This window comes from Lagenorhynchus albirostris, chromosome 9 (assembly GCF_949774975.1).
Source record: "Lagenorhynchus albirostris chromosome 9, mLagAlb1.1, whole genome shotgun sequence".
NCBI lineage: Eukaryota > Metazoa > Chordata > Mammalia > Artiodactyla > Delphinidae > Lagenorhynchus > Lagenorhynchus albirostris.
Genome location: NC_083103.1, coordinates 62,408,444 through 62,545,216, shown reverse-complemented (window position 1 = coordinate 62,545,216; position 136,773 = coordinate 62,408,444). Strand labels below are relative to the sequence as shown.

The 136,773-nt window shown below is 41.9% G+C and overlaps 1 protein-coding gene across 1 annotated transcript; it reads left to right on the top strand.

The window, feature by feature from the left end:
• The first annotated feature begins 25,570 nt into the window (after nt 1-25,570).
• Nucleotides 25,571-133,477, top strand: SYTL2 (synaptotagmin like 2). Its single transcript, XM_060160157.1, is given in 22 exon segments — nt 25,571-25,675; nt 69,933-70,430; nt 80,784-80,935; nt 90,337-90,472; nt 97,602-97,683; nt 98,917-99,031; nt 100,147-100,950; nt 104,165-106,792; nt 106,795-107,668; nt 107,670-108,067; nt 110,858-110,959; nt 112,917-112,970; nt 114,216-114,263; nt 117,622-117,716; nt 120,597-120,716; nt 122,032-122,201; nt 123,308-123,410; nt 125,410-125,580; nt 127,573-127,651; nt 129,390-129,489; nt 131,191-131,396; nt 132,235-133,477. Coding segments are annotated over 21 exon segments (6,684 nt in total). The 5' UTR covers nt 25,571-25,675; nt 69,933-70,329; the 3' UTR covers nt 132,381-133,477.
• The last annotated feature ends 3,296 nt before the right edge of the window (nt 133,478-136,773 follow it).

Here is a 136,773-nt window from a genome sequence, read left to right as displayed (position 1 = left end):
AGATGTTAGACAGATTCTGTCTCTGCCTAAAGGAGCTTTCAGTCTAGGAAGAGGGAGGGGCAGACAAATTAATAGGCAACTGCAACAGAGCTAGATAACCCCTGGAACAGGGGTAGAAGCAGAGTGCTAAGGGAAAACCGAGCCCAGCCTTGAGGGTCAAGGAAAAATTCCTAGAGGAAGTGAGGTCTAAACTGAGTCTTGACAGTGGGCAGGAATGAGTCAGTTTGGAGGGTGTGAGAGGGGCTGGGACAGAGGCCTGGGCAGGTACAAAGGCCTAGAGGTGAAAATGAACATGACGAGTTTCTCATGGAGCTGAAAGAAATTTACTAATGGTTAGATCATAGGGTCCCAGAGAGAAGAAAGGAGCGAGAGGGGAGGCTGGAGAAGCAAGCAGGGGCAGATCCTGATGGGTCCTCTGAACCACGCTCTTTTATGATAACTAATGTTCACTCTGGCCCCAGTGTGGAGGAGGATGGGAGAAGTCAGGATGGGGACAGTTTCCGGGATGAACTCCACTGACCACAGTTCCAATCTTTTTCTGCCTAAGAGCCTCTCCCTTAGGTCTAGTTTCTGGTCCAAGAAACATGTCTCAGGATCTGCCTTTTGCCAGATTGCAGCGACTGGCAAAAAGAATGACCTCATCTTCCTGGCTCAAGTTATCAGCTTGCCTAATCTCTGGAGCCTTCTATGACTCAGGTGAGATGCCTACCTCCACACCAGGAAGTAGTCTATGAAGCTCCACCTCCAGCAAACATATGAAAGGAATTATTATTTTTTTAACATCTTTATTGGAGTATAATTGCTTTACAATGTTGTGTTAGTTTCTGCTGTATAACAAAGTGAACAGCTATACGTATACGTATATCCCCATATCTCCTCCCTCGTGCGTCTGCCTCCCACCCTCCCTATCCCACCCCTCCCTCTTGCATCTCCCTCCCACCCTCCCTATCCTACCCCTCTAGGGGGAGCTGATCTCCCTGTGCTATGCGGCTACTTCCCACTCGCGATCTATTTTACACTTGGTAGTGTATAGATGTCCGTGCCACTCTCTCATGGAGTAACACTACCTCATATCTGGAGAATAGGGCAGTATAGATAATAATTTCCACCTTTTAAGGACTGTATTCATATAATTTTTTCCCCCTTGCTTTTTTTATTATTGTGGTAAGAACACATGAGATCTGCCCTCTTAACAAAATCTTAAGTGTATAATACAATATTGTTAGCTATAGGCACTATATTTAATAGCAGATCTCTAAAATTTATGCATCTGGCATAAATGAAACTTTGTTGAATAGCAGCTCCCCATTTCCCCCTCCTATGAGCTTGATTATTTTAGATATTCCGTATAAGTGGAATCATGTAGTATTTGTCCTTCTGTGACTGGCTTTATCCATGTTTATCCATGTTGTTGCAAATGGTAGTATTTTCTTCTTCCCTTAAAGATACGTAATATTCCATTATATGAATGTACCATGTTTTGTTTATCCATTCATTTTTCAATGGACATTGAAGTTGTTTCCATATTTTGGTTATTGTGACTAATACTGCAGTGAACACAGGAGTGAAGATATCTCTTTGAGATCCTGATTTCAATTCTTTTGGATAAATACCCAGAAATAGGATTGCTGGATCCTATGGTAGTTCTATTTTAAATTTTTTGAAGAACCTCCATACGTTTTTTCCCAAATTTTAAATTCACAATTCAGTAGCTTTCCTGTCTATCAGAAACACTGATTTAGAATAGACTATGGGAAAATGTGTCATTTAAAAATATCACAAAAAGAACAAAGTGTTTAACTACATACTGCTAGCATATGTTCAAAACCTAAATAATAATTTTTTTAAAGTTCTCAAAACTTTTGACTTAGCATATTGCATTGGAAAGGAAATGCGTGCCTGAAGAGAAAATATATAACATTGAAGAATGTCAATTCTTTCCAAAGAAATGTATAAGTTTAATGCAGATCTACAAAAAAGTATTTGTTTGCAGAAGGGAAAATAATTGGGACATTTTCAGGACTATAATTCAATATTAGCACATCCAAGTTAGTGTGCTGTATTTTTAAATGAAAAGAAATAATGAGGTTTTGGGTTACTCCCTACACTTCATATGGTGTTGAAAAATACTAAATATTTTACCTTTTATACAGCACACTAGCTAAGAAAACCATTGCAAAAGACCACATTATGTGATTCCTTTTAGAAGATATTTCCAGAAAAAGAAAAGATTTCCAGAGACAAAAATTGAGAGAGGGGGCTTCCCTGGTGGCGCAGTGGTTGAGAGTCCGTCTGCCGATGCAGGGGACACGGGTTCGTGCCCCGGTCTGGGAAGATCCCACATGCCGCGGAGCGGCTGGGCCCGTGAGCCATGTCCGCTGAGCCTGCGCGTCCGGAGCCTGTGCTCCGCAGCGGGAGAGGCCACAACAGTGAGAGGCCCACGTACCGCAAAAAAAAAAAAAAATTGAGAGACTTCAGTTAGGGCTGTACACAGTAGGGTCACCAGCAGGGGGACCACTTGGAGACAGAACTGTCCAAATGAGGGATGTGTAGCTCAACAGTGCGCTGCAGAGAGAAGTCTTTGGGTGCTGAAATTGAAAGATCCTTCTAGTGAATGCACTTGACTTTGCGAATTGCTCATTGTGGTGTCTAGAGAGACTGAGAGACATAGGATACAGAACCACACTTTGTTGATCTTATTTTCTTTAAGAACATGAAATTTGGAGAAAGTCCAGAGTTTTTCTGAAGCTGCTTACCAGCTGTGTGACCTTGGATAAGTTACTTCTCTTTTCTGCACCACAATTCCTCATCTGTAAATGGAGATAATATTGCATACCTCTCTGGGCTGTTTGGAAGATTAAATAAATGCCTGGTACAATTCCTGGCATGTAGTAGGTTCCCAATAAATATTAATTCTCCATCATACTCCTTCTAAAATATTATTTTAGAGGGAATGCCAGAAAGTAGGAAAAGTGGAGCTCTTCTGGGTTATATTTCCCATGTGGCTGGTCTGGTGGGACCCAAACATGCATCTCTGACCCAGCTGCAAACCTGTACACCCAGCTGCCTACTCAACATCAGTTAGATGTATCACAGGCCCCAAACTCATTATCTCCTACCCCCTCTAACCTGCCTCTTCTCCTCGAGGCTGTGTCCATATTCAGTCAATAGCACCAGCATCTACTTAGCTGTTCAAGCCTGAAGATGGGAGTTATTCTCAACTCTTTCCTTTCCCCAGACCCTAGACCTAATCAACCTTCGAGTTCTGTCAGTCTACCTAGAAATTCGGTAGATTGAACCCATTCATTAATTTTAATCAAAAATATTTGTTGAGCAGCTCGCTTTGAACTAAGCACCATGTCAGGTTCTGTCTTCACTGCCTTCTCCCTAATCCGGGTCACAGTTTTCTCCTATTGACTGAAGAAATAGGTTCCCAACTAGTTGCCCTGAATCTACTTTTTATTTCCTCTAATCCTTTCTCCACGTTCTTCCAGAGATTCATTCCTTTGCTTAAGACCTTAAGTGGCTTCCCACAGAGCCCTCAGGAAAGAATTACTGACACAACTGGTAAGGCTTTCTAAAATCCAGGCCCCCCAGGTCTAGGGCAGGTTCCCTGCTATGTGCTCCAGTCACTGGTTGGGTTCCCCCAGAAACACACCCTGAGACTGAGATTTGAGTGCAAGTTGTTAAGTTAGGAGGTAGTCTCAGGGAGCTCTGGTAGGAGGATGGGGAAATGAGGAGGGAAGGAAAAGAAGCCAATTCAGCATGCGTTGATGAACAAGTTACTGGGAGATGGGTAACTGGGGCTCAGCCTCAGTGGAGAACTCTGGGAGACAGTGTATGCTATGGACTGAACTGTGTCCCCCCAAAACGTGTATGTTGAAGCTCTAACCCCAAATGTGACTGTGTCTGGAGATAGGGCCTATAGGGAGGTAATTAAACATCAAGGAGACTCTACAGTGAGATGGTCATGGTGGGACCTTGACGCAATAGGATTAGTGTCTTCAAAAAGAGGCACTGGAGAGTTCTCTCTCTATCTCTCTGTCTCTCTGTCTGTCTCTTCTCTCTGTCTCTCTGTCTCTGTCTCTCTGTCTCTCTCTCTCTGTCTCTGTCTCTCTCTCTGTCTCTCTCTCTCTGTCTCTCTGTCTGTCTCTCTGTCTGTCTGTCTCTCTCTCTCTCTCTCTCTCCACACAAGAGGTCACGTGAGCCCACAAACCAGGAAGAGACGCTTCACCGGAAACCAAGCACGCTGGCACCCTAATCTCAGCCGTCCAGCCTCTAAGAACTGTGAGAAAAAAATTTCCTGTTGTTTAAGCCACTCAGTCTATGGCATTTTGTTAATGGCAGCTCAAGCTAAGACAGCATGCAACAACCTCAGAGTTGCCAGGGTGCTCTGGGTGGAAGCCGGGTAGTTAACTCTCAATCCTCATTTGCCATTGGTTTAGGGCTGCACCTGAAGGCACTGATTCCCCAGCAATCACGGCCTGCACCATGCAAGGGCTGAGCTCCTGTTCCCCTGAGCCAGAAAAGTTCTCACTCAGCCTGAGAGTCCCTGGCGGGAAGAAGCCTCTGGCTTGCCTGGTGAGCGCTAAGGGATATGGGCAGGGCAATAGTGTCTACCATAGCTCCCAGAAAGCATTTTATCTCTGCTTTGTGGTTCTCTTTACCCTGTAGTGACCCATCAGCTAATCTGTTAGTTCTTATAAGGGTGCAGATGATACCTCTCTGCTTCACCAATATACCACCAGGGCTAAGCACAGAGCCTGATATGTAATAGGTGCTCAAGAGATATTTAGTGAATGTGTGGATAAATCAAATATGGTGATCCTTTCAGAAAGTAACCCAGTCACGGCATGCTTTGTATTTGACAGAGAAATTACACATGCAGCAAAAAAACCTCTAAGTTATTGTTACATCTGAATCCCTATATTCACATAAATCACTGAAATTTCTTAACAATGCCAATTAAGGGCCTTACTAGGCTTTCTAAGTAAAGCTTAGTATGTTCATTTTTATCCCTTTGCAGCAAATACAGTCCCGATATCTTTTTTCTAGACCCAGGTCCCCTCCACACGTTGTGCTGGGTCCAGGGAAGATGCAAACGCTCCACACGTTTTGCTGGGGCCGGGCAGCAGCTTGGCTCAGCCCGGGGAGCTGGCTCCCAGCTGCTCATCAGCATGAGTGCAAACAGGTGGAGCATAAAAAGGTGGCCTTATAGAGCTTGGATTTAATCCTGTGAGCACTGTAGAGCCGGGGAATGTTTCCCAGCATGCCCAAAGCGAGACTTTAGAAAAATGAATGGAACAGTGATATTTAGGCAGGGATGGAATGGGAAGAGACTGGAGGCTGGGGAACAAAAAGAGAGGAAAGAAGCCTGAGACAGCGTGGCTGACAGAAACTTTTGAGCTGTGTGAAACTTTCCACTGTGGGTCACTAGGCTGATTGCGGACAGAGAAATCACTGTGGTGAATGAATCAAAGTATACCCCTTCCTGTTATGTTCTCTTTGAAGTTATTTCCTAAAGCGCCAAAGGGGTGTTTGTAAGAAGAGCAATAGGCAATCATAAAAGTTCCCTGTAAACAATCAAGAGCGCAAGTTCCCATAGCTGTGTAGGTTTAAAAAGGAGGCAAAATGGCATTGATTTTGGTGTGTTCCTGGGATAATGCACGAAATGTTCCATGTGTACCGCACTTGACTTTCTCTGAAACTAATAAACTCTGTGCTTTTAAGGGTAAAACTTTGTCTAAACTTAAAATATTCCTCGTCAAATGCTCTGTATCTTGATTGTAGTGGTGATTACTTGCTGATACTCATGTGTCAAAACTCATCAAACTCTACATTTAAAATTGGTGAGTTTGTAAGTTATGCCTCAGTAAAGCTGATTTTTAAAAATTGAATACAGTTCAAATATACCCAGAGATTAATCCAGGCAAATAATATATATGTATGATTCCATCTACATTAAACCCCAGAAAATGCAAGCTAATGTATAGGGCGAGAAAGCAGATCAATGGTTGCTTTGTCGTGGGCAGGGTAGGGTCAGGAGGCAGGAATTACACAGGATCATAAGACTCTTATGGTAGTAATGGGTATGTTCATAATTTTCAGTGTGCTGTCAGTTTCAAAAGTGTATACATATGTCAGAACATATTTCAATGAAATGGCATATCTCTTTACCCCTGCCTGTAGAGTTTATGATGTTGGGAACCATGACCTTCACTACTATATCTCCAACATCTAACCCAGAGCCTGGCGTATACTTGTTGAATAAATTAACAGTTTGGGAAATATTAGCATAGTGGGATGAATCTAGTTCCCAGTTCCGTCATGTTCTAACTATGTAAATGTCTCTAAATCACTGAATGTCTCTAATCTCAATTTGCTCACTGGTGAAATAGAGTTAATAATGTTGATCTCATAGGATTGTTGTGAGGGTTACAAATGATGTATGTAAAAAGTTACAAAATAGACTTTGGCAATGATAGATGCTAAATAAGTGGTAGCTTTTATTACTATTTGTAAGACATGCCTCATAATTTCTGGGGATTAGAATGTATTTATTATTTTACACGTATGCACTTTGGAGTATACTCATATAGCCATTTCAAATAGGGAGTAATGTAAACAGCTTTAGCCCATAATGGATCACTGCATAAGTGTGATAATTAATGGATTATTCCAGAAAGTGGATTTAAAAATGATATAGACTTAAAACTAGGTAGAATTGCTTTCAAAAATAAGCCAGCACAGTGGTTTCATGGGTGCATACATATGTCAAAATTTGTGCAGTTTATTATATGTCAGTTATATTGCAATCAGGCTGTTTTCTTTAAAAAATTAAGCCACCAACGAGTGGAATTAAATACATGAAATAGCTCTATTATTTAGGATGAAGTTTGATTAATATAATAATTTTTTTAACCAAAGGGATCTGTCTCCATTATTTGGCTTCTATTTGAGGACAATTTAATTGTTTCTCAGACAGTTCTTTTTATAATTGAGATTTGAACTGCAGTTTGACAAATGTCAATGACATCACTGCTGAAACTGCACTCCTTAAATGTAAATATTTGCTGAAAGTTCATCTTGCTTTGACAGTACAAAAGGAAACTTATCCCCATTTCAGAATTGATGGTTGCTTTTTATAGTGATGCCTGAAAAATACGCATAATGCCAGTTTTTTTTTTTTTTTTTTTGCAGTACGTGGGCCTCTCACTGTTGTGGCCTCTCCCGTTGCGGAGCACAGGCTCCGGACGCTCAGGTTCAATGGCCATGGCTCACGGGCCCAGCCTCTCTGCGGCATGTGGGTTCTTCCCAGACCAGGGCACGAACCCGTGTCCCCTGCATATGCAGGCAGACTCTCAACCACTGCGCCACCAGGGAAGCCCTGTGTATCTTTTTGAATTAAGAGTTTTTTCCGGGTATATGTTCAGGAGTGGGATTTCTGGATCATATGGTAACTCCATTTTTAGTTTTTTAAGGAACCTTCATACTGTTCTCCATAGGGGCTTCACCAATTTCCATTACCATCAACAGTGTAGGAGGGTTCCCTTTTCTCTAAACCCTCTCCAGCATTTATTATTTGTAGACTTTTTGATGATATGGCCATTCTGACTGATGTGAAGTGATTCCTCAATCGTAGTTTTGATTTGCATTTCTCTAATAATTAGCGATATTGAGCATCTTTTCATGTGTCTATTGGACATCTGTAGGTCTTCTTTGGAGAATGTCTATTTAGGTCTTCTGCCCATTTTTTGATTTGGTTGTTTGTTATTGAGTTGTATAAGCTGTTTATATATTTTGGAAATTAAGCCCTTGTTGGTCACATCGTTTGCAAATATTTTCTCCCAGTGTATAGGTAGTCTTTTCATTTTGTTTATGGTTTCCCTTGCTGTGCAAAAGCTTATAAGTTTGATTAGGTCCCATTTGTTTATTTTGCTTTTATTTCTATTGCCTTGGGAGACTGACATAAGAAAACATTGCTATGATTTATGTCAGAGAATGTTTTGCCTGTGTTCTCTTCTAGGAGTTTTATGGTGTCTTGCTTATATTTAAATCTTTAAGCCATTTTAAGTTTATTTTTGGGTATGGTATGAGGGAGTGTTCTAACTTCATTGATTTACATGTGACTGTCCAGTTTTCCCAACACCATTTCCTGAAGAGACTGGCTTTTTTTCCATTGTATATTCTTGCCTCCTTTGTCAAAGATTAATTGACCATAGGAGTGTGGGTTTATTTCTGGGCTCTCTATTCTGTTCCATTGATCCAAAAGTCTCTTTTTGTGCCAATACCACACTCTTTTGATTACTATAGCTTTGTAGTATTGTCTGAAGTCTGGGAGGGTTATGCCTCTAGCTTTGTTCTTTTTCCTCAGGATTGCTTTTGCAATTCTGGGTCTTTTATGGTTCCATATAAATTTGGATTATTTGCTCTAGTTCTGTTAAAAATGTCATGGATAATATGATAGGGATCCCATTAAATCTGTAGATTGCTTTGGGTAGTATGGCCATTTTAACAATATTAATTCTTCCAATCCAAGAGCATAGGGAATCTTTCCATTTCTTTGAATCATCTTCAGTTTCCTTTATCATATAAACCTCATCAAGGAGGTGAAAGACATATGCTGAGAACTACAAAACATTAATACAGGAAACTGTATGAGGTTTATTCTGATAAACTGATGAGGTTTATTCCTAAGTACTTTATTTCTATTTTTTGGTGCAATTTTAAAAGGGATTGTTTGTTTGCAATGAAATATCAGAAAGGGAAAGTAAAAGAACAATCCCTTTTAAAATCACATCAAAAAAATAAAATACTTAGGAATAAACCTGACCAAGGAGGTGAAAGACTTATATGCTAAGAGTTTGAGAAGGATCCATATAAGCTCTTTTTTGTATGTTTGGTAGAATTCCCCAGTGAAGCCATCTGGTCCTGGACTTTTGTTTGCCTGGAGGTTTGTTGCTGTTGTTGTTGTTGTTGCTGTTTTAATTACAGATTCTATTTCACTTATAGTAATTGGTCTGTTCAAATTATCTATTTCTTCTCGATTGAGTTTTGGTGGGCTGTATGTTTCTAGAAACGTGTCCATTTCCTCTCAGTTGTCCAATTTGTTGGCATATGATTGTTCATAGTATTCTATTATGGTTTTTTATTTCTGTGGTAACAGTTATTATTTCTCCTCTTTCACTTCTTAGTTTGTTTATTTAGGTCCTCTCTCTTTTCTTCTTGGTGAGCCTGGCCAGAGGTTTGTTGATTTTGTTTATCCTTTCAAAAAACCAGCTCTTGGTTTTATTGTTTTTTTTTCTATTTTTTTAAATCTCTATTTTATTTATTTCCTCTGTGATCTTTATTTTTTCCTTCCTTCTGTTGACTTCAGGTTTTGTCAGGGAGCTTTTAATCTAATAGAAAAGAAGTGTTTATTTTTAGCCTATATCCTTTATATAGCTTAGTTCTCACAATATACCTATGAGATTATTATTATCCCCATTTTACACATAAGGAAACAGGCTTAGAGAAGTTGACACTTGTCAAGGGTTACACTCATGGGGAATGACAGCCTGGATTTCAGTTCTCAGCTCTCTGACTCTGAGCATCATTTCCTTAATCTTCTTGTGTTGCCAAAATCTGTACAGTTGGGCTTCTGCCTCAGTTTCCTTGCCTAATATTTCAGTTTCTGGCTTAGGCTGAGCCCTGCTCCAAACCCCAGACAACTTGGCTAGAAATCATGCACCCAACTCTTTCCTCCCCATCCACACATCCCCCAGTTAGGGTTCTGCTATAGGTAGTCCACTTGCCTGGAAATAAAAAGCATTGCTCCATGTTGCAAAATAGCTTCTAGGAACTAGCCAGAGGAATGTTCCCTTTCATCTATAATTCACCCTCATGGTTCTTTTGAGTTTCACACTCAGCATCAGACACTTCAAAAAGTAACTAAGCTATGTAATAGGAATAGTAAACAAAGAAGGAAGTGGCACTGATTTATGCAAACTTCATTCTTTGACCTCTTAGCCACGGCAGTATACCTAATGGTCCCAGCATCCTTTCCCTATGAATGGATGTAGCAGACAGTAGCGCTCATGATGTGACTCATCCCAGATCACATCTCAGCTCTGCCCGTCTCTGTCAAGTCTCTGGAGAGAGCAGAAAGAGTGGAATAGACTCTGAGGGGGTCATCTGCACAGGACAGACATTACATAGACCACGGGAGCCCTGGTCTGTGGTCATGGCTTTGAATTCTTGTAGTCCTCCCCCTGCCCCTCTTAGCCTGCTTCCTTGGTGAGCAAGGAGCTTACTTCCTATTGGCTCATTTATTCCCATTGAATTACTCAGTGCAGGGGGAGGGGTAATATTTGCTGCTGCCTCAATCGCTTTATCTTACTTAGAATGGCAGAATTCAGCATTTAGGTTGAAATTAAATTGAAATGTAGGTATTGAAATTAAATTTCAATTTAGGTATTGAAATGTATCATTGCGGGCTTCCCTGGTGGCGCAGTGGTTAAGAGTCTGCCTGCCGATGCAGGGGACACGGGTTCGTGCCCCGGTCTGGGAAGATCCCACATGCCGCGGAGCGGCTAGGCCCGTGAGCCATGGCCGCTGAGCCTGTGCGCCCGGAGCCTGTGCTCCGCAACGGGAGAGGCCACAACAGTGAGAGGCCCAGTTACCGCAAAAAAAAAAAAAAAAAAAAAAAAGAAATGTATCATTGCAAGTTCTCACTGATGGTTGTAACATTTTCTCTGTATGTTACTCAATGCAATCCATTCTACCCCAAGACATTCAATATGACATTTAGTGAGAAATCTTTAACAAAATTCTGTCAACCATTCCCCATATTCAGACTGACACTTTTGATGATCATAAACCAGACTTTCAGCAATCTTCTATAGACCCTATGTCACTCTGATTGACACCTGTTATTTACTTAAGCGTCCCTTCCCTCCACTCACATACCCAACAGACAGTCATACCTATACCTGCCCAACCCAAGCTCAAGTTTGCCTTGGACCTTCTGAGCCTCTAACTGTGTGTAGCTGGATCCTTTTATTGCATATCCCCCAGTCCTCTTTCCCTTGGCCACACCACGGGCAACAGCTCTGTAAGTCACTCAAACTCTTTTGCACTCATCCCCCATCAGATAAAATGTAAACATGTTCATGGTCAGCAGTTTGGTGGCTCGTGGTTTCCTTTAATTCGAAGTTAAAGCCCCGCTCAGGGTTTGCCATTGTTTCTGTACAAGTCCAAGGATCTTTATTTGTTTACTCTGAACATGAAGGTGACCCATAGAGCTCCAACCTGACTGACAACAGCATCCTGAAGTCAGTACGTAGATGATTTGGGGCTTATGTGGAGTTTACCTGCATCTTGAAAACTTTTGAGTCTTATCTGATCTAGTGCCCTAAGAAGTAATACAAAGTAAAATTTCAAAGCTTTGCATCAATATTTTCCTCTTGGGACTCCATTCAAGTCTAGAAAATTTTGTGGTCAAACTCCATAATTTTTTTGCCTACAATGTTGACTGTATAGTTTTTGGCAAATTGCAGGCATTCTTTGTTGCAAATTCTTTTGAAATCATTGGCAAATGTTTAGTAGCATTGATAATATTGACCACAAATTAGTTCTAAACTTAAAAGAAAAAAAATTATTTTGTCTTAGATGTTCTAAAACCTGACTAATTAAAGTGTATTTTTCCCTTTTCTCAAGTCCATGTGCTATTTGTCTCTTAGAAATTTTTAAATGATCTCAGTGTATTAAGTGTCTGACGGAAGACTCCACACGCTGATGGCTGCTAGCCTATTCAAATCTCTCATTTTATTGTTGGTGAATATCAGTAGGCAACATGTGCTTGGCACTCTAAGTAAGGTTACTGTCACAACTCGGAAAATACTCTAGAATTCAAAACATTTTCCAAACATTCATTTATTATTCATTCGTTCAACTAATTGATAGCTAGTGCTTACTACGTGCCAGACATTGTTCTGGGTTTTAGGCCTTAAAATGATGAAAAAAGATAGTGTTTCTGCCTGCATGGAGCTTATATTCTAGTGGAGGGTCAGATGTTTAACTGAATGAGTGAATGAATGAATGAAAGTGGAGAGACGGAAGAGGCTGGGATTGGGCTGGATTGCGGTCACAGCAACCAACAATCCTTGATAGTGCCTGAGGGCTTAAACAGATCCAGAAGGAGGTCAGTTCTGGGTGTCTGAACCAGTTTGCGACCTTATACACTGGTAGCCCCTATCAGAAGCCCTGTCTCCACATTTAAATGCTTGGGAAGTTGTTGCTGCCTTCACCTCTGTCCTTCCTTATGCACCCTTTTCCTCTGTAATGTTGGTTCTGGTTACAGTCTTCCCCCCTCTTGGCTGGTTCCCCCTCTGCCAGCCTCCTTGCAATTGATACTTCTTTGGCCTGGCTCTTGCTTCCCCTCTTTGCCTCCATCCTTAGATACTCTCCTTGGATCCCTTCTTACCTCTGTGTTCCACAGCTATTGGCCAGCTCTATCTCAGTCTGAGCCCAGCTCTAGTTTCTAGGTTGGAGCCTTAGACATGACCTGACCTAACTGGGGGAAATCAGATGTCAGGGATTGGGGCCCAGCAGCAGTTTCCAGACAGTGGTGGTGCTCAGATCCAGGCAAGAAACAAGATTGGGGTTGCAGGGGGTTATCTAATTTGGAGCAGGATCATGACTGGGAGGACAAGACTGGCAGGAGAGGGTCAAGGGGTCAGGGATTCAGGCTAGGGTCCCCGCCCGGCAGGGTAACGAAAGTGCAAAGCAGAAAGTTACGGTAAGATCCAGTCTTATAGACAGGCAAGCATAACAGGGGCTAGGGACAAGGCTGCAATTTGGTGAGCACAGGGGGCACACCAAACCCAGGCTGTATTAGTACTAATTCCAGCTTCCATACCTGGGGGTCTGAAACTATTGATCTGACAGGCTGGTTAGGGCTGAGACTCACAGAGAGTACTTGTTCAAAGCACAGACTTTGAGAGGAGACAGAAGAGGGTGTGAATCCCAACTCTGCTATTTACTAGCTCTGTGACCTTGGGCAAATTGCTTTACCTCTCTGATCCTCAGTCGCCTTACCCGTAAAATGGAGATGGTAACATCTGCCTTACATGGATGTGGTGAGGATTAAATGAATGAATTGGGGAAGACTATGAGGCCTCCTCAAAAAGGAAGGCCAATAAACAAGTCTCTGAGCATCTGGGGCAAGTGGGGAGGGGACAACAGTCAGCAGCACAACGCTGGCACGGCCGGCTCTGGTTTCAACAGTCGTCTAGCGTGGTCCTTCAGGTCTGGCTGCTGGAGAGACTAACACCCAGTGGGGTGCCCTCCCACTGGGTCTGGGGGAGTGGTTGAGTGTTGGCCCATTTATCTCTACCACATGCTCCTGTGTACAGTACTCTTGTATTTGCCACGGCTCTGCCGTCAGCTCATAACCTCCCTGAGCCCTGAGCCAGCGTGTCTCCTTCTTTTAAACTCAAACAACGTTGACCCAACATTGAAAATGGGCATATACATATGGCTTCTATTGCTGAGTCTGTTCCGTATACCAGTGTTGGACTTAACCTTTTGTTCTGCTCAGAAATCTTCGGTTGCTCCTTATTTTTAATTTTTTTTGTGGTACGCGGGCCTCTCACTGCTGTGGCCTCTCGTGTTGCGGAGCACAGGCTCCAGACGCGCAGACTCAGTGGCCATGGCTCATGGGCCCAGCCGCTCTGCGGCATGTGGGATCTTCCCAGACCAGGGCACGAACCCGTGTCCCCTGCATCAGCAGGCGGACTCTCAACCACTGCGCTACCAGGGAAGCCCGGTTGCTCCTTATTTTTAACTGCATCTGTTCAATTTTCTAGGCCTTTTAGAATCTGACTTCAGTTTCTTAGCCACTGAGCTCCCTCTGCTTCCTAACGCTCCCCCTTTCTGTCTCACCCAGAGCTGTCGCTCATCACAGCTTCTCCTTCCCCCTTGGGTGCTTCACCTCCAGCTGCCCCTGCTGTTCCTCCTCTCTCTAAAATCCTACTCTTCCTTCAACCAGGCTCAAGTCTCCTTGCCCTTGAAGCCCTTTTTCTAGTTCTTGTTGTTTTCTTCCAGTTTTATTGAGATATAATTGACATACCACACTGTATTATAAGTTTAAGGTGTACAGCATAATGATTTGCTTTACATACATTGTGAAACAATTACCACAATTAGTTTAGTGAACATCCAACAGCTCATATACATACAAAAGAAGAGAAAGAAAATGTTATTTCCTTGTGAAAACTCTTAGGATTTACTCTCTTAACATCATTTACATGTAACATTCAGCAGTGTTAATTATACTAATCATGTTGTACATTACATCCCTAGTACTTGTTTATCTTATAACCGGAAGTTTGTACCTTTTGACCTCCTTCATCCAATTTCCCTCACTCCACCTCCTACCTCTGGGAACGACAAATCTGATTTCTTTCTTGAAACCCTTTTTGAATCCTGGAATGCTTATAGATCTACATATCCTTGAGCACCTGTGATACTTAATAGTTTAGAATTTATCAAATTACACAAAATCTAAGATGCCATCAACTAAAGATGCACCATTATTTTATGTGCCATTAGGAAAACCCTTCTAATTAAACTGGCAACTAGAGAATGTAAGACACCTTTTGATTTCAGAAATGTTAAGCTATAAAAAAAGGACATGTTAGAGTCAATGAAATATGGTAATTATTTAGTGGTACTTATTATAATTATAATGGACATTATCACTGTTTCATAATTGCTGTTTATTTTCTGACTCCCCTACTAGAATGAGGACTTCATGAGGACAGAGTTCATGCCTGACCATTCACTTACTATCCAGCTCACCTCTGGTACTCAACAGATGTTTGCATCAGTAGATTTCTAAAGTGAACAGAAAGTTCCTCGAAGACAAGAATTATGTATTACACTCTTATTATACTTATTTTTAAAATTGACATGTAACACCCGTAAAGTGCACTAGTCTTAAGGGTAGAGCCTGAAGTCTTTTTATATATGTATACATCTGCATTATAATCACTCAAATTAAGATATAGAACATTTTCCTACAGTACTTTTCCCAGTGCTGAGGAAATAGGAGGTATCTGTCTATACTTATTGATTCATTAAATGGTCTTCAGCTACCCTTGTATTGCTCAGTTTCAACTCACTACTGTTTTCCCTAGTTCAGTGGTTCTCAAACTTGCAAGAATTTGGAGAATCACCTGGAAGGCTTGTAGAAACACAGATTGCTGGGCCCCAACCCCAGGTTTCTGATTTAGAAGGTCTGTGGTAAGCCTGAGCATTTGCTTTTCTAACAAGGTAGTGCTGACGTGGCTCTAGTGGGATGGAGGGGGGGGGTGTCTTTCCAAAGGTATTAAATTCTCCCTAGTCATATGCTCATTCTAATCAGGGGTTCTTCACCTTTTCTGAAAGCCCTGGCAGTGTGGTGAAGCTCAGGTACTCCCTAGAATAATATTTCTAAATGGAATAAAGTAAAATATTTGGGACTACAAAGAAAACCAATTATATTAAAATGGATTGTTCAAATTATTTAAAAAATTGTAATATGTACAATATTTGTGACAAGTCAGCTGTGATGTGATATTAAAAAAATTGAGGTTTCTTTTGGTGAAAAACTCCCACACCTACCGTTAGTACTACTGTGGTTTGTTGCATACATTTCCAGTTGAAAGAAATGGTAAATTTCAGATAGAGTTTAGTGAAAATAAAGAACCTAGGTTAGGAATACTCGCCCTTGTGCAATCTGAAATGGGGTGCTCTACTCTTTTTTTTTTTTTTTTTTTTTTAGCGGTACGCGGGCCTCTCACTGCTGTGGCTTCTCCCGTTGCGGAGCACAGGCTCCGGACGCGCAGGCTCAGCGGCCATGGCTCACGGGCCCAGCCGCTCCGCGGCATGTGGGATCTTCCCAGACCGGGGCACGAACCCATGTCCCCTGCATCGGCAGGTGGACTCTCAACCACTGCGCCACCAGGGAAGCCCAAGGGGCACTCTACTCTTGACATTTGGTGAAGTTCCAAACAATTCAGTTTGGTGGTTCAATATTATTAATTAAGTATCTCCTGTGTGGAGACACTTTGATAGATGATCGACATTCAGAGAGGAATAAGACACTGTCTCTTCTCTGTACAAGTACCTCCCATTTTGGTGGGAAATATAAAAATATAAACTGATGATTAAAGTGGAGTGTGACATATGCAGAAATAGAAGTATGAACAAGGCACAGAAGTAAAGAATGGAATGATTTATGCAGAAGTGTGAGAGATGGGGATAAGATCTAGAACTCGGTCAAATGGAAGTTGTAGTGGTAGACTATTACCTCGGTGGTCCTTGATGAAACATGCCTCCACATATTCAGATCCCCTGTATTGACTCTGAACTTGGCCACAAAACTTGCTTTGGCCAGAGGATATTACCAAGCATGACACAAATAGTTGCACGTGGGGGCTTGTCTCTTGTAATGTTTGGGCTTCAGCTGCCATTTCAGAAGCTTGGACTTAGAAGACTGGATGAGGAAAGGCCATGTGGAGAGTGGCCCCAGAGGATGAGAGGCCATCTTGGATGTTCCAGCCTCAGTTGAGCTCTCAGCTGAATGCAGTCATTTCAGACATCCCAGGTAGTAGTGAGGGAACAGCAGCAGTACCGCCCAGCCTACAGAGTAATGAGAAGTAGTAAATCATTGTTTTAACCACTATGTTTTGGAGTGGTTTGCTACACACCAATTGGTGATTGAAACAGTTGTTTTTATTTTTTAATTAATTTATTTATTTACTTTTGGCTACGTTGGGTCTTCGTTGCTGTGCGCGGGCTTTCTCTAGTTGCGGCTAGCAGGGGCTACTCTTCCTTGCGGTGCGCCGGCTTCTCATTGCATGGCTTCTCTTGTTGCAGAGCATGGGCTCTAGGCACACAGGCTTCAGTAGCTGTGGCTCAGGTCGCGGGCTCTAGAGTGCAGGCTCAGTAGTTGTGGTGCCTGGGCTTAATTGCTCTGCGGCATGTGGGATCTTCCCGGATCAGGGCTCGAACCCATGTCCCCTGTATTGGCAGGAGGATTCTTAACCACTGCGCCACTAGGGAAGCCCCAAACAGTTGTTTTTAATTTCTTTACTTTCTGTCCTCTTCCATTTGGCTTTTAAAAAATGCAGAGGACGTGCTTCCCTGGTGGCGCAGTGGTTGAGAGTCCGCCTGCCAATGCAGGGGACGCGGGTTTGTGCCCCAGTCCGGGAAGATCCCATGTGCCACGGAGCGGCTGGGCCCGTGAGCCATGGCCACTGAGCCTGCACATCTGGAGCCTGTGCTCCGCAACGGGAGAGGCCACAATGGTGAGAGGTCCGTGTACCGCAAAAATAAAATAAAATAAAATAAAATGCAGAGGACAAAACACTGTTACAAAAAAAAAAAAGCTGATGCAGAGATTTTTCTACAAACAAATAGGCACAGTTTCCAGGGAAGTGTCTAGTGCTTCATACTTTTAAATCCTATAAGATCTATGGCTAGAGAATTGATATGAAAATTATGACTCTGGTAAACTTAAATGCTGATCTTCAGAGAATGATTACTTTAAATCATAAACTCTTAAAACCTGGGATTTTGAGCAGGAAGACATCTTGGAATCTATGCAGTCTAACCTCTTCATTTAAGGACACTGAGGCTTGAGAGGTTAAAACCACACTGTGTGTTGTTAGTAGGATCCAGAAAGGAAGCCAAGTCTCCTGGCTTCTAATGCAGTGTCTTTTAATAAGTAAGAAATGGTCATTTGTAGATTACCACTTTCATGATCTTATTTTCACAATAGGCAGCGTTGGTATATTTATACTTCCCTATTTTATAAATGAAAAAACCTGAGATTTGGATTTGAAGAGACCTGCTCATTTCACATAACTCATAAAACCAGGACTAGATTCTGGGCCTTATGACCCCTGGTTCAGGGCTTTCTTATTATATCAGGCTGCCTGTGATGTCCAGTGTAATAAGCAAAGAAATAAACAAATATATTTTTGAAAGAGAATCAGCAGCAGACACTAATCTTGTTCATCTTTGAATTCCTCATAGCAATATACCATGTACATAATGTTCACTCAGTAAATAGTTGTAATATGAAATGAATATATGAATGAATGAATGAACAACTGAATAAACAAAGGATAGACCAGGATTATGTTTCATTTTAATCAGATATTCACTCAGTAAATATTTGTAATATGAAATGAATATATGAATGAATGAATGAACAACTGAATAAACAAAGGATAGACCAGGATTATGTTTCATTTTAATCAGATATTCACTCAGTAAATATTTGTAATATGAAATGAATATATGAATGAATGAATGAACAACTGAATAAACAAAGGATAGACCAGGATTATGTTTCATTTTAACCAGATATTCACTCAGTAAATATTTGTAATATGAAATGAATATATGAATGACTGAATGAACAACTGAATAAACAAAGGATAGACCAGGATTATGTTTCATTTTAACCAGACATTCCGTTCTTGAAATGTATGATTACTCAAGATCCCTCTGTACTTGAAAAGGAATAGGGGATAAAACCCCCAGTCAGTAGTAATGACAACATTTTGCAATTATTGTGCTTTGAATTCAAAAGCAGAGTATTAGACACAAAGGTAAGCTCTTTCAATATGTCTCTCCTATTTTGTACATAATAACTCAAAAGGCCCTCTCTGGACATGGCACAATGGTGGGAAGGAGGTGAAGGGAGAACTTTCTACTGAGCTATCGGGAAATGAAGGTTACTCCCCTTCTCCCAGTGAAGAACTAAGGTAGCAGAAGTGACCCAGGCAACCTTGAGCAGCCTTGTCCAGTAGAAGGAGAATGAGAGCAACATATTATTTATTTATTTAATAAATAAATAAATAAATAAAATTATTTATTTATTTATTGGCTGCGTTGGGTCTCTGCTGCTGCGTGTGGGCTTTCTCTAGTTGCAGCAAGCGGGGGCTACTCTTCGTTGCTGTGTGCGGGCTTCTCATTGTAGTGGCTTCTCTTTGCTGTGGAGCACGGGCTCTAAGTGCGCGGGCTCAGTAGTTGTGGCACACGGCGTTAGTTGCTTTGCGGCATGTGGGATCTTCCCGGACCAGGGACTGAACCCATGTTCCCTACATTGGCAGACGGATTCTTAACTACTGTGCCACCAGGGAAGTCCAACGTATTTAATTTAAAATTTTCTAGTAGCTACAGTAAAATAAAAGAAAACAGATGAAATTAATTTTGATAACATGTTTTATTTAATTCAATATGTCCAAAATATTATCTTTTCAACATCGAATCAACACAACAAGTATTGATGGGATATTTTACTTTTTTTTTGTTTTTCTGAGATGTACTTGGGGTACATCTCACTCCAGACTAGCCACATTTCTAGTGCTTAGTAGCCATATGTGGCTAGTGGCTACCATTTTGGACAGCACAGGCCTAGCCACACAGGACATGGTGATTCTGTAAAAGGAAGGTGACAGTAATCACAGCACAGAGGAAGTAGTCTCCTAAGGAGCACTTGAGGAAGTTACCCTGCTTTAGTCCAATCATGTAACCCAAACCACTGCTGTTTGAAGGGAGATTCTACTACCTCGTGTTTGGCTCTTCAGCCCTGGGCAAGTACCTTAACCTTCATATAACTCAGTTTCTCATCTGTTGTCACTTGAAGCTGCTCAGATGATTATATAGGTAAAAGCATTTAGTCAATACCTGGCAGGTAGGAAGTACTTGATTAGTAGCAGCTATAAAAATCTACTAGGATCCCACCTTATCACACAAACCTTAACCTCATTTTAGAGTTTTATTAAAAGGTTAGTAGGGCTCCCTACGGATTGCTATCGTCTCTTCCGCAGCAAGTGGAAAGGGGCTCTTAGGTAAGGTCAATTGGAAAAAAAAAAAAATGTAAAGAAAAAAAATGGTCATGAGTTGCATTATAACTAGATTTCTTCTATTAGAGGGAATCATATTAATAAAATAAGATGGTGTTCTACTTTTTTAAAGTCGTGGTAAAATGTACATAACATAAAATCTGTAACGGAGCAGGACCCTATGGGGCCTTCCCAGGACAGACCCCTCCCCTATATCCTCTGCTGTAGTTCCTCTCTGACTACCTAGATAATAGTATCTCATGCATATTTCCTGCGTTTTTCATTTGCTAAAAACCACCACCATGTGGAAGAAATTAACTCCTTGACGATCATGAGCATGCAGACCCCAGACCTGCTGGTGACTAAGGACTGACCACCATCAACCAGAGAACTGTGCAGGAGTGGATCACATACCCTTTGGGATGACTCTCTCTCACCTGGCCTTTAAAAATGCTTTGCTGAAATGCTTCAGGGAGTTCGGGGGGGGGTGGTTTGGGCACGAGCCCTGCAATAATCCCTTCTCTGCTCCAACTCCAACTTTTCGGTTTGTTTGGCCTTACTGTGTGTTGGGCACACAAACTTGTGTTCGGTAACAAATCTACCATTTTAACCATTTGTAACTGTACAGTTCTATGGCATTAAGTGCATTCACACTGTTCTATAACCATCACCATCATTCATTTCCAGAACTTTTTCAACATCCCGCAATGAAACTCTGTATCCAATAACTTCCTATTACCCCCTTCCCCAGTCCCTGGTAAACACTAGCCTACTTTCTGTCTTTTTGTGTTTGACTATTCTAGGTATTTCATATAAATGGAGATCTTTATTATTTTATTTTTAAAATAAATTTATTTATTTATTTTTGGCTGTGTTAGGTCTTTGTTGCTGCACATGGGCTTTCTCTAGTTGCGGCGAGTGGGGGCTACTCTTCGTTGTGGTGCGTGGGCTTCTCAATGGGTGGCTTCTCTTATCGTGGAGCACAGATTCTAGGCGCACAGGCTTCAGTAGTTGTGGCACACGGGCTCAGTAGTTGTGGCTTGCAAGCTCTAGAGTGCAGGCTTAGTAGTTGTGGCGCGTGGGCTTAGTTGCTCCACAGCATGTGGGATCTTCCTGGACCAGGGATCAAACTTCTGTCCCCTGCCTTGGTAGGTGGATTCTTAACCACTGTGCCACCAGTGAAGTCCCTGGAGGTCTTTATTTTTTGAAGTAACATGTTATTTCTTTAAACATTAAAGTAAGAAAATATGTTCTTACAGATAGAGTAAACCAAGAAATGTTTTTAAAGAATAATTAATGTTGGAATGCATGTTGATATGTGCAGATGAAAGGCACTGAATTAACAAATTATGACTATTACACATACATATCTGAGGGAGATGATCACCATGAAGGTTTTTCTTTACTTTTTTAAAAGGAACTCTATGAAAATATATGCACATGAATATAAATTAGGACGTCTGCATAAGACCATTGCTCATAAATGTCATAAATAATCAAAATGTTCATGAATATCAGAAATCTCTCTGGTTTACAGATCCTTGGGTTCCAACCTTGGCTGTGTCACTAGTGTGCCATTTGGCCTAAGCTTAGGACCTGATCCTCTCTAGTCCCCCTTATCTTCATCTGTAAAATGCAGATACTAATAGCTGCCCTTCCTACATCATAGGGTTGATGTGAAGATCAAACAAGATAATCAGAGTGAAAGAGCTTTGAAAATACAAAGCCCTGTAGAAATGCAAGGCATTATTAAAGACTGTGGAGAGATTGCTAACACAATTTGATTCAAGGCCAAAGTTTTGTACTTCCAAAAGTTAAAAAGATATTCAGCATTTGCAAATTATTTAGAAAACCAAATTCCTGCTGTGGCGACCCAGTACTATGACTGAATTATATGCTAAATGCTGTACATTTGATACCTACTGCTTGCTATAAGTCACATAACCACATTACCACACTGGATGTAATTGTACAGCATTTTGCAATATCTTCCATTTTTGGTGGGTAAGAGGTTATAAATCAACATAGCTTAAAGACAAACTCATGTCTTCACTAGAAGATTTCGTTTTTAATTTCTTTTACTTTTCCATGGTGGCAACAGTGCTACTCTCTGTAACATGTCTACTATGAGATGCAATTTAGCAAGCATTAATTAAGCGCCTATGGTGTACAGTCATTTGGGGTAGAGATGGGGTTGAGGGAAGGGTGGAGGTCATGAGAAGAAACACAAAGCAAAAAGGGGTCCTTGAATTGGGGGAGATTTAAAACTGGTGGGGAGTGCCATATCCTGTGACAACTAACTATAAAGACACAATGAAATCAATGCCAAGAAAAGGCTTAAGGGGCTTCCCTGGTGGCGCAGTGGTTAAGAATCTGCCTGCCAATGCAGGGGACACGGGTTCGAGCCCTGGTCTGGGAAGATCCCACATCTGCGGAGCAACTAAGCCCGTGAGCCACAACTACTGAGCCTGCACTCTATAGCCAGCGAGCCACAACTACTGAGACCGTGAGCCACAACTACTGAAGCCTGCGTGCATAGAGCCTGAGCTCCACAGCAAGAGAAGCCACCGCAATGAGAAGCCTGCGCACCGCAATGAAGGGTGGCCCCTGCTCGCTACAACTAGAGAAAGCCCACGCGCAGCAACAAAGACCCAACGCAGCCAATAAATAAATAATAAATTCTTTAAAAAAAAAGAAAAAGAAAAGGCTTAAGTAATACATCATGCGGGTTCAAAGGATTGATTGAGATGTTCAAAGGATTGATTCATTCAACTAGGAGGGCAGAATCTTGTGAGATTTGTCCCTGGTCCTGATGCCTGAGAAGGATTCCTTGGGTCAGAAATAGAGGTGAGGATGTCCAGAGCCTGCAGGGACCATACCTAGCCTATCCCACAAATATTTACCCGCTAACTGGCTGATAAAACTAAACAACTTGGCAATGTGCCTGTGACTCTACAAAGTAACAGCTGGGTGGTGTTAGGGGTTAAATCCCAGATTCTCATTTGAAAGCAAGAGCCTTTGGAATTCCACCATCCCAGGAGGCCAGTTCAGAGGGCAGTCATACACACCTCTGCAAACAACACTTCATTTTATTTCAGTTCCATAGAGTTGCAAGAATTTAATCTTTGTTCAAATGGAGGTTCCAAATTTAAATAACCCATGCGCAGCTGGAAAACTCTCCAGGCCTAAGTTCCACCTGCTTGTTTCTAAGCTAACTTCTGCTTGTGTCCCAGTCAGTTTTCACAGATCCAGCACCAACCTTTATGTTTGAGTTTAGTTTGGGGGGAGGGATTACACTTCCCCTTCCAATTCATTACTGTTAGATTACTTTTCCCTTTCCCCAAAGTATAAGAACTCTCTTCTAACCATTATCGTACTATTAGCTAACATTTATTGAGATCTTACCTTGGGCCAGGCAGTGTGCTATGCGTATTACAGCATCTCCCTTACACAGGACAGGTAATATTACTATTTCTATTTAATTGCAGAGGAACAGAGGCTTAAAGAGGCTATGTAACTTTTCCCAAGTAACCTGGCTAGTTTAGTGTTGGAGTCCAGTGGAGTCAGGACACGCACATATAACCACTGCACTGTATTATCCCTACCCACTTGTCTTTCTCTTCAATATCAACAGAGAATTCTGTGAAACTTAAGTGTCACTTGTATGCAAACCATTTTGAAGGGTGGCAATCTGTAGGTTAAGAGGAAGAAGCCGCCCCTGACTTGCTAGCATCATGTTAACTAAGATTTATTCAGCACTCTCTATGTGCAAGACACTCTGCTAAACACAGGCACCTTTTAACCTTCACAGTAGCCTTAGAGAGGGGCATAATTATCATCTCTTTAACAGATGAACAAACTGAGGCACAGAGAGGTTAAGCAACTGAGCTCAGGTCCTCTTAGAAAGTGGTGGGGACAGTATTTGAACCTTGGCCGTTTGATGTCAGAGCTCTAGCTTTTAAGCTCTGAGCGATATGGCCACTTCAGATGAGTTGAGGGTCCCTGACAAGACCCTACTTCAAAATTTCTCCCCCACTTGCCTGCCCCAGAACTTGAAGTGAGAAGCCTTAGATCCTCCTTTGCAGTTGGGAGTTGCTGTTTGTCTGCTGGAGAGGAGTGACACTGGGAGTAGCGAGCATCGGTTTCCCTCAAAGCCCTGTACCAGGTGATGCAAGGCAACGAGGGCGGGGGAGCGGGCAGGGCAAGACCCAGTGACTGCCCTCCAGGCTGGAGAGGAGCAGGAAGGAGATAAACAAGGCAGGTGCAATCGACACTGAAATTGAGGTACCAAAAGCAAATGAAGTCATGCCACTCCTTTGCTTAAAATCATTCACCAGCAGTCATCACCAAGAGGATGATGACAGCCTGCTTCCCTCAGCAAGACAGGCACAGCTACTCCTCCTGCATCTGTCTGTCTTCCTTCTTAGCTTCATCTCTGCCCCCCTGTCACTCACTCTGTGCAATAGCCAGGCATATGACAGGCATCTTCATGTCCTCTTTGCGTCCACCTGACCTAAGTTATAGCGCTCCTTCAAGACTTATCTTGGTCGCACTTGTATTCAAGCTTTTACTGCTCTCCTCTCCCCAGTGTATGCGACTCTATAACACTTTGTACACCTATTATAGCAGTTATTACCCTAAATTGAAATCGTTTACAAATTTGTCTCTTCAAAGGCTTAATCCTCTTTTGCATCCGGAGTGCTCACTCAGCACGGGGGACACACTAGGCTCTCAAAGCTAGGGTGAAAGCCAAAATACGCACATTAACCCGATGCAAGGATTCCTAGGTCGATTAGTAGTCCTGCACCCAGCGCTAAACGAAGGCACTTGGGGATCAGTACTCGTAAGTTCGCAAGAAGAAAGATCTTTGGAAGGACCCAAGGCAGACCTGGGCTACACTCAACTGGATGTTCAACAGTAACTGGGGAGATGATGAGGAAGCAGAAGGCCTTAAAGTTCACCAATTTCGGAAATCTGCCGGGTCTGGCTCCACCACCGGTAACTTTTTTTTCAGCTGGCCCTGATACAATATTGTATTTATATGCGTGCCTGCCTTTCCACCAGCCAGCACCTTCCAGCAGTTTACCAGTCCTCACTCCGCACCCATTGGATTGCTCAGGCCGTACACATCACCCTCACCGTTTATCCAGGTATTATTGTATTAGATATTTTAAAATCATCAGCTCGTTTAATCCTCTCAACAACCTGTGAGATATTTTTGTTTATTTTTCTCGTGAGGAAACTAACGTTCGGAGTGCTGAAAGCACCTTGTTCCGTACCACTGCGCGCCCCTTTCCACTGCGCCGGGGCTGACCCCGGTCTCTGAGTGGAAGAGGTCCCGGCGCTCCACGCTCTCGGGCTCCAAGGACCCCTAAAGCAGAGTGGTCAAAAAATGTATTTCATTCTTTATCTGCACAGTGAAAAAGTTGTTTCGGGGTAAAAGTTGTTGAGAAGGAAGCCAAGATGGGGAGCTAAGGGGTAGAGAAGAAACAGGAGGGGGGCGGGGAGGAGTGGGAGAAGGACCCGAGAGAGGGCTGGAGTCCTAGGGAGCTGAGGTCGGGGCGGGGCGGGGCGGGGCGCGGGGGCGGGCCGGGCGCGGGCGCAGAGCTATCGGCCCGTGCGTCGGGGAGTGGCCCCTGAGCGCCCGCACGCCGCTCCACGGGGAGCCCGCACGCGCCTCCCATCGCTGACAGCGGCCGGGCGGCACCTGGACCGCAGAGCGAGCGAGCCGGGCAGAGCCGCCAGCACCCCGCCGGGGGAGAGGAGGCTCGCAGCGCCCAGTCCGGAGGAAGGTAACGCGCCGCACCGCGCTCGGGGTTGCGGGGTTTGCTCCAACCGGCCGGGGTCTGCGGCCAAGAGGACGAGGGAGGTGGCGAAAGGCTGTCAGCGCGCCCGGCTCTAGCCTCGACTAATCTGCCCACTCGCTGTGTTACCTCGGGCAACTTTCTTTACCTCTCTGGGTCTGTGTTTCCTCCTCCGTTAAATGAGGGAGTTGGTGTTGAATGATGATGCTTTTCTGGTCTTCTGAGTTCTAAAACGTGAACTTCGTTTGGACACCCGGCAAGCGCCCTTTCTCAATTTCGCACTCACGAAAGAGCCGGCTCCGCTGCCCAGGGGGCGGTCTCCAGGAAGCCGAGGTGCTTGGGTAGGCGGCGGTTCCGTGGGCTGTCGCGTTTCCTGGGGCTTTCGAGGACTGAGCCTGGGCTTGGGACTGGCTGCTGGGTGGCCCTGACTACAGAGTAACTGTCCCTAGATTGCTCAGGTGGAGTAAGGTAGGACGTTAGGACCTATCTGCAGGCGGGGGGTTGGGAAGGGGGAGTTGGGTGCCGATGATTTATACCTGGAAAATAAGCAGATTTGTTTTGGAGTTCTCCTCCTACACCCAGACCTTGTCCCGTGGTGAGTTATAAATTACAGGAATGAGATTTATTATCTTTCAAAGTAGAAAACCAACTGCTTCAGCAGCTAGGACATAGGGCTCTCCCAGCATGTAGGAAGTGGGCCTCTCTCTCTGCAGCCATCCTCCTCCCTCTTCCTTTTCCTCCCTCCTCCCTTTATAAATCCCCTTTGACTTTGAGGGGCTCCACTTCCTGCCTGAATGAAAAGTCCTCATTTTCGTGGAGTGCTGGTTTGTGACCAGCAGCCTCCAGGGCTTTGGGTTCTGGGTAGAGATGGAAGGCTAGATAAGAACAGACTATGAATCATACTGTCAGCCTCTACCATGCAAGGATGTGCAGAGGAAGCCCCACGGGGTTTCAGACAGACAGACAGACAGAAAGACAACACTGGAAGGTGGGATGGATTCCAACTGCTGTTCAGCTTCCCGTCCCCTTCTTGGCAGCCATCCTCAGCTAGGCAGCCAACTGTCGGAGGAGGGTGCTTGAAAGGAGCAGAGGACTTTGGTGGGTTCTATGGAAGGTCTCCAGCAATTCTCTCCCTTCTCTTTCCCTCAGCCCTTAGTGTGGGATCCAGGTGAAAGTAGATTCCAGGGTCCATCAAGAGCAGCGGAGGAAGGGGGCAGGGCAGTGGCAATATTGACTTTTTTGGGGGGCACTTATGGGCCAGACACTCTTCTTTGCATGTAACACGTCCTTAGTTCTCACAAAGCCACGTGAGGGCTGGTATCCTGATATTTACCCCATTTTACAAATGAGAAACTGAGGCTCAGAAAGATGGCTTCCCTTAGTCACATAGCTAGTAAGTGGCAGAGCTGGGATTCAAATCCAGTCTTTGTGACTCTAAAACCTGTGTTCTTTTCCCTTTTTTGGTGCTCCTTGAGTAAGGGCAAGTTGGAATAGTGACAGCAAAAATGATTGTTATTGAGTTCTCACGAGGTGACAGACTCCATTCAAAGCACTCTAGAGGTGTTATGTCATTTATGGTGCAGGCGTTTCAGTCATTCCGGTGGGCATCAGTGATGCCTTAGCCTCTCTCAAGCAGCAGTCCCGTTCCAGAATGCCTGCCTGATCCCACCCAGCTGTTGGTGAGTGGGTTGGGTGAGGACCCTGTTTGCTTTATCCTAGAGGTGGTTTGAGGTCTCATGAAAGATTGATTGTCCACAGCTGATCCGTTAGACCTGACCGTTGGCTTGTGAATGATCCCACTGTCCCCTAAGAGGGCTTTCTCAGGCTTCGCTCAATAAACATTTGTGGAATGAATGAATTAGCACCTTGTGCAGAGTGGTCTGCTGTCCTGAAGAAATGTGAGGCGGCCCCTGGGGCAGCCCGGGCCCTCACCATCCTCAGAACCCAGGATGCCAGGCCAGATCGTTCTCCCCCTTGGGCAAGGAGGGTAGGATGAACTGTGCCCCCGTGGGCTTACAGATTTCCCTGATAATGTGTTGGCTGCCACCTGTTTTATAAAGGAGTTTTTAAAGATAGTAGATGAAGGGCTTCCCTGGTGGCGCAGTGGTTGAGAGTCCGCCTGCCAATGCAGGGGACACGGGTTCGTGCCCCGGTCCGGGAAGATCCCACATGCCGCAGAGCGGCTGGGCCCGTGAGACACGGCCGCTGAGCCTGCGCGTCTGGAGCCTGTGCTCCGCAACGGGAGAGGCCACAACAGTGAGAGGCCCGTGTACAGCAAAAAAAAAAAAAAAAAAAAAAAAGATAGTAGATGAAGACAAATTTGACTTTTGAAAAAAATTAAAAGGAAAAGTGACTTAGTTTTAATCAGGTTTCTGCTCCCTCAAAAAGGGGGGGAAATAAGATGGTACTATTTGCCTTAGGGCTTCCCAAACTTCTCCATTAGAAGAGTCTCTAATAGCAAAAGAAGCCTGACAAGTGCTCCTGGGGGTTGGGTTATAGTTCAGATTGGCCCCAGCGAGCATGGAAATTGTTTTAAGGATTTATGCAGGTTTTTTCATTTGATTCCATATGTCTGTCAAATTTAGTTTTTCTGATAAATCTTTATGTATAGTTTTCTTCTCCAAAATATTTGTGTAAAATTGGTGTCCTGGCATATTGCTTTATATTCTTGCGGGGCTGAGAGTACCCAAATGGAGAAACAGGGCAAAGGTTCTGGTCTGGGAACTTTAAGTATTGTTTGTATTTTCTAGTCACTTGGTTCATAGTGACAGAGCTTCCCAGCCTCCTGTGGTGATAACCTCTTTTCCTATTTTTCAGAGTGAAGAACATACTTAAAAAATAAAAACAATCATTGTTTTCCCTCCCCCCAGACTTATTAAGATATAAAAGACATTGCATAAGTCTAGGGTGTACACATGATGATTTCATACATGTATATATCACTACTATTTTTCTTGTAGTGAGGACGTTTAAGATTTAGTCTCTTAGCAACTTTCAAGTATGTAATACATACTATAGTCACCATGCTGTATATTAGATCCTAAGGATTTATTCATCTTATAACTGGAAATCTGTATGCTTTGACCAAGGTCTCCCTATTTCCCCCACTCCCCAGCCTTTGGCAATCATCCTTTTACTCTCTGTTTCTATGAGTTTAGCTTTTGTAAGATTCCATGTGTAAGTGATATCATTATTGTTTGTTTTCTTATTACCAAAACTATACCTGTTTGTTGTAGAAAAAGATAAAATACAGATTAGCATTAATAATAATACATCTGTACTCAGAAACAACTAATGCAAAACTTGGGATACAACCTTCCAAATCTTTTCTCTGTACGTTAAAAAGAAAAAGAAGAAATGAATATAACCCTTACTTTTGATTGTATTATTATCAGGGCTAAAAGCCATCTCAGGTTGCTTTTGAAAGAATGTTGAGAGTAAATCATGAATAATTAAAGACATCATAAAGGTTAATCCTGTTTGTGAACCCCAAAGTTCACCCCCTATAGTTCCCCTGTGTCATTTAGTTTCCAGCAGAAAGAAGTGATGGCAGTGGGGCTGCTACTGAAGTTACGGGGTCAAGTTGTGCTCCTTGTTAAAGTGACTCAAGTATCTTAAATGTCTCAGATGTAACAAAAAGGTAGCTCTTCAGTGTTGTTGATGTGCAACACGTGAGCAGAAAGTTCTAACGCTAAATAGCACAGTGAGGAGGAGAGAGCCTTAGATAAGGTCCTTGCTCCAACATTGCATTTTAGTACCTGTGTGACTTTGGGTAGCTTCTGTGAACCAGTTTTCCCTCCCGTAAATTGGAAATAATGACACCTACTTGATTTTTCTCCACCGAAGTCACTAGGAGGACCAAGTGGCAGGTGTTATTGTTTGTTACTTGAATTGCATGTCAGTGTGTATGCAATTTAAAAGAAATTTAAAGGTAGAATAAAACAAAAACATTGTCGGTCTTTATAAAAATGCCGAAATCTAACTCCTGGGCCTAACGTCAGTAGGACTTAATTATGATGCAGATGCTCTGTTGGATCCCTACTCTGTTTTCTTCAAAGAATATAGGATTCCTACGTGGCTGGTGTCTCACTGATCTTCATCACAGTCCTGAAGCGAAGAAAAGGACAGAAAATAGTCCCATTTCACAGAATAAAAACAGGCTTGCCATTCAAGGGAGCTGTTCCTTTGCACAGGGAGTCCCAGAGCTCCTGAGGGCTGTCTCTAGATGCCTAAATCAAGGCCGAAGCATGCTGGGAGGAAGCAGTGAGAGCAGCCGGAAAGGTGATGATGTACCCCTGGTGGCACTCACCCAGCTCGGAGCAGCTCTGCGGAGAGGAATGGGCCCTGTATTGGGAGGCAGGTGGCTTGGCTTCTACTCCTATCTCACAGATAGGCTGTGAGCTCTGGGTTTAGTCATGTCCTCTCCCGGAGCCTTGTTTTGTTTTTTTTTTTAATCTATAGAGGGAGTTGGACCAGATGAAGTTCTTTCCAGTCTTAAAAATCTATGATTCTGGGTCATTTTTCATTCACATTTGCCCACATAAAAGTTTGGTAGAGCATCTAAATGAATCAGGTGTCAGAAAATGTTCCCACTTCCTGTTGCTTTCAGTGCGCCCTCATTATTTTCTAAGGGTCTCCCCAGCTGACTGCCCTCATGCAGAACACATGATCCATAGATCATTGAGAGGAGAGTTGTTTCTGCTCATCTATTTGTTAATGTTAATCTAGAACATCCTCAGATTGTAGGAGGGAGAACTGCTTTGAGGCAACTTTTGGGAAGGTAGGTTGACAGAAGCCTAATGAAAGCAGGTTATTTATGTTAATAAGGCTGTGTGTGTCACAAAGTACTCACTTCTGAAATCACTAACTACAGTACTTTTCTTTAGTGCCCACTGGGTATTGGTCCTGTGCTGGGACTCTTGCAGAACGTGAGAGAGCACACTCTAGAGTGGTTTAGAACCATAGGCTAGGACGAGGGAGGGAGAGAGGAGACCGGAGAGAGGAGAGAGCGCCAGGTGTGGCTGGAACACCTTGGAGATGCAAAGGCCAATTCGGGAAAAGATTGAGGCTCTAAGGGCTTGGAATCTCGGGTTTAATTCTGCATCCAATTGCCTGGCACTCAATGGGAACTTAGTATTTTCAATGAATTAATAAATGAACAAATGGAAGAATGAATGAATCACTCTTCTGAAATGAAGTCTATGCTGAAATGTGGTGTAATGATCCTCAGGTGGTTGCAGTGACTTTACATACGTGAAGTACGTACCACTTACAAAAACACGTTGCTCTGCATTGTCCCTCAAAATGTTGACAGAGATTAAAGAAAGCCAAAGTAAAAGCATTTCCTAACGTCATACTTTCTAGATATTTTGCAGCAACTAGTAGAACAGATTTGGTTTGCTATTTATAGATAAGTCTTCTTTCTATAAATGCATCAAGAAATATTTGAGAGGGGGGTATAAGACCTAGTAAACAATTCCACAAATTTGCATTGTGAGTTAGAGGGAGAAAGAAAGGCATTGCTTAACTTCTGAGTGAATAGACATTCTTTTTTCCCTTGTAGAGCATTGTTTTACTGTAACTCCTGGTGTAACTGACACCATCAGCTTCTGATTAGACAGATGTGTTTTGTGCTGCCATTACCCACGGCCACAGGCGCCTGGTCTCTCCTGCCACTGGCTGAGTCAGTTGATTAAAACACAGGGCTCTGAGGCTGAGGGCATGGGCTGGATCCCAGGCCAAGCCAAGGCGCCCTGTCATATCCGTGCCTCAACCACTCTGCCCCCTCTGCCAGCCATCTGCGCTGGGAGGAAGACTGAACTCTGGCATGTTAGATTCTTTAGGTCAGAATCTTCACCACTGCTGGTTTTAGACTAATCATTTGAGTTTTAGAAATAAAGGGTCTGGCTCACAGACTTAGAAAATGAACTTATGGTTACCAGGGGCGAATGGTGAGGGGGACAGATAGACTGGGAGTTTGGGATTGACATGCACACACTACTGTGTGTATATATGTATACATACACACACACACACACACACACACACATATATACACACACATATATATATATTTTTATTTTATTTATTTATTTATTTATTGCGTTACACGGGCCTCTCACTGTTGTGGCCTCTCCCGTTGCGGAGCACAGGCTCCGGATGGGCAGGCTCTGGACGGGCAGGCTCAGCAGCCATGGCTCACGGGCCCAGCTGCTCCGTGGCACGTGGGATCTTCCTGGACCGGGGCACGAACCCGTGTCCCCTGCATCGGCAGGCGGACTCTCAACTACTGCGCCACCAGGGAAGCCCGCCATGCACACACTGCTATATTTAAAATGGCTAACCAACAAGGACCTATTGTAGAGCACAGGGAACTCTGCTCAATATTCTGTAAAACCTAAATGGGAAAAGAATTTGAAAAATAATTTGAAAAAAAAGAAAGAAAGGGTCTGGGTTTTCAGTTTAATTCTTTATAGAATGGATTCTAGGGTTGTTTTAGGTCTGCCATCTTGGGACATGTTGAAGGGCGCATCCTGAGACCTTGGTTGTCCCCCAAGTCTGCAACTATCACCATAGCATATCACTTCCTCAACGTGTCTGTAAAATGGGAAAGATCAGACCCGCCTCACAGTTTGTTCAGAGGATTAAATGAGGGCGTATATTTAATGGTCATATATTTAACGTGGGGAACTGATGCCCAAAGGTGAAACCAGGCTAAAAACTTGTCCCTTATCTTGAAGGCAGCAAGGAACTAATGGAAGTGTCTCAATATCGTGTGTGAAATAACTAGACTTTAGGACAGTAACACTGTCCACAGTATGGAAGGTGGATTTGAGGTTGATCGAAGGCACGCTTGTTTGGACTTGTGGGAACAGATAAGATATTTTAAAGCTTTTGGTAAAAGGCACCTGTAGGAGCAGAGATGGTGCTGCTGTTTAATTCAAGACTTCTGGAGGAAGGTACACATGTGTTGGAAAACAGTGGCTCCATATACTAATTTATGGACTGGACCACATTGGGGCTGAATTCCAAGACGATAACTATGCCTGCCTTGGAGTTAAGCATATTTACCACTTTTAATAAGGACCCAGGTGTCCTTCTGGCACAAACGATTGAAGCTTGGGCCCAGTAAGAATGTGTAAGGGCCGTATTTCCAGAATTGAAGTTCTCCAGAATTGAAGTTCTGGGAATTGTTGAAACCCAGTACGTGCTGAATTTGGTTCGTGCTTTGCAGAATTTCTCATGCTCAGCAGGCACTGCTGCGGTTAGCAGTCTCTGAGTTTCCTGGTGGGGGAGGAGCAGGGAGGCGTGGGCCACAAAACTCTCATCTGTGGGCAAATCGCAAGAAACCGAGTGGCCCTTTTCCCCAAGCCGTCAGCGTCAGGCACAAGTACACACAAGTGTGTGTTTGTTTGTTTGTTTCTGGGCCTGTGTTTCTGTTTCCCTGAGTGTTGTCGGCTTTATCCAGACCAACGGGAAAACCTGACATATACCCGGAGTTCCTCAGGGAAGAGCCCCTGGGGAGATCAGCCTCCGTTGCTAGAGTTGCCTAAACGTGGAGAGGATCACCCGCTTCCCACATGAACTGGGTGGTGGCCCGAGCCAAGGGTGTGGAGGAGATGTGGCTCCACCTGTCAGAAGCTTCCGGGAACAGGTGTTCGTGGAATGGAGCACAGGTGTTTGCTTGGTGTGTGAGGAACTGCGGATGCAGTGGACGTGCTCCCTTTCTCCCTTCTCTGGTAACCTTTCCCCACGATCACTCTGAGTCGTCGGGAACTGAAAGCTAGTCTCAGGCTGACAGGTGGAACACAGGTTGTAAGATGTACCCTTTAACTTCGTGGAGGTACCTTACTTTGGGCTTTTGGATGTGAGACCTTTGAACCTATCTTCCTCACGTGCCAAGCCCCAGGTCCTTCTCAGTGGGTTAATCAAGCGGAAGAGGAATCCTTTGATAGATTCGGGTTTGGTCTCTCTCCTTTGAGACCACAGGCACCAAGACAGATGAGCTGTGGGTGGGAATGGTCAGCTCTTTGAAGGGTGTGTTTGTGTGCTTCACTCCCTGTAGGTACAATGACCACGTGTTTAAGTTTAGTTTGATATTTAAGTATAGTATGACTGGTTGATCTTTGGTGGAATTTTGTCGCTACTCTTTTTAAACTATTATTAAACAGCGAACGTTTGTTGATAAAGGGGCAGCATGCTCTGGGGGAAAGAATATCAGACTTAGAGACAAGAGTTAGTTCATTCAGTAAATACTCAGTGTTTACTGTGTGCCAGAAATTGTTTTAGACTCGGAGTCCAGCGGGGAACGCAGATGTCTATAATTACACATGGTGTGATGTTAATAGTCAGATGTGAGTATAGAAGGAGGTGGGGTGGTGAGAGGGAAGAGGGAGCAAGTGCCAAGGGCTTCCTGGAAGAGGTGACGCTTGAGAGGAGACTTGAGGGATGAATAGGGATCAGAAAGTTAAGAGGGGCAAGAAATAGTGTGGCGGGCACAGTTTCACATTCAAGGCAAGGTTGGCAGGAACTGAGGCCAGGGAGGTAGCGGGTGGGCTGAACGTGGAGAGCTTTGTAAATCTCATTAAGGAGACTGGACTTTATAAACCCCTAACTTGTATTCTGCACTGTGTGAAAATTGGGCAAGTATTTCCTCTCTGAGCCTCAGTTTCCTCATTAGTAATATGGAGATGATAATGATTGCCTGGCTTTATCTCATGACATGATAGTGAGACTCAAGATAATAATAGTGGCCAACAATTCTGAACACTCACTATGTGCCAGACAGACTTTGCATTAAGCTCTTTACATGAATTAACTCGTTGAATCCTCACCACAACTTTATGAGATAAGGTACTATTATTGAGCCCATTTTATAGATGGGAAATCAGAGGCATAGAAGTTAAGTAACTTGTCTCAGATCAGAAAGCTAATACATGGTGGAGTCAGGATCTGAATCGAGGCACTCTGGCCACAGAGCACTTCTCAGTAGTGTGCACGTGTGTGTGTGTGTGTGTGTGTGTGTGTGTGTGTGGGCGCGTGTGTGTGCATGCTTATGTTTATAGTGCTCTCTGTCAAGCTTAAGAGCCTAGTTATGTTTGCTTGAGGCAGAAGAAGTGCATAGCTCTTGACTTGCCGTGTGTAGTGTTTGGCTTCTCCTCTGCTACAGCTGAGCCTCTAAGCTGGCTTCCTCCACATTTGCCATTCAAGTCGCCACCTCCTTCCTGAGCACTGGTTCCTCATCTCCACTGGAGTTCTAGACACAGCCACTGAATTTTCTGCCCTGCTGTTAGTTTTTACCTTTAACCTGGCTGCCCTTCCAGGCACTTGTGGTTGAATGCACTAATCCTGCAATTGACTTAAGAACTTTGAGTCTTGTTTGATTCCTGCATCTCCTGAGGAGCATTGTTACTGCTTCCTTCTCAGTGTTGTTCCCAGATGACATTTATATTTCACCTCTTTGCACCTTCTAGCTCTCTGCGGCTTTTGTGACATCTATGGCAAAAGCCCTGGTCCTTTTGATTATAGTGACTCCTCTCATTCATGCTAAAGTAACATGTTTAGAAAAGTAACAAAACTCACAGACTCCCCCATTACCCACTGCATAAAACACCTTAGTTTGACATTTGAGACTCCTTAGTTTAACATTTGAGACCTGTGTTTTAGGTTCATATCTTCCACTATCCCCTTCTATGAACTCAGTCTTCCATTCAAACCGTATTCCCCTTTCCCTATAGCAGCCTCTGTGCATTGTTTACATAGCTTCCTGTCTGTGCCTGGAACGATACTTTTTTTTTTTTTTTAAGATGTTGGGGGTAGGAGTTTACTTATTTATTTATTTATTTTTGCTGTGTTGGGTCTTCGTTTCTGTGCGAGGGCTTTCTCTAGTTGTGGCAAGCGGGGGCCCGCTCTTCATCGCGGTGCACGGGCCTGTCACTGTCGCGGCCTCTCTTGTTGCGCAGCACAGGCTCCAGACGCGCAGGCTCAGTAGTTGTGGCTCACGGGCCTAGTTGCTCCGCGGCATGTGGGATCCTCCCAGACCAGGGCTCGAACCCGTGTCCCCTGCATTAGCAGGCAGATTCTCAACCACTGTGCCACCAGGGAAGCCCTGGAACGATACTTTTATTCCCCTTCTTGAGCTCTTCCCTGCCCTGCCACTTACTCTCAAAATCTTACCTGTTCTTAAAACTGCAGCTCTGTGGTAATTCTTACCAAAACCTTCCTGGTTCATCGCAGCAGGAAGTTTCCTCTCCCTTCTCTAACTGGTTTAGTGTTTGGCTTATACCTCTTTTATGGTCGTCATCGCATACCACCTTGTGTTAATGCTCTTTGTGTACTCATCTTATCGTCTCTATTGGTCTGAAATTTCTTAGAGGGCAGGCACTTATTGTCATTTCCTTATTGTCTGGAGCCCAGCAGGCTGACACAGTACAAATGTGCTGAATGAATATATTTTGAAGCACTGAGTTATATTCACTATCTTTTTTTTTTACATACGAATTTCAACATGTCAATTAGCTATAAGAATTTAGCGGTCATAGGGCAGTTATTAATTAGATATTTGGGTTTTTGTTTTGTGTGTGCGGGAAGGGATTAACATAGTGAGCCTGAGACTGTTTGTCCTTAGAAATGCCTGCTTGCAAGGCTGGTCTTTGACTGGTATCTGAACTTGGATTGCAGAAGGGTTCCCACCACTCTACATGATACCAGTAGCTCACTGTATCTAAACTGTGCAAACAATGCAGTTTATGTTCAGCACCTGCTTTCCTTCTGGGAGTCTGGAATGTGGGTACATGCCAGGCAGGGGGTATCTACATGACCAGTCCCCAGTAAAAACCCCTGGACGCTGACTCTCTAATGAGCTTCCATGGTTGTTAACATTTCACACATGTTGTCACAACTTGTGTGTATGACTCAGCTGAGATAGGCCTCTTCGAAGCCCATGCCTGGTTTTCCCCAGACGTCACCCCATCTACCTCTTTTCCTTGCTAATTTTGCTTTGTATTCATCACTGTAATAAATCACGGCTGTATGATTGTATGTTGTCCTATGAGTCCTCCCACTGAACCATCAGAAATCGGGGACTGCTCTTGGGGATCCACTCAACACACCATGAAATGCCACAAATGCAGACCCAATCCTTTTTGTTTCTTTTTTCTTTTAGCTAAGGCTTCAGAGTTATTAAAGTTTTGGAGAGGTTATTGGTCCTCACATAAGAGAAGAACCCAGTTCTTAAGACTGCATGCATATGGGCATGTGAATGAACATAATGTTCTGTGAGATAAAGCTGAAGGCTTCTTGACTGCTCTCTGTAAAATTTGGGTGAGAAAGAGCTATTGGAGGAGGCTTGGTTGGATTTTTCATAACATCTCAAGTACTGTGAGAGTCCTAAAAATATTAGTTATCAGAACTAGGCTCTTAGAAAAACTAGGGGCAGTATTAGCCTGGGATCCACGCATTCTTTTTATTCGTCTAAATCAGGAGTTGAGTTCCTTGGGACATTTTTCCTGCCTGAAAATAAGGGGTGGGCAGGAGGGCATCCATAATGTTGAGATTCTATTGTGTCGGACATCAGCTAGGTATTTAACATGAATCATTTCCTTTAGTCCTCACAAAATTCCTCAAAGGTAGGAATTTTAAGCTGTACAAATATAGTTAAGGAAAATGAAACTTAGAAGAAGTGAAATACTTGTCAAGAGTCGCACAGCTATAAGTGCTAACCCTGGAATTCAAGCCTAGGTCCAAACTCCCAAGTCAGTGCTTTTTTTTTTTTTCCCCATTGTGCTCCCTGAACACAATGGTGTGACTTCATAAAATAATTAATAATCAGTCACTATATCAGCTCTTTTACAAGTGGCTAAGCCTTACCTGGGCCTCAGTAAATGTTAAGTTTTGAGAAGTTTTATCTTCTGGTGCCTAGCTGGAAGGTTTAGAGAAGGAGGAAGTTTCCCTGGCAATGGTGGCTCCTATGCATGCCCTAGGCTTGTGTATTGCCTTTCCAGGGTCCTGGCTCTATTCACAGGGCCCAGGAGTGTGCTGCAGTCCATGAGTGGGTGGAGGCAGGAATGGCCTGCTCTGTCATTTTGTCAGTTTCAGAGCAAGTGTGCCTGAAATCTTTCTTTCTGATAATCTTGGATAAAAGCTTTTCTGGGAACAATCTGCTTTATGAAATTTGAAAGTAAATGGAGAGTTGTATTTTTTTTAAAGAACAGAACTACAAGGAAGAAAATAGAAATAGGTGATTTGGGGTGCCCTCTTCTATGCTTATTAGTTTCATCCTAGGAAATGCTTTTATACCACATTGCTTTTAGATGATAAGCATATTTCAGTAAGGAAACAAGGCCTTGGGCTCCACAGAGTACAGTGGGAAGTGCTGGGTGTGAGCAAATAAATTTAGCATCCGGTACAGGGCCCAGCACAGACTAGGTACACAATGAACATTTGTTGAATAAATGCAACTGGGGGTAAGTGTCTTACCTCTTTTGCTGCCCAAAGGACAGAGTAACTTGGGCCCCAGTTCCCATTAGTGTGCTCCTGCTGAGGAAGGGAAGATTCACTTTTTTTAGATCAGATGTTGAACCTGGGGCCAGGCCATCATCATTTCAGAGAATGAAATGCCAATGGTTTCTCCTTGGTGGGATGAGATTTTATTTGTGATGCTGAGAATAGATTTAGTGGTGGAGGTCGTAATAATAAGAGCTAGTACTTAGGTAGTGTTTATTATGCGAGACTAAATGCTTTACACATACAAACCCATCTCATCCTCACATCATACCTTTAAGTAGATATTTTACCAATGAGGAAGCTGAAATGCAGAGAGACTAAGTAACTTGCCCAAGGTCACATATAAGTGGTAATTCTGAAATGTACATGTGGATACCAAAGAGCAGCCACTTAACTGCTCTTCAGTGATATAAAGGAATAGGAACCTAGGCATTTTCCCCCCATTATTTTTTATTGTGGTAAAATACACATAAAAGTTATCATCCTAACCTTTCCTAAGTGTTCAGTGGCATCAAACACATTCACAATGTTGTGCGGCCATCACCATCATCCATTTCGTAACTCTTTTCATCTTATAAAATGGAAATTCTATACCCATTGAACAATAATTCCCCATTTCAACCTACTCCTACCCCCTGGCAACTACCATTCTATTTTCTGCTTCTGTGATTTGATTACTCTAAGTACCTCATGTGAGTGGCATCATACAGTATTTCTCTTTTTGGGACTGGCTTATTTCACTTAGCATAATGTCCTCAAAGATCTCCCATATTGTAGCATATGTCAAAATTTCCTTCCTTTTTAAAGGCCAGTAATATTCCATTATATGTATATACCACATTTTGTTTATCCATTCATCTATCAATGGATACTTGTGTTGCTTCCACTTTTTAGCTGTTGTGAAAAATGCTGCTGTGAACATGGGTGTGTAAATATCTCTTCAAGTCCTTGCTTTCAGTTCTGTTGGGTATGTACCCAGAAGTGGAATTGCTGGATCATATGATAATTCTACTTTTAATTTTTTGAGGAACTGCCGTACTGTTTTCCACAGAGGCTGTACCACTTTGCACTCCCATCAACTCTGCACAAGGGTTCTAATTTCTCCACATCCTTGCCAACACTTGCTATTTTCTGGGTTTTTTTTTCTTTCATAGTAGCCATCCTAATGGACGTGAGATGGTATCTCATTGCAGTTTTGATTTGCATTTCCCTAGTGATTAGTGATGTCAGGTATCTTTTCATGTGCTTATTGGACATTTGTATATCTTCTTTGGAGAAACATCGAGTCTTTTGCCCATTTTTAATTGGGTGGATTTTTTGTTGAGTTTTAGGAGTTCTCTATAACTTTTGGATATTAATTCTTTATCAGATATATGTGATTTTCAAATTTTTTTCATTCTGTGGGGTGCCTTTTTACTCTGTTGATAGTGTTTTGATGCACAACACTTTAAAATTTTCATGAATTCCAATTTATTTTTTTCTTTTGCTGCCTGTGCCTTTGGTGTCATAGTTGAGAAGTCACTGCCAAATCCAATGTCATGAAGCTTTTGCCTTATGTTTTCTTCTAAGAATTGTATGTTTTAGGTCTTTGATCCATTTTAAGTTAATTTTTGTATATGGTGTTAGGTAAAGGGCCAACTTCATTATTTTACATGTGGGTATCCAGTTTTATCAGCATTATTTATCGAAAAGACTGTCCTTTTTCCATTGAGTGGTCTTGGCACCCTTGTCAAAAATCATTTGAGGGAACCTAGGCATTTTGAAAGGCCATCTAGTCCTTGCTATTTCTTTGCTTCATTTATTAAAAGAATAGTACGGGTGAAAGGCTTCTCTTTCCATGAATTCCTGGAGCAGTTTCTGGAAATTCTGCTTTTCTTTTAGGTCTATGTAAACCTTAAACAATATTTTAAAGTTTTAATCAGAAAGACATGAAAGTTCATGTTTGAGTCTTTTCATACTTTTCCCCCTAACATAATGTTGTTTTTTTCTTCCCTCAAATACCAGGCAAATAGTAGAAATCGAGTTCAAACAAGCAGTAAAGACTTTATAAACTCAAGTTCCCCCACTGGGAGACCAGTTCATGGAGAAATATGATGACCGGTTGGGAATTTGGATTCTTTTGAGTTTTGTGATATGAAAGTCTATTCTGTGACCTTGAGGAAATGGGAGATTTTATTGCTTGTTCTGTTGTCTTTTAGAGTTGAATGTGCATTTTTGAGTCATTGGAGCATGGGGGTTGAGGAACTGTGAGCTCTTTTCTCTAATGAGTTTCATAGCATCATTAATTAAAGATGGCAAAGCGTTAACTTCTCATTTGGACATGTTTCCAGTTGTGCTGGACTTGTTTTTCAGACCACGTAGTTAGTTTTAATTAAATATTTTGTGGTGTTCATATTTGCATTGAGGGAGCGTACTGACCAAAACAAAATGGAAATGCAATTGCTTGCCAGATTCCAGCCACAGATCCTCCAACCTTTTTTTGGTAATAGGATTTTTCATTTGTGCAGAACTAAATAATATGACAGCTGTGAGGCCTTAACCATGGAAATGCCTATTTATTTGCCTGTTGGAACAATTTCCATGACAGAACGTGTTGAGAGCATGCCCTTGATTTTTAAGGACAGGTTTATAAAAACATCAGTTATGAGATATATCAGCTTACAGTTCATGGATGTTTTCAAAATTTGATGTGGCTGAAACTTTTCTCCATGTCTGTCTCTTGGAGAAAGTTTATAATTCAAAATCCTTGAAGAGAAAATAGAAAACTGCTTATCTCTAAAACACAGAATTTGATTAATAACAGTTCTCAAATTACTTTCTTCCTTATAGGTATTTGCATTTTGTAATGAAACTGGGCAGGTGGAGTAGCAGTTTATTAACAAACAAATAGCTTTTGTGATTACTTCTCTTGTGAAATCATTTTGATTCTTTGGTTTATTTATTTGGTTTCTAAAAGGTAGTTGTTTGAGGAGGAGGAAAAATCCTTCTGGAGACTTCAAGGTACTTAAAGTGACACATTTCATAGGAGCCCCATTTGGCGATGGTTTGCATTAAATGGACTATTAAGTTAAGCTACAGGTTAAGAGAGAAATGAGCAGCCCTGACTGAGAATAGAACACAGAAGGGCAAGGGACATGTGGCTGACAATGGCCTCCACTGCCCTGTCAGATGACCCTTTCTGATCTACCCCAGAAGGGTCTGAGGGAGCTCTATTGGTAGAGCCCAGGGTCACCCCTAATTTGAAGAGGTTAGAGGCTGGGTTGGTGTCATTTTCCCTGGTGAGTTGTGTCTTTTTCAATGATTCAGAGTCCAATCTATAGAACAACGGGCTTTCGCTGAAGCAGACTATACCCCACATCGGACCTTGCTCATCTGGCTTCTTTTGACTCATACTGGGTACATACCCAAATTTAGCACATAATAATAATCTTTCCTATAGAATTCACCAGTTACATACTGTGTGTAGGTTCGATCTCAGCTAGACTGTCAGCATGTCAAGGTTATTCATCCCCTTCTCCTGCAGCTTTTGTATTCCTGTAACAGCTGGTAGGATTCCCAGGGAATGAGGTTGAGAGTTATGGGTCTTTCTCAATTTCAAGAAATTGAGAAAGCAAACAGCTATTTGCTGCATGTATTCCCTTATTTATGAGCTCAAAGTTTAGCTATATGACTCCACATGAGTTACTCCCAACATCTTGCTAACCACACGACTTAAGCCAGAAGAGAGGGATTGAAGTGGGCACACATGAGAGACTTCAAGTATGTATTTGAAGAGCTGTTTTAGGCGTGTTGGAAGACAGCTGTTTGCTGTGTCCACAATGGACGTGTAAAAGGGAACAGATGGCAGATTAGTTGGTAAAAACTTAGATGATAAAGGGCTGGTCCACCTTTAGGATAGGAAAGGAACTTAGAAGTTGTCTATCCCAGTCTTTATTCTACAGATGAGGAAACTGAGGCAAAGGCAGGTTGAATGATGAATCCAGGCTCACAAAGCTACTGAGTAGCACAGTCAGTGTTGAATTAATGTCTTGAGGCTTGCCGTTTCCCCATAATCCCAAAACAGGCTTGCTGTTTTCCCATAATCCTCTACTCCCAATCTTTAATCATTGCAAACGCTGTGACTAGATGCTCAAGTGCTCTACCCAGCAAAACTGAGGTCTCTTCCTTCTGGATTTTTTTAAATTTAAAAGACTAGATGACTGTCTTCCTGGTGGAGGGGGTGTGCAAGTAAAGACCAGAAAAAAAGAATATTTTCTGGAGGTCACTGTGAGCCAGTATACTTACTGAGAGTTCTTTGTTTTGGAAGATGCACATTTGTACACATGTACCATTTCGCTGCCACGCCATACTTTATCTCTTCACCCTGAAGTAGTTTCTAGGGCATTTGGTTTTCCCGTATGCTGTGGAATGGTGATGGGACAGGAGCTGCTAGCATCCTGTGGCACCTGCCAGTTTCCCTAAATAGAAGGCAAGCAAGAATCCTCAAGCTGGGTTTTTACATCTAACAAGTGAGAGCCCAGGGATCAGAGGAAGCTGCTGGGAGGCTGTCCTTGAAATGCAGATGAATTTAGGATGAAAGAGAAAGCACAGTGTTTGGCATGTAGTTGTCACTTAAGAAATAATTATTGAACAAATGAATTATGGTGCTTCTCTTCCTTCCCTTGTAATTATAGAGCGGGAAGGGAACTTAAAGACAAATTCAGCTCAACCTTTTCATTTTATGGGATGAGACAAGTGAAGACTAGTGATTTGCCCAAAGTCTCACAGCTAGTTAGGGACTGTGCCGGGGCCAGGCACATGTCATTCTCTGTCTTGATACTGTATTACGTTGAACCAAGTGAAGTTGTCATTTCTGTGGATCAGAACATTTGCATATTGCAATTTTGTGTGGTTCCACCTAATACGTTTGAAGGACCAATACTAAGTGTACTTTCTTCTCAGTAATAGCAATAACAACCTTGGCCTTCTCTGTGAAACAAGCCCAGAGCGGTGTAGCTTAGTGTGAAGATCAAGAATACTGGTTCTGAATCAGATGATCCTGGTTTTATATCCTTGGTCTTTCTAAGCTGAAGTTTCCTCATCTATAAAATAGAAAAAATATTATGCACATCACTCTTGAGATTGTTTTAAAGGTTAAAGGAACTGATTCTTTGAAAGGCTTAGTATATAGTGCCTGGCACGTAGTAATGACTTAATGAGTATATGCTATTATTCATTGCATTAATAAGGAAGAGAATAGAACTCATAAAGTTTTAAAGTTTTTAATCCTTCTAGACAGCACATTCATTTCTTTTTCTCTGAAACCTGTGGGTTATGCCATACGTTTGTTGTCTAACTTGGACATATCTTTATATTCTGTTTCATACACTTCTGCTGGTTATAGGGAATATGCTTGGAAGACCTTGGCTTTGACAAAACGTGCTGTTGTTTCATGCAAGATCATCATGGGAGAAGTAAAGCAAACATGTGTGAATATGCAAAATTAGACCAGGATCTCCATTAAGGGACGGGGTCTCTTCTGTAACAGTCATGCATGATTCCTCCTCAGTTTCTAGCTGAGGCCAGGTGTATAGTCAGGGCTCAGAATGACTGACCAACCGACTAAGTGTATTCTTCTAAAACCTGGACCCTGGAACTATATCCAATGTTTGTCCATCTCTGTTTTATGGGTCAGCAAGTATCTCTACTGCCCGGGCTTGGAAACAGCCATGTGTAAAGTGTTTCTCATAGAACTCTTCATAACCCAGTGACACATCCAGAGCAAATATGTTTTCAGACAGCTGCATACTTAGGGGAAAAGTTAATCACCCTCTGGGTAAGAATGTACTAAGGCACTCCCAGCCCTGAGAAGGAAGCAGTAGACTTACCCTGAAAACAAATACTTCCCTGGCAGAGAAAATAAACAGAAGCCCTTTCTCCTTCTCTTCAGTACCACCAGCCCACTATTCTTAGGGATCGTAGACTTTTGGGGTGTCTTGCCCTAGTGTCTGTGCTGCCTTTGGACAGGACCAAGGCATGAAACCAAGGGGAGGAGGCCATGCCCGAGGTAAGCCTTCTTCCACAGTGATTTGCGGGGAGGGGTACTTGTGGTGCACTGTCCTAACAGCTACCGGTAAATTCCCTTGTCAGCTTCCACTTGAACTGCTCTCCTCCCGTTTCTCCATCCTCTATCTCCATTTACTTTGCACACATTTCTTTTGCCGTTGTAAATGGAAGTAAAGTTCGATCTTTAGAGAAACGTGCTAGGTGAATAAAACACTATTTATTGAAAAGGCAGAAACTTACTAAGAATTGGCCACCATTTTGCACAAATAAGCAGTATCCCCCATTTTACAAATGGGAAAACTGAGGTTCAGAGAAATTAGCTGGCACAAGATCACACAGCGAATAATCAACGCAGCTACTACTGCAGCCTCAGTGGGAGGTGATCTTTAACCTCACTGTAGGCCTGTAAGGCTGAGGTGGGGAGCACAGCTTTCACAGGCCTTTCAGAGTTGAGAAAATTGGAGCAAAAGGATTGTGAATTACTGGTTTACCCAGCTCTACTATAAGGAGTAGAAAATGTGTACGTTCCTTCATTCACATATTTATTAAAACCACTTTTATTCAGTCTCTGCTCTTGGTTCAACATTGTGCTAGGCACTGAGAGGGTATCAAAGGGGTAGAGGACATGGCTCCTGTCGCAGGAGCTTTTATCCTATAAGGAGATAAGAGTCCTGAAACACCTGTCCTTAATGTAAGAAGAGGAGTTTGATTATGTGATAAAAACAGTCGGTGCATTTAGAGGCGGGAGAGATCTATGTAGGTGGTGAGGAAAGATTTCATGTGTTAAACATTCAGTCTCAAATGGTGGTTCTTATGGTGGCAGAGGAGAGATTTCTTAAGATTTTAAAAAAAACTTTTAAGATAATTGTAGATTCTTATATAGTTGTAAGAAATAATACAGAGAGACCTGTGTACGCTTTACCCAGTTTCCCTCAATGGTAACATCTTGCACAACTATAGTATAATAATCACAACTAGGATAATGACATCAGTACAATTCAGATATCCTCAGTATTACAGGTACTCACGTGTGTGAGCACAAGAGTGCTCACCTGGGTGTGTTAAGCGCTGTACAATCTTATCACGTGTATCCACCACTATCAAGATGCCGATCAGTTCCATCCCCACAAGGATCTCTCCCTTTTTCCTTTTACAACCATCTCCATCTTCCTCTTGCCTACTCTATCCCCATTCCCAACCCCTGGCAACCACTCTTCTGTTCTCCATTTCTATAATCTTGCCATTTCAAGAATGTCACATAGATGGAATGATAGAGTATATAACCTTTGGGATTGGCTTTTTTTTACAATTAGCATAATTCCCTTAAGATTCATCCAGGTTGTTGTGTGTATCTATAGTTCTTTTTATTGCTTAGTAGTATCCCATGGTATGGATATACTGCAGTTTAACTCTTCACCTCTTGAAGGGCATCAGGATTATTCCTAATTTCTGACTATTACAATAAAGCTGCTGTGAACAAGATTTTTTTTTTACACTATTTATGTAGCATAGTTGGGTCTAACCTCAGGTAGAGCATGAAGTGGGAGTCACTGTCGTGCCTTCCCTGGGGATATTTTGTTCTTTCATTTAGCAGTCATTCAGTGAGTACTTTTTTGAGTTAAGCATTATACGACTTACATTCTACTAAGAAGTAGGTGAAGGAAAATTACCTTTGTTGACTCTTGGACTTCAGTGGCCTACGGCTCTCAGTATATGGCTCCTTTGGAAAATCAAGCTGGAAGTCCAGGGCGTGGACCTCATTAAGCTCCTGTGGACTCTGACAGGCCGCAAGAATTCAATTTTCAGGGTTTTACGCTGAATTCTCCTGGACCAAGTCAGACATTCTGTAGCATTTAATGATTAAAAATTTAATTGAAAATCTTACCAGTCAGCCTTTGGAATTATTTTGGAAACAGAAGAATAGAAGAATTTTCTGCAAAAATTGTTTGCAAATCTGCTCTTCCTTAAAGACAAAAATTTAAAAATGGGACCTAATCAAACTTATAAGCTTTTGCACAGCAAAGGAAACCATAAAAAAAAAAATGAAAAGACAACTTACACAATGGGAGAAAATATTTGCAAATGATGCGACCAACAAGAGCTTAATCTCCAAAATATACAAACAGCTCATACAATTCAACAAAAAAAAACAACCCAATAAAAAATGGGCAGAAGACTGTAATAGACATTTCTCCAAAGAAGACATACAGATGGCCAGTAGGCAGATGAAAAGATGTGCAACACCACTAATCATTAGAGAAATGCAAATCAAAACTGCAATGAGGTATCACCTCACACCAGTCAGAATGGCCATAATTAAAAAGTCTACAAATAACAAATGCTGAGGAGGGTGTGGAGAAAATGGTACCCTCCTGCACGGTTGGTGGGAATGTAAGTTGGTGCAGCCACTATGGAAAACAGTATGGATGTTCCTCAGAAAACTAAAAATAGATTTACCATATGATCCAGCAATCCCACTCCTGGGCATATACCCAGACAAAACTTAATTCAAAAAGAAACATGCACTCCTATGTTCATAGCAACACTATTCACAATAGCCAAGACATGGAAACAACCTAAATGTCCATCGACAGATGAATGGATAAAGAAGATGTGGTACATATATACAATGGAATACTACTCAGCCTTAAAAAAGAATGAAATAATGCCATTTGCAGCAACATGGATGCAACTAGAGATTATCATACTAAGTAAGTCAGAAAGAGAAAGACAAATACCATATGATATCATTTATATGTGGAATCTAAAATATGGCACAAATAAACCTATCTACAAAACAGAAACAGATTCACAGACATAGAGATCAGACCTGTGGTTGCCAAGGGGGAGGAGGGAAGGGAGATGGAGGGACTGGGAGTTTGGGGTTGGTAGATGCAAACTATTACCCTTAGAATGGATAAATAATAAGGTCCTACTGTATAGCACAGGGAACTATATCCAGTCTCATGGGATAAACCATAATGGAAAAGAATATTAAGAAAAAAAGAATGTGTGTGTGTGTATACACACACACACACACACACATATATATATGTATAACTGAGTCACTTTGCTGTACAAGAGAGATTGGTACAACATTGTAAATCAACTGTGCTTCAATTTAAAAAGTTAATTAAAAAATCTTCTTTTTCTTTTTATAAGACTGGTAGACAAGGACTTTGACTCCTAGGAAGATATTAGACATTTGCCAGATAAAAGCTAGTTAAGGGGAAAGTTGAAATCCCACTTTTCCTTCTGTTTTACATCCGTGAAGGGGGTTTATTTCCATCTGCCCTCAAATGAGCTGTGTTGTTAGTTTGAGCCCATACTGAAAGTCTGTTCTATCCCCTCTGTTATTTAGCATATGTCATTTCATTTGAGTTTTGTTCAGAATTACAGAAGCCTCTGTCCTCAGGTGAGACTGAGTCCCACAGAATAGACCTCATTGGTGTTTTACCTTCTAGCTTTTAGGGGCCCCCAGGTGCTTTTCCCTTTAGCGGGGACCATACATCGTATATAGCTGTGATTTCAATGTGGAGTGGGTGTGGGATTTCTCTTGACTCAAATTGCCCTTTTCTCACCTCCTACTTCTTTCCTCCCTACCTTGAAACCTCTTCTGACTGATCCAAGTAAGAAGTAACACCCAAATAAGAAGATACTGCATTAAATACATGCAAATACTGGTGTGTTGTAGCAGGCAGAAGGCTGTGATATGAGTAACTAGAGATTCCAAGGGCTGATAGAAACAAGTTTGTAAATGTAGATGATGGAAACATTTTCCCCCTACCAGCTCTGTGGGATTGTGGGAAGAAATGAAACACTAAAATTTAAGGTGGTGGGGTTTTTTTTGTATAATTCTTTTTTTAATGAATGTTGAAGGATGGTAGTTTTCTGTGCTTCTGAGGTACATGAATGTAATACAATGAACATGTAATAAAGTGAAACCCCATGATGATATCATTTATTTCCCTTGTATCTCAGCCTATAGTGGTGGCATTTGAAAGCTATTATTTTGGGGAATAGTATAATTATGGACCCAGAATTTGAAGTGAAAGAGCATTGCAGGCTGACTAGTTCTCTCTGATCTCCTCAGTCTTTTCTTCCATTCTTTTTTCTTCTCTTGTATCTAAGATGAAAAAAAAAAAAATCAGGCAGAGAATATCATATCTTTAGATAAGTTTTTTTTCCTTCACATCTCTATTAATTTACTTAATTCCTTTTTGCAACGCATTCATGAGGTTCACCACACTCCTCTTTTCTTCTTGGTGGCTTTGGCCTTCCAAATGGACGAATAAGGCAGAAGGAATTTGAGGCATGTGGTGATTATGCCTGCCCTTAAAGCCCAAGCTCTATTTTCAGACCCTTGTGTTGCACCATCTCTACCATTAAACTTTTACAAAGTTTAGTCTTAATTTATCTGAGTTCATTAAATGCTTTTCCTGGGGAAATGTTTCTTTTCTCCTCTGACTTGTCTCTTGGTGAAGGTGAGAGTTCTCCCTGGGTTTCAGAAAGATGAATTTTCAGTTACCTTGTGAAGGCTGATTTTAGGACACTGTGTCAGGTCACCAAGAAGTCTGCTCTGGGACACATGACCCATGGCTGTTGTGGCTGAATAGCGTCCACTAGGCTGCTGGAGGCCTGCTGGCTTCTCCTGTCCTTGGGCTGCTTCAGAAAGTTCAGTCCGAGGAAACCTGTGGGCAGAATCTGCCGGAGACTAGAAAATGAAACAAGCCGGAGAGTCCGCGAGGGTCAGAGAGAAAGGGGCAGGAAGAGCCAAAGACTTATAAGGCTACAATCCAGGCATCTAGAGGGTGACACCGTTGTCCAAGAGGGGCAGGGTGGCATGGAGGTCAAGCATGTGGACACTGGTGCTGAACAGCTGAGTAGAGTCCTGCACTGCCACTTACTAAGTTACTTAGTCTCTCTGTTTCCTTATCTGTAAAATGCTTACGTTGGCATATAGTTGTGAGAAATTAATGAATTAATGATATAAAGTGTTTAGAACAATGCCTGTCATATGGTAAGTGCTGCCTAAGCCTTTGATATTCTTATAGTTATTATTAGTCAATAATAACGAATTTTGCCTAGTTTGCTATTTACTGTCAAGAATAAGGGCTATTTAATTCGGTTGTAAAATATCTTACTCTTTAGAGGAGCCTGAACACAACTGAATGACTATGTTAACTTGCTCCTGCCAGATTGGGATGGTGTCATTCTGGGCTTTGAGATGAAAAGTGTTCTCGTGAGTTTTGGGGCCGTGGCCTATTGTAGCCAAATTCTGCTGTGGTCTGAATTTTGCTCTTCTCACCAGTATGAATCAGAGCATTTTATTGCTGGCTCAATGAGATCCCTCTTTGGAAAAGAAAGATCATCTTTTTCAGTGCCATTATTTTGCAAATGAGGTGAACAAAGACCCAGAAGGTTAAGTGACTTGCCCAACATCACATAGGTCAGGAGTGTCTGAGCTGGGAGAGAGATTGACCTTAATTCCCATGACAGTGTTCTTTTTCCAGTACATTCGGGTTTTCCACAATCACAGCCCTCCTCTGAAGTGTAACGTACCTGATAAGTCTCTCTCACACAGATTTAGGAGGTATTTATTGATCAGTCTTCATTGATTAAGAATTTATAAAATGAGTGCTCATCTTCTTCTGTAATCAAAGTTATGGGTAAGATTGATTTACCTAAATATTTTCAGCTTTCCATTATAGCTTGACCATTTATTTAAGATCTACCTCTGCTAGGAAAAAACCCAGTATAATAAGAATTTATAAGTATTACCTGACCCATATGTTTGTAGGGTTTTTTTTGTGTTTTTTGTGGTTTTTTTGCGGTACGCGGGCCTCTCACTGCCGTGGCCTCTCCCGTTGCGAAGCACAGGCTCCGGACGCGCAGGCTCAGTGGCCATGGCTCACTGGCCCAGCCGCTCCGCGGCATGTGGGATCTTCCCGGACCGAGGCACGAACCCGTGTCCCCTGCATCGGCAGGCGGACTCTCAACCACTGCGCCACCAGGGAAGCCCTGTTTGCAGTTTTTGAAATGAAAACTTGAAATTCTATTATCAGTTTGTAGAAGGTAACTGTTATCTATAAAATACACACATATACCCATATCCGTGTGTGAATTAGTATTTAAGAAGACAGACGGGGGTGAAGTTTCTCCACTCCTCTGAGCCCAGTTCCTCTTCTGTAAAATAGGAACGATAATGATACTTTCCTTACAGTGTATGTACGTCTTCTAACATGGTGGGTCTTCATAGTTACTTACATAGTTACTTACAACAGCAGTAAGTAACTTCACATATAATCCTGCTAATCTCCCCGAAAACAAACAAAAAAACCCCAACTACATCTGAACCAAAATAAGCCTTGTTAGGACGTTGTTTTACTGGGGAGAGGTGCCTGATTTTACCCCCTGCCTGGGCATCGGAATCCTGGCTTTATAGTCACTTAGCAACAGTTTTCTTTATATAACAATAGGATGAGGAGTTCTCAGGATTTCATAAATTGGTTGCAAATGATTGAGAAGTAAATATATATATGTGTATATATATATAGCATATATTCATGTATACAAATGCTGTTATATTCAAACGTGTATATATATTTGAAAATATCTGTATATATACACACTATATTTTAGATAGGTGGATAGGTAGGTAGATAGAGTATATGTGTGTCTATTCTTGTTCCTCCTCACTAAGCTTAGTCATTACTCGGCACTTGCTCAAGGACAAGTCTTCAAGACTCCACTGGTAGATGTCTGTGGAAGGCTCTGCCGCCTTCTGATGAGCTCCTCAAGATGCCAGAAAGGCTGAAAAGATGCTGGCACTGGTTCTGCTGTCCAGTTTGGAGCTCTGTTTGTCTTTGGTCATTGTATCCACTCTGCAAATAGTACTGGGTTCATGTGATGGAAGAGAAGGTTTAAATTCCCTCTGATTGGAAAAGAGTCACTTTCAGCTTCAAGTCAAAACTCCAAAACCGTTTCCTGGGTACCATCATCATATAGTCCCAGCCTCCATCCCATCCCCACTGCTTTCCAGTTGCTTAGGGTTGGAGATGAGGGGGAATTTGTTTAATATCCTCTATTGTGTGAATTACACCTGTGAATTCCATCTCAGAACCCTTGATGAAATAGGTATTGTTTGAAATGTTACCTGATGAAATAAAATTGGAATCAGAATTCTGGAGGATTGACTAAAGTCTTACTAGTAAGAAATAAGATCTATAATTCTACAAAGAGTAAACTGTAGAATTCCTGTCCCCTAAATCCCTACCCCAAATAGGTCTGTGGTTTAACTTTAATCTCACTCTTCTTTGTGTCCAAAGTCTCCCCTCTCAAGGACCTTTATCCTGAATCCACAATCTCCCCAATTCCTGTTTTTTGACTTAAATCCCACTCTCTCTGATATACAGAGCCTGGGCCTGTGTTATTACACACTTAGGTAATTTTGAGCCTCTATCATCACCTTGAAATCTTTCTCAGACATTCTCCTCCTCTTGCTTCCCACTTCAGGACCGGGTCCAGGTTGCTCATTAATTACATTCTTGAGCCTAGGTAGCAATGAATGCAGTTTGGGAAGGTAGGCTGGCTGTACAAGCAAGCATGTGACTAGTCTCCCTCACAGAGAAGAATACCTGACTGAGACGGCCAGTTCGCTCAGGTAGTTATTGTAATGGTCAAGAGTGCCAAGTTCAAGGATTTTCACCTTGGCTCATTGGGTACAGATCCCATGCCCCTAACGCCACATGGCCCTTTCCCCGATGCCCACTGCGAGTGCCAAGGGAAAAGCCTCAGAGCCACCCATTTCTGCTCCTGAGAAAAATACTCAGAGCACACACACGCTGATTACTGATGGTGGCTAAAGAATGTCCACTTCTTAAATGAAAGACAGTGTGCTTCTGTGTGTGTATAAGTATAGACATCCTTTTGTTTTTTCTGCACTCCACCCTCTCTAAAGTAGTATTATGCTGTCTTCTGCCTTGAACTCAGTGAGTGTAGGTTGTGAATTGTCTAAATCTTATCCCATAGTCAAGGCTCCACTCAAGTTTCACCACTTCCCAGTTCTTGCCCTCATCTCTTCACTTCCCCACTCGTCACACAGTTGTCACAAATATACTCCTTTGTCTGTAGTTCTTTTCCTCCTCTGCAGATGTGTTGTCTGCCCAGCTCTGTCACTTAGCAGCTGTGTGACCTTGGACAAGCCACTTGACCTTGCTGAACCTCAGCTTTCACATCAATGAAAGAAGGATTATGATGATACTTGTTCCTACCTGCCCTCCTGCCCTCCCAAGGTTGTTGTGAAGAGCGCATATGCCAGAGTATAGTGTAAACCCCCAACCTTGTACAAAAGGGAGCTGTTATTATTGCTGGGAGCCAAATCTTCTTGACAACAGGAACCAGGTCTTACTACTTAATAGTTGTATCTGTAGTGCCTCACCCAGTCCCAAACAGGGAACACTCTAAATGAGAGAGGAAAGGAGGACGGAGGGGCAGAAAGAAGGGAAGGATGACTTTTGTCAGTTTTTATACCCTATTTTACTAGTTATCATTCTCTCCTTCAATATAGCTATATCTTATGAAAGATTTTTTTTTTCCTACAAAGACATTTTGCACTGGGCAGAAGGATGACTTTTTTCTTTTCTTCCAATATTCTTCCTCTACATCTCTTGCTCCCTCAGCTAGCTGGGTAGTGGTGTTGGAATTTACTCTGATCATTTGATTTTACGCCCATGAGAAAAAAACTTATACAATTGGAAGATATCTGAGAGATCAGAGATCAAATGCCTCATTTTATAGGTGAGATCACCCAGGGAGGTAAGTGAAACCACCAAAAGTTTCAGTCATTAGCAGCAGAGAAAGAACTGGTTTTCAGCTATTCCTCCAGGCTGACTCTGAATAGTGAAGTATCAGTGATCATTTTTGCCTGCCTTTGGAGGGTATCTTAAGTGTTGACTGACACTATAAAGCTCTTTCTCGGATCAGTGCAAGGATTTTTTTTTTTTTTTTTTTTTTTTTGCGGTATGCGGGCCTCCCACTGTTGTGGCCTCTCCCGTTGCGGAGCACAGGCTCCAGACGCGCAGGCTCAGCGGCCATGGCTCACGGGCCCAGCCGCTCCGCGCCATGTGGGATCTTCCCGGACCGGGGCACGAACCCGTGTCCCCTGCATCGGCAGGCGGACTGTCAACCACTGCGCCACCAGGGAAGCCCAGTGCAAGAATTTTTGTTGTTCAGGAGGGCTTGGGAAAAAAAAAGATATGCTAATGCTGGATCATCATACTCCCTGCCTGCTGTCCACACCTTAGGAGTTTATTTATATATGCTGATAAACTGGATCACATAAAGCATAAAAATCCCTTTGTAACTAGTTGCATTACACGTCAGGCTTAACAACATTCTGTACTGCAAAGCTCAGTGTCTTGGGTGTGTGGGCATTGAGGGAAACGCAGCTCCTCTTTGCATCTTTGAGTTCCTTCATAGGAACCTGTGTGCCTGGCCCTTCCTTCCACTTGTACCACTCTCTTCCTGGTGTGTCGGACAGCACTTTGGAGCCAGGCAGACCTGGGTTCATATTCCAACTCTGTAGCTTAGAGGCAAGATATGTTTAGGCAAGTCCCTTAACCGCCATGAACTTCAATTTCCTCATCTGTGAAACACAGACAATACTGCCTACTTTGCTGGTTCGCCTTATGGTGTAGAGGTAATGTGTGTAAAGATGGAAGAAGGTATTGAAGGAAGATAAAATGTCTGTTTCTTCTCCAACTTTTCCGTCAAATCCAAGTTCTACCTATTAATTTCATTAACTTAGTTTTTATCTTTTATAACACGCATACATACCTTTCAATATTATTAATAAGGCATTTTGCTTTTCTATACAAAATCACATCCTTTCATCTGATTCTTCCAGGGTCTGGCCGAGAATTTTCAGAAGGCTTAGTGTATAATTTATCTCTTTTGGAGATTTTCCTTCCTCTTGCTAAAAAAAAAATTTTTTTAAACCCCACCCCAAACCAAAACCCACTAAGTTGGACATCATTTCTAAATTTGAATCTCCTTTTAAAAAAACTGTGGTTCAGTTAGTTTAAAGAGAGGTTTCTCAGAAACACATGTAGTGTATATTTTTCATCTCCACGAAGATTATGTCACAATTCCAAACCGCTATATATATTTTTTCCTAATAAGGCAAAGCCTTGCAGATAGTTTACTTTCTTGCTTTTTGAATAGAGAAAACATTCCTTTAAAAAAATCAATTTCTGGTCCTTTGTAACAACGCTTTAAAATGCATGTGGTACTTCAGTGGAATTTGGTCCAGTGTCAGCAAACACTATATGGCAGGCACAGGGTCAGGTAGTGGGAATACAGAGGAGATGGACACGATGTCTCTACCTTCGGGAGCACCCAGGGTCCTTGTAAGGGAGACTGACAAGTCAGCAGGCAGTTGCTATATCATACAGTCCTGTGAGACCACAGAGGAGAAGACTGTAGCCAACTTGTGAGGAAAGGGCTAGACTCACCTTCTCAGAGGAGGTGACAACTGGACTGTGACTTGAAAGATGAAGAGGAGTCTAAGAAGCTGGGAAAGGGCATTACAGGCAGAGGGAGTTCTGTGTTCCAAAGGCACAGAAGTGTCAGAAGTAAATTTAAGGACCATCAGGGTATGATGTTGGGGAAAATGGAAGGGAAGGCAGGGGCCAGATCTGGAGGGGCCCATGGAACTGAGGGGTTTGACTTTTATCCTGAAAGCAATGAGGAGCCGTTGAATGGACCTCCCAGGGAGTCTTACACCAGAAGGAGACCTTAGAGGTCAGAGTCTAGCATTTCATTTGACAGATTTGGAAACTGAGGCCGAAGAATGGAAATTGACGTACTCGTGGCCACACAGCTAGTCAGTGGCTGATAACGTACATCTTTGTATAGACCCAGTGGTGCCTGGGGAGTAGGGTAGAGGGGAGCCTTCACGATGAAATTCCAGTGTTGACCTTGTGAAGGCAGATTCTCATAGGAACATTTAGCCAAAGATTTATCATGGGGACTGCATGATTTGGGCTAATGACCCCAGCATGCCTTTTTTGCATATCATGTCCTTTAAAGGAAAGGCCATCACGAGCTAGAAATGCTCTTTGACTATTTTTAGGCTGTGTGGTAGGGGGAATTAGTGGAATTCTTAAGGTCAGCTCCAGCTGTTTTTCTCCAAAAGACCAGCTGAATTTTTCATGAGATTTGCTCATTAGGGCTTTTACCCTTCAGTGAGGCATTGTACTGAGTCTGAGTCAGCCTGTCCTGGGAAATCAGGGACGAGAGTATGGGGAAAACTAGACTGGAGTTGGGATGGCTGCTGCCCTTTTTTTTAAAAATGTTAAGCACTAACTAATATTAAGTGCTAATTAATGTTAAGTGCTGTCTTAGATGTGGTTGGTTATTTTCTCATACCTTCTCAATCACAGTGAAGGTCCTTCTGGATTACAGCAAATACCTCAAAGGATTGTGGGGTTTTGAAGATTCAGGGATGCCATGTATGTAGAGTCTGACATGATGCCTGGGTAGAGTTCTGACTAATTGCATCCTAGTACACTGAGTAGCACCTTTCATTCAGGACTGTCACCTTGGAACACTCTACAGATATCAAGTCAGATATTCCTTAAGAATCCTGTGAAGGGAACCTGCCTGTGGTTATTTGGCATCTACAGTTACAATACTACCTCTCTATTGTGGGTCAGGGACTATATGAAGGCAGGTGAGGTGAAAGTATTCTTCATTTCTTCTGGAGTGTTTTGTGAACCCTTACTCCTATCTAACCTTATGGGTGTCTTTTTGGAGCTCACACTGTGTTAGAAGGTAAATGGATAAATATAGCTGTAAAGCATTTTTGCAGTTCACAAACTGTCTTTCCATGTGTGGTCTCATTGGCCCCCTGTAGTAATTCAGCAAGGGAGGTGGGCAGTGGTTAGAATCAGTTTTAGAAAGGAGGAAATGGAGACTCAAGTAAGTGCTGTGTTCGTGGTCACCAAGCTAGTCAGTGGGTGACTCGTTTTCAAACCAGATCATATGACTTTAAATCTCATGTTCTTTCCTCTTCATGATGCTGCCAACTAGATTGAGAAATAAAGGGCCAAGTTGCTCCTCTAGCATAAAAGTGGTTTAAAGAATGCCTTTAAAGGAAGGTAACTGTTGCATACCCAACTGAGGAATGAAGGATCATGTCCAGCATGGGATTTCTAGACATGATGGAGTAAAAGTGAACTTTGTCCCGCTGGCTCCGGAATAACAGCTATTTTCTGATCTAGAACTCAGTGACATTAAAATAACAATGTATAACTTATGCTAATGAAAACAGTACTCATTTAAAATCGTTGGTAGGGTTGAAGAGTAGTTGAGAGGCATTAACCAAAGAGAGTAGGTCTTACAAAATTTCTATCTTAAGAATTCTGTCTAACACAGGTGATCTGAAAGAGAACCAGAATACTTCTCCCCTTCTCTCTTAAATGGAGAAGAATGAGGCCATCCTTACTATTCACAGAACAGGAAGCCTGAGGAGATACTCCCAGCACGTCAGTGAGTTACTTAATATTTAAGAGTTTTTTTTTTTTTTTTTTACTATTACTATGTGCAAGGTACTGTGTGGCTACAAAAATGAAGTGGACATAAATCTTTCCCTTAAAGAGTCTAGAAGTGGGAATTTGATATGTTTATAAGTTTCTGTAATGTTTATGTAATTGTTGAATGCTTATTGTGTTGGGCACTTATATATGAGCTTAAATCTTCTCAACAACCCAGTAAGACAGGTATGATGCCCATTTTACAGATGAGAAGCCTGAGGCTCAGAGAAACTAAGTAACTTGCACAAGAGGGTCAAATTGTACCCAGGTCTGACTCTGGAGCCTGTGGTCTTTCCTACTTCAGATGACAGATGTACAGATAAGAGCCTATGAGGGCTCAGTGAAAGAAGTAATTATTGCTAGCTTGTGGAAGGGATATTTTTGAGGGGCAGGGGGCTGCAGGAGCAGCTTCGTGGAGGAGGTGTCATTTAAGCTGGGGCTTGAGTGATTGGTAAGGTTTGGATGTGTGCAGAAATAAGGGAAAGACATTCTAGGTGATGAGAACAGCAAGAACAGAGGTCTGGTGATGATAGTGTAGAGCTGATATTGAGGAGTGATTTGGCTGGAATTCACGGGGTGAGAAAGGGTCCATGGAAAATAAGATTAGATAGGGAGCTTGGGATGAGAAGTATGTCAGTACTAGGAATTTGGATTTACTCTGCCATCAGGGAAGAGCTAGGGAAGGTTTTTAAATTGAGTATGGCATGCTCGAAGTGGGGCTTTGGAGTATGAGTCTAGCTGGACTGTATACGGTAACCAGAAGTGAGGGTGAACCAGGAAGTGAAGAAGCCATGTTCAGTTCATGTTCCCTTCTAAATGAGTGGTAGAAAAGGAGAGAAGGGGTTGAATTGGAGGGAGAGTGCAGAGGTTCAGTCAACCGAATCTGGAAACTGATTGGCTATATGGCAAGGAGAGGAAAGCATCCACTCTCAGTGTTGCTTTTAAAGATGTATTTAGTCAACAGAGTTCCAGGCAGCAAACTGGGGGTTCAGAGGTGAATAAGGCACATTATCTATCCTCAGGCTGTATTAGTTTCCTATTACTGCAGTGCAAATTACCACAAACTTAGTGGCTTGAAACAACACAAATTTATTATCTTACAGTTCTGGAGGTCAGAAATCCGAAATGAGTCTTACAGGATACAATCAAGGAGTTGGCATAGCTGAGTTCCTGCTGGAGGCTCTGGTGGGAGAATGTTTCCTTTCCCCTTCCAGCTGTTAGAGGCTGTCTGCATTCCTTGGCTTATGGTCCCTTACTCCATCTTCAAAGCTCATCACTCCAACCTGTCTTCGTCCTCACATCTCCTCTCTCTCTTTTAGACCATCTTGCATCCTTATGAGGACCTTGTGATTCCATTGGGTCTGCTGAAATAATCCGGGATAATTTCCCCATCACGATATCCTTAATCACATATGTAACGTCCCTTTTACCGTTTACCACATTCACAAGTTCCAGGAGTTAGGATGTGGTCATCTTTGGAGGACCCTTATTCTGCCTACCAGAGGGTTAACAAACACATCTATGGAAGGTAACTTGACAAAGCTTTTTGTCCCTGCAATCTCTTTGTTCTTCTCTTTATTCAATCAATGAGGCACCTGTTGTAAGTCAGGCACCGTACTAGGTGCTGAGGACACAGGGATGCCGAGGCACCTCGCTGCCCACCTCTAGAGGAAGAAGAATCAGAGAAGGGCTGTTAATGTAGAACCAGAGACCAAACTGTCAGGCTCTTGGCTCTTGATTTTCTAAAGCGGAGGTCCAGGCCTAAGACGAGAAGGTTTAGAAGAATTTTGGTAAAATTTCAAAATGGGATCCTCCTACCCACCCTCTCTACTGCCAAATCCCAACCCCCAATTTAGATTTTTTTTATCTACTCAAAGGCCTCTGGGGATGGGGGTGTTTGCAGAAACCAGGAATTTGACTCCTTACAATAGGGTGGGAGGTTAGAAGAGGGAGACAAGTATAATGAAGAAAATAGAAAAAGCAGCAGCAGTAACATTCCAACCTCGAGGTAGCCTAGAAAGGTGATTGAGTTGGTGACATGTTGAAGATTTATTGTCAGCTGGTGTTTATGAAGCCTTTACTACATCCCAGACCATTTAACCTACAGCCCAGTGTCATCCTCACGGTAACCCTGTAAGGTAGGCCTTACTGGCTATGTAGCACAGACCAAGAAACAAACCCAGAGCCCGTAGGGGAACTGCCAGAAAACTAATGAAAGATCAGTCCCCTTCCAAGCATCTTTTGACCCTAAAACCAGAGTGTCCTGCGCCATCACAGCAGCCTCTTATGTCAAGGGGTATATAGTTAATGCATGTGGTCGGCATTATTCACCTGTATCCATTTCAAAACAAGTGTCTCGGGCTTCCCTGGTGGCGCAGTGGTTGAGAGTCCGCCTGCCGATGCAGGGGACACGGGTTCGTGCCCCGGTCCGGGAAGATCCCACAGGCCGCGGAGCGGCTGGGCCTGTGAGCCGTGGCCACTGAGCCTGCGCGTCCGGAGCCTGTGCTCCGCAACGGGAGAGGCCACAACAGTGAGAGGCCCGCGTACCGCAAAAAAAGAAAAAAACAAAAAACAAGTGTCTCTTGGAGAGGAGCAAGAAAGACCTTGCAGACAGTTAGGAACATGATATGTCTTACACTAGGTTGGTATTTCATAGAGGAAAGACTATGTGAGAACATCGTGGAAAGGTGGCCATCTTCAAGACAAGGAAAAAGACTCAGAAGAAATGAAACCCTCTGACACCTTGATCTTGGACTCGTAGCCTCCAGAACTATGAGAAAATAAATTTCTACTGTTGAAGTCGCCCTTTTTTTTGGCATTTTGTTATAGCAGCACTTTCAAACTAATATAATGTATGCAGAGTATATAGACATTCTTTGTGCCATTCTTGCAGTTTTTTATGAGCTTAAAATTAATTTTTTAATTTCAAAAAGGAAAAATTAAAGAAAAATGGCACACATCTATCTATTCTAACATAGAAACAAAAACATTGAAAGAGTATTATTAAATTTTTAAAACCCAAGTCACAGAAACAATATCCACTTTTTTGTTGAGATATGTGATATGAGTATCTGAATAGAAAATGCCTGAATTGACATATGATACAGTGTAAAACAATGATTACTTCTCTGAAATGAAGTTGGTAAGTGTGAGAGAAAAAGAGGTCACTTACTTTATATCTTGTATGATTTTGTGATTTTCAAACATTTTTTTAACAAAGAAAATATGTTACTTAATGATAATCATAATAGTATTAGTAATACATTCAATGAAAAAAAAAAAAGAACTTGATGTATCTTTGATGGGATAATGGCCTGACCAGAGAGATTTGAGCAGGTCTGGGCCAAGGGTGAGGCACATAGGGCACCCAGGGCACAAATCTATGGAGAAAAGGTCACACAAGCACTGGCACTGCACTTGCCATACCCTGCAAGTGAGCGTCTGCTTACATCGTGTGCCTGGGTGCCTGACTGGTAAGGAGGTCTCACTCTCAGGGTGCTGCAGTGCAGCGTGCTGTGCTCACACAACCTTGCCTCCTTGAATTTTGGGCCCTGGGCATCTTGCTCGCCTCACCCTAGGTCTTAAATTTGAGCAGGGGCCAGAAAGGGGAGAGGACCAGTGAGTTCAGTGACCTCAGTGCTGACTGCACATTCAAACCCCCTGAGTAGCTTAAAAAAAATATCTCGGGTAAGGTCTGACCACAGACCAGTTAAATCAGAATCACTGGCACGGGGTGGAAGGAAGGCAAAGAGGCCTAGGCACGGATATATTTTTTTAAGGTTTTTCAGGTGATGCTGATATACAGCCAGGTTTGGGAACCCCTGAGTTTGTACATTTGGAGAGAGTCCCTCACTGCCAGGCTGAGTAGGAATGTACATGGTTGTACCAAAAGTGAGGGTTTATGTCGTCCTTTTAAAGTCAGAGCTGAGGACTGCTACAGTTCAGTTAACTTTATGATCCTGGGTTTAATTCCAGCCTGGTTAATAAATCAGCTGGTTCTTCCACTCCCTTCCTCTGAATTTGAAACCTAGAAAATAATTAAATCTAGAATTCACCTGCAATGCCTGTTGTTATCATCAATGTGCTGGTTTCAGGGGTGCTGGGAAATGTATCTCAACCCATTTTATTAGCCCGTTTGCAAATCCTTATGTGGGTTGAATCTATATCTGTCCCGGAAGATAAAGGAGATCTCCTCTGAGTATCCCAGCTCTCACATTAGGTAGCTGTGTGACGTTAAGCAGTTGGTCTAACCCCTCTGTGTCTCAGCTTCCTCATCTGCACAAAGAACTGGTTATGACTCCATGATTCAGCCATTACTTCATTTTTGCGTTTGCTCTTGTTACAGCTGGAAAACAATTGATGTACAAATGAACATGCTTAATTTTGCTGTACTCTTTAACCAGTCGTCAGCCATTTCTGACCTACTGGGAATCCTTTATAGCTGTGATTGCCAAACCTGGCCAAACATCTGCATCCTGTGGGAACATTTTAGAAAATGCAGATTCCTGGGCCTTGTCCCTGAAGATCTTGATTCAGTGGGTCTTAAGCAATGTCTGGGAATCTGCTGCTCATCGGCCGTATTTTGATACAAGCAATGATAAGTTTGATTAAAGTGGTAGAACTCCCAATTTAGATATCACTATAGAGTTGACCGTTGACAGAGATCATAGTTCTTCAAGGAAGCCTTCCCTGGCCCCCCGAAACTACATTATAAGCCTCCTGGTTAAAAGTTTTAAGGCACCCTGCTCTTCTGTTTTGTAGGACTTCTCAGGCTTGTTCAATATCTGTCTTCCTTTCTGGAATATAAGTTCTCTAAGGGCAGAGACAGTGTACACTATTCCAACGTTTGGGACATACAACCTAATCTCTTCCAGAGTTGAGATCTGTGGTGTATGCTGCCATGGCAAAGGGAGAGGAAGTTTCCATCTGGCATTTTGAACTGAGGCAGGGCTCCAGGTGCTTCCCAAGGTGTGTAACCAATAAGAGCCCATAACTGTGTTTACACTGTGTTTACACTGTGTTACAGCAGCTCCGTGCGATGTCCGATGAACCTTGTCATACTGTCTTAAAGCTTCTGGATCGCTTTCGTAGGTTGTCATCCCTTTTTTTAGGTTTGAGATGTCAGCCCAAGTGTGAAGATTAATACGAATTTTCAGCCACCCATTTCCCCAGCTCCTTTCTCTTTACTGTTTTTATCTTTTGAAATCCTGATATTCCAAGACAATACAGATTAAAAGGGTAGTTCAGGCACATTTATCGAGACTGAAAAATGTAAAAAATTCCAGTTCCAGTTCCCTCTCTTGGCATTTCAGGCCCCTCAGGGTCTGACCCCAGACAGTTTCCCCACTTGTACCCTACACTCCAGTTACCAGCCTTCTTTTTGAACACCCTACCTTCATGGTTTCATGGCCAGTGCACTTGCCCAGAATGCCCACTCCCTTCTTCTCAGCCTCCAAGGCTCTCATCATTTGATCTCCTTCCTAAATCCCTGTGGCCCCTGACACTTGGTTTGTGCCTCCTTTATTAGTACTTGACATAGTACTTGTACGAAGGTAAGTTGTGTGTGATACTGTCTTCTTCACGTGGCCCGTTATCTTACCCTTGACTGGGACTTGATTAAACTCTTTGATTCCTATGGGTACCATAAGTCTAAACTTGCCTAGGAATGGCAGAAGGTGAGCTTTTCTAGAAATCCAGAGACATTATCATTAGGTTTGAAGAGGAGACTAAGGTGTAGGGAGCATTGTCACATATGAGTAGTCTTTCCTTCTCTGCACTTTCTTCATCCTTAGTTTGAGATCACCAAGTCAGTCTATGGGAAATGTTACCTGTCAGTTGCAACAGCCGCGGGGCTGAAGGCGGTGACTGAAGTAGAAAAATTTCTTCCACTTTTGGAAAAATCCTCACAAAAGTGAAAGTTTTGTATCTTGCGGTGCCTGTCAGTTTTGACTTTCAGTTGTTCCCCTGTGAAAAAATAAAACAGAAACTTATTGGATAAATTATTCTTTCTTATTCCATCTATATTTTTCATTTGTTCACTTCTTCCTAGATTCATTTCATTTATTCATTCAACTCAGGTTGTTTTTGAGAAGCTACTTTGAACCAGTCACAAGACAATTGTTCTTTCCTCTCAAAAAGCCCAATTTAGGCAATTTAGAGTAAATAATTTACATGTTTTTTAGTAGACTGATGGAAGCAGAGACCATGCAGAAACAAAATATTCACATAGCCTTGTTTCCTGACAGTGCTGTGGACAAAGTTTGCTGTTCACATAAGCACATTTCTATTAAAAACAACAACAACAACATTCTGATTGAGTTTAAACACATCTGAAGAAACTTTTTTTTTTTTTTTTTTTTTTTTGCGGTACGCGGGCCTCTCACTGCTGTGGCCTCTCCCGTTGCGGAGCACAGGCTCCGGACACGCAGGCTCAGCGGCCACGGCTCACAGGCCCAGCCATTCCGCGGCATGTGGGATCTTCCCAGACTGGGGCACGAACCCGTGTCCCCTACATCGGCAGGCAGACTCAACCACTGCGCCACCAGGGAAGCCCTGAAGAAACTTCTTTTAGTGATAGTTTCTGGTTCCTGGGATTGCTACCATTCTCAGAGTCTAATGAGCACATATAAACACCCGCATATTGACACAGGTGCCTTTTTTCCTCTATCCATGCTTGTCTTCTTTTCCATGTCTATCCGTAAAACAAACCCAAAGGGCCCAATCATTTTCCTGTTGCTGACAAGTTCTGCAGAGCATGCCGTGCTTTGAGGGCCAGTGCAATTCACTCATAGGAAATGACAAAGAAGAAAGTAGGGCGTCCAGAAGGAGGGACAGCTGGGTGAAAACAGGACTGGGCTGGGCATCAGGACACCTGGGGGTCTAGTTTCATCTTCGTGCCTAACTAGCTGTGTGACTTCTCAGAGAATAAGGGGGGGAGGGGTGTAATGAAAGATTAAAAGCGACAGCTTTAGAATCCTACAGCCCTGGGTCCAAATCACATTCTGATTGAACGACTGTGGACAAGTTACTTAACTCCTCAAGCCCCGTGTTATCTGCACGATGTGGAGAAGACCTGCCGTACTGGGTGGGCAGAGTGATTAACTGACCTCCTGTGTATGAAGGGTCTTAACACCACCTACTCACTTTTCAGCCCAGAGAAAAATGACCAAGATAGTGAGAAGCTTAGAAAACATCATGTGAGGAACCCCTGAGGGAAGGAGGAAGTTCATCTGTCTCTCAACAAAGCAGACTCAGGGAGAACATGAACGCTGTCTTGCTTTCAGACTGTTGTGATGTCATGGGGCTGTCAGAGCAATTTGCTTCTCTTCTGAAAACCTCATCATGTGAGAGTCACTACTTAAGTTTTCCTTCCCTTCCTTGAGGCCCGCAGGCTTTGGTACAGCAGCAGCCATCTGGGAAAGGAGAAGGTGCAGAGAGAGTTGGGGGAACGAATGCTGCTGTTAATCAGATTTTAACCTGGGTTTGGTTGGCAGAATGTTGGAGATTAGGCCTGCAAGCCTAGCTCTTCTCTTTGCTGCCGTCAAAAGCAAACACCAACTGTTTGAGGCCTTTTGGACAGCTCACAAAGAGAAGAGTATAGGCTTTTACAGATGTGGCATAGCAGGGCTGACACATGCAAAATATTTTGTTTGTTTTCTTCCAGTTTCAGTGAAATACAATTGACATACAGTACTGTATAAGTTGAAGGTGTACAGCATAACGATTTGACTTAAATACACCATGAAGTGATTATCACAGTAAGTTTAGTGAACATCCATCACCTCATGAAGAGACAAAATTAAAGAAATAGAAAAAGTGTTTTTCCTTGTGATGAGAACTCTTAGGATTCAATCTCTTAGCAACTTGCATATTTAACAGCCAGCAGTGTTAATTATAATTGTCAGGTTGCACATTACCTCCTTAGTATTTATTTATCTTGTAACTGGAAGTTTGTACCTTTTGGCTGCCTTCCTCCAATTGCCCCTCTCCCAATCCCCACCTCTGGTAACCATAAATCTCTTTTTCTGTGAGTTTGTTTTTGAAGTATAATTGGCCTACAATACTATGAAAGTTTCTGTTAGACAACATAGTCATTTGGTATTTCTATGCGTTTCAAAATGAGGCAAGGAAAATTTGAATTAAGCACACTTTGCATTTGGAGCCCTCACATTTCCCTTTTAGCCGCTGTTCCTATTGCTGCCCATTCCTTACTTGTCCTCGACACTTTCTTCCTTCTCGCCAGAGCCTCACAGTATTTCCATAAGGAAGGGAAGGTAGGAGTGAAGAGACCCATCATACAGGTGAGGAAACTGAGGCTTGGAGAAGTCAGGTAATTTATTTAAACCAGACAGTCATGGTGAAGGACCTGGAGCTGGAACCCAGTGAATAACATGGACCTGCTTTTTCAATGATGGACCCTAGAGCCAGGTTCACGTTAAGGCGGAAGTGGAAGCTCAGTCCCCTTCCACCCGTGTTCACATATGAAATACCTGAGTGCCTCGTACGTAGATGGGTGCCACAGTGGCAGGTGATGGGTGGGCATACAAAGCACTTAGAGGCCCTGGCCTTGCGCATAAACTAGTGGAGGACAGATGTGAGTAGATGGGATTCGAGATGGTGTGGTGAGTATCCTGAGTGAGGAAGTTAGGTGCCCATGGAGCACCCCAGAGGGGCACCTAACCTGGCCTTGGGAGGATGGGGAAGGCTTCTGTGCAGTAAGTGACATCTCACCTGAGACCCAAGAGGTATTTTCTCAGGAAAGGGTATTCTAGGAGCCAGGACAAGCATATGAAAAGGCCTGAAGGCAAAAGGAGCTGAAAAAGTTCAGTGGGGCAGGAAAAGAGCTTGGAGAAGAAAGCAGGTGTGAGTTCACGGAGAGCCCTACAGGCCACAGTAAGGACTTTGAGCCTTAGCCAGTGGACAGTGGGAAGTTGGTGAAGGGTTTTAAGGCTGGGAATATGGCTTTGTCATATTCATATTCAGTAGCATGAGGAGGATGGGAGGGAGGGCTGAACCTAAGGAGAACTGTTTGCTCATCCCGGGAGCTACTCCTTCTGTAAACACGTCAGGCATCCCTGTTGCCAAGATTCATCCCTCCCGAATTTTTGCACTGAGGTTGCCTCCATGCTCACAGCCAGCTCTGGGCCAGTGATTCTTTTATGCTTAAGCAGAGAAGGTCCACAGCCAGACAGAAGAGCGTTTTTCTGCTTCCCCAGTTTGAGCATCTGTGTGCAGGGGAGAATTAAATGAGATGTCAATATCGGAGTGACCTATTCTAACAAAGCCACTGGCAAATGCCAGCCCCGCCACACACAAGCTTGGTGGCAAACACCTCCCTGGGCCTCATGGTCCTCATTTAAAAAACAAAGGTAACAAAATACCTCCCTCAGATCTTTGTGAGGATCCAATGAGATGATATATGTACAGTGCCAGGCGTTAGGAGGTGCCCAGTAAATATTTATTACCTTCTTTTTTGTTTTTTTTGCGGCACGCGGGCCTCTCACTGTTGTGGCCTCTCCCGTTGAGGAGCACAGGCTCCGGACGCGCAGGCTCAGCGGCCATGGCTCACGGGCCCAGCTGCTCCGCGGCTTGTGGGATCTTCCCGGACCAGGGCACGAACCCGTGTCCCCTGCATCGGCAGGCGGACTCTCAACCACTGCGCCACCAGGGAAGCCCTATTACCTTCTTTTTTTTCTGCCCTCCCTATTGCTGCTGCAGAAATCTTACAGTCCTTGCAAAGCCCGATACAGTCTGACCTTTTTCCTTTCTGGCCCGCTCCATCCTTTTCTCCTCCTGGCACCCTGGCCTTCCAGCCCTGGCTCCCTTGAAGTTTGTTGAACATGTCAAATACACTCCCACCTCAGGACCCTCTGATACCTGCGTGGCTCGTTCCCTCATCTCTGGCAAGTTTTTGCTCAAATATCATCTTCTCAATGAGACCTACCCTAGCCACTCTCTGTAAAACTCTAATGCCCCTCACCTTATTATTCCCTTCCCAGCTTTGTTTTCCTCCAGAGCTCTTATCACCTTCCCAAAAGTTACATAATTGTTTTTATTTTTTATTTATGTTTTTATTATTTAGTTTGATCATTATCCCCTCCAACTGACATATACACTCTACAAGGACAGGAAGTTTTTAATGTCTTATTCATTAATGTATCTCCAGGGCTTAGAACAGTGTCAGGCACATAATAGGCTCTCTACAAATGTTTGTTGAATGAATGAATGAAATTGACTAGCTCTCATGATAGATATCATCCAGAATATTGGGAGTTGGGGGTCACCTGGTACTGAAGAGGCTTGATTGCCATCTGAGGGCTTTCCCACGATCTGGCTGGGTAGTAACTCCCCACTACCCAATTAGGAGTCAAGGGTTCGAGCCCTTCACTTCTTTGTAAAATAAGGACATTGCCCTTTGCCTCACCAAATAGCCTAGTTTTAGGAAAAACTTAACCCTAGAAGCTTTTACACAGAAGCACTGGTTAGCTTATAGTTCTATTTGAAGGTGTGGAAACCAGCATTTCTCCCCTTAGCCCCCCTGCCAATTACCACTGCTGGAAAATTTAAGTTGTTTTTCTCCTTTGTTCTCTTCCTGTCCTCGACTCACTGAACTTAAAAACAATCTCCCATTGAACCTGGGAGGCAGTGTGATGCCTCACGAAGGACATGGTTCCAAGAATGTGGCCTGAATCTATTTCCTTGCCAGCCTTTGAGATCTAAGGAAGTTACTGCACATGAAAGGAAGCTACTGTGCATGAAAGAATTGAGATAGCCATCCCGTGGTGAAGTTGTCTATTTGGATTAGGTTTACTAATTCATTTACTCATTCACTTATTTCTTTTCTTTTTTTAAATTAATTAATTTATATATTTATTTTTGGCTGCGTTGGGTCTTCATTGCTGAGCATGGGCTCTCTCTAGTTGCAGTGAGCAGGGACTACTCTGTTGCAGTGCACAGGTTTCTCATTATAGTGGCTTCTCTTGTTGCGGAGCATGGGCTCTAGGCACGCAGCCTTCAGTAGTCACGGCATCCGGGCTCAGTAGTTGTGGCTTGTGAGCTCTAGAGTGCAGGCTCAGTAGTGTGGTGCACAGGCTTAGTTGCTCCATGGCATGTGGGATCTTTCCAGACAAGGGCTCGAACCCATGTACCCTGCATTGGCAGGCGGATTCTTAACCACTGCGCCACCAGGGAAGTCCCAACTCATTCACTTACTTCTTCACATTGAGAGACTCACAGTCAGATGGGAGAGATGGAGAGCAGACAGATAATTATAACAGTGAAGATACGTAGGTGGAGGAGAAAATTTTTGTGTTAGTCAAGTTCCTGCTACAAAAGTGTTCGTTGTATAACAACCCCAAACCTCAGTGGCTTCCAACAAAAAATATTTACTTCTTGCTTCAATACCTACAGACCAGCTAAGGTGGCCCTGCTTCAGGTGGATGAGGTTCTGGTCTGTTCTTGTATCTCTCTTTCTGAGACCCTGACTGAAGAGGCAGTGGCTACCTGGGGCAAGCTCTTCTTGTGGTCTATGGCCAGAGTACAAGAAGCCAAGCCAAACCACACAAGCGTATCCACAGACTATGCTTGCATCACATTTATAACATTCCATTGACCAAAGTAAGTCACAGGCCAATCCCACCTCCAGAAAGATAGGGATGAATACTCTGCTTACTGTAGTGGCAACATGATTGTATAGTTCTGTTTCAGGGAGGAAGTGAAGAGTTAGTAATAATTGAATCTACTACAGCATTTAACTCTGGCTATGGGAGTGAGGGAAGGCTTCCTGGAGGTGGTGACTTTCATCTTGAAGGATGAGTTATTTTTCAAGACAAACAAGCAGGCAGTAACATATGCAAGTGCGTGCAAATTAAAAAAAATAAGTGTGAAGTGTTGTCTTAATATTTATTTGAGTCATCACTGTGGGCAATATGCAAAGATCTCAGGAAGATAAAACAAAGGTCACCTGAGTACCTGCCTACGAAGTCCAAGCTTCATGGGGGAGATCAGAAAGATACAAAAGAGAAAAGGAAATTATGTAACCAGTACACTCTTATTCAGCTGGATGGGACAAAAGTGTGAACTCAGAAAGGAAGCTAGAATATATTTTTAGCTATTTTTGGTACAGGATGCAAGCTATGCGCTCTTTTATATTCATTATTTCATTTAATCCTGACAACCTGTGAAGGATGCCCTAATGAGAAACTGAGCCTCAGAGTGGTTAGGTAACTTGCCTAATGGTTTGTAGTTAGCAAGTAGTGGTGCGAGTACTTCTTAGTAATTCTGTTTTGCCAAAGAGCAAAGAATTTATTCATAAAAATTACTAGTGTACACACTGTATTTTCTTAAGTAGGGCTGCTTTAAAATTTACTAAACCCATGTTTTTTAGTGTCTACTGTATATGCAGTACTGTGCTTGTTAAAGGGCCCCGATCCTGGAGTATCTCTGAAGTTCCACCTGGCTGTGGCATTCTGTAGGTCTCATCTTCTCACTGCTCATGGATTTAAAATGCCTCAAAGAAAATAGGATTCTTGCCCATGGTTCTACGCAAAAATGCTCACTTTGAATGTTGAGGAGTTTTGAAATTCTGCCTCTTCCATTCCCCCAGATTATATACACAACACCAGTAAGCGTTCTTTCTCCTTGGAAATGAAGGGAGACAAGCTAGGTGAGTTGCTCCAGGTTGAGCAAAAGTTAGAGGTGGGACTAAGTGGAGAATAACGATTCCCATTGTTGTGCAGATTACCTCTACCCAATACTAATTCTCTTGTCATTACCGAGCACAGATATACTCTAGTGGAATGTCCCTATGCAAGAAGAAGTGAGCATTTTTGCAACCATCTCTTCCCTCTGTGGATGGTTAAACATTGACAGGCGTTTTTGTGCACTCTCCATCTTGGCGGTCCAGAATTGAGTTGAAGCATATTTCATGACCCATTTTCTATTTGCTCAAGAAGCTGGCAGAACTGGTTTCCCTGATCTCAGGCACCATCTCACATGGTCAGTTTTCTACCCCCAGACATGCTTTAAATCTTAAAATAATGAGCAATGCTTATAGGAACTGTCTCTCACTGTGTGGTGTTTACTGTCTCACGGTTCTGCAGGTAGGTGATGCTCAGATGCTGTTGCCTCTCATCAAGTTGACGTTGGACGGAAGGAGAATAAACTGTGCTCAGACTGGTCCAGGAGAGGGGGCGTGAGCAGGAATGCCGCTGTAGGTACAAGTGACCTGTCTGGCAAGGAATGCAGCATCCCGAGAGCCTCTTCTTGACATCATCCCACAGACCACTGCTTCCTCGAGGGAAAGGGCGCTGAGGATTTTGCTATCAGCCACCTAAAACTTTTACCCAGCCAATAGAAGACTTTTGCGGAAGAACTGAACAAGATATCGTTTCATTTCATTTTTGCATCTTCTGATCATCTGGGCTACAGTAACTGTTGTTTAGCTTTGAGAATTTTAAGCCATATTTCTTTCTGTCATTTTTGTGTACACATTTCAAAATGATCGACTTAAGCTTCCTGACAGAGGAAGAGCAAGAGGCCATCATGAAGGTTCTGCAGCGGGATGCTGCCCTGAAGAGGGCTGAAGAGGAGAGAGTCAGGTAAGAGGCCGGACGGGTCCTTGGGCATGGGAGGAAGGGCAGTCTGTAAGAAGATGGGACACTTTTCTTTCCTCAACCTTAAGTGGTAGTTCTGACTTGGAGCCTGACTTAACGGATTCCAATTTTAAGTTTATTTCCTGGACAGAACTTTCTCCTCCGTATCTCTTTTTTTTTTTTTTTTTCCGGTACATGGGCCTCTCACTGTTGTGGCCTCTCCCTTTGTGGAGCACAGGCTCTGGACGCACAGGCTCAGCGGCCATGGCTCACGGGCCCAGCCGCTCTGCGGCATGTGGGATCTTCCTGGACCGGGGCACGAACACGCGTCCCCTGCATCGGCAGGCGGACTCTCAACCACTGCGCCACCAGGGAAGCCCCGTATCTCTTAATTTATCCCATAGGACTCCTGCCAGAAATAGTTTTGATTAAAAACCTAACTAAACTCCTTTAAATTATTAAACACTGGATTAAAAATGAAATAATGTATACAAACACATATATACACCTACCTCTCTCTCTCTCTCTCTCTCTATATATATATATAAACACACATATATATCGACTTTTTAAACTGAATCTACTTAAAAAATGGATCATGTATGAAATTAGAAAAAATTTTAATTTCTAAAATTTTCAGAAGAAAATAAATTGAGAAGTAGCTCATATTTTTGCCCATCTTCAGAAATGTTTGAAGTGGTTTCAACAGCAATTGAAATTAGTTCTGACTGAGCCAATTTTTCATTTGTGTTCCATAAGAAGGAGTGGCAACTTTGACACACGTGGCAACTTTGACACGCTATTCATTTTGGGAGGAACCCAAATGTTCCACATCAGCATTCCCATCACTTTCACTCACTTGCTGGGCTGGAAGAGCGTGAGGTCAGAATGCTGAAGAAGTGGGCTTGAGTCCAAGCCCTGCCATCTATTGCCTTTGTGATCTGGGGCCTTGAAGGTAGCGAAAGGTTTCCTGAATGTGAGTTAGTCATATTAACTGCATGATCCCCAACCTAGGAGTTATCCAAAAGGAACATAAGCCCCGTTCTTACTTCTTAGGATAGCAGGATCATGAATAATGGAGTTCTTTGTGCCCATATTTCGTTATCCATATTTTGACCCTAATTTGAACATGGGTGCTTTATAAAAGAACATGCTGAAATTTACTTCAAGCACTCCAGAGTGTCTAACTATGGCTACTAACAAGAATTCATATATCGATAGTGCTTAACAGATTGCAAGGAGCTTACATGACTTTTATTTCTTCTGAGCTCACAACACTTGTGCAGTTGTGGGTGCAGGGTGGGATGTAATTACACCCACTTGATGTGTGAGGAAATTGACCTTGAGACAGGTCAGATGACTCACCCAAGCTCATGTAGTCCGTAGGTGTCAGAAGTGAGAACTAAATCCTGGCCCTCAGGTACTCATTCACTAACTCCACCTCCCCTCCCTAACAAAACTATAGCAGACAGGACATCCTGGGAAGACCGTTAGACCTATTTTAGAAAGAAGGGGAGGGGGCAGCACAGAGAGAATATTAGTTGATTTTTCAAGCACAGTGGGAAATGGGAATTCCTTTAGTCTCTCAGAAGATAAGATGGAGAGGATGGGAAAGAAAGCAGTGGAGCTGGGATTGCACCGGGTCCTGTCCCTCTTCCTGCCTCAGGATGTGGGGACCCTGAATCCTGGCGAGCTGCGATCTTTGATTCCTCCCACTTACAAGACCTTACGTGTGATCTGTAATTCTGTTTCCTCTATCTAGCCAGGTTACGAAGAGAGATTCATTCTCCCTCCCTTCTGTATTTACTTGACCCAGAGATTCCAGGCTGCTGGGTCTTCCCTGTAGTTCTCTGATTCTGTATGAGATGAGTGGAGGTGTTTCTCAGGCATCTACAGTAATTGCTGAAAATATACTTAAAATTCAAAGTTCTGGGCTTCCCTGGTGGCGCAGTGGCTGAGAGTCTGCCAGCCGATGTAGGGGACGCGGGTTCATGCCCCGGTTGGGGAGGATCCCACATGCTGCGGAGAGGCTGGGCCCGTGAGCCATGGCCGCTGAGCCTGCGCGTCCGGAGCCTGTGCTCCGCAACGGGAGAGGCCACAACGGTGAGAGGCCCGTGTACCGCAAAAAAAAAAAAAAAAATTCAAAGTTCTGCCTGGAACTGGGCCTTGTAAGGGGTGTGTGTAGCCACTAGCACCAGCCAGTCTGCAGCCACAGCAGGAATGCTGTGAGTCCGTTTGTAGCAGGGACTTTGCAGATTCTCCTTCCATGCACTGTTTCTGAGGATGCTTCAGAAGCTGCTGCTGGTGCTGCCCTTGTTTCTTGCTTTTGTAAACTGATAGGAAGAAGGCTTGGGGTGGTGAAAATCTGGTGTGAGTCAAGTCCTGTTTACTGCTACCATTCTGGGGGCCTTCCTAATTAGTCACCAAGCAGCTCATGTGGACTTGGCCACAGGCAGGTCCAGGACTGAGTGACTGTGTGCGGGGGGCACAGATGGGCATGAGGCCCATAGCCTACGGACACTGACAGAGGCCCAACCCGTAACCTGCTCCACACAAAAGGAATGGAGCTCTGGCACCCTTGGTTTTAGGACTGACGGAACCTGGGTTGGTTCTGAGGCTGTCTGCTCCTGGGCTGGTAGAACCATAACTAGGTTTCTGGTCTCTGAAAATGCTATTCTATGGGCTTTTGCTTTTCAGCCCCGTCACCATCCCGCAGCTGTTTGTCTCTAGCTCTTCCGTCAGAGTGATAGCCTGACAGCTCTGGAAAGATTTTTGGGGTCCATATCAGTCACTTTACAGATAATGAGGGAAAAGCCCAGAGAGGGGAAGTGACTTTCCCAGGGTCACACAGCTAGTCAGTGCCAAAGCCATGATAAGAAAAGCTCTTGGTCTACTGCTTTTCCTTCTGCCCCATGTTGCACACTGGTATTGCTTTTTCAGAAGAACAATAAGGGCCCTAGCGTGGACCTTGAGTCAAAACTTAGTGAGTTTGAATCCTGTCCTCACCACTGATCAACTATGGTTCATTCAGCAAGTTACTTGACCTCTCTGAGCCTCAACTCAGAGACTGGGAATGACCCTAGTACCAAACTCAAAGAATTACAGTCAGGATTAAGTAAGATAATTCTTAATCTTCTTAGCACATAGTAGGTGATTGATACATTTTAATTCCCTCATTCACCACTCCACCTATGCCTCTAAAAAAGGGCAGAATTCTCTGGTCAGTGGTCTGATTCCTTAGAAGGAAATTACTCCTAAAACTCTCAACTATTTAATACAGTGAAATTTAATTGAGTACTCATTAAGTCTAGGGAACTTCTCTGAACAAATGGAAGGAATTTTAGGGTAATTGAAACATGGTCCCAGTGCTCAAGGAATTTACCATTTAACCATTTAATGGATTATCAATCGCAAATTTAAAATCGCAACCTTGTTTCCCTAACGTGATTTTACAATGCCCCAGTCCTCCTCCAAGTTAGTATATGGCTTTAGAAACATAAATTAGATAATTCTGATATTAGCCTAAGGAAAACATCATTAGCAAGGCAATCTGCCACTAAAATTCAGACTGCTATTTCAAATGCTAATTCATTATGGGCTTTGGGGTAGAACCCTCCTGTAGCCGTAAGGACATTACTCATGGATCATAGCACTGCTGCCCACTAAGACCAGACACTGCCTCAGAGTCCTTTACAAAATGGCTGTTGATGAGAGCTGGATTTAAATTGAAATCTGTTTGCCATTCCTGATTTATCCAGTGCTTTGACTTGTTCACATCCAAGCTCTTTCAGGGCACTTTGGAGATGATTTATCCTTTATGCTACCTCCCATCCTGATTTCGTGGATGAGAAAATGAGTGTCAAACAGGGGAAGCGTCCAGTTCCCAAATCACTCAACCTGTTAATAGTAGAATGTGGGTTTGAACCCAAGGGAATATCTACTGTGGTATCTCGGGGGTTCTGTTAGAAGAAAGCAATTCCAGGTCACTGTCTTTCATGCTGCCTCCCTACCTGTACCACAGTGCTAGGCCCAGTTATTACCATGCCTCACTACCCAGCTTGCTTTCCTAACTACCAGCTGGAGACATTTCACAAACCAGCAGTGAAGCAGACATCAGGATGGATTCTTTTTTCTCGCTCCCCGCTGCCTCCTCCCTCTCTGTCCTCCTTTTTAAAAGAAACACCACCATACATACATAGATGTAACTTTAGTCTCTTAGGGTTTGAAAGTGACACACTCTGGAGGTGGTATTTCCTGTGCTTTGCATCACACTGCCAGCAGGAAATCATTGCCGCTGTGTGTCTGTACACCGCCAGCACCACATCCCCCATCCCATAAACACACAACCACATCTAGGGTGATGGGCGTTCTTGCAGTAGACACCATCTCAACCACGACCGCATCTTTTTTTTTTTTTTTTTGCGGTACGCGGGCCTCTCACTGTTGTGGCCTCTCCCGTTGCGGAGCACAGGCTCCGGACGCGCAGGCTCAGCGGCCATGGCTCACGGGCCCAGCCGCTCCGTGGCATGTGGGATCTTCCCGGACTGGGCCACGAACGTGCGTCCCCTGCATCGGCAGGCAGACTCCCAACCACTGCGCCACCAGGGAAGCCCATGACCACATCTTATGATCCTCAGCTGCTGCCTTAAGACCTACTTTCTTTTAAACAAAGGCAGTTGTCATTGAAGAACTGCTTTCTAGGACCTCTGATGGCATTTTCTGTGAAAGCAAAGGGGAAAGGAACCAACATTTGTCCAGGATTGACACTGTACACAGAGCTTCACGTTTTCCCCTTTCATCCGCACAGCAGTGTAGCTGAACCCACTCAACAAGGGGGAGGAAATAGAGTGGAGGAGGTTAAGTGCCCTGTAAGATTGAAACCTTGCTTATGCAACTGCAAAGCCTGTGCTTCCCACACACTGTGCTGCCTCGCAGCAGATTGTGGGGATCTGTGGTGTGTCCACAGCACAAGTGATGCATGTTTCTTCTTGTTTTCCGCTGTAAAGAACTTTTGCAATTTATTTCATTTTCACGTGTTTGTTTTCAGATTCTCTATCAAAGGTTGAATGCCTTTGTAGAAAGAGTGAAGTGTGATAGCCATCTTAGAAATCAAAATCATGTTTGGCTCTCTCAGGCAGGAGGATGGGGCAGTGGAAAGAACGTCGGCTAGGAGTCAGGCTGGCTTCCGGTCCCCGCTCTGTGTGACCTTGGGCAAACCTCTTAAACTCTCTGGGCCTCATGTCATCTATAAAGTGAGGCCATTTGTAACTATCTAAGGTTCATTCAAAACAAACATTCTCTCATTCAAAACAGACATCTAAGAGTACTTTCAAATCTCGTAGTCTAACCATCTTGCCCAGAATATACTGAAAGGTTAAAAAAAAAAATCTGGGAATGGATCAATCAACCTCTCTGGCCAGTCTGCTGATTCTTATTATGCATAGCTGAGCAGATAATATCGACCAGGTCCTGTCTATGATGTTAGGCCTTTGCCTCATCATGATGAAACCTAGAAGCTGGGGTGTGCTACGTGAGTACAAGCAGGAAAAATGTTGAACGCAGGATGAAGGGTGCCACTGCTCTTCTGGCTTTCCTCTGAAAGTGTTCACACTCTCTCTGCACCGCAGGAGTTGATGTTAGCAGTTAGGGCTGTGGACTAACTTTTTTATGTACAATTCCAAGCATATGCCTGGTATATGATAGGGAATTAATGAACTGTTGAACGAAAAAATGAACAGATATGGCCTTTACCATACAGAGAAAGCAAGATGGCCATCTTTTGCAGTTGACTGAATTCTTTGTACATCATGGTGAAATTGTAAGGATTAAATGAGATGATGCATGTTAAGTGCCACGCGTGAGGCCCAGGACTGAACACATGCTTTGTATGTATTAGCTGAAAGAATGGGGTGTGACCAGCATGTTCTGCCTGGAGGACCAACTGGACAGTGTCTTCTCTGGGTTGAGTGTTCTTCTGCCTTCACTTCTGCCCAGTGGCAGCCCATGGGTGTTTATTGAGCATCTTCTTTATCCTTAGCTCTTTACTAAGTACAACATGCACGTGTGGAGAGGATGGTAAGGTATAAAAAGTGTGAGTGTCAAGAAACTTACCTTTTTCCCACTTCAACTAAATGGTACAACAACGAGAGAATCAAGTGCTAATTTGGTTGGTACAATTAGAGTTCAAGAAAATTGAGAGATCAATATGGGCTGGTAGAGAAGATTTGATTTTATTTTAATTTTTTTATCAAAGTATAGTTGATTTACAGTATTATGTTTCATATTATATTAGTACTGCATTGTGATTCAGTATTTTTATAGATTATACTCCATTAAAAGTTATTACAAGATAATGGCTATAATTCCCTTGCTGTACAATATAGCCTTGTTGCTTATCTATTTTATACATAGTACTTTATATTTCTTAGTCCCGTACCCCTAATTTGCCCCTCCCCCATTCCCTCTCTCCTTTAGTAACCACCGGTTGGTTTTCTATGCCTGTGAGTTTATTTGTGTTTTGCATGTACATTCATTTGTATTATTTTTTTAGATTCCACATGTAAGTGATATCATACAGAATTTCTCTTTCTCTGTCTGACTTATTTCACTAAGCATAATATTCTCTAGGTACAGAGATTTTTTTTGTTTTGTTTTGTTTTGTTTTGTTTTTGCGGTACATGGGCCTCTCACCATTGTGGCCTCTCCCGTTGGGGAGCACAGGCTCCGGACGCGCAGGCTCAGCGGCCATGGCTCATGGGCCCAGCCACTCCGCGGCACGTGGGATCTTTCCGGACCGGGGCACGAACCCGTGTCCCCTGCATCGGCAGGCAGACCCTCAACCACTGTGCCACCAGGGAAGCCCCAGAGAAGATTTTGACAGCACCACCTAGATGGCCGGATTTCTTTTTTTAATCTACACCTTTATAAAACTTGGGCTTTGATGTCATACATATGGGTTCATCTGTAAAATATTCCAAATGACTAAGCTCGAAAAAGAGATTGATTTACCCTAGTAGTGACTATCATGATAGGAGATATATAAATAGCACTTACTGAATTTGAAAGAATTTCCTATTCTTTTGCCACCTGAAAAGAAATGAGCCAGAAACCCAACCTCAATTCTTTACTGTAACGGCTTTACTATGAAGGGCCATGTGCTTCAATGAGCCCGACTCACGTGGTGCGGGCTTACTGTGCACTGAAAGCTTAATGGGATCAGAGGCTCACAGACAGTCAGTTAGGCAGAAGCGGATCAAGAGTTGCATAAGGACCCTTACAAAGTGCCTTTCCGTTGAACAACAAAGATAAGTGAATAAATAATCTCATGAAGAGAAATTGGGAGTTGTTATGCTATGAGGGTTTGTGGTCTTTTTCAACACGATGGTGGCTGATGCCGTATTTCATCATGCTTTTCCCTAATCCACCAAGAGATGAGGTGGCCTGCCTCATTAGGAGGAGGCACTGCCATTGTGAGGGAGCGTGGTTCACTTAACCCCAGCAGCGACAGGTTCTCTCTTATCTCTTGTCTTTACTCAGGCTAGGTTGGCTGCTGAGCATTTATTTGTTAACTGATTTATTCACTCAACAGTTTCTGGGTATCAGCTCTGTGCCAGGCTCCGTGCTGGATGCTGGTGTTACAAAGGTGTTTATGAGGTAGTCCTTGCCTTCAGGGAGTTTGCAGAGTTCACAGATTAGTGTGTAAGACAGATGTGCAAATAGATCATTGGAACACAGTGTGGTGAGTGCTGTCGTGGAGGAGCTGTGGGAGCACGGAGAAGGACAAGCCACACAGTGCCCTCAAGGAGCAGGGAAGGCTTCCCTGGGGAGGTGCTACCTAGATCTGAGGGATGAGGGGCCACGTGCTGGACAGAGAAGTGAGGGAAAGACATCTGGAGAGAATTCATATTTATTGGTCTCTCACCAGGATCTGGGCACTGTTAGGTACTTTCAGGTAAATGCCGCATTTAATCATCCCAGAAGTCCTGCAGAGTAGGTCTTATTTTCCACTATCTTTATAAACAAGGAGACTGAAGCTTAGAGGGGTTCAGTAACCTGCCAAAGATCACATTTAGGAAGGGTCACAACGGGGACTTGGACCTAATTTGGGGAGACATCAAAGCCCATAGTCTTTCTGCCACACCTTCCTGCCCTTAATGTCTACAGAGGTCATGTAAGAGCAGTGTGGAGATCAGTAAGAGGTCTAGTGTGCTGGCATGTGGGGGGGTATGGGAGCAAGTGCTGGGAAATGAATCTGAACAGGTATCCTGAAGCCAGGTGGTCAGGGACCTCATATGATATCCCTTCACTCCAAAAGCGCTGAATAAACACCCACTGTTTTCCAGACACCAAGAAAAGCTATATTGAGTACAGGCCCTGCCCCTAGGGGCTCACTGTCTAGTCAAGGAGAGCTGGAAGGACTTCTCTTTTCTGGAATTGAACTTGAATATGGTCCTTTTGGGAAGAGAAGGCAAAAAGCTCCACCAGCAGCTCAGGGTGGATTTTTTGCTGTGCTGAAAATCTAGGCAGTGGTTCCACATATAAGCGATATCATGTGATATTTGTTTATCTCTGTCTGACTTACTTCACTCAGTATAACAATCTCTAGGTCCATCCATGTTGCTGCAAATGACACTATTTCGTTCTTTTTATGGCTGAGTAATATTCCATTGCATGTATGTACCACATCTTCTTTATCCATTCCTCTGCTGATGGATATTTAGGTTGCTTCCATGTCCTGGCTATTGTAAATATACACACTACTGTATATAAAAGATATAACTAATGAGGACCTACTGTATGGCACAGGGAACTCTACTCAATACTCTGTATAACCTATGTGGGATATATGTGTATCTATAACTGAATCACTTTGCTGTACAGTAGAAACTAACACAACATTTTAAATCAACTATACTCCAGTAAAAATAAAAAAAAAATTTAGGCAATGGGAAACCATTAGAAACATTTTATAAGAACCATGACCTCTCTGGTGATTCAGAACCATGAAATGAAGACACTGTCCCTGTCTGGATTTGATGATGGGCTGTCACAACAAGGTGTGTCCAAGGGTTGTGATTGGACATGTTTGGCGTAGGGTCACTTCTTTCTAGGTAACTGCGGGAGGAGAGGAGTTTCCAGCAGAGAGTGGGACTCTGGCTGGAAAGATCTCTCCAGGCACACTTGGGAGAGAGAAAAGGTACTTGCCAGAACCCGGGTAACTGCCCCTCCTGCCTTCCCCATTCCCAGGTAGGCCTGCGTGCAACCCTCACACACAGCCCTGCCACCACCTTGGGTGTGGCTGCCATACACGTTCTCTGGCTAAAACACTTAGATTGGCTACTTTAGGAAGCATGCATATTGGCTCGAATGACAATCATAAAACCCTCTTGGATTTTTGTGACACATTACCCTCCAAGAGTTCAAAGTCCCCTTAAGGCTTTTATTCCACTTTATTGTAAGTACAGCTCTATCAAAAAGAAAAGATAGGTTTTTTGATTCTCATTTTATTGACATGGATAGAGAGATGCAGAGATTATAGGACTTGTCATGTAGAACAGTGTTTTCCCCTCACTGTAAATGAGGGAGATTTTAGGAGGGTGGCACTTGGCTTGTTCTTTAGGTTTTAACTTTTCAATGAGCATGAATGACATGGAACACTTAGATGCAGTATCTGCACAAATGGAATTTATGTCTGCCTCCACTCCCCACCCCATATAAATATTATCTTTCCTGATCCCAGCCAGTCTTGTTGAATTCATTTCTTGTTGAATTCAATTCATTCATAACATTAAGAACCAGGGACCTCATGCACTGTCCCCTACAAGCTTCCAGGAAAGTCTCTGATAAGCTCATTTCAGTGAAATGGCAAGAACTGATGAGCCAGTTATTCAGTGAGTGTTTATTAGGTGCCAGGCATGTGCAGAGGTGGTCTGCACGCATTAGCTAATTTAATCCTCATAGCGACCCCGTCAGGTGGGTTACTATTATTAACCCCTTTTTAAAGATGAAGAAACCAAAGCTTAGGGAAGCTTAATATGTCATCTTTCTCTGCGGTATTTACATTTGAACAGTGAACAGCAAGCCTGCAGCCAAAGAGTGAATTTGCTTTTGAGAAATTTCAGGCATCATCTGGGGATCATGGCTTAAATCTTTGAATTTTTAAAAAGTGTTGGCCTCGGCTTCTCTGACCTTTCAGTCAAAGCATACATTTTAGTCATCTGGGAGGTCTGTAGGATCTTGTAAGATATTGAGAACTTCATTCTGGCTGTATGTTTACAGATTTCTTTATGCAGTGTCATAATAAACTCATTTATTTACTGTGGGTTCTTAGCAAAGTAAAGCTTTTTTTTTCTTTTGTAGACATTTGGCTGAAAAAATTAAGGATGACCAGCAGCTGAAGAATATGAGTGGCCAATGGTTTTATGAAGCCAAGGCAAAAAGGCACAGAGAGAAAATCCACGGAGCAGATATCATCAGAGCGTCCATGAGAAAGAAGAGGCACCAGGGAGCAGGTGAGTCGCTTGGGCAAGTACTTTTAGAGCCAGCATTTGTCCTTGGGATAAGGTGTCCTTGGGAGAGAGGAAGGGTGTCAGTCATTTAGGGGTGTGCTTTGCACCATGCATAGTCCTCTAGGTCGTAATCTCCTTGCCCTGCGTTTGGATGGATGAGGGCAGGGCTAAGTGACTTATTGTGGTGAAGAAGGAGGAGGGAAGCCCCTTAGATGCCATGTTGAATTGGAGTAGCCTAGACAATTGGGGGTTATAAGGGATCTACCACCTCCTCTTTCTTTGGCTTTTTTTTTTTTTTTTTTTTAAACATCTTTATTGGAGTATAATTGCTTTACAATGGTATGTTAGTTTCAGCTTCACAACAAAATGAATCATTTATATATATACATATGTTCCCATATCTCTTCCCGCTTGTGTCTCCCTCCCTCCCACCCTCCCTATCCCACCCCTCCAGGTGGTCACAAAGCACCGAGCTGATCTCCCTGTGCTATGCGGCTGCTTCCCACTAGCTATCTACCTTACGTTTGGTAGTGTATATATGTCCATGCCTCTTTATCGCTTTGTCACCGTTTACCCTTCCCCCTCCCCATAACCTCAAGTCCATTCTCTAGCAAGTCTGTGTCTTTATTCCTGTTTCACCCCTAGGTTTTTCATGACATTTTTTTTTTCTTAAATTCCATATATATGTGTTAGCATACGGTATTTGTCTCTCTCTTTCTGACTTACTTCACTCTGTATGACAGACTCTAGGTCTATCCACCTCATTACAAATAGCTCAATTTCGTCTCTTTTTATGGCTGAGTAATATTCCATTGTATATATGTGCCACATCTTCTTTATCCATTCATCCGACGATGGACACTTAGGTTGTTCCCATCTCCGGGCCACCGTCAACAGAGCTGCAACGAACATTTTGGTACATGACTCTTTTTGAATTATGGTTTTCTCAGGGTATATGCCCAGTAGTGGGATTGCTGGGTCATATGGTAGTTCTATTTGTAGCTTTTTAAGGAATCTCCATACTGTTCTCCACAGTGGCTGTATCAATTTACATTCCCACCAACAGTGTAAGAGGGTTCCCCTTTCACCACACCCTCTCCAGCATTTATTGTTTCTAGATTTTTTGATGATGGCCATTCTGACTGGTGTGAGATGATATCTCATTGTAGTTTTGATTTGCATTTCTCTAATGATTAGTGATGTTGAGCATTCTTTCATGTGTTTGTTGGCACTCTGTATATCTTCTTTGGAGAAATGTCTATTTAGGTCTTCTGCCCATTTTTGGATTGGGTTGTTTGTTTTTTTGTTATTAAGCTGCATGAGCTGCTATAAATTTTGGAGATTAATCCTTTGTCAGTTGCTTCATTTGCAAATATTTTCTCCCATTCTGAGGGTTGTCTTTTGGTCTTCTTTATGGTTTCCTTTGCTGCGCGAAAGCTTTTAAGTTTCATTAGGTCCCATTTGTTTCCTTTTGTTTTTATTTCCATTTCTCTAGGAGGTGGGTCAAAAAGGACCTTGCTGTGATTTATGTCATAGAGTGTTCTGCCTATGTTTTCCTCTAAGAGTTTGATAGTTTCTGGCCTTACATTTAGGTCTTTAATCCATTTTGAGCTTATTTTTGTGTATGGTGTTAGTGAGTGATCTAATCTCATACTTTTACATGTACCTGTCCAGTTTTCCCAGCACCACTTATTGAAGAGGCTGTCCTTTCTCCACTGTACATTTCTGCCTCCTTTGTCAAAGATAAGGTGACCATATGTGCGTGGGTTTATCTCTGGGCTTTCTATCCTGTTCCATTGATCTATAAGTCTGTTTTTGTGCCAGTACCATACTGTCTTGATTACTGTAGCTTTGTAGTATAGTCTGAAGTCAGGAAGCCTGATTCCTCCAGCTCCATTTTTCGTTCTCAAGATTGCTTTGGCTATTCGGGGTCTTTTGTGTTTCCATACAAATTGTGAAATTTTTTGTTCTAGTTCTGTGAAAAATGCCAGTGGTAGTTTCATAGGGATTGTATTGAATCTGTAGATTGCTTTGGGTAGTAGAGTCATTTTCACAATGTTGATTCTTCCAATCCAAGAACATGGTATATCTCTCCATCTATTTGTATCATCTTTAATTTCTTTCATCAGTGTCTTATAATTTTCTGCATACAGGTCTTTTGTCTCCTTAGGTAGGTTTATTCCTAGGTATTTTATTCTTTTTGTTGCAATGGTAAATGGGAGTGTTTTCTTGATTTCACTTTCAGATTTTTCATCCTTAGTGTATAGGAATGCCAGAGATTTCTGTGCATTAATTTTGTATCCTGCCACTTTACCAAATTCATTGATTAGCTCTAGTAGTTTTCTGGTAGCATCTTTAGGATTCTCTATGTATAGTATCATGTCATCTGCAAACAGTGACAGCTTTACTTCTTCTTTTCCGATTTGGATTCCTTTTATTTCCTTTTCTTCTCTGATTACTGTGGCTAAAACTTCCAAAACTATGTTGAATAAGAGTGGTGAGAGTTGGCAACCTTGTCTTGTTCCTGATCTTAGTGGAAATGCTTTCAGTTTTTCACCATTGAGGACGATGTTGGCTGTGGGTTTGTCATATATGGCCTTTATTATGTTGAGGAAAGTTCCCTCTATGCCTACTTTCTGCAGGGTTTTTATCATAAATGGGTGTTGAATTTTGTCAAAAGCTTTCTCTGCATCTATTGAGATGATCATATGGTTTTTCTCCTTCAATTTGTTAATATGGTGTATCACGTTGATTGATTTGCGTATATTGAAGAATCCTTGCATTCCTGGAATAAACCCCACTTGATCATGGTGTATGATCTGTTTAATGTGCTGTTGGATTCTGTTTGCTAGTATTTTGTTGAGGATCTTTGCATCTATGTTCATCAGTGATATCGGCCTGTAGTTTTCTTTCTTTGTGACATCCTTGTCTGGTTTTGGTATCAGGGTGATGGTGGCCTCGTAGAATGAGTTGGGGAGTGTTCCTCCCCCTGCTATATTTTGGAAGAGTCTGAGAAGGATAGGTGATAGCTCTTCTCTAAATGTTTGATAGAATTCGCCTGTGAAGCCATCTGGTCCTGGGCTTTTGCTTGTTGGAAGATTTTTAATCACAGTTTCAATTTCAGTGCTTGTGATTGGTCTGTTCATATTTTCTATTTCTTCCTGATTCAGTCTTGGCAGGTTGTGCATTTCCAAGAATTTGTCCATTTCTTCCAGGTTGTCCATTTTATTGGCATAGAGTTGCTTGTAGTAATCTCTCATGATCTTTTGTATTTCTGCAGTGTCAGTTGTTACTTCTCCTTTTTCATTTCTAATTCTATTGATTTGAGTCTTCTCCCTTTTTTTCTTGATGAGTCTGGCTAATGGTTTATCAATTTTGTTTATCCTTTCAAAGAACCAGCTTTTAGTTTTATTGATCTTTGCTATCGTTTCCTTCATTTCTTTTTCATTTATTTCTGATCTGAGTTTTATGATTTCTTTCCTCCTGCTAACTTTGGGGTTTTTTTGTTCTTCTTTCTCTAATTGCTTTAGGTGCAAGGTTAGGTTGTTTATTCGAGATGTTTCCTGTTTCTTAAGGTAAGATTGTATTGCTATAAACTTCCCTCTTAGAACTGCTTTTGCTGCATCCCATAGATTTTGAGTCGTCGTGTCTCCATTGTCATTTGTTTCTAGGTATTTTTTGATTTCCTCTTTGATTTCTTCAGTGATCACTTCGTTATTAAGTAGTGTATTGTTTAGCCTCCATGTGTTTGTATTTTTTACAGATCTTCTCCTGTAATTGATATCGAGTCTCATAGCGTTGTGGTCGGAAAAGATACTTGATACAATTTCGATTTTCTTAAATTTACCAAGGCTTGATTTGTAACCCAAGATATGATCTATCCTGGAGAATGTTCCATGAGCACTTGAGAAAAATGTGTATTCTGTTGTTTTTGGATGGAATGTCCTATAAATATCAATTAACTCCATCTCGTTTAATGTATCATTTAAAGCTTGTGTTTCCTTATTTATTTTCATTTTGGATGATCTGTCCATTGGTGAAAGTGGCGTGTTAAAGTCCCCTACTATGAATGTGTTACTGTCGATTTCCCCTTTTATGGTTGTCAGTATTTGCCTTATGTATTGAGGTGCACCTATGTTGGGTGCATAAATATTTACAATTGTTATATCTTCCTCTTGGATCGATCCCTTGATCATTATGTAGTGTCCTTCTTTGTCTCTTCTAATAGTCTTTATTTTAAAGTCGATTTTTCTGATAGGAGAATTGCTACTCCAGCTTTCTTTTCATTTCCATTTGTATGGAATATCTTTATCCATTCTCTCACTTTCAGTCTGTATGTGTTCACAGGTCTGAACTGGGTCTCTTGTAGACAGCATATGTATGGGTCTTGTTTTTGTATCCATTCAGCCAATCTGTGTCTTTTGGTGGGAGCATTTAGTCCATTTACATTTATGGTAATTATCGATATGTGTGTTCCCATTCCCATTTTCTTAATTGTTTTGGGTTTGTTATTGTAGGTCTTTTCCTTCTTTTGTGTTTCTTGCCTAGAGAAGTTCCTTTAGCAGTTGTTGTAGAGCTGGTTTGGTGGTGCTGAACTCTCTCAGCTTTTGCTTGTCTGTAAAGGTTTTAATTTCTCCATCAAATCTGAATGAGATCCTTGCTGGGTAGAGTCATCTTGGTTGCAGGTTTTTCTCCTTCAACACTTTCAATATGTCCTGCCACTCCCTTCTGGCTTGCAGAGTTTCTGCTGAAAGATCAGCTGTTAACCTTATGGGGATTCCCTTGTGTGTTATTTGTTGTTTTTCCCTTGCTGCTTTTAATATGTTTTCTTTGTATTTAATTTTTGACAGTTTGATTAATATGTGTCTTGGCGTATTTCTCCTTGGATTTATCCTGTATGGGACTCTCAGTGCGTCCTGGACTTGATTAACTATTTCCTTTCCCATATTAGGGAAGTTTTCAACTATAATCTCTTCAAATATTTTCTCAGTCCCTTTCTTTTTCTCTTCTTCTTCTGGAACCCCTATAATTTGAATGTTGGTGCGTTTAATGTTGTCCCAGAGGTCTCTGAGACTGTCCTCAGTTCTTTTCATTCTTTTTTCTTTGTTCTGCTCTGCAGTAGTTATTTCCACTATTTTATCTTCCAGGTCACTTATCCGTTCTTCTGCCTCAGTTATTCTGCTATTGATCCCATCTAGAGTACTTTTAATTTCATTTATTGTGTTGTTCATCGTTGCTTGTTTCATCTTTAGTTCTTCTAGGTCCTTGTTAACTGATTCTTGCATTTTGTCCATTCTATTGTCCATTCTATCTCCGAGATTTCGGATCAACCTTACTATCATTATTCTGAATTCTTTTTCAGGTAGACTGCCTATTTCCTCTTCATTTGTTAGGTCTGGTGGGTTTTTATCTTGCTCCTTCATCTGCTGTGTGTTTTTCTGTCTTTTCATTTTGCTTATCTTACTGTGTTTGGGGTCTCCTTTTTTGCAGGCTGAAGGTTCGTAGTTCCTGTTGTTTTTTGTGTCTGTCCCCAGTGGCTAAGGTTGGTTCAGTGGGTTGTGTAGGCTTCCTGGTGGAGGGTACTAGTGCCTGTGTTCTGGTGGATGAGGCTGGATCTTGTCTTTCTGGTGGGCAGGTCCACGTCTGGTGGTGTGTTTTGGGGTGTCTGTAGACTTATTATGATTTTGGGCAGCCTCTCTGCTAATGGGTGGGGTTGTGTTCCTGTCTTGGTAGTTGTTTGGCATAGTATGTCCAGCACTGTAGCTTGCTGGTCGTTGAGTGAAGCTGGGTGCTGGCGTTGAGATGGAGATCTCTCGGAGATTTTTGCTGTTTGATATTATGTGCAGCTGGGAGGCCTCTTGTGGACCAGTGTCCTGAAGTTGGCTCTCCCACCTCAGAGGCACAGCACTGACTCCTGGCTGCAGCACCAAGAGCCTTTCATCCACAGGGCTCCTTAATTTGGGATGATTCGTTGTCTTTTCAGGTATTCCACAGATGCAGGGTACATCAAGTTGATTGTGGAGCTTTAATCCGCTGCTCCTGAGGCTGCTGGGAGAGATTTCCCTTTCTCTTCTTTGTTCTCACAGTTCCCAGGGGCTCAGCTTTGGATTTGGCCCCGCCTGTGCGTGTAGGTCGCTGGAGGGCGTCTGTTCTTTGCTCAGACAGGACGGGGTTAAAGGAGCCGCTGATTCGGAGGCTCTGGCTCACTCAGGCCGGGGGGTAGGGAGGGTCACGGAGTGTGGGGCGGGCCTGCGGTGGCAGAGGCCGGCGTGACGTTGCAGCCTGAGGCGCACCATGCGTTCTCCCGGGGGAGTTGTCCCCGTACCCCGGGACCCCGGCAGCGGCGGGCTGCACAGGCTCCCTGGAAGGGCGCGTGGCTAGTGACCTGTGCTCGCACACAGATCTCCCGGCGGCGGCAGCAGCGGCCTTAGCGTCCCATGTCCGTCTCTGGGCTCCGCACCTCCAGCCGCGGCTCGCGCCCGTCCCTGGAGCTCTCCCAAGCAGCGCTCTCAATCCCCTCTCCTCGCGCACCAGGAAACAAAGAGGGATGCAAAAGTCTCTTGCCTCTTCGGCAGGTCCAGGCTCCCCCCGGAATCTCTCCCGGCCAGCCGCGGTGCACCAACGCCCTGCAGGCTGTGTTCACGCCGCCAACCTCAGTCCTCTCCTGGCGCTCCGACAAAAGCCGGAGCCTCAGCTCCCAGTCCCGCCCGCCCCAGCGGGCGAGCAGACAAGCCTCTCGGCTGGTGAGTTCCGGTCGGCCCGATCCTCTGCGCTGGAATCTGGCCGCTTTGCCCTCCGCACCCGTGTTGCTGTGCTCTCCTCCGCGGCTCCCAAGCTCCCCCACTCCGCCTCCCGAAGTCTCCACCCGCGAAGGGGCTTCTTAGTGTGTGGACACTTTTCCTCCTTCACAGCTCTCTCCCGCTGGTGCAGGACCCGTCCCTATCCTTTTGTCTCTGTTTAGTTTTTTCTTTTGCCCTAACCAGGTACGTGGGGGGTTCCTTGCCTTTTGGGAGGTCTGAGGTCTTCTGCCAGCGTTCAGTAGGTGCTCCGTAGGAGTTGTTCCACGCGTAGATGTATTTCTGGTGTATCTGTGGGGAGGAAGGTGATCTCCGCGTCTTACTCTTCCGCCATCTTCCCGGACGTCCCCATCATTGTGTTTTCTTTGGCTTTTAATTCTGAAAATTCGGAACCTTTTCTCCTGAGTAGGGTGACAGGAAGAGATTAGCCTCCCTGTTCAATGACCTTGACACCTGGTACTTCTTTAAAAACCAAGTATATCATTTAAGGGACTGTAAAGACAGCATTTTGAGGGCTTCTTTAGAATTCTGTTGAGTTCATCAAATATTAACCGAGTGTCTTCTCTCTAATTAACTCTGCACTAGCCAGTATAAACCTTTATCCCTAAGAACAGCCATTGTCTAGTTCTAGCCTGTACTCAGTAAGGAAAATAGCTGTCACCTCTTCAGTATCTAATATATGATAGGCATTTAGTCCCTATTATTTCTAATTGTAGTAGCAATCTTGTAAGGTAGGTCTTATTATCCGCATTCTATATGTGGGGTATGTGAAGTTCAGAGAAGGGAAGTAACTTGCCCAAGGTCATATAGTTGGCAAATGACAGCTCCTGGATTTCAGTCTTTCGGACTCAGAGCCACGCTCCTTACAGATGAGGGCTGACCTCTTATGATGTGCTATGTATTGCTCACAGCCCTCTTGATTTCCAAAACCACCCAGACCTTCAGAAATCTTGAAGGGTGCAAGTTAGTACTGTGGACTACGTTTTGCAGCTGAAGAAAATAGATTTATGTGTAAAGAGACCTGTGGATGTGAGTATTTGGAAATTGGGAGCCCTTATGTTGCTTCATCTTCTTAACACCGATGAAAGTATTCCTGGCACTTACTGGCTATGTGGCCTTAGGCAAGTTTCTTGAACCCTTTGATCCTCAATTTCCAAATCTGTAAACTTGGAAAATAGTTACCTCCTCATAGGATAATGCATGCAAAGGACTCAGCACTATGCCTGGCACTCAGTCATCACTCAGTTGATGCTAATTATCTAAGAGGTTCAGGTAAAGAGTTCTGGGTGTTCAGAGGCAAAAGAGGTTATTTCCTGAAGAGGGATCACAGAGGTTTTAAGGGGGCCCTGGCATCTGAGCTGGCTATTAAGAAAGATATAGAATTTGGATGTGTAGAGATTGGGGGAGGAGGAGGCCATGGAGAGGGACATTCCAGAATAGAAGCATTTGTTCCCCTTTGTGTCCCAGAACCCAGCCTCAAGTTGGGCCCATTGTAGCTGTTCAGTAAATACTTGGTAATGATGGTGTGTCTGTCCCAGTGAGGACTCCCTGCCCTGAGCGTCCCCTGGCCGTACACATTTGGTCCTGACCCCAGTTCAGGTCAGAATCACCTAGGGCAGTCGGAATTTTGCTCTGCACATTTAAAGGTGCACCCATGCTCTCTGGAGACGGTACTTGTAGGGAGGTAACAACATGGGAATCTACTGACTTCTCTCGCAGATGTAATTTTTTTTAAATTACGTGATTTCTTTTATTTTAATTTTATTTATTTATTTGTTTATTTATTTTTGGCTGCGTTGGGTCTTCATTGCTGAGTGCAGGCTTTCTCTAGTTGCGGCGAGCGGGGGCTCCTCTTCATTGTGGAGCATGGGCTCTAGGCGCGTGGGCTTCAGTAGTTGTGGCACATGGGCTCAGTAGTGTGGCATGCGGGCTCAGTAGTTGTGGTGCATAGGCTTAGTTGCTCCGCGGCACGTGGGATCTTCCTGGACCAGGGCTCGAACTCGTGTCCCCTGCATTGGCAGGTGGATTCTTAACCACTGCGTCACCAGGGAAGTCCTACGTGATTTCTTTTAATTTTCACAAGTGTCTTCTTTTTAAGAAGAGGAATATTAGGCTCATAGAGCTCAAAAAACATTCCCTCTGCCTCAGAGCCACTTAGTAATATAACTAGGTCTTGTATACAGGTCTTTGTGGGTTTTTTTGGTTTGTTTGTTTCTTTGCGGTACGCGGGCCTCTCACTGTTGTGGCCTCTCCCGTTGTGGAGCACAGGCTCCAGACGCACAGGCTCAGCGGCCATGGCTCACGGGGCCCAGCCGCACCGCGGCATGTGGGATCTTCCCAGACCGGGGCACGAACCCGTGTCCCCTGCATCGGCAGGCGGACTCTCAACCACTGCGCCACCAGGGAAGCCCAGGTCTTTGTGTTTTGACTCCTCTTGCAGATGCAATTCTGATCCCAAGTGCTCAGATTCATTAGTGACTGCCTGGGCACTCAGAGGAGACCTGACGTTCAGGTTCCATCCTTCAGTGATAAGAGCTGATATGAGAGTTGTAGGTCGTGGAGGTAAGAGATAGATAACCTTCTTGTCTTTATCGTTTCCTGTTTCAGCTGAGCAGAGTAAGGACAGAGCAAACAGGGCAAAGGAAAGCTGGGTGAATAATGTCAACAAAGATGCTCTCCTCCCCCCGGAGCTAACCGGTGTTGTAGAGGAGCCAGAAGAAGATGTAGCACCTGCAAACCCAAGGTAAGACTGAGCTCTTGGGGAGCACTGCTGCACGTGGGATTCGTGGCTTGGTCCTGCTATGTGAGTGCAAATGCCAGACAGGTCTCACGGGCATGGGAAGGGGGCATGTATGAGAGAATTCTGGGCCCTGATGTGGACAAAGCCTGCGCAGTACTCTTTCTCAGCTTCCAGAATTTCTAACAGATCTGCATAGTACATAAAACTAAAATGTTAAGTGGTGATTTCTTCCAGCACCAACAAGAGCTGTTTTTTTATTTGTGCTAAGGATATCTCCATAGAGTCAGTGAAGAGATACTCCAAAATGAATGTAGGGGAATAAGTCATTCAGGAAAGAGATGAATGATGATCAAATTGTAACAGCTTGGTGCAGTAGAAGAAGCTCAAGCACAGGAACCAGGCAGACATGAATTCACATCCTGACTATGCCACTTATTAGCCATTTGACCATGGGCAAGTCACTTAATCTCTCTGAATCTCTTTTCCTAACTATAGATAGGAATCATACTATATAGGAAAGGTTATGGTGAGAATTAGTGGTAACGTATGTAGAATACCTGGCACATGGTAGGCACTCAATAGATGTCTCTTAAGGATGCAGATTGCCCTCAATATTTCAGTCTTGATTTTTTGTGTTTTCCATACATTTTTATCATCTGGCCAATCAAAACGTGCATTTGTACAGTACATGGTTCCTGTGATATAGCTGATTATGGGGTTTCGTTGTCACAGACTTTTTGGAACCATGATGATTTGCTTTTAGGTATTTAAGGATCTTCCCATTGGTGTCTGTCCCTTGGTGGTATAGTTGTTACCCTTTGGTGGGAGAGCAGTTGCATTTTATCTCTACTTCCTCAGTGAAGACAACTCAATTCAGAATCTCCAACTGGAATGAAGTCAGTGAATTTGCTGGTGGGACAGCCAGTGATCCAGGATCCAAGGCTGAGGCACCTGGGGAATAGGGATGTTTCCAACATAATTTACAGGTGAGGGAGAGGGTCTATACTGTAGGCACCAACAGGCATTTCAGAGTCAAATATAAGTAAAGTTATGTCACATGGATGATGGAATACTGATTCTATTGTTCCCCATTATTTATCCATTTCCCTTTTGGAGAGGACTTGCTTTGTTTTCCTGGGTGGTAGGTGGCACTATTTCCCCTCTAGGATGATTTGTAATGTTCTGTTATATCTGTAGAGGCCATGTCGGCTAGAGGTTGAAACACCTTAACAGTAGCTGTGAATTGACTCTGTGACCTTGCACTAGAAGTGACTTAACTTCCTGGGCCGTTGTTTCCTTGGCTGTAAAATGGGAATGAAATAGTTTGCTAGCGGGATTGTTGAGACTCTAATTAGCTTGTACATGTAGAATTCCTAACACATAGTTCATAGTGCATAGTAGTTGCTCAATGAATGGAAGTGTGGGCTCTCACATACATACAGGTATTTCAGGGAGCTCAGGAAAGGATGTGAGAACACGTTACCTCTTTCTCCTTGTGCCTCCCCATGTTCCAGCTGCCTGCAACTTCCCTAATGGGATGAAGGCCTGCCTTCCTTCCATACAGCAAGAGGATACCTTAAATATTAGAAACTCTGGGAGTGAGAACACAGGCATTTAGATTCCCCTTCAAGGAACTGAGAGCAGCTCCTAAGAGCTGGGTTTGGTGGGGACCCCAGAGTGCTGACTGACTGAGGGAAGAGATGGACAAGAGAAGATTTGAGGGTGTCAGACACAAACTTAGCTCATTGTACTCTTTTATCTGGGTCAGACTTCCTGTCCTTCTCCCAGGAACTCATTTCATCTCAAAGGACCTAAGGGACCGAGGTGTCACTGCCCTTAGAGCATATAGTGTCCACATTTGCATCTCCATCGTTTGCTACATTTCTCACGTGACCTCAGAAGAGTCTTTCGGGTTTCATCTGTATGTACATCAGAACTAAGCTGCCTCACCAGGATGTTATGAGACTGAATGAAATGAGGTATGGGAACCACTTGGCATTTCTCAGGAAGAAAGAAAATTGGCAATTTGCAGGTGGCCTCATAATTATGTTATTATAACATAGATGAGGTAGGTTGAGAAGGCAGGAATAAAAATGTTAGATGTATCCAGCACGCCTTGCTCATTACGTGGCACGGGTGGTAATCACCCAGAACTGTAGAAGGAGCTGTTGTTTAATTCCTCCTTTCCGTGTCAGAAACTACTGCTTTACTCAGTATCAGGTTCCAGCATGTTTTTCACCTATACTTTAACATTTGGGAACTGGGTGTGTTAAGTATATTTTGGGGCCTGTACTTTTAGACTAAGTGAACTTCAATAGAATGACTCAATACCTGTCAATATTTTGTTAGCCAGGAGTCAGGAGTTGGGGAGTGTAAGCCAGCAGTGACTGGATATTGGAGCTTCTGAAGGAGTTTTTTCTAATAAACTCTGAGGCAAGAGTCCTTCTTCCGTTGTGGGTACAATTCTGTGGGCTTCTGCCTGTGAATAGTTAAAACACTGTGGGTATTCAGTGTGTATTCAAGCATGGGAAGCTACCTGCGTTATTTTGGAACTCATCTTTGTTTGCATCTGTAGCACGGGGAAGCAGAGAGAGGTTTGATGAACAGAGCAGCAGAGAATGAGGTTCCCTTTCGAGTGGCAAAGAAAAGTACAAGTGATCCCAGCTCTAGTTCTGGTTACTGATTTTCAGCATGGTAGTATTGGCACACACAGTGGTAAAGGACCAGTGTTTGGGGTTTTAAAAAAAGGCATAGCATATTTTTTAATTTGCTTCACTCAATCCCTGAGCCATTTCTTCATGTGTTTGTTGATGTGTTGAAGCCTCATTGAGCGTAATACATGTTAGCACAGCACTGGGTACTGGGCATGGGCACAGCATTGGCTGCCAAGGAGAAAGGGAGAAATCAACAATCCAAAGGGAGAAACCAACCACAAAAAACACAGGGGGAAAAAAAAAGCACTTGCAAAATTTGCTTCTGATTCCAGACACAGTTCATATTTAAGCTGAAAAATACCTCAGAAGAGGGTATGTCTGGTGTTATTTGTAACTGCTTTATTTATTTTTTAATTTTTTGGTCGTGCCACAAGGCTTGTGGGATCTTAGTTCCCCGACCAGGGGTCACACCCGTGACCCCTGCAGTGGAAGCTCGGAGTCCTAACCACTGGACCTCCAGGGAATTCATTTTTAACTGCTTTAGAGGGAAAGGCTAGTTAAGGTTCAAAAGCTTTAAAAGTTGCTGCATGTGCTTGGAAACATTTTATGGCTAGGCATAGGAGCAGATGGACTGTCCCACTGCCCACGTGGTGTAGTTCTAAGACTGCTATAAAGCCCTCCCTCTTCCCCAGATGTCCCTACCACGGTACCTAACGTTATTCTTCTTTTTAGTTAAGTCTTCAAAGACTTGTATTAAAATGCAAACACTTTGAGGAGGGGAACCCTAACAGTAGTTTCGTAGTCTAATATTTTAATAATCTTCTTACGGAAGTAAACCCATTTTGGCTAAGTGCTACATCTAGTATTGCAGGTAGTTTTTGAAGGGTACCTGAGGGAAGAAATTACAGAGCTCAAGGTGTGAACCTTGGCTTGCTGTACAGTTTTAAGAACTCATCACATGGAATGTATTGAATATCTTATATATGCAGGACACACCCTGCGAATAGAAATCTGATCCCTCTGAGAGGGATTCTAAGAAACAAAAGACACAGTATCTGCTATAAAGAGACTATATTCTCTTAGGAAAAATAATGCTTCCATATATGAATATCTGATCACATGATAATAAATAGTACCAGGCAGAGAGCAAATCCCAATCCCAAGGTACCAATAATATGTGCAGTAAGACTTGAGACAAGGAGACCCACTTCCAGCTGAGCTGATAGGTGACCAGCATCACAAGGGAGGTGAGATTTGGACTGGGCTTGGAGGTGATAGTGAGGATTTGGGTCAAGAGAGTAGAGCAAACGCTTGAGGGAAGGGCTGGGGATAGGTTGGGGGAGACAGCAAAGAGGGACAGTGAGTCATGTTTGGCATAAGGGTCAACAGGAAGGCGGAGTGGGAGGGTACAGTGGGGCAGATGGTGGAGCGTCTCCAATTCCTTCCTGAGGAGTTCAGACTTCAGCTTCATTCCACAGGCCTTGAGGATCCAGGAAAGGTAACGAGCAGAAGAGGGACATGATCAAAGTTCTGTTTTAGACCATCCCATTTTAGAGGTGGAATGCTGAATGGATTAGAGAAGTGGAACTTTGGTGTCAGGAGGTCGGATATGAGGCTAGTACAGATGACAGAAATAAAGGAGGAATCAGTAGGGGTGGAAAGGAAGTGACAGATGTGAGAGTAACTGGGAAGGAAGAAATCGCCCAGACTTCACTCCAGTCCTCTTGCCATAAACCACTGCTTTACTCATGTGAGAAATCAGAGGCAGTAGAGCCCAGCCATTACAATGATTGTCTTTGGAGTCAGGGTCAGACACATCTGGTGCAAATCCCTAGCTCTTTCACTAACTTAAGCTCTCCAAGCCTCCGTTTTCTCGCTAGTAAAATGGGGAGAAGGATACATACCTCACAGGGATGTTGCAAAGATCAACTGAGAATAAGATGGTTGCTGTATTGATGGTTGTGAGTTAAAAGACAGGCAAACAAAACATTGATGCATTCCTCAAGAGAAGCAAAGCCGGAGCTTAATTGAGGAAGTAACTATATTTTCAGAGACAGTGTGAGGCATAAGACTCTTGTTTTATTTTTTTCTAGTAAGCAGACTTGTGAACTGTACTTAACCAAGTATCTCACCCTCATCCCATTTCCCGCCAATCCCAACCACAAGGTAACCCAGTGAATACTGTATGTTTCTGGTGTTTGATCGCGTGCTCTGAATACCTCATTTCTTCTTCTCTTTTGATTTCTGAATAGCAGGAACAAAGACATTTTGTTTAAAACCTAAATAATGTGCCTCATTGTAATTTGGCAAACAACATAGATATTTTTAAAAACCATGGCACCTGTGTGCTGCTGCCTTCCTTGGCACTGGCTCAGTTGGCCTTCAGTTATTCAGTCGTTCACCAGTTGTGTACCAGGCACTGTACAAGGCATCGTGGGGAATAGAAAAATGGTCAAGATACTCTTTAAGGATCTCCCAGTTTACTATGAGAGATAAGATATGTATGCACAGAATGAGGTTGCAGAGCAGACATGAAATCCACAGCTGCGTGGATTTAGTTTAGTAGAGTTTAGTAGAGAGAGACTGGTTTCATCTCTGGGCAGGAGGGGACAACATGATATGCAGTGTGGACAGTCGTGGGCCTGGTGGCTAGAGGCGCAGGAACTGGATTTCCAGGGAGCAGAGGGAGGAGAATGTAGAGACTCTGCTTGTCCTTTGTTCTTGGTGAGTGGGAAGGAGAAAGGAGGAAGATGACAGGAGAAGATGGCTGTTCCATGGAGACCCCAACCATCAGCATTTGGCCCAGGTCCTCTCATTGTGTGACTGATTTATTTACTAAAGGAGATGATACAAAACACTGAGAAAACTGAACATGGCATCTGCTATAAGCTTCCTCATATCACTCACTGGCTTCTTAAAGTGACACTCAAGAGACATTACTTTCTAGTCCTGAGCTATTGGCTGTTTTTACTGTGAGTTCTATCAGTGACCAGGATTCTTTTCTCACATTGGCCGCTAGATAACTTGATTCAAGTTTGTGCTCACCTGTTTCAAGAACAGAGGCCTCCTGCCATGTGTTTTTCTATTAGCCTTAATTCTGGCTCCATTATAAGTTCCTCCTCTTGTTCCCTGCCCTTCCCCTCCCCATCCCTTTCCTCCCCCTTTCTCACAACCCTGCGGTCAGGCTGTATTCCATATACAGCTGCCTCATCTGCTGTAATTCCTTTCTGGAACAGTGAGGAAGGCAACAAAAGGGAGCATGGCTTCCTCAAGTGTTCAGCCTGTTCCTGGGACTACAAAAGTAGCAATCAACGTGCGGAGAGAAGGAAAGGAAATGAATTTGCAAGAACATCTAGTCCATAATTTTAGTGACAACTATCTTGGGCAAGGCTCTGTGGCCTTGGGGCAAAATGCTCCCCTCCCCCCCTCCAGTTCTTTAGCTTCGTGGTAAAAAGCCAGCACCTTCCGAGGTACTTCTTCCTTGACTCTGTGATGCCACTAGGAGAACTGGTGGAGTTTAACCAGGCACGGTGCTTTCAGCCAATAGTGACTTCCCCTCTTATGCCTGAGGCAGGGCCACTGGAGCAGGAAGTCTGAGTGGGTCGTTTTCCTCCCTCTCGGGGACCACTATGACCCTCTTTGCCCTTCTTACTCAACAGCCAAGGGAGTAGTTGTTCAGGAGGGAGCTGGCTCAACTCACGTTTCTCCATTCACCCTCCCTGCGCTCTCACCCTAGGGCTGCCCTGTCCCTCCGGTAGGGAATCATGGTCTAGAGAATTCTCCTCTCCCTTCTAAGCCAGCTCCAGGCTTCTGACCTCCCACCATCTTCTGGATGCTCTGCTTGTCTTTACTCCTCTTGTATTCGAACGAGAACTCACCTGGCCAGCCTGTAGAGTTGGGTTGACAGTTCCCAGTAAGTTGCCCCAATCCACCATCCTCCCGGCACAGCATCTCTTAGATCTGCTGTTTCTTCTGTTCTACTGCCCAATCACTTGTCTCACCTGCGTCTTTTCTTTAGCTATTTTCTACCCGAGTTAGAGTAAGCAGTGCCCTTCTGGTCCTGGCCTACGGAATCTCTAAAATGCTCTGGGGCCTTATTTCAGCAGGGATGTTCCCTTCTTGAGAACAACTGCTCACTGTTCTAGTCTGCATCTGATGTTAGGTCCTGACTTTGAGGTGAGTTTATTTGTACAGTTTTAAACTGTGAACCTCCTGTGTGCCTGGTACCGTGATAAAAACTTCAAGGCTTCTTCTGATGGATGGTTTTCGTCTTGTCTCATGCCTGTTTTCATTTCTGTTCTCCCATTGCCTTTGCTTCGCTGCTTAATCATCTCTAGGCTCCAACTCCCTCTACCTTCCTGGCAGTTTGATTTTACAAACTTCCTCTCCTATCCTGCCTTGATAGCTTCTGGCTTCAGAGGCTGATTTACGCTTCCTCAAAGGGTAAGTTTTTATTCGCTGAATTGTTTCTTTTGCAGTTCCAGCGTGGTAAATCCAGCTTCCGCCATGATTGATGCATCCCAGGAAAGCACAAGGAAGTCAGCTGTATCTCCAGCCAAGGTAGATTGAGCTCAGACTTTGCAAATCTCATTCGGGGAAGGAGTGCCATTTTTCTCATTTTTTCAAAGCACCGTGAAATAAAGAGAATTTCGTAGTACTTTTTTCCTACCAAACATAGATAATTTTTACTGTTAATATAAGAAATCACTCTTGTGGTGGAGAATTTTATGAATATCATGTTACTGCATTGCTGAAGACCTAGAGTTTTTGTCCTAAAGAATGAAAAGTCTAATGCTGTTGGGGGCTGCTTCTTTGAAGCATAAGAATGTGGCTTGTTGGTTCCATATCATGGAACCAACTTATTCCTATTCCTGGCTTCCTGAATCTCTGTTAGAGGTCTGCTTAGGGGAGGGAATTGTCAATTTATGAAACAACAGATAGCAAATATTGATATTCAGTCTTACATTAATAAAAAAATGCTGGGGGGGGAGGGATAAATTAGGAGTTAGGGGTTAACATATTCACACTAGTATATATAAAATAGATAACCAACAAGGACCTACTGTATAGCACAAGGAACTATACTCAATATTTTGTAATAACCTAAAGGAGGAAAGAATCTGAATAAAAAATATATATATATGTATATGTATGTATGTATAACTGAATCACGCTGCTCTACACCTGAAACTAACACAACATTGTAAATCAACTATACTTCAATTGAAAAAAATTCTATTTACTGCTACGCTTTTCTGTCATTAGAATTGATGATCATGATAGTGACTATGAACCACTTCAAGATACCTTGTCTTTTAAATCCTTATAGGAAAGGTCAGTTACAATTATATTTAGTACAGCTTTAATCTATCACAGTGAGTCTCATACAGTAGGAAGAGCATGGGTGGGAATCTGCCCTAATTAGAGTCTCAGGTTTACCCTGACGTTGACCACCTCTTTGATATGTTCAGGTCCATGTTTTCTTACATCTGTAAAAATTTCACTTCTGTGAGATTTAGATTTGAATGCCTGGTTCTGGTTTAACTTTGGAGGGCTCTGGAATTGAGTATACTTTGTACAATTTTGTCCTGTGTTTGTTTTTTTTTTTTTTTGGTATGGCTTATATATGGTAATTCTTTGCTAACCAGATTAATTAAGACCATAATTTTTCAAACATGCCAGATAGAATTTACTGGATAAAACTACCAACTATTGGAGATAATAAGCATTTGCTGACACTGAGTTGCTGCTGTGACATTTAAAATGAGTTTAATAAACAATATTTTTCCCCAGCAAAGGAAGAATCCATTTAATAGCTCCATGCTGCCAGAAGATCACTTATCTCAACAAATCAAAAATGAGCAGTCAAAAAATGGAAGGGCTGGTTTCTTTCAGACTTCAAAAGAGGGTAAATATTATTTTTATGGGGTAGATATTTTTATCTTTGTTATCTGTGGACTAAGGGAAATTCTCAGAGTTCCTTTAACCAAAATAGCTTTCAAGAGAAAGTGAAAAGTCCTGATGGTTTTCTTCTACTTTGCCCACTGGTTTCCTGCCTGAGGGAAGGAAGCAGAAATTTTAGAAACCGGAAGTTCATGCATTCCAGTCTTGGAGCTGACACTTGTGTGACCTCCATGTCTTGGGTCCCCCCCCAGTGACCTGGGAAATTTTTTGACCAGAGGCATTCAGTCATTCATTTAACAGTCTTTATTGGATGTCTACCAGGTACAGACACAGTTCTCTGTTTAAAATGGAGAGTTTGCCTCAAGATAAAAAGACCACTTGACAATGTTACAATCCTCTAATCTGTAATTATCAGCCTAGTCTTCCAGGAGCATTTGATCAGATTTGTTGCTTAACTGATTGAAGCCTGCCTCTTATGGAATTTTACCATTCTCACCATTAAGAAGAAACATTAGACAATTTAATCTCTTCAAAAGCAACTGTAAGAAGATTCCACAAGCATCAAAGATTGGACAAGGGGTAGAAAATTAACAAACAGTAGAGTTAGGAGTTTCAATTAGCCTGTTCTGATATTAGTGTATTTTCCTCTCCATTGGATACACTTTAGATAGCATAAAATACTTTACAGAAAAGAAGTCACTGGAATATTACCTGTTTTTTTTAACTTTTTAACAAAATTAATTTTTGTCTTAGGTATTGAGATTTTAAAAAATTGAGCTCCCTTTTCTGGTTTCCATACGTGAATTTTTTAAAGTGACTTCTGTGTTTTTTCTTTACCCTCCTTGAGGAATTTTTAAAGTTTCTTTTTTAAAAAAAATTTTTATTGAGTATAAAATACCACAAACTATGTATGTATGTAAAGCACAGCAATCTTAAATTTAATGATGTTCATGCATGAATTTTTTAAGGCTTTTTAATTAGGTCTGTATTTATGCTTCATGCTTCATTGTCTTTAATACTTAGTGTTTTTGCTAAATGTAGATTAAGTTTATGATAGGTGTTTTAAATTACAGAGTTATTCTGCATTTGGTATATCATCTAATATGTTTTACTTTTCAGGTGAATTGTCAGAGTCCAAAGAAGAGTCATCTATCCTGGATATTTCAAGCCAAAAGTTAGAGAAAACAAAGCAGACTTTTCCAGGCCCTGAGAATGGGTCCCAAATCAAGGCTCCAATCCCCACAGCCAGGAAAATGATCTATAAATCGCATGACTTAAAGCAAGATGATAACCAGTCTTTTCCTAGACAAAGGACAGACTCCCTGAACACAAGAGGGGCTCCAAGAGGGATCCTGAAACGCAATTCCAGTTCCAGTAGCACAGACTCAGAAACTGTTCGTTTGCCTCAGAACGTTGAACCCAAAAGCAAAATTGTGTCACCTGGCCTAACCATCCATGAGAGAATTTCTGAGAAGGAGCATTCTTTAGAAGATGACTCCTTCTCAAACTCACTGGAGCCATTAAAGCACGTGAGATTCTCTGCAGTGAAGGATGAACTCCCACAGAGTCTGGGGCTAGTCCATGGCCGGGAAGTAGGAGAATTTAGTGTTTTAGAATCTGACAGGTTGAAGAATGGAACAGAAGATGCAGGGGACATAGATGAGTTTTGCAATGATCCTAAGCCTTCCCAATACAGAAAGCCTTCGCTTTTTCAGCCATCAGCCTCAAGCCCGAGTACATCAAAAAATGAAACGCATCAGCCAACGACTTCTGGTTCCTTTCCAATGAATGAGCACCATTCTCCCAAAGAAGTTTTAACTACAAGAGCACAGTCCACTGAGAATTCACACACCATCAATGAACACAAAGCTAACTCATCAGAATTGTCAAGGCTTGAATCAAAATTGTCCAGAAGCCCTGCTGGTAAGAGATTCGTCACTACCAGGCTCTAAAAACTGAGCCAGTGGGCTTGGAATGGCCAGGCCAGCCAGCCAGCCTGGTAGAAACCCATTTTGCTTTCTAGGTATTCCCGCTAAAATTCAAGCGGATGCCACTGGGGAATGTTTATGCCTCTTAATGGGTTTGCATGTTTTCCTCAATCACCAATAACTAAAAGAACCAGGATAGCACACTTTCCGGCACATTATGCTTAATCCAAAAAAAAAAAATCATATCAATAATTTAACTAAACAAATTATAGCACTTTGAGTTAAATCAAGGTGTATATACAGAGTGAGAAATAAACATATGCTAATACCTTTGTACAGAGTAAATATATTATTACTCACCTAATGCAAACTTATCAATTACCATTTAACCAAACTTCGGTTTCTCTTTTAATTTCAGGAGAACCGTCACCTTCTTAGCCTCAAAGGATGGGAAACTAGACTTTAAATTCTTACTATGAAAAAGCCTCATACTTTGGCCTGCCCAGGGCCTCCATCCATTTGTTCTTAGACTTTAAATGCTCTGAAGGAACTTTCTCCTTCAGCTGGTGTGAGCTGAGAGGCAATGAGAGTACTGCTTTTTCCTGCTAACTAGCTGACTAGTCCTCTCTTGAAGGTCTTAGAACTCTCAGGGGATGCCTCAAACTGCTTTCCTATGCCTATATGATTACTTCACAATTCTTATGTTTTAAAACAGAAGCAATGGGAAAAATCATTTTGTGTACTCTCTCCCATCTTCACTAAGTCCTAATCTAACTCTATGATAATTTTTATAGTCAGGAAAATTTACAGTAGCAATAGTCAAGTTTCTAACTCATTTACTCTCCTCCTCCCTTATTAGTCGATATTAAGTTGACCCTGAGTCACTTTTGCTCAGCCGTACACTTTCATACTTATTCAAATCAATCCACTTCTTAAAGGACAAAGCATTTCCATCACCCCTCTCCCTGGGTATTTTAAATCATTTGAACAGAAAAGAATATTTTTTTTAAAAAATTAAAAATTAGCTTCTTCAAGATATAAATGAACTCATTTTAAGGAAACTACTAAAGTTTGAATAAACACTAGCAAATAATTGGGTGATGCTTACGTAAATGTTTATCCAAAAGATGAAAAAAATTTCTTTGGTAATATTTTCCTTTGTTATAATCCATAGAAGAAAAATGGTAAACCTTTCCTGATTTTCAAAGTGCACCTGCTTTCCCACAGACTACCTTTATAATTTTGTATTAACTATTTATTTTTGCTTTCTGATTTTTAAATCTCAATCTCAGCTCACCGTGAAGTCTGGGGAGAAGCCATCATCAGCTAAACCCATTTTGGTTGACAGACAGGCCTTCTGGTCTCAGAGCTTATATACAAAGTTCTGCTTACTCATTAATGCCCTGCTTTCCCCCCTGCTTACCACAGAAATATATACAAGTAAATAATGGAGCATAAGAAGAAAATCAGGACCAAAAAAGAATGGTAAACTCTAATTGTGTGAATTATAAGGGTTTGACTTGAGCTCTGAGCTTTAGGACAGTCATTATCACACTCGTTATATTATACTGGAAGAAAACAAAAGAATTCCTCAAAGGAAACAAAACATTATCTGGCATCAAATTTTTAAACTCTTCTTATTTTTAAGTAAAATACTTTCATTTGAAAAGTGTAAAAACATTTGAAAAGAAGAAATGCATACAGAATAAAACAGTTATCATCTGTGATATCACCCAGCACTAACTATCACTAATGTTTAATTGTAGGACCTTCCAATAATTTTCAGGCATGGATATAATTTAAATTATGTTTATACTGTCCAGACTGCTTTTTTTTTCACTAACAGTGTAGTACAAGCATTTTTTTCATTATTAGTCTTCTGTTAAACAGACTAACAAAGAATTCTTAAAGATTTCTCAAAGGAACTTTATCATTACTGACATATATTTAATAGTATAATGTGTAGTTATGAAAGGAAACCAATATCCACTATGTGCCAATTATTGTATAAGCCTTTGTTGTTTTAGCATTTAGCCAGAGTTGATGATCAAAATCAAAGAGATAATTTTATTAACTGACATCTCCTCTGGTGCATTTCAGATGTAGCTAATGTCATAAAAATTCAGCTCACGTAATTTTCAAGAACATGTATTGTGTAGCTTAGCATTTATAAGGAAGAGCAAGAAATGCTGAAACACCTTTAGTCTTAACTAAAGGGAAAGAATGCCTGAGTTCCCTCATCTACATGTGCCATGTGCCCTGTGAATAAGGCTCAGAAAGGTCTCTCCCTACTTTTTCTTTTTTCCTTTTTTTTTTTAACATCTTTATTGGAGTATAATTTCTCCCGACTTTCTTGGTAGACTAGAAAGAATTTAAGTGTCCTTCCCTAGCCGCCTAGCCGTTGGTTGGCAAACATCAGGGAACAGGTAGAAATCCCATTCTCCATCAGTCCTCATTTTACTTAGTCTCACAGAGACTATCTCCAGCTTACAGATTGTAGAAGGGAAATAGGGGATCATGGGGGAGCCTCTTGAGACCATGGTCCTCAAACTGAAGTATGCAAAACAACTACTGGGATAGCTGGTAGGAAAGATTCCTGGGCCCCATCTTCAGAGATTCTGGTTCAGTATACCAGGAGTAAGGCCCTTGGATGCAAATATCCTTCTTGTGCCATTCTGATGTTTTGGAGGGAGCTCCTTGTTTAATCTTCCTTGAACGTTGTTTTTCTAACTTCTGAAATCTCCTAAGTCTGTGTTTCTCAAACTTGAGTATAAGCCCTCTCTAGGGTTTATGAGTGGGCCAGTAGATAGGTGGCGTCATAAAATCAACATGATGTATCTTCCTGGAGTGTCTATTTTATGCAAAGCTTTGAGAAAAATTAATGTTTAAAATGTAACACGGGTCAGAATACAAAATCTACTTGATTTTTTAGAATAAAACAGACACTTGAAAGAAATTCCCCAATTTGGCTTACATCCCATACTTCCAGGGGCCTATGTTTACCTTCCTTTACTGTTATAGGGCATCTTTGGTAGAATATCTTATTTAGGATGGTTTACATTATAACTCCAGATAAATGCTGATAAAAACAGCTAATGGTGTAGAAAATGTAAACACAAAGTGCCTTTTTAAAAGATAATGTGAGTGATTGAATAATAATTCTTTAAGCATTCTCTTTTCTTATTTAGAAAAGCATTTCTGTGTTGCAGATGAACTGTCTAACGTTGAGCCTGAGTCATCTCAGGTGCCAGATCTCAGTTCTAGAGACCATCAGCAAGGTAAGCCCCCTCTTCTCAAGTCCCTAAAAGCTAAGACGTCCTCATGCTCTGGTCCACATGCCACTGAGATAAGGAAGACAACCGATGATTCCATATCTAAAGTCCTAGACTGGTTTAACCGAAGTTCTCATTCAGATGACAAGAAATCACCTCTCGAATATTCCCAAGAAATAGAGCCCAAAGAAAAAACAGACTCAAAGTCACGGATTGCTGTTGCCTTGGTGACAGGTGATACCAGTCAAAAAGAAAATGACTCAAAGCCTCTGTTATCCACCAAAGTTGAATTGACACCTGTGGGATCTGATTCAACATTCCAGGTAGAGGAAAATATGCCTTTTGGAAATGGCAAAAATGTGAATATCAAACCCAAATCCATTAATTTGTCCCCACAAGGCAAGGAAAGTCCAGGCATACTGCAACCATTTGAAATCTCCAGTCCAAATCAAGAGAGTAAAACTGTGGACTATAGCCAAGTTTCAAAAAACGTAGGAGAAGGAATTGGGGTACTTCCTCCAACCAATAACTACTCCTACAGTGTTTGCAAAGGATCTCATGCAGAAGATCAAGTTCCATGCAACACTAAGGATGTTGACAGTTTAGGTGAAGAAGAGCCCAAGCTTTGTGTTTATGAAAAAAATAGAAGAAAGTCAGAAGTGAATTTGGACTCTTCAACAGTTATCGAACAATGGAGTTTGAAAGACAACGTGAAGGCAGAGAGAGAGAGCAAAGGAAGAGATAGTTACATCCTAAAAGCTTCTTCAGAATCAGAGACTGTTGAGTCACCCCCTGAGGCTACCAACAATAAATCTCCTTGGAAGGAGCCTAAGGTCCAACTACAAGAAGCAGGTGGGGTTCCCCAAAACCAAGTGCAAAGAGAGAAATACAAAAGAGTGAGTGACAGAATATCCTTCTGGGAAGGTGAGAAAGCTACTGCTAACTTAACTCATAAAGAACCGACATCTTCATTTTGTCAGGAACGACTTTCTGCTAAAGCATATCAGCCTGTGAAGTCCATGGACAGTTTATCTACAGGCTGTAGTAAATATAATAATCAAGTCACTGCCAAACAAGAGGTCCTAGATAAGGATGGTCAAGCAGCCCATCTCTGCCATTTTTATTCCTCAAATAAAACTAAAGAGACCAGGCCCCAAATATCAGGTCCGTCCAAAAATGGTCCTTCAGCTGGCCAACCAGGTAAAGTGTCTCTGTTTCAGAGTAAGACAACTGAGCCTATAAGAAGATTACCAGTGACAGACAGTTTGCATTATGAAAAGGACATTACTTTTCCACCACTGCAACTTCCTTCAAATGTTGGGAGTGAAATACATACCTCTTTGGAGAAAGACAGATCTCTAATTGGTGAATGGAATCCCAACTTTAAAGTTATATCCCTAAAAGAAAGAATGGATGAACCCAATACAGAACAGGTCTATAATCACTCTCAATTTGAGAATTTGAGGAAGTTTTGGGACTTAGGAGCCAATCCAAACAGTCAGGATAATATTGAGAAGAATACTACCACAAGCCAAAAAAATTCTGTGCCTTATAATAGCCAGAAACGCGAAGAATTCAGTGACATTAAATCATCAGGAAAAAATACCCATGAAAGAGAGACGCTTCTAAGCCAGAAAAAAGTTCCGGAAAGAGAGGAAATAGAGAAATTAAATTCAAAGGGCACACTCCAGGTGTTACCAAATGAAACCACATTTCCATTGAGACCACCCAGAAAGTCCACTCATCAGTTGCCAGGATATGAGTCATCAAAGGAAAACATGGGAAAAAATACAGAAGGGTTTGTTACTCCAGTGTTCAAGGAAGAAAAGGATTACTCTGACCGAGAGATTCAAGAGATTCAAGAATCCCTCGTGAAAACAAGTGTTTTCTCTAAAGACTACAGAGACGCGTTTAATGACAGCTTACAGAAGCTGCTTTCAGAAGCCTCATCACCAGTCATCCAGCCCTGTGGTGGAAAAGTTCATAAAAAACAAGCGCTTGAACCAGGTATTTCTGAAAATAGGACATGGCCTCGAAAGACAGACTTTGCTGATACCGAGGAAGAAGCCAAAAGACCTAAGGAGATCGTTAATGAGCATATAGACAAAACAGTAGCTCCTCCAAAGGTCAATTCGAACACTTTGACTGCTAGTCTAGACAAACTCCTGAAGGAAGCCACTGGACCTCCACCCTCTCCCTCGCAAACCAAATGTGAACCGGCAACCACTAGGATCGACTCTGAGTCTGAAGAGAGTAGAGTTTATGAAAAAGGGATAGAATGGAGTCAGAACACATCAGCCTATCAGAGGGAGATACTAGCTTCTTTTCCAGAGGCAGGAACTTTGGGAAATTCAGCTCTCTCCCAGAAAGCTCAAAGCGGTGAGTGCCAGCTAAACACGGAGAACTTGTTTCAGATGGCTGCAGAAGGTTCTTACCCATTGGATCAACCTTCCTATCACCACAGAAAGGGTTCTTCTGGGGATGTGGCCAACACTCCCCAAGGTGTGCCTTCTTCTAAGGATGCTCATCTTGTTCCTCAGAATAAGGCACTACCTTCTCAAAGGGAATTTCTGAGACTGTAGAAAAAGTTCTTCTTCTACCCAAACCTGCACTGAATGATGTAAAGTCTGTATTACAAAAGCTACTTAGAGAAGCTTTGTTGACTTATCCAGTTGGGAGGGAAGTAGTTTCTGGAGGAGTAAAAGCAGAATTTCCTGAAGGCGTGCAGGTAGAAGGTAGCCCCTCAAATTCTCTGGGAGTTATCCCATCACAGACTGCAATGGACAGCATAGTTCCAGACAGAAAGGATTTGTATTCCTTCAGTGTAGTTCCTGCTAAAACTCATAAAGTTGGATCTTATTTAGCTGCCCAAATGCCTCCATCAGAACAAACCCTTAGCTCATCTGCTTCTACTGTTGCTCAGGATGGCAAAGCGTTATCTCAGGAAGTGACAGAAACTGTGAGGGAAACAATTATTCAACCTAAATCAGAGCTCCTTGAATTCAGTGCTGTCTTAGAAAAACTACTGAAGGAAACAATTGAAACCCCCTGCTCAAAATATGACAGTGATACAGGGACTCTTTATTCATCAAAGTTAATAGGTAGTACTGAGGTGCCCAGGCAGGCTGCTTCTGAATTCCATCCTAAGGAAATAAAAGAAACAGTAGAAAAGCCTGAGGCTCCATCAATTACTGGGAGTGCTTTTGAGATTGGCTTTGAGAAACTCCTTAAAGAAACATCTAACGGTCCTTCTTATCAGCTCCAAGTGTCAGTGAAGGAAGAAACTCCTGAGAAGGAGCCTTCACAGTCAAAGCAGGCCAGGTTCTCGGGGAAAGTGCCCTCTTTTTACTGGACAGCCTCAAAGGCCTCGGAAATGAGACTTAAGAGTAATGTTTTCAAATCTCAAGTCAGGCAACGTGATAAAGTGTTGGGAAGAGACAAAGCTGGCTGATTTACCAATAGATCTCTGTGGTTTTGAAAGTGGGGTTGAGATCCCTGGAACCTCACAACTTTCTGTGGACCATGAAATAGGGACCACTGAAACTATAAAACCCCCAGAGGACAGGAATTATGAAAGTGAGGTTGCAGTAGTTTGAGAAGGGGCTTTTCAGGAGCTTGGTTTCAAAGAGGCTCCTGAAGCAATGAACGTGCCCAGAAATAGGCAACCCATTCCTCTCCTGACAGACAAAGAAAACTCTACAAAAATAAGTAAAGTTGAATTGATTCTGGCATCACCATATAAGAAACGAGAGAAAAAGGAAGAAAAAGAAGGTTTCTCTGACTCTGATATTTCAGATGGAAACATCAGTTCTAAGGCAGAAAGCTGCAGAAATACCTCCAGTGAGCATTTTGAAGTTTTTAACTGATTGGTTAATGAGTTGATTTATGTAATGCTGACATAAAGGATGGTGTCGTTTTTAGAATTGGGATGAATTTGACAATCCCAAATAGTACTAAATTCTTCTTTGTACTTCAATTCTCCCTAGATTTTCTTAATAAAAAACTACATTTCCTTTTATCTTCTTTAATCAAATGAGTTACATAGAGATAGCTTTACCCATCAGGCAGTGTTTCAGAATCTGACTTTATTCTCACTGATCAATGATAGAATTTTTAGGTTTCAAAAATATTTTTTAAAGAACTTTTGGGGTTTAGAGAGTACCTCTAAAACATCCAAGTGTGCTTTTCTCTTGGAGCTAATTAGAATTTCCTAATTGGCAGTCCATACAGGAGTCTCTAGTAAGATTTGTGGCAAGCAACTCCCATATTGGTCACACATTTCCCTTTTAAGAACAGTAGTTTACCACATTAGTGGCTAAGTACCAGGAACAAAGTGCAAGGCTGGAAGTTTCCCTGAGATACCTTGGGCTGTGGTGTTTCTGTTGCCACTCTCTCCCTCTTGTTTGCAATTAGCTGCAGGATCCTCCCCTTCTAGGGTATGCCTCAGTCTGATGACCTCACCTGATTCCACCTATAAGGGCATTGCCTGGCCTGCTGCATTTCTTTGGCTCCAGCCTTAGCTAAGTGGATGGAGATCTTAATCAATTACCATATTCACCTAAGTGGACTTGGGCTTCTGGTTTCAGCCAGGCTATAAAAGATAGGGCTTGTCTCAGTTTGCTATTCTGAGCAACCTGGCTATTTTGGGAGAGAAACCCAGGAACAAATAGGGATTCGAAGTTAGCGGATTAGAATGATGAAATGATAAAGGATGCTCTCTGGCTGGAACATTTTAACCAAAATTGCACAACGACTAATGTTGATCACCTTCCTTAGTAGAAAATTAATAGAATTTGTCATTTTCTGGCTCCCTTCAGTCTCAGTGAGAACAAATGAGCTTTACTGAGTGGCTGATTGGTGAGGTTTGGGCTCCTTTGCAAGTAGCTGTAGGGCCTATTATTGAAAAGTGACCAAAGAATCCACCTTTAATCCTAAGTAATCAAGCTGAAGCCCCTTTAACATTTATAACTGGTGAGAAAAGGAAAATGAAATACCAGTCTCTCAAACCAGACATATGCAAGAGTGTTAAGGCAACATCTTAAACTTGTTGAAGTAGACTTTTACTAAGCTACCCCATGAGTTACTGGGCCAAATTGACCTATAGGAGGCGAAGGGCTTGTAAATTTGCACTTACTTTACAGACTATTGCTTAATGTATATGGCTGTGTTAAAGTATACCAGCGTAACTGATTGAACAGCACAAAAGCCTATCTAAAAAAGAAATAATCAATATAAATAACCACCCAGACAGACAGAGCCCAGAGAAGATATTTTAAAATTATAAGCCAAGTAGGAGGTATAAAATAGTATATAGTTTTGTATCTTCTAACCTAAATTATTATTTTTTAAATAAATGGGTGGGGGTGGAGTGAGAGTAGGGAAGAACCTGACAACAAGGCACCATAACTTTGATGAGCAGCCTAACATGTTTGACTTGTGGCTGAGCTCTTAACCAACCAATACCTCAGTATGTTCCTTTAAAAAGGGGGAGGGAATGCTGGGAGATCGTGCACATGGTTAGTACACTAAAGCATATTAAAGTCACTAAGAAGGTCTGCAGTAAGAAACCATTTAAGTTTGAACACAGAGCGTCCCAAATCTAATTCATCTTAGGATCCATTTACTGGAGAATGCCTATTAACATTGGGCAGAACTGGGATGCATTTCAGGAAAGTATTGTCTAGAGAAGTAGTTCCCAAATTCATCGACTCATTAATGGAATCATTCGTTGATTTAGCAAACATTTTCGAAGTGCCTGTTGCCAGCCACTGTTCTAGTCACTGAGACTACAACAGTGATGAATGAGAGTACTCAGACCAGGGCTTATCCATGATGGAGTTTCCACTGTCAAAATGGAACAATTACTATCTAGAGAAAAACTTTTATAAAATTAGATGTATTTAAAGAACTGTTCTTATTTTCCGGTTATGCGCTTTTTCTTCCTTTTTTTTTTTTCCCTTGTGGTCCTAAAATGCCTTTCCTTTTATGAAATAAAGGCATTAGTAGATAATAGAGACCTCCCCCCCCCCCACACACACAAATGCCTTAGTAAAATAAAAAGTTGACTACCTCATGTCATTACCCAACATTTTGTTGGAAATTTCACCAGTTCATGAAACCGAAAAAGCCTACATTTGTTGATCTGGAGAATTCACCCATCTGTGTACCCAATTATACACAGATGTTAAAACATCTGAATCCTGCCTTCTATGGTTTTCAGCTAATCATTTTAATGCTCCTAAAACCATTTTGTGGCTGTCTTCAAAAGCTAGAAGTGAAGGGGAAAGGTTCAAAGTCTGGCACAGAACAGATCATGTGCCTAAAATAGAGGTGTAAAAGACTGAGCGCACATTTCTATTAATGTGGGAATCTTGTTAATCTTGTTTCTGTATCATTTATGCTTACAAATGTTTCTTGACCAGGAAAGTTATTTAAAGAATATTCTAATATTCTTTAGTGGAGAAATTTTATTTTCTTCTGTTGGAGTGCTTCACAGAGTGAATAAAAGTGTAGAGGCTCATGGCATAATGCCTCCTTTCAACCTACCATTTCAGTGTCCATTGATTATTAAGAGTTTGGTTGTTTTCTTTTTTCTTTTGTGCAGTATTCATCGGTTTTGTCTTGCAACAGGTTCAGAAGAAGAACCCAGTCCCGTTTTGAAAACTTTGGAAAGGAGTGCTGCTAGGAAAATGCCTTCCAAAAGTCTAGAAGATATTGCATCAGATTCATCAAGTGAGAATAAAGTTTGCCCCACTGTTCATGCCCCCATTTCAGCTTAAAAATGCGTATGTGCTCTTCTGTGGCCTCACTGCATGCTGTTGTGCACTGAAAACCCTAAAGGGGGGTTAACAGAGGAGAATAACTTTTCCCAAGTGAGCTGAAGAGGCTCAGCCTAAAGTGGCTGGAACTTTGCTTTTAAAATAACGCGTGAGGTTTGGTTACTAGAATACTAGGTTTCCTTGAAGAATCCCAGTTTGAGTGTTTATTAAGTACAGTGAGTTTTAAAAGACTGTGCTAGCTAGTGGTTCTAGTGGTAATAGCTAACATTGATTGAACACTGTGTGCCAGGACTTGGCTAAGTGTTTTACATGCATTTTCCCATTTAACTGGCATAGGCAACCCTGTGAGGGACAAATTGTTACTCCCATTTTACAGATGAGGAAAGTGAAGTTCCCAGAGGTAAAGTAGTTTGCTTCCTATCATACAGCAGAGCTGGGACTCAAAATCAACAGGCTATTAACAAGAGCATTTATGAAGAGACCGTGTTACATATGACAGTGTTGGATGTCTGATGAATTTTTGCATGATATAGAGATGAATTAGTCCCTGGCTTCAAGGACTTTGCTTTCTCTTTTATCCCTTTTCATGCATTTCTTTTGGATAGTGGAATTATAAGCCCAAAGGCTATCTGACATGCAACACTTCAGGCACACTGTTCCCCACTGGCTGCTGCTTTAACTGGTGAAGGATTTCTAGAGTACTAACATACAGCATAATGTATATAGGGACTTAGAGATTGTGACTTCTTGGGGTTTTGTTCTTAATATTTTTAAGCTAAAATGCACCCCTGGGATTATAGATGGTCATGCGAAAACTTAGTGCAAGTTAACCACTGCCAAACTCATATGATTAAAATTGACCATTGTCATGTTTAGAATATTTTTACGCATCTGCAATTGAGACTGAAAACTCAGATTTTAAAGAAGAAAAAACTACGCCACTAAACAATTCTTAAAATTCAGAGATTTTCAGGGCTCTGGGGGCAATAGAGTCCCAGTTTGGAATGCAGTCCTCACCCTACCAAAGATCTTGGAATCTCAGGGTTGGAAGGGACCTTGAAGGTCACCCATTCCAAACTCCCCCCAGTGCAGGAATTCCCTCTAAAGCCTCCTTAACAGGTGGCCAACCCCCCACATCCGCCTGAATGCTTCCAGAGAAGGCGAGTCCAGTCCTTTGTTGGACAGCCCTGATTGTTCTTCCTGATGTTAGTGATGGGCCCTGAGGGGGAAAAAAACCCCAAAACTCAGCAACAATTGTCCAATTTGGCAGACCTCTTGCCTGAGAAGCATGTGGCTATTTCCATGGTGCAGCTCTAAAGTACTCAGGAATGCGCAGAGTTAAAATAAAAAACACCATCAGCTGACGGGTATTCCTGCATGCTCCTTTCCAAATACCGATACCCACTCTCACACGAGCCTGCCAAGATTCCACTTAGCAGCTGGTCCCCAGTTACATCTCTTCAGTTGACTTCCCAAGCAAGGCTCCCAGAGGCATACACAAATGATGATGCACGCACAGAAATATTTGTTAATGACCATGGGTTTGAGAAGGTGTTAGTCATGGCTAGCATCTTACCCTTTCCAGAAGAATAAAGAGGCTGTTGCAGCCCTGTGCTTTCTCCTGCTGCCAGCCGATTGCTTGCTCTGAGCTAACCCTCTAACCCTTGGGAGTCCGTGTGCAGCAGTGTGCTGATGTAAGCTGCATCGGGGCTGAAATGGGAGCTCCCGCTATGGCACTGGCTCAACTAGCTAATCTAAAGGGAAAGTATTTTGGGGAAGACATCTTGGTTGCACCCCTCACCGCATCTTGACTAATTGCTTCCAACTCCGGGGGCTTCCAGGGACAATCTCACTGTTCTTTCTCGGCAAGGGTCAGTCGTTTTAACCATTTGTTAATTTCTCCTGCACAGATCAAGCAAAAGTAGATAATCTGCCAGAAGAATTAGTGCGTAGTGCTGAAGATGGTAAATATCTTTATGTATTTGCATGTCTGTCTGTGTATTAGGTTCTGGGATGGTTTGGGCAGTCACCGGGATGCAGCTGTTAGAGAAATAGAAGAACGTCATTTGCTGCTATGTGATGAATTGTGCCTAAGTTATTATAAAATGGTTCTGACTTGGTGCATTTAATACTGCTTTTATTCTTAAGGTTTCTGCTGGTGATACTGTTGTGAGGATCTCATCAGAGACCCTTGGGAAGCGAGGGTTTCTAAAAATAGGAAATTGTATTTCTATGGGTATGAACAGATTTTTGCTACTCTGACTTGCAAAACTCCTTGTGAAGGCAGGGAGAGTGGAGTGGGTTCCTGGGTTAAGTTATTCCTATATTTGATTCTCAAGTCTCAGCATTTAGATCTCTCTAGGTATAACTGGTAAAGATTTAAGGTCAAAGGAAAGGGTCCCAGAACAAGAGTGGGGATCCTGCCTCTTCTCAAGTAAATAACTAAGTATAGACCAAGGGTGAAATTAACTGATTCTGAATTTTTAGGAGCCAGGAGGTCTTGCAGCTTGTCAATGGATCAGGTGTTACTTGGTTCAGTTATAAAATGAATAGGGTAATAGTGGTGGGAGGGATGGAAATGAGTCTGATTTTTATGGTTCAGCATTTATGCAAACATAAATATAATTTATACTTGTATGCTAGAATTTTGTTTTCTAAGTTGCCTGCACTATAATGATAAAAATGTATATTAACTGAGCTTTCTCATGTAAAATGCAGCAACAGAGCTCTTCAAAGGTCATTCCTTACTTTTATGTAATCGTTTTGTCTTTCTCATTTTATGTTTACAACCACCTCACTGAAGTAGGTGGGGCAGTGATTTTTATCTTCATTTTACAGAGAAAAGCTCAGAGAAATTAGGTGATCTGTCTAAGCTCTTGTAGCTAGTCAGTCAGTGGGAGGGTGGGGACGGGCATCTCAGCTTCACCACTCCTAGTACAGTGCTTGTTCCATTTTCTATGCTGTGGCTTATTGAGTGAGAGGAAAGACACTGCACATCTCCTGTGCTGGATGTTGGATATTTACTTGAACAGGAGACCTCAAAGAGGCTAATGAAGAATTGCACTGGGGAATGGAGGAAAGCAAGCTGAAAAACTGTCAGATGTATTCTGCAGTCTTAGTAGTGAAACTGACATTTGAGCTTTATTTTCGTGTCTCTTTCATCTTTCTGTTAAAATGGTATTTATTCTCAATGTTGCTCTTCTGAGTAGATCAAAAAGCAGATCAGGAACCAGATACAAATGAATGCATTCCAGGAAGTGAGTAGCAGGATCTTTCTCACAAATGACTGAATGTTGCCGCTCTACATGGTGTTAAATGTGCTGAAATAACTAACCCCATTAATGTAGCATTTATTATTATACTAAACTCTTGCAGCTTACAAAACTATTTCATTCTGACAAGGGTTTTATTAAAAATATTTTACTACTATCTGGGTTGAAAGATTAATTCATGATTCCACTGGGGGATAGTTATATATATTTAGAATTTTTATGTATACATATGTATGTGTATTATATATACACACGTTATTGCTCAGTACTGTTATACTTTTGCCAGTCTCTCTGCTTTTTGAATCTTTACTTAAAATGAAGTTGGCACCTTCTAATATCACTTGGCTTTTATGTTTCAGTATGGTCTGGAGTACTGGATCTCTTATGGCCTTTACGCAAGGCTATAGACATGAAGCAATTTATAATGTATCTGGACCTAAGAAAGAACTGTACTTTGACGATTAGTATGTAGTATGGTCATATATGCCTCTCTACATTATCTATAGGAGCAAATTTTATAATGCGCAGGGTTTAAGCTCTGAGGTTCAAAACTAAACTCTAGTATAGTTCAATATGAAGCAAGTGAACATCTGAATCTCAAGTCGTAAATGTGTGTGACAACATAGTTGGATCTAGGGGGTATTATGCTAAGTGAAATAAGTCAGAGAAAGACAAATACCATATGATCTCACTTATATGTGGAATCTAAACAAAACAAAACAAAACGCAAACTCAGATATAGAGAACAAACGGATGGTTGCTGGGGGGCATGGTGGGTGGGAAAACGTTAAGTTTATTTTATAACTTAACCTTAAAAGGTTAAGTTATAAAATAAAAAAGCTGTGGGGATGTAATATACAGCGTAAGGAATATGGCCAATAATATCGTAATAACTTTGGGGACAGATGATTGCTAGACTTATGGTGATTATTTTATATGCAAATGTCAAGTTATTAATTAGTACACAACATAATATTGTATGTGGTAGCTAATATGCATCAACTAATTAATATCCACCATGAAGAAAAGATAATGATTATTTACCATTTTCTGTTCAATCTTAAGACTGCTGTTCTTAACTGTGACTATTGTCTTGAGTACAAATAGTGCATTAAAAAGGTGTTTGTGGAGGCTAGCAAAGCATGCAGATATGCATGTGTGTCTTCTTGACGTCCCTGTTTGAGGTGGTTTCATAATCCTAGGCACTGGAGGGTTGAAGATAATGATACACACACCTGCCCTCAGGAGTCCACATAATTTTTAATAACAGTTTCCCAACAGTCTTTGGATGTGCTGATGATTCTTAAAGAGAAGAGCAGCCAAAGGAAGGAGCCATTAGGTAGAGAAGTGCTGGTGCTTGAAAGCTGTGACATCTCATCCGAAATCTGAAACTTTGCTCATGAGGTTCTCCTGCCAGAGATGAAGGAGCTGAGCTTTGGCACATGACCTGACAAATTCTTAAGAACCACCTACGAAAGAAGTCAATCCAGGCTTCAGCCCTTGGTGTGTGTTCTCTGTCCGGCTGCTGCAGAGGAAACAAGACTTCTGTCCCTCAGGGGTGTTGGGTAAAGAGGCTTTTCCAGTTGCTTTTGAACTGGCAACTGAATACTTAAGTTTGGGCATCCTAGTTTATCTTTCTGTGTTTTGTTCAACATTTAACTTGAGGAGTGAAAACAAAACATAGGCATAGACAATGTATGCCTATATGTCTGTGTCTTCATATGTGACCTCCTAATTAGCTTAGTTATTGGTCAAGGGAAATAGGCTAATCGTGTGCTAAATTCTGGGTAAATTAATTTCTCTTTTTTGTGGTATTTTCCAAGATGACTCTTAACGTCTGGGCTGGGGTTATTCCTTTTCTCTAGTAAAGAGTGTATTCTTACCACAAGACAAAATGAAATGCATGATCAAAACACAAATAACTAAAGCCCAATAAGTGTAAAACTGACTACATTTGAGTAACAGATATATACTTTTTACATACTCATTGGGCTACATTGTGCCCTTGTGGGATCTACTTTTATACTGCTTCAGTATAAGTCACCTGAATACACCCACACATGTGTTATTGTTTAATGGGAGGTAATTAAAGTAGGTCTCATCTTGTGAGACACCATGAATGTATTTTGATGCATTTGTGAGCCTAAAGCTAGGTGAGAACTATTATGTGAATGAGCAAATATTTAATATGTGTAGTTCAAGTTTCTGTATTCCTTCATTAGATTTCTTTTAACTAAAGATGAACTTAGCTAATGCTCAGGACTAAATTTGAGCCTTTTGAGTTATATGTAGAAATACAATTTGATTTTTATTTATCTGTTTTCCTAGTATCTCTTTCAATGAGAAAGTCAAGTCAGTATATTTATATCACATTGAAAAGATAATTTAAAGATTTCCTATCAGATAATGTTTATTTGTTTAGCAGATATTTACATAAGGCCTAATATGTGCCAGACACTGTTCTAAGTGCCTTGAAAGCTATTAAGCCATTCAGTATAGAAGCTCTGATTCACCATAAGAAAAGCTTAGACATTGTCATTCTTAGGCAAAGAAGAAGAAAGTTTTCTAACTAGAGTTACACAAACGAGGAAGCGAATTCATCATCTTATTGTGACTTCCACACACATACTTACTGTATCAGAAAGAAACCATATGCTACATTTTCATAGTAAATTCTTAGAGTATCTTAAATTGAACCATGCAAACTTGCCTTGGGATATCTCTATTGAAAACTCTCTGAATTGAAAGGTATCTAAATAATTTCCATTTTCAAAAAATAATTCGTTTTGAAATTGTAGTCTTTCACGACTTTCTGAGGGCGAAACACTCTTACAGGTAATCCCAGCAATCACTAAAGAAACCAACCTCCTTTTAGACACTCAATAGCCAGAAAACTTTTATGATTGAGTTGTGTGCAAAGATCCTTGCTATCTGATGAAATAGTTTTTCAGCCTGCAGCATGTTAAAAATGTAATATATCTCAAGGAGATGAACCAATAAAGTACAGATCTTGCGGTTCAAAGCTCTAATGTGAAAAAATATCAGTTAAAACCAATTCACATTGGTAGTAGGTTTCAGTATAATTCAAATCCAGTCCTGCAGTCCAGTAAACCTAGTGGTTTTTAAATTTTTGTTTTCTATTTGGTTCAACTCCTTGCTTAGTTCTCTCTCTATAACTGCATGTTGCTTACCTTATGGTCCTGTGCATGTGAACTACTATTCCTTTAACCAATTTACAAAAACATCTCTGTTCATAGACGAAAGAAAAGTGTGTTTTCAACTTATGCCTTATGTTTGTCTGACAACTGTGAGGATAATTTTGAATGGAAATGCTACTGTTTAGTTTCCACAGTGCCTTCACAACCTGATAATCAGTTTTCCCACCCTGACAAACTCAAAAGGATGAGCAAGTCTGTTCCAGCATTTCTCCAAGATGAGGCAAGTTTGTCTTTTGTACCGTCCGAAAAATGGAACCAAATAGGTGGATTTGCTATGCCAAGGTTGGTGTATCTGTATTCAGCCATAGCAGAGACCGAAGAGGTCAGCAGGACTGACCTTCGCCTCGCATGTCAATAGAGGTAGTGTTGTTAGTCCTGGAACAAGGCAAGGCACATCTCATTTGACTCATACAGTAACTCTTATTGGTGGTGAAGTCAAAGTGCATAGATTTGGGAATGTGACTTTGGTTTCAAAGTGGGTACAAAATAAGAAATCCAGCAGAAAAATGTTGGCATGAGCTCCTCTGTAGTTTTAGAGTACAGTTGATTTGTGAAAGCTAAGTCTAGGTAGCATGACTAGCTTGAAAGCATATGTTAAAATAGTAAAGTAACAATGACATAGCAAACTTTAAGGATATCAACTGGGGGTAAGCACTTTACATACATTATCTCATTTAATCCTCCATTAACCCTGGGAGTTGGGCACCATCATTATCCCCAGATATTACAGATGAGAAAACTGAGAGTAAGAGAGGTAAGGTAACCTCACTCAGCTAGAAAGGGGTTAAACCAGCACTGGAGTACAGATCCGACCCCCATGCTATTAACTACTATACCTACTGTCTCAAGTAAGAACATGACTATTACCTATTATTCATTTGGTACCTAGTAAGTACCAGGCACTTGATATTCGCTCTGATGTCTAACTCTCACAAACAGAGTGTGGTAGGTACAAATTTCTCCATTTTATAAAAGAAGAAAGAGCCTCACAGAGGTTAAATAACTTTCCCCAAATCCAACAGCTACTAAAAAGTAGATTTAGGATTTGAACTCAGATCCTGTGACTTAACTAAGATTCCATGTTCTTGCCACCAGCTAGTGAGGAGCCTGAGCTTTGAGGTTAGGCACTCCCAGTTCTGGCCATGCTACTAATTTGTTACGTGATTATGGACAATTTCCTTAGCTTCCCTGAGTGCTTTCCTCGTACCTACCTCATTAGATTGTGAGGGGTCAGTGAGATAGTGCAGGGAAAACACATAGCACAGTGCTGTCACAGAGTACCTTAATGTTAGCTGTTCCCATTTGCAGTTTTGGTCTGATTTTTAATGGCGAAATAAAAGCTTCATCCTTAAGTGTTCTCTTAGTAGATGGAATGTAAGGAAAGCTCTGGACAATATATAAATTACATCCCTTCTCCCCCACTGCCTGGGCACCGTTCTATCTACTCTTGAGCCTTAGACGAACTATAGTTGCAAGTATTCAGCCCCTGCATTTGCTGAAGAGCCCACATTACAGTTCCTTTGGAAAGAATCACTCATTCTTTGAAACTAACTCATTAGCTGGAAACCAGCATAGGCACCTCATGGAGTTCCTATGGTTTTATACCTTTGTAGATATGCTTTGGTCTTGGTTGGTCATATGAATGAACCATCTAATAATTTGAGAGGCCAATGATACCTGATTGGCCTGATTTTTTATTTTTCTCCTCCCTTCAGTTTTAACCTGCTGCCTCACTTGCTCCACACAAAAGACAGTCCAAATTGTTTGAGTTTGTACCTCAGAGATACCAAATTAAGCTGCATCATTTTACCTTTCAAAGTACCTGGGGTTGGACTGAATGTTAAAGGAAGTGGGATGAAATCAGACATTGCTTCTTTGTCCACTGTCCCTTTGAGGCTTAGTGTCAGTCACATTTGTTGAGTACCAACTTTATGAAAATCAGTGTTCCAGGTCATCAAGACAAGGTCCTATCCTTCCAATAATCACTAATGATCTGATGTACCAGGTAGAATGTATTACGGCTATGATAGGGGGAAATGGTCTGTAAGCATGTGGGAAGGGAGTATGATAATAGAGTCATGAAAAATGTATGGATTTTTTTTCACCCTTGAGGAAGGATTCCTTTCTCATCCATATAAATCATAATTTTTTAACCCTTTTCTTAATCTGCGTTAGGATTGGCATCTGTTATATTGACATGTAATTGCATGGGCCCTGGAATATGTTGGCATGAACTAATCACTCCTCCATAAAGGTGTTTCCCTAACCCCAGGAGCCACTGAACTGCTCCATAAACTCTCTAACCCCAAAAGGAACTCATTCTGAAGCATAAATTCTTAAAGCTACCATCTAATAAACTATAGATCTAAATATAATAAAATTTATTATTGTCACTTTTCTTTCTTGACCCAGGTAAATATTTCCTGGGACATATTTAAAATAAGTATCTTGTTGCTATTTTTTTTTTAATTTGTTAAAATCTAATGTGGGCAGAATGTACAAATCAGTATACTTCCCTATAGCAACACAAAAGATAAGCACAATAGCACTATAGAAATACCTAAGAGGTGGTTTAAAATTATATATACACACATATATACATATGTATAAAAAACTTGAAACACAGATCAGATTAGCATTTGTTTCCCCTAGTTTAATAGTGTCTCAAGTAAAACGAGACACTATTGATTTTTAGGGAAGTTAAGCCTATGTTAACGAGAGGAATGAGGCATGACATTTTAGATTTGATAGTAAATGTTAGACCATTTATTGTCTAGGTAAAGTTAATTTCTCATATGTATCAACAAAGTTTTCCAAGCAATATAAATGTATAATATTAAGAGAATGCACCCTGGGGCCACCTTGTAGGTGAAACAAATCGCTTTGTTATTTCAGTACCTAACCACTGCTCTCCTCCTACGATGAGGTCCAAGGCAGACCACCCACCCCATCTTGAATACCATTCCTTGGCAGTTAGCACTTTGACCTTGGAAAATGTCATAGATCAGTGGGATACCAAGATATTATCTTTATCTAAACAGATTTTGATCTTGACTCATTCTGAATTTAAATTTTGTATATATTGTATGATGTTTTGTAGAGTGATGACAGAGAAACAGATACAACATCAGAAGGCAGTTACCAGCTCAGCAGACACAAGAAGAGCCCGAGCTCTTTAACCAATCTTAGCAGCTCCTCTGGCATGACGTCCTTGTCTTCTGTATGTAAACAAAGGCTTCATGTTAATATCCCTCTGCTTCTGCGAACCTTGCTCCACCATGCTCCTGCTACTGTAAAAGGGCCTTTTGTTGTATTTCTCAGATTCCAGGGGCATGAGAGCTTTTTCTCTAACCCACAGTTGGCTTCTGGCTAGCCAAATCTTCCTTTTTCTCTGTTTTAATCACAAGAGAATTCATATCCAAAATAAATAAATATGGTTTTTTGGATGTAAGTACTTAAAAAATAAACCTAAATTACCAACAAAATGAACCACTAAATTTTTCTGTGCAACAAATGGGGTAACTATCACAAAGTATGCTTATATCTGATATGCTTTTATATACTGTGTGCAGGTATAGAATTGTACCTGTCTTTTAGCAAGACTTTTATTCTGATGAATGAAAGTACTGATTAACATAGAAGAATAGGAGAGGCGATTCTTTGCCCCATAGAGGGATTCAGAATGGAGTTTTCAAAGGAAAGCTCCCTAAGTGTAGTTGCTCAGATTTGATTTAGAGAATTTGACTTTACACAGAACTTTCATAAAGTGAGGTAGTTTTGTGTGTGCATGTAAGATGTGTGTAGAAATATATATGTAAATATGTCCTCAGACACTTATCCAAATATCTCTGATACATATACACATGCACATATCTCACCAGGTCTGCTAAACAAATGATAAATCTGTGCTTAAATTCTTACTAGCCTTGCATTTTTCAAACTCTTTGTAAAAAAATCTATTTAAATTGAATTTCTGCTGATGACAATCAAATATATGGCCTTGGGAAGGCTTTAAACTTCCTTCATCAATCATCCATTTTCTGCCCTTCCTGACCTCTAAAAGTGTATGGCTCAGTAAGCATTTTCTTAGATTCAGCGGATGGGTAACATAGTAAAATTCCTTTTTAGTGCCTTGGAAATTTGATAGAGCAATGTGTCACTGTGATTTGTGTGCCTGAGGTTTCTCACATCCTCTTTCTTTAACACTTTAAACTCTAAGCATGCCTAAAAATGGAACTCTGAATGCCCCCTACCATAAAATCACCCTGCTTTGAAATGAGTCAGCATCTAAAAAACTTTGCATTTCACTTTTCATCTATGTCTCTTAGAGGCAATTTTTGTTAAACACTAGTCATCATGTCATGTATATCATGTCAGGTTGTCTGTGTTGGTATGCTTTTTTGATGCCATATTAAATTAACTGCTTTTATGTGCAAACTAGAGAAATAATGGCAAGCAAAGATTACATCCATGATCCTTGTGTTGGGTTCAAGAATGAGATAGAGACAAACACTGCGTGTTTCCGACGCTTTCAGGTGAGCGGCAGTGTGATGAGTGTTTATAGTGGAGACTTTGGCAATCTGGAAGTGAAGGGAAATATTCAGTTTGCAATCGACTATGTGGACTCACTGAAGGAGTTGCATGTGTTTGTGGCCCAGTGTAAAGATTTAGCAGCAGCAGATATTAAAAAACAGCGTTCGGACCCGTAAGTACATTTTGGAGTCACTATTTTCTCTTAGTTACTCTTAATCTTATAGAAATTGGGAAGGAAAGAAAGTAATTGAAGGGAGGGTATGTGTGTGACTGTATTAAAAGGAACGTTTGGGAAAAAAAAGTTGGGGGGAAATGCTGTTTACTTTATAGATTCATATGCCAAACCTACTAAATTATAAAAATATCAGAGAGGCACAAAACATTTCAAGTTGGAAGGGACCTTTGAGGTCATTTTGTCCTGATTCCTTCTTTTTACAGATAAGGAAACAAGGGACAGAGAAGATAAGCGACTGTTTACATAAATTCAGCAGCAAAATGAGGAATGATGGATTGAGCCCCAGTCTCTCTCCACACACTTTCAAACTTTCTCTAAGATTAGGGACACGTGGGACATACTTTATAATGCTCTGCGGTGCAGAAATAGTTAAGATTCTAGAATAAGGTAGTTTCCATATTTAAATTATATTCTATAGAACTTTAGGGGGAATTACCAACTCATCTTTGAAATCACAGGTTTAATTGCATTTCAGTTTAGTTACAAAGTTGAATGGTATTCCCTACTTATCCCTATGCAGAAGTCTGATGCTTAATTATTTTGCTAGCATAAGCCCAATCCTAAAAGGAACTGGGCTTAATAGCCTTTTTGTTGTTTTTTCTTTTTCTTCTTTTTTTTTAACATTCATATGGCTTGATAGGTATGTACCAGATTATTTTTTTTCAAAAGACAGTCACAAAAACTTTTTTAATTCTGCAAGCATCAAAGCCTTTTCTTAATAGGAAACTAGCCAATAGAATTAAGCATCATGTTAGAGGTCTGTCGTCTTCCCCCTGCCCCACATTAGTTAAGGTCAAAGGAAGAAAGGAATTCAGGAAATATCCCTTAAAAATCTTCAAAACAATATAAAATTGTCAATTCCACTGAAATCACTTTAAAAGCTTAAGCGTAAAGGTGTTGGTGAGAGCATTTATTACGTACTGCTTTTCCTAGTGTCATGAAATAATTATTTCTATCAATTTCCAGTGCATTTTTTAAAATGGAGGTTAGACACATCACTTTTATTTTCTCTGACCTTCTTGTCTGTTCAATTCTCTTTTTAGATATGTAAAGACTTATCTGTTACCAGACAAGGGCAAAATGGGCAAGAAGAAAACGCTTGTGGTGAAGAAAACGTTGAATCCTGTGTATAATGAGATACTGCGGGTATCTATGACCTCTCTATCTAGGAAAATCCTAAATGGTGACCTGTGCATTTAAAAGGCCATGTCATCTTGGGTAGTGTCCCTACAGAGGAAGTCAGTCACCAAGAGAGAAGGAAATGAATAACCATTTTCTGAGAATCTGCTTTGTATGAGATGATACACCATGACTGTTGTATGCGTTATCTCATGCATGTCCTCCATACCCTGCCAGGGGGATAGTATTATCTGCGTCTCACAGATGAGGCAAATGAAGCTTAGAGAAATAAAGGAAATTGCTCAAGGATACACAGCTGATAAAGTTGAGCATTGCTGCCAAAACAATCTTATAAAAGCCTAATTCTGATCATGTTGTTTCTTTGCTTAAAATATTTGAGGATTCCCATTATCCTTAGGGTCAAGTACACCCATCTTAACACGCATACCACTCCCTTGATAACCTGAGCTCCATCTTCATCATTCCACTTTCATAGTCTTTCTTCAGGTCACCCTGATTCCTTTCTGTTCTTTGGAGGAACTACATTTTCTCACACTGCTGGGACTTTCTGTTCCTTCAGACTGGGATATTCTTCCCCACATTCTGTCCATAACTACTTCCCACAGCCTGAAATGCCTCTTCCTATGAGAAGCTGTCCTTAACCCCTAAGTTTCCCTGCTGTCTGCTGCCTCAGTCTCCTTGTTTTACAATAGGCTGTGTTAACATTCAGCACTTTAACTACTGGTTTAATTGTAAGTTCCATGAGGGCAGGGACCAACTCTGTGTTGCTTGTAAACTGCATACCCTTACGCAAATGATTTAACCCATCTACACTTCAGATCTACAAAAGGGAGATAAGAATAGTACCTACCTATCAATATGTATGAAGTAATTAGTATGCATTAAACACTTAGTAAATGCTGGCTCTTAGCACAGTGTCTGGTATAGGTACTTAAAAAATGTTTATAGATGGAAGGATAGATGGATGGATAGATTAATGAAGAGTATACCTGGCTCAAATGCCCATATTCCTTTTTCCTTCAAACTTTATTATGCTGCCTTAGTCATGAGTAACAGATTATTTAAAACTACAAATATGAGAAGGATTATTCATTCCCTCTTTCTGAAAATTCTGTCCAAGTATTTGGTTATCCTCTGAGAAAAGGAGCAACATTAAATTAACCCTCAGTCATCCATGGGTGAATTTTCTGTAGCAAGTTTTTAATTATGACTTGACCACGACATACTTCAGAACCCTAGCTATTTCTAGGTCAGCTACTTCAACCCTATACTCAGGAAAAGCCAGCTAGTTTAAATGGTGAACTCAGAGAAAGGCAAGTCTGCTACAACCAAAATGGACAGTCAAGTAGTATATCATAAAGCCAAATAGAGATTATTTTTAGATTAGAAAGACTATTATCCCTTCCATGATTATATATAATCAAGGATTGACTACATTTTAGATTAAAACTATTAGCATGCCAAAAAAAACAGGTTGAAAAATATCTTGTCCCTGCAGGATAATGGTGGGAGAGGTTGTATGTATATGGGACAGGTGACATATGGGAAATCTTCTGTACTTTCAATTTTGTGTGAATCTAGAACTGCTCTAAAAAATAAAGTCTATTAAAAAAATACTTTGTCCTTAGGTAGAAAACAGACCATTGGATTAAACTTCATTTGTATTTTTAGACTGAATTATGTTATATCTAGTTAGAACTAAAAACATCCAGTAAAAATTGAATAATTGGCTTTTGTTTTTAGAGAGCTATTACCGGCTATGATATTTGAGCCATCATTTGCTTTTCCAGAGGGGGAAAGAAAAATGAGCTTTTGTGAAAGATGAATTTGAGCTCTTTGAAACAAGACACTTAGAATAAGATGACTTTGCAATATTCTTGAGACTTGAAACCTAACAGATGAGAAAATCTGATCTACACAGATGACTTTTTTCTTCATCTCTATGTCATAACTTTGGCATAAAATAATATTATTTACCACTTTAATTTCCTTCTTTGAACTGCAGTATAAAATCGACAGGCAAATCTTAAAGACACAGAAACTGAACCTGTCTGTTTGGCATCGAGATACATTTAAGCGCAATAGTTTTCTAGGGGAAGTGGAACTTGATTTGGAAACTTGGGACTGGGATAACAAACAGAATAAACAATTGAAGTGGTACCCTCTAAAGCGGAAGGTAAGTGCAGAGCTTTTTGTTTGGTTTGTTGGTTGGTTGGTTTGGGGCCTAGGATACAGGAGAGAGCTGCTGTATAATTGCGTTTTCATTCAGAATGCTTACCCATAGTTTGGGATCATTATGTCTTTTCACTCTGTCCCATATGTTTCTTATGCTCTTTTCTATATTTTCTATTCTTTTTTTTTCTCCTCTCTATTCTTTGGGCTGGCTATTTTTTGCTAACCTATCTTTTAGTTCAGTAATTTTCTTATCTGCTGTGTCTAATCTGCTGTTACACCCAGCTACAGGTCCTCAATTTTACTTTTCAGATTTACATTTTCACTTCATTCTTTTTTATAGATTCCATTTCTCTGCTAAAATTCTCCATCTTCACATTATCTTTATGAATTTATTAATCAAAGTTATTTAAAGTGTGTATCTGAAAACTCCAATATCTTAAACGTTTGTGAGTCCCTCTTATCTAATTTTTTATCTTAGTTTGGTCATTTGGTCCTTTGTTCTGATATGCCTGTTCATTTTTTATTGCGTGCTGGACATTGCATATGAAAAATTCTAGGGATAATTTGAGAGGGTTTACTTTTGCATCTGACACACAGAGTAGGGACACACCGCCTTAATCTAGTCTGGTAATGAACTGACTAGAAGCTGGGGTTCAGCTTCCACATGGTCTGATCTAGTTTTTCTTTGCCCATATTCCTAGACTGTGGTCTTTCATGGGTTGCAACTGAAAACCTAGGGAGTACTCAAATTTTAGCATGTATCCAATTCACCTGAAGGACTTATTAAAACATAGATTTATGGCCCTGTTCCGAGGATTTCTGTTTTGGTAAGATCTGACCCAAGAATATGCATTTCTAACAAATTCCCAGGCATTGCTGATGCTGCCGGTCTGGAGACCATACTTTGAGAACTACTGGTCTAGAGTATTTTCTGAGACCATCTCTCCTTAGCCGGCCAGTTTTTGCCTCCCCAGCACTGTGAGAAGCCCTGCTCAGCTTCTTAGTCTCTTTCTGCTAGGCTTCTTGTGCTCTCAGTTGGCACTACTCGAAAATCAGCTAATGCCTCAAAGTGGAAAGCAGAGAATGTCAGGCTCCAACATCTTGTCCATTTGAGTCCTGTCTATCGTAATAATTCTTCGTCACCTTCAAATAGATTCTTTTAATCCAGTTTTTTTTTTATCCTCATCAGGAGGGTTGGTGTGATCCCAGCTAGTCCATCATAGCTGCAAGTGATACATACAATTAATACAAACTGTTATTGAGTATCTACACAATAAAACAGTTCCACTTAAGAAACGGTTCCAAAATATCACATCAGAATCACCTGAAGCACTTATTTCTAGGTCTACCCATGACTTGCTGGATGAGAATTCCTCAGAAGTTGTCAAAAGCATCTCATTTTTAACTAACTCCCCTTATGTTTCTGACATGTAGCCATGTTTTGGAAATAAGGCTCTTAAGACCAGAATTTGAAAGTAGAACTCTCTCTCTCTTATAATAGATATGTTTTAAAATTATTGTTCAGTCTTTGTTATTCTTACAGGCATCTCCTCGTTTGGTCTAAAATAATTAGGTTAATGCAGCTTTGAAAATGTAATATTTGTTCCCCCCCGCCCTGCCCCCCCCCCCCACTCTTCTTACGCCTTCAAAGAAAGAGAATACAAATAAGTTGTTTTATGTGCTGGCTGAATGACTGAAAAAATGTATGTGTTTTTATAAAAACCAAAGCATCCCAGAACACCTCTCCTGTCTCCAAGAAAGCCATTCTGATTTCTCTGAACTAAAGGCCTTGAAATGTTTTCTGGGTACCCCACAAAGATACACAATATAAAAGCAACAGTCTAGCTCTGATGAGGAGGGAAATTTTAATCCAGGGCACTCATGAGTGATACCTAATCCGAGAAATGAGGCAGATATGGTCCCGTAACAGAGCACCAACAAACAGGGTAAATGGTTTGTGTCTCACACCTGCTGACATTCCTTCATTTTCCAGACAGCACCAGTTGCCTTTGAAGCAGAAAACAGAGGTGAAATGAAGTTAGCTCTCCAGTATGTCCCAGAGCCAATGCCTGGTATGTAGTGATTTTTCTGTCCAGATTTATGTCCTTAACCTTATGTCTCCCCTCTTCAAGGATTTCTTTGAGTTCTATGATTTTTTCAAAGGTGAAGCCCTAAATAAACTTACTAATTTAGTAATCGTATAGACCTAATGAGTCAATCCACAGTTGTAAACTACAAAATTTTCTTTTTTTTTATTGTGGTAAAAACACATAACATAAAATTTTTCTTAACCGTTTTTAAGTGTACCATTAGTAGTGTTAAGTATATTTACAATGTTGAGAAGCAGATCTCTGGACTTTTTCATCTTGTATATCTGAAACTCTATACCCATTAAACCACAATTCCTTTCTTCCCCTTCCCTCCAGGTTCCCCTTCCTGGTAACCACCATTCTATTTTCTGTTTCTATGAGAAAAATTCTCATTTTTTTTTTCAGTCCAGCTTACAGCCCTTGTTTTAACTTTTACCTCACTCTCCCAAAAGTTTGTATCTCCACGGCGTGAATGGCCTTTCCTGTATAGTGCTGTGATACAAATGGAACTGGTGTGTTTTTTTCCCCCATAGGTGGGAATTGGGAGAATTCATATGAAGCCCCTAAGAAATTCGAGCTCATTTGTCCTCTACTCTCAAGGTCTCATTAGGGGAGAAAGCTTTTTCTTCAAAATTTTTAATTGCATCCTTGATGTTAAGGCCTCAGTTCTCCCGCACAGTTAAGGAGCAAGAGACTGTCAGGAAATCTGTGCTAACCCCCCTCTCATTTCCCACACAGTTCCCCAAGTTGTCCTCCTTAAGAATCTATATGAATGTTAGGACTGAAATCAGGGGTTGCAAACTCAGGTGCTTTCAGTAGCCTATCCAAGTCTTAGATGAAGTCCCATCTCCTCCCTAAAGCTTTTCCTGAATGTTTTTACCCTCACTGATCACATCATCTTCTAGAACATTACAGTAATAACTTTGCATTTCATTCTTATATTACATTTTTATAGTTTTTATTGATTTTCTCTCTCTAGCTTAACTGTAAACATCTCCCAGCGACATAGGTTTTCTGTATTCCTTGTATGTCCAATGACATTCCTAGCATAGGACTGAGCACATAATAGATGCTCATTAAATACTGGTTGGTTGACTGATTGGGCCCACCCATCCAGAAATGTATGGTAGTATTCCTCCATCCATGTGCACCCAACCTAGACAACAACTTCAGACTAGGCCAACTTCTCAGTAATTCCCTGTCCATAATACTGGCTGTTATGTGTGTCTATACAATAGTCCTACAAAATTTGTAACTACTTTTAACAAGAAGAGTGACTATACCTTAACCAGTACCTGTTTCGTTTACTCTATACTCAAATATGTTTAAAATGCCTCCTATCAGCACCGATTGATATTGGTATTAATATTTGAAAGGTATATGCATTTCACGGAGTAGCTTTGAATATAACTGTAAATGGATGATTCACCTACCTAATATCTATAATTGATCTCATTGAGCCAAGCAAAACCCAAAAAGAATGATGTAACACTCTGTACTTGGAATCAATTAAATTATTTTCATAGAGCTATCTGAGCTCAGTACAGCCAGACTATGAAAGATATAGTTAAGAACAGATATAATCAATTAGGATCATATGATCAAACACTAGCTAGCATTGCTATGTCAGACCATCTTTAGGTTGGCATCTTTGGATGCAGTACTGCCAAGAGAGGAATGGCAGTGGAATTTCATTTTCTCTCTCTTTTTTCTGTTACAGGTAAAAAGCTTCCTACAACTGGAGAAGTGCACATCTGGGTGAAGGAATGCCTTGATCTACCACTGCTAAGGGGCAGCCATCTAAATTCTTTTGTTAAATGGTAACAGCATTGATAACTCTCCACCCTCAGTTCTACAATAGCCTGGCCTTTGCTGCTTGGTTTTACTTTTCTGTATCTGTGATGCTGAAAGTCGTCATTAGTAGTATAAATAAAATAACTTGAGACAGTGGCGACTTGAGCTAGAGGGATCTTTGACATGAACCCTCTCCAAGGCTTCATTTAGTTTTTTGCTTTGGGGGTTTTTAAAATAAATTTATTTATTTATTTTTGGCTGCATTGGGTCTTCGCTGCTACGTGCGGGCTTTCTCTAGTTGCCGTGAGCGGGGGCTACTCTTCTTTGTGGTGCGCGGGCTTCTCATTGCCGTGGCTTCTCTTGTTGCGGAGCACGGACTCTAGGCGCGTGGGCCTCAGTAGTTGCGGCACGCAGGCTCAGTAGTTGTGGCTCGCGGGCTCTAGAGCACAGGCTCAGTAGTTGTGGTGCACGGGCTTAGTTGTTCCGCAGCATGTGGGATCTTTCCGGACCAGGGATTGAACCTGTGTCCTGTGTCCCCTGCATTGGCAGGCGATTCTTAACCACTGCACCACCAGGGAAGTACTTCATTTAGTTTTAAAATCATAAAGATAAGAGGGAATATATACAATCGAAACCGGAGATCACATACTCAGATACGTAATGTCTTCTAGGAGGTACATCTGCTGATGAGGACAATATTCAATACTAAGGAGTTTATGAAATGGCTAATGGTGATGCCACAACTCTTGGATCCTTTGTGGAGCATCTGTTTTGTGGCCCATTTGCAAAAGGTCTTTTGCATCAGTCTCTAAATATCTGGGAAGTTATTTGCTAAATAGGCCCATACTAATAATTAGCTCATAAGAGTTTAAGACAATTTGGGTTTTTAAGTTGCAACCTTTTTCTCTGTTGTAATATAAATGCTTGGCATCTTACCTAAACAGATATTATTGTGCTGTCCTAACTCTCTCTGACTAATTTTATCTATATAGATTCTACCAGAAGACCAGTTGTAGCTATTTAAGTTTATATGACCTTATTTATGATTTTCCCTATACATATTCTTCATAGATGTCAACTGATAAGTTTTTCAGCTCAGGTCAGTCTCCCATTCCAAGACTAGTCCCGGCCCTTCTTGTCTGCACAAGAGACATGGTAGGTTAAATTAATTTCACTTATTACCATAAAGTAAATATAAATAATTGCAAATATGTAATATAATTCATTCCCAAAGTCAAATCTAGCAAATTGGAGAGGTTTCTCTTCTTTTGCAGTTCTGTACAAGACTGATTTCTTAGGCTATCACAGATAATCAGGAATAGATTTTAGAGCAATCCACAAACAATTGCTACATAGTAAACACTAAGTGCAGGTACTGAACTAAGTTGTTTGCTTAATATGTAATTCTAATATTAACCTTTTGAGGTAGGCATCACCATTCCCATTTTATAGATGAGGAAGCAAGTGTCTAAGAGGTTAAGTCAGTTTCCTACACTACACAGCCACTAAGTGGCAGAGTCAGGATTCCAAGCAAGTGTGGTCCACTCTGGTGCAGAGAGTCTTTCCGGCAGAATGCCCCACCATCGCCATCACCATCACCATCACCATCTCTCTACACTCTTTTTTTCTTCCATTTCCTCTCGCCAATCCCCAGTAGCTGAAGCACACTGAAAGCATGAGTTTACTGTCTTATTAAAATGTTCTCACAATCATGTTTCCTTTCGTAGTACTATCCTTCCAGATACAAGTAGGAAAAGTCGCCAGAAGACGAGAGCTGTGGGGAAAACCACCAACCCTGTCTTCAACCACACCATGGTGTATGATGGGTTCAGGCCTGAGGACCTGACGGAAGCCTGTGTCGAGCTTACTGTCTGGGACCATTACAAATTAACCAACCAGTTTTTGGGAGGTCTTCGGATTGGCTTTGGAACAGGTAACATTTGTTACATTTTTAATTCTCCATGAGTCAAATGCTTCTGGAGACACTAGAGATTGGTTGGTTTGTTGTTTTGCTTCTTCCTAATGAAAACAGATATTGTTTCTGTTAAGTATAATGAAATGAATGAGTGAAGGAATGTCAGGCTGTGTGCCAAGGACTCTGGATACAAAGATTAACGGGATGCAATGTCTGTCCACACAGAGCTTAAGTTATTGTGGGGGAAACCAGAAAAGCCTTCATCACTACTCTTTCCTGAAAAAACATTTATGGCCCTTCATGGCTAAAAGTGTGCTTTGCATAATAATAGTAACTAATATTTATGGAGCACTGATCACTGTACTAAGTGCTTTATTTGCATTATTTCATTTAATCCTCACAGCAGTTCTATGAGTTGTTTCTAATGTTAGCCCCAGAGAAACTGATGTTCCAAGAAATTAAGAAACAGAGCTAATAAGTGGCAGAGCCAGGACTCAAAATCGAGTCTGTTAGACACTAAAGCTGTAACCACACTTCCCTAGAGATCACGTACTGTCACTTCCAACCCAATGCTGGAATCCTCCCTACTATCCCCTTAATGCACCTGACAGATTCTCATCTAACTTTTATATGGATGTGAAGAGAAATCATTACTCTGAGAGTAATGAGAATAATCCCAATTGTGGTGGGTCCCATTATTGGATATCTCAGATGGTTAAACAGTTCTTTCTCTGCCCTCCTGGTGATGTTAAAACTCTTCCTAGCTGTTTCCATTGGTGATTATAATTAGGGAATGACTCAGTTTTTTCCCAATGAGCTATTCCTTTCTAAATGCAAAGCTTCCCTTTTTTTCCAGGGAAAAGCTATGGTACTGAAGTGGATTGGATGGACTCTACTTCAGAGGAAGTTGCTCTCTGGGAAAAGATGGTAAATTCCCCCAACACTTGGATTGAAGCAACCCTGCCTCTTAGAATGCTGTTGATTGCCAAGATTTCCAAGTGAACCCAAAGTCCACTGGCTCCTCCACTGAAAACTACTAAACACGTGGAATCTGATCTTAAAAATGTTACTATGTAGACAGAGATCCTCACCTTCTATCTATTGCCATAACAAATGCTACACAGCATGTTAAAGTCAACCTGCATGTACTTCTTTGGTTACAAGGCCCAAGAGACTTAAATGATAACGAAACATGTAATGTGTTTGTGACTCCAACATTAAAGAAGATGTTTGAGAAAGTTAAGAAAATCAAACCATTGCTGCTGCTTCAAAGAAAAAGCTGCCAAAAATAATTAAATGTGGGGTGTTGTTAATGAAAAGAGTTTTCCAATTTGCCATCATGCGTTTCTTTCTTTTTTTTTTTTCTTTCATTTTTTGGCCATGCCACAAGGCTTGTCAGATCTTAATTCCCCGACCAGGGATCGAACCCACGCCCCCTGTACTGGAAGCGTGGAGTCTTACCCACTGGACCACCAGGGAAGTCCCACCACCATGTGTTTCAAACCACAGTTTTGTGCTACAGTTAGAAGGGCCTGCCACTTGATCATTGAAAACCGTTGCATGAACTGAAGAAATGTTGGTTTGTAGAAGAGTGACTGAAAGATACTCCTACGAGGGGGAAAAAAGGCAGAATATCAGTGATGATGAAGAATTTGTTCATAAGAAAGCTATTTACTCTGTAATCTCTATTGAAAATGGAATTCCATGTTAGGGCAATGAGACTATATTTACTGCGTATATTTTTTGCCTTGAGAAACTTTCCCTTTTCCCAGTGTTAAAGTCCCAAATGTGCTTTGGTGCCACCCACTGGCCATAGGTGGAATTTAGTTTTGGGCTTAATTTTCTCCTAAGATAAGTCTCAAGCCTGTGTTTTGTAATAGAGTGCCGTATATAAAACAAAACCTTGCATATATGAGATTCTGTTTTTCTTATAACTCTACTATATGAAAAGAGCATGAGAGTGGTCTCAGACATGCCTTGCAACAAAGTTTTAATTAGAATGTAAATTGTTAAATTATACTGTACTTCCTGTGTCTATAATTTTCATAAAGTATTTTTTAAAAACCCTTAGAATAAATTATTATATGATTTAATTGTCACATTAATCTTACTTCTTGTTTTAAATGAAATACTTTATGTTAAGAACCCTAAAATCTAAATTCCCTAGCAAGGCTAAAGAACTTTTGGGCTAATATTTCTCCAGAGTCTTTACTGCAACTCTGGGCATCATTTCCTCTAAATGGGAAGCTTCAGCTGTGTTATTAAGAGTAGAACTTTTATTTTTAAAAAGTAGTTGAGGGACTTCCCTGGTGTCACAGTGGTTAAGAATCCACCTGCCAATGCAGGAGACTCGGGTTCGAGCCCTGGTCCGGGAAGATCCCACATGCCTTGGAGCAACTAAGCCCATGCACCACAACTTCTGAGCCTGTGCTCTACAGCCCGCGAGCCACAACTACTGAGCCCGCGACCCACAACTACTGAGCCCATGTGCGACAACTACTGAAGCCCGTGTGCCTAGAGCCTGTGCTCCACAACAAGAGAAGCCACCACAATGAGAAGCTCACGCACCGCAATGAAGAGTAGCCCCTGCTCGCCGCAACTAGAGAAAAGCCTGCGCGCAGCAACGAAGACCCAATGAAGCCAAAAATTAAAAAAAAAAAGTAGTTGAAAAGTTTTGAAGATACATTAACATTTATTCTTAAAGTTTTCCACAAAGACATTTTTGGGTCATTTGATACATAAAGCATTACTCCCCCTTAGAACCCCACTAGCTCACCATCTCAAAACAAGCCCTGATTTAATATAGGTTGGGGGAAGCCTGGGTGGTGAGGGGAGGGTGAGATGTTACAACAGGTATCTAACGAATGTCATTGAAAATATCTGGAGTGCTTGCCTCCTTTCCCCGAAACAGATGCTAGAACCTTTGACCCACTGGCCAGTAAGAGCAACTAACCTAAAACAACGCCCTTCCCTCATTGTCTCTCAAGGTCTTTTAGGAGGGTGGGTAATCTAGCTGTATTTCCTCTTCCTGTTCTGGCAGCAGGGAGGGACAAGATGAGGTGAAAGGAGGCACATCTCCAAGATCGGCTGGAGCCATAGCAGAAGTGCAAATCCTGTTCCAACTCCTGCCACTTCATAGTACAAGCTACTTTCTCAGCCCTTTTTTCAGTTACCTGCTCAGCCATCTGCCAGCATCCAGCCAGCTATGAAGCATGAATGAGATGAGTCCTAGTATCTCCCCATCTAGGACTAGGAATGCCCGCCTCCCCCATCCCCAGATCTCCAAGACACCAGAGGTGACAATAGAACCATCCTTGCATCTGCCCACAGAACTTCCAACTGCCTCGGGTCATCCAAGGGGATGTCGTGTCACATTGTTTTTCCGAAAAAATCTATAAAAGCTTTAATCTCACCTGGCTACAAGAGGAAGGCTAAATGGAATTTTCATGCATTATAAAGTGTAGGCAACCTGAATTCTTTGGTGAACTCAAGTTGACAGACTTTTCATCCAGTGGGATTTTTAGGCAAAGTACCTGCTGAAATTTTTTATTTTTTTAAACTGGAGGCATTTCCTTGAACTGCATGTTTTAGGGCTCTTTTTCTTTTTCCAGAAACCCAACCAGAAATAAGCCCCAAAGGGGGATTTATTGGAAATAAACTGTTAGCCCAGAGAATTAAGGAAGCACTACAGGAACTAGATTACTTTGGGGACTCGTGGGCTGGAACCAGGAACTCAGATACTGTCTCTCCTCTTCCTCAGGGACAGGCAGCTCCAGCATCACAAGCTCTCAGCTAAAGCACTTCTCTTTCCTGGATTCAGCTTGAGAGAGCTCTGGGAGGAACTGGCCAGGCTTGGGTCACGTCCCCACCTATTGGACCACTCACGGTAGCCAGGAATGGATAGGGTAAGATCTTATGCTTGGCCCTGCGTGGATTATGTGTCCGCCCTGTGGCCAGGGAGAGGTGATCCATTTTCAGAAGAATAGGGTGTCATACACATGGGCACTGGAGAAATCAAGAGCTAGGTAGCCATGTAATTTGTTTCCCCCTTTGGTGAAAATGCTTCAAAATTCCATTATTTAAAAAATGAAATAATATTCCAAAGAGTCACTGCTGACTGTTTCCAGGGAGGCCGAAACTTCCCCAACCATCATGACTGCTGCAGCTTTTAAGTAGATGGTGAGGATCCTGGGAACTGCATAACCTGTTCACATGGCCTAGGAGCCCACCACAGCATGATTACTGTTAGCCTAGGCTTACGTCCAGGGAACTTGCTTGGACTTCTTTGTACATCTCTCATCCATACTCACCATTTAAGTAAAAAGTCCCCGAACATCTGCCTTCTCTTGTACTCTTAGGCATTTGTACATCTTCTCTCATTTAATTCTGACAATATTTTGAAACATAGGCATTATTATCCACATTTTATAGTTGGCAGGGAACAAAGAAACTAAAGCACAGAGAGGTTAAGTTGTCCCAAGAAGAATTCTTGTCCCAAGAAGAATCCCCATTCTTTGGGATTGCTCTCCTATTTCCTCTCCTGTCTCCACTCCCCCGCAGGCTCATTCACTAATTTCACTAGTTTGTTTTACAAAACAAATGCTCCCACACATTTGATCCAATCACAGAACATTCCTTCCACTTCTTTGGCTGACTTGTTCCTAAAGAACTGGTTCTTCTTCAGCCTTACAAAAAGAAGACTCTCACTCTTCACATTCAACACCTCAGTCAGGATGTGGGATCAGATTTCAGATCATTGTGCCCCTATTTTTATTCTTTGAGAAAAGTGATGTGTCCAATTGATCCATGATTATGTTAGCAGTCGTCATACTGAATTGCTGTTTTTCTATTATTTGTCTCCATCATTAGATGGTAATTATCTTAAGAACTGGGACTGCAAACCTTGGACGTAACAGTTTCTCAGTATGTGAATTGAACGAATGAATGATTAAGCAAATGAATGAATGATGAACTAAAGACCATGGGGTTCAGTATCAAAAAATCTGGGTTTGAATTCTGTCTCTATCACTTACTCTCTGAGTGACTTGGGACAACTTAACCTCTCTGTGCATTAGTTTCTTTGTTCCCTGCCAACTATAAAATGTGGATAATAATGCCTATGTTTCAAGAATATTGTCAGAATTAAATGAGAGAAGATGTACAAATGCCTAGTACTATGTAGGGCATATAGAAGAACTCTGTAAATAGCAGCTTTAAAAAGGAGATGTTAAAAGACTTAACAAAGACAAGTGGAGGGAACTCGTTGGTCACCACTAGGGAGAACATTGGCCAAGGCTCATGACTTGGACCTCTGGAATATATACTGGATACCTTCAGGGTCAAAGGTAGGTGGGAAAATGGCATAACAAAGAAAACCATGGCAGAAAGGAGCCAA